This window comes from Hyperolius riggenbachi, chromosome 6 (assembly GCF_040937935.1).
Source record: "Hyperolius riggenbachi isolate aHypRig1 chromosome 6, aHypRig1.pri, whole genome shotgun sequence".
NCBI lineage: Eukaryota > Metazoa > Chordata > Amphibia > Anura > Hyperoliidae > Hyperolius > Hyperolius riggenbachi.
Genome location: NC_090651.1, coordinates 333,026,936 through 333,148,831, shown reverse-complemented (window position 1 = coordinate 333,148,831; position 121,896 = coordinate 333,026,936). Strand labels below are relative to the sequence as shown.

Genomic DNA, 121,896 nt, shown 5'->3' with positions numbered 1-121,896 from the left:
TGTTGCTGTCACTTCCTGTTACCTAATCGCATGTCAGTTTTTCCTTGTCTTTTGCACAGATAAAGTGTAAAGAACAGCAACAGTTCATTCAGTTTAATTATCACACAAATGACTTTAGGAAAAGTGGATCAGAACTGGTTCAGAGATGGAGCAGAGGTCCAGATGAAGGATTCTGATTAGGCATTGGGCTACTGCTCCACTTCTGTACCAGAGTTGCTCCTTTTTCACCTTCCAGTGGTTTTGATAATCTCTCCTAGTGTATGGTCACCTCGTAACTCCTCCTCCTCCGTTTGTTTAGCAATTGGTAAAGTCACCTTTTACCTCTTGACCACCAGACAGCAGAGGGCGCTATAACTTGCCGGCATGCTCTCTCCCCTATCAATCGCGGGGGATTATGGTAGACGTAGTCCGTCTGGTTACTTTGTAGGATGAGATGCGCAGTCGCGTCTCTATGGTCCGACTGTCGCGCTGCAGGCCGGGAGTTGTAGTCCGGCTTGCGGCGGGCGGTGATTGGCGCAGTGGGGAGAGGACTCGGCTTCCCAGGAGTGTGTGTGTGTGTGGCGGTGGCGGCGGTACCATTCAGCGTCCGCTCTCTTCGCTCCTCAGCATGAGCGGCGCCAACCGGGCCCGGCCCGAGGCCTTCGGTGACCCGGCCCAGGCTGGAGCTGCCAAGGGGCCCCCCGGGGGAGCGGCGACTTCTGGCTTCAGCGCCATCAAGCTGGGCAGTGAGTACCTGCTTGGGGGCTGCCAATATGGCGGCGGGGAGGGGGATGGGGGGGGGGGCCGTATAACTGTACCTGATCTGTGCTGGGGGAATGCTGCTGCTGTGCCTGGTAACGGCAGAGGTGGCCGGGGAGCTGCGCCTGTGGCTTTATATGGCTTCCTGGTCTAGGGGAGGTTTTCCTGGATATGTCCTTAGAAACCGCTCAGCTTTGAGGGATTGCTGCCTGGAAACAGCTCAGCTTGGGCAGACTTCAACCTGGGAGCAGGTCATCTTCAGGGGGGAGACTTCTCCCTGGGAACATCTGCACTTAGGGGGACTTGTCATTGTTTCTGGGAAAGTGTGTCCTCAAAAACCAAGAGTGTTGTACTCTGTTAGCCATCAGTAACAGCATTGCTCAAAATCCAACATACCCCATAGCTCCCAACTGTCCCTCTTTTGGAGCCTTAGCCCTCTTCCCTCCTCATTTGTCCCTCTTTCTATTTAAATTTATATATTTCACTACAAAAAAAGTGTTTGACTCTAAACTTTATTCCCATCCTGTAAATTGATATATTAATTTTAAAATAAAAATATTAAGGAAAATGAACCAGGATAGAAAGGACCAGTGTGGTTTGAATTATAAAACATTTTTCTTATGACATCTTTATGGTGTGTGGGCAGGGGCGTGGCTTAAGTGTCCCTCTTTCTCATCTCAGAAAGTTGGGAGGTATGTTATATACGTTCCGAAAAACAAGTTGACTTAGAGGTCTACTCGACTCAAGTAACGAGTTTAGGGAGTTTTATTTCTAGAAGCCGGTTGTCTGAGGCGCTCATTCCCACAATTCTGTTAATTTTTGGGGTGACATGTTCCCTTAGATATAGCTTTTGGGTTAGGATGATTTAGTACTAGGGCAGCAGTGTGGCATAGTGGCTAGCACTATCGCTTGCAGTGTTGGGTCCCCGGTTTGAAACCCAGCCAGGAAAGTATCTGCACGGAGGTTGTATGTTCTCCCCTTGTCTGCGTGGGTTTCTTCCAGGCACTCGGGTTTCCTCCCACATCCAAAAAACATACAGATTAGTTAATTGGCTTCTTCTGACTGACAATGATGGACATATGACTATGGTAGGTATTAGGGCTCTTTTCCACTATGGAATGCGATTGCGATCGCGATTCCGATCTCAATCGCGTTTCAATTTCCACCATGCGATTGCGATTGAGCTACTATACTCATTATAGTCCAGCTCAATCGCATACAAAACGCAGCAGGACGACGGCTTTGACCAAAATCGCATCGCAATCGGATCGCACAAATGGAAATTGCTGCCGCAGTTTCCATTAGTTTAATGTACCTTGCGATTTGCGATCAGAAGCAAATCGCAGGCTAGTGGAAAAAGGCCCTTAGAATGTAAGCTCCTCTGAGGGACAGTTGGTGATTGTGAATATATATTTACTCTGTACAGTACTGTGGAAGATGTCAGCGCTACAAAATACTACTATAAATAAATAAAATGTGTATATATTCTGTACACATCTACAGTAGAGCCCTGGGTGTTCGTAACTCAACTAACCAGCAGTCTCAACCAACCTGCACAAATCGCCAGCAGTACTCACAGTGGTGAAAGCCAACGTCTTAGGCTTTTTGTGGGCTCTGCTGTGCTTGAAGAGTGATCTCTGCAGCTCCCCCAAGGCTCATACACTTTCAATTACTGTATTTTAATAATTAATACAGAGTTCATGCTATGTGTATAGAGTGGGGTATAGTGCTGTATTAGCTAGGCTTATTTTTAACATTGAGGCCTAGTTCACAGTGGTCAGTTACGTTGCAGAATAATTCTGCATGTCAACTCACTGCCCATGCAGTTGGATAAGCCTCTTCACAGTACTGCGTTGTAACTGATCGTGTTACTCTAACTCGCTGCTTGCAGAATTTGCATTAAAGTCTATGTCCAGTCACCAATGCAGTTCGCACACATTTTGACGCATGAGCTATGCAACTGACCGTTGTAAACCTAGTTTATGTTGGGAATACACTGAGATTTTCTGGCAGATAGATGGTTCGATAGATAATTTCCGACAAGTCAGATCTGATTTTTGATCGTTTTCTGATCGAATTCTCATAGAAGTGAATGGGAAAACGATTGACCGGTAAATCTGCTGAAAAATCTCATCGTGTATTCTCAGCTTTAGTATCGAACAACCAGAAAGCATGCTTATCCGGCATCAGCGGATCTCTGTCGGTGCCGGATAACTGAGGCTCTACCGTATAGTTATTTATCTATATCTATTTGGTGGGGAAGGGAAGTTAATCATAGGTGGTATTCTGTCACCTGGAAATAAAGCATCTGTGCCCCTAACATGCATAGTTTTTGGGTGGGGCCGGATGGACATTTTACCCAATATTTTGTTTTGGCTGAATAGGGTACTAGAACCTATTTCCCCTCAGTCATCTTTGGTACTGAGCTTCTACCCAGGCTTTAGGATTTAAGCTGCTCAGTAGGAAATTTACCATGGCAGTTTTTTTCTGGATCTTAAATGTGTGATCTTCTCTGGGTTCAACTGGATCTTTCCTTAGGACTATTTAGTTCAGAAGGTTAATTATTGATACCTATAAGCTTGTTTAATCAGCTGCCATCGAACTAATCCTTCGTTTCCGAATCTGATTAGCCCTATTCAAATATCTTGTAATGTCCACAGTAATTCCACTTCCTGTGAAAGAAAATCCAACTTGGTGACCTGGAGACATCGATAATGGCAGTATTTATACTTACCTGGGCCTTCCTCCAGCCCCATGAGGTCTGTGGGCTCCCTCGCTGTCCTTTCAGGCAGCTCCGTTCAATTGTAAAAGCTCCCGGTTTTCTGGCCAGCAGCATTCTTCTGCGTATGCGCGGCTCGGTCGTGCGAGCACCTCTTGTTGCGCTTCCATGCCAGGGATTGTTCTGTGCCTGCACAGTCGCACGGTGCAGAAAGATCCCGGCTACAAATTGCAGCAGGGGCGTGTGTGCCACCTGGCCACGCATGTGCAGAAGTCGACGACTGGCCATGACTGCCCAGAATACCGGAAGCTTTTTCTATTGAACAGAGCAGTAAGAGAGGACCGCGCGGGAGCCCAAGGAACTCATGGGCCTGGAAGAAGCCTCAGGTAAGTATAGCTACTGCCATTTATTGCCATGTTAGGTACCCTTTAATTTTCAGCTCCTACTTGCTAGTTATCTTTGGGGGAGATGGTACATAAAAGCTGGTTGGGTTGGGGAAAGGATATCATCCGGGGCATCAGGCTAGAGTTGAAGGGAGAACCAGTTCCTTGAAGGCAGCTTGACATTGTGGGCAGGACTTGTCCCTGGAAGTTGGTTGATTTGGGTGGAGACAGGTTCACTTTGGACAGAAGTCTACTGCAGTGACTTGGTGGTCAGAAAAGAAATAATCCCTTAAAGGGACTCCGAGCAGTACAGAAACTATGGAAAGATGCATATCATTTTAAAGCTCTCTTTCTCCTCTTTCCAATGATATATAAACCGCTGCCCTACACCTTTTAGTTTTCGCTATTTTCGCGATTGAAATTGCCGCAGCCGCGATTTCAATCGCGAAAATAAAGAAAACTAAAAGGCGTAGGGCAACGATTTAGGTGTCGCCAGAAAGAGGAGAAAGAGAGCTTTAAAATGATATCCATCTTTCCATAGTTACATTGTATTACACAGGCCGACTTTTTCTGCTGAATGGAGCTGCTGACACTGGGGAAAGTGTCGTCCTGTGTAATACAAGTAACTATGGAAAGATGGATATCATTTTAAAGCTCTCTTTCTGGCGACACCTAAATCGTCGCTCTACGCCTTTTAGTTTTCTTTATTTTTGCGATTGAAATCACAGCCGCGGCAAATTCAATCGTGAAAATAGCGAAAACTAAAAGACGTAGGGTGGTGGTTTATATATCATTGGAAAGAGGAGAAAGAGAGCTTTAAAATGATATGCATCTTTCCATAGTTTCTGCACTGCTCGGAGTCCCTTTAAGTGATCCTGGAATACAAATATTTCCTATACAGTCAGCATTGTTGGACTCTCCCTCCATGTCCATTTTGATTTGCTGTTTTTTTTTGTTGTTATTAAAAAATGTCTGATAAATCCCAAGTTTGAGGTTTTCCATTCTGTTTTTTTTTTTATCTTTTTGTTTTGGCTGCAATTATGATAGAAATAATACTACTAATAGATGATTAGTAATTAATTAATTATACAGCGGCATCATCAGCAGTGCTGTACAGAGTCAATAGACTTGTCACTAAGAGCCAGTCCACACTAGGTCCGGAAACGTATCCGTGGCTGCGTTTTTCAAACCTGATGAAAAACGGAGTCCCGGATACTAATGTTGAAAATAGCAGCCAGCCTCACCCAAGTAAAAAACGGATCCGTCTGTGTTTGCGGGGATCCGTTTTCAAAACCTGAACGGAAGGTCCGGATCTGCTGAATTTTCACGCAACGGATCAGGACCACGGATACACGCAGGGGTAGTGAAAGCAATGAGAAAACGCATCTCCAGCTCCACAGACAAAAAACGGATGTGAAAACGGATAGCCTGAGCTTTATGATTGGCCCAAAAAATCCTCCCACTCCTTCCTAATGATGGAGACGTTTTCTGTCAGGGAAAAACCTGAACGGAAACTGATGCAAAACTGATGCAAAACTGATGCAAAACTGATGCAAAACTGATGCAAAACTGATGCAAAACTGATGCAAAACTGATGCAAAACTGATGCAAAACTGATGCAAAACTGATGCAAAACTGATGCAAAACTGATGCAAAACTGATGCACTTTCATCAGTTTGCAGTACGGTGGGTACTTCCCCTGATCCGGACTGCAGTGTCCGTCCTGCAACCGGGTCTAGTGTGGACCCAGCCTTAAAGTGGATCTGAACTCTTGCACAGGACAGAAGGAAAACCTAGAGAAATAGCACCCTGTATGTATTTTGAGAGCTTAGCCTGTTTAATTCCCCCTTATTTGTGTCTAATCACAAGTTGATTGTGATTGTAATTTTACCTCTCCTGTGTCACATGACTGCCACTGCAGATGAGGCAGATAAGCTAATTTGAAGGTACAGGATGTTAATATGTCTGCTTCCATGAATCAGAAAGTAGAAACAGTGCAGATATATTTTAGGATTTGTTTCAGCTGTAACAAAGGTGTTTTGTTTAAAGAACAAGTGACACCCATGCTAACCTACAAACAAAAAAACACATAAGTAGATAAATACTAGTTCTACTTGCATAACAGATGTATTGCACTGTCTGCGTTATGATTCCTGTGAGATTTTAGAAAGGAAAAGCAGATATTCCTAGTCTAGACAGTTTCCATCTTGGTTACCTTTGAATGAAGCTAATCCTGACATCATTTCCTCCCTCACACTTTTTTCTCCCCTCTTGCTAATTGTGTATACATTACCTGCCCTCCTTCCAGAGTCTTCACACACTCCCACTGAGGTCTGTACTAGGAAGTGCACTGTCTTATGTAATTAGGAGGGGGAAATAAAGGGAAAAGGAGGAATAAATTAGATAAGCCCCCCCAGCATGCAACTGGTTTGCCAGCCAATGGCAATTAAAGGGCCAGTGCTCCTAATGCCTCATACTCATGAGGCACATTTGTGGCCTGTCGCTAGCACACGGGAGCGTGTGCGCGACAGGCCAGCGACAGCTCGTCGCCAGTTCCCTCCGCATACACACGGCAGAGGGACCTGGCAACTGATGTGGCGGAAGCTGTCGCTGTTGCTCTTCCCCCCCCCCCCCGCCGGAAGCCCAAGGTATATACTGCTTGTTGCTGTCGCTAGTCCGCATACCCACGCGGACTAGCGACAGTTGCGGCGTCGACTGACCGCGTCAATCGCCTGGCGACGGTTCGGGGTGCGCGCATGTGCAACATCGCATACTCACGGGCGACCTGTCGCCTCAACACGCACGCGCCGCGTGTTGCGGCGACAATTGTAGCCCGTGAGTATGGGCCATAAGGTATGTGATAACTCCAAACCATAACAGCAGAAAATGTTTTGTATGCAGGATTAGCATCTTTATCACTTAAAGGGAACCTAAACTGAGAAGGATATGGATTTTTCCTTTTTAAAATACCAGTTGCCTGACTCTCCTGCTGATCCTGTGTCTCTAATACTTTCAGCCAAAGCCCCTCAACAAGCATGCAGATCAAGTGCTCTGACTGAAGTCAGACTGGATTAGCTGCATGCTTGTTTCAGGTGTGTGATTCAGCCACTACTGCAGCCAAAGAGATCAGCAGGACTGCCAGGCAACTGGTATTGTTTAAAAGGAAATATCCATATCCCTCTCAGTTTAGGTTCCCTTTAAAGGGGTTCTGTGGGCCTTGTCACCTTGGGCTTCTACCGGCTCCCTGCAGCTATTAAGTCCCACGTCGTCACTGAAGCAGCCTCTGTTCACCACCGCCGGTGACTTGCTAATTATTCGTCTGACTAGACGAATAGCCCTGCGGCTGCATGTAACCTCGCTCCCATGCACATCATCGGAGCTTACTGTGCCGGCGCAGTACAACGTTTTCTTGTACTAAGCCTGCACAGTAAGCTCCCGATGATGCGCGCGGGGGCAAGGACGCGCGCAGCTGCAGTGCTATTCGTCTAGTTATAAGCAGGTCACCGGCGGCGACGAACAGAGACAGCTTCAGTGACGGCGTGGGACTTAAAAGCTGCAGGGAGCCGGTAGCAGCCCCAGGTAAATGACTTTTTTTTTTAGGCCCACAGAACCCCTTTAATACTCAGACCAGTTGCTGTTGAAATTTGATTTTTTTTTTGGTGACAATCCCGCTTTAAACGTTATTATGCTGTAGCGTATCTTTTTTTACAGCAGAGAGGACACTTTTGAGCTCAGGTCCACTTTCTGTCCCTCAGGGGAGCGCACAATTTAATCCATACCATCACCATATATCCATAAGCCTAGTACTAAATTTAGTGGGAAGCCAATTAACTTATTTGTCTGTTTTTTGGGGATTTGGGAGGAAACCGGAAATCAGGTTTTACATCCAGTCTCTTCTGTGCGTAGAAATTTTGCCAAAGAAAATTAAAGGGAAGGTTCAGGGAGGGTGGAGAAAAAATAAAAATCAATTTCCACTTACCTGGGGCTTCCTCCAGCCCGTGGCAGGCAGGAGGTGCCCTCGCCGCCGCTCCACAGGCTCCCGGTGGTCTCCGGTGGCCGACCCGACCTGGCCAGGCCGGCTGCCAGGTCGGGCTCTTCTGCGCTCCAAGTCCTTGTACTTCTGCGTCCCACGCCGGCGCTCTGACGTCATCGGACGTCCGCCGGGCTGTGCTGCGCATGCGCAGAACTACTGCGCATGCGCAGTACAGCCCGGCGGACGTCCGATGACGTCAGAGCGCCGGCGTGGGACGCAGAAGTGCCAGGACTTGGAGCGCAGAAGAGGTCGGGTCGGCCACCGGGAGCCTGCGGAGCGGCGGCGAGGGCACCTCCTGCCTGCCACGGGCTGGAGGAAGCCCCAGGTAAGTGGAAATTGATTTTTATTTTTTCTCCACCCTCCCTGAACCTTCCCTTTAACTCTCTAAACCTGCTGCTACAAAGTTCATTTTCTCATATGAATATCAAGTGGTCAGATGATCAACAGGACAGCCAGGCAGTCTCCATTGTTTAAAAGGAAATAAACATGGCAACCTCCATATCCCTCTCACTTCAAGTGTTCTTTAACATCTGACAGCGCTGACTGGTTCTAATAACAGGGCTCCAGCATGGCCTTTTAGTTCCTAAAGACTGAGGTTGAAGTCTGCGCTTGTTGGGCCTATTTTAACTAGTTTGCTTTGGGTTTCACATCGGAATTTGCATATGCAAATAGAATATGATTTTGAAAACGCATGGCTTTTTTTTAGGTCGCTTTGCCTTCTAAAAACAGAGGGAATTTACAATCAGCTGTAAGTGAACATCTGTGGTTACCCACAATGCACAACTACTGAATATGCAAATTATCTCTATGCCCCTGAAGGCCAGGCTAGCATTCAGAACCATGGGTGTCTAGTAAGCCTATAGCTTTAAATTTTACAGAGCCACATCAACCCCACATGCAGACAGCCTGTTTCGGACTTTTGGTCCTCCTCCGTACATGGCAGGGATTGATATGGATTTATGGAATAGGGCTTGGATTGTTTTTTAATGTGAATTTTCTCATTCAAATCTTAAAGCGGACTTGAACTCAGAAGTCCTCTCTGCTCTAAAACAGCTCCACACACAACAACATAATAACCTTTAAACAAAAAACATTTCCTTGTTACAGCTGATACAAATCTTAAAATAAATCTGCACTGTTTCTTTTTCCTGATTCATGGAAACAGACATATTGTTTACAGCCTGTGCTTTCAAATGGGCCTATCTGCCATAGGCAGTCATGTTACAGGGAGAGATCAGATTACAGCTTGGGATTGGACACAAATGAGGGGAATTAGACAGGCTAAACTCTCTAAATCCATACAGGGTGCATTTCTCTGTTTTTCTTCGGCCCTGTGCTAGAGTTCAGGTCTACTTTAACCACCCTGGCGTTCTATTAACATCGCCAGGGTGGCTGCGGGAGGGGTTTTTTTTAAATTAAAAAAAAACTATTTCATGCAGCCAACTGAAAGTTGGCTGCATGAAAGCCCACCAGTGGGCGCTCCGGAAGCGTCATTCTGATCGCCTCCGGCGACCAGAATAAACAAGGAAGGCCGCAATGAGCAGCCTTCCTTGTTTTGCTTACCTCGTCGCCATGGCGACGAGCGGAGTGACGTCATGGACGTCAGCCGCCTCCGATCCAGCCCTTAGCTACGCTGGGCTTGGGCGGCTGGGGGGACCCGCTTTCGCCGCTGCATGCGGCGGATCGCCGTGCTGCGGCGGCGATCGGGTAGCACACGCGGCTGGCAAAGTGCCGGCTGCGTGTGCTGCTTTTTACTTCATCCAAATCGGCCCAGCAGGGCCTGAGCGCCAGCCTCCGGCGGTAATGGACGAGCTGAGCTCGTCCATACCGCCGGGCTGGTTAAATCCCCATATCAACATGACATCATCATGACTTCACAGGAAGAAGCATTTTAGAGAAAATGCATGCGAAAATACACTTTTGAAAATACAAAAATTTACATGCGGCAAGATGCACGGTCTGAGAATCTATAGAATGCAGTCAATTTTTTCTGCATCGGAACACATTTTAATAAAGGCAGTCAATGGAAACGACGCCATTGAACTGCATTGCAGCACACAGCCAGATCCCTATAGCTGTGTATGGCACGGCCAGCAATTCGGGCTGCAGCTATGCAGCAGAACGGGAGTCGCGGCAAAATTGGGAACTACCGCGGCTCCCAGTAGAAATAAGCTCTTATTCTCAATACTTTCTGGTCAATTTACCAGGCCACAGATAAAACTTCCCATGTCTACTCCTTATCCTTTACAAAATCTTTACAAAGCTGTGGGGCACGTCCACTAGGCATATACCCATGGCCTCCATTGACTATCTCCGTTTAAAGTGTATGGGCAATGTCTCCAGTTTTTTCTTTCAGATACTTTCATTGAAGTTTTCAAATAAGTTTGAACAAACAATGAAGTTCATTACATTAGTTTGTTACTAGCAAACTTAGAAAGCATAAATAAAGTAATTGATATGAGTAATATTTATAGCAATAAAATTACAAATGAGACAATCAATAACCATTTTACTACCTCCTTGCAAGTTGTACACAGTTTTCACTCACGGTTCTATAAGAACCTGACAAAGCCTTTACAGTAAATCGTAGTGAACTTTTGTAATCGAACAAATAACTATAATTATAGCCAGGGCTGTGGAGTCGGTCCAAAAATCCACCGACTCCTCAGTTTAGGATTCCTCCCACTCCTCGACTCCGACTCCTCTAATTTGCTTATTACAATTTTGTTGATTAACAGTATGTAACGTGAAATTCGTCTCTTAACTGCCAACGCTTAGGAATTTTACAAGACAACTGAAGTGAGAAGGATATGTAGACTACTAGATTTATTCCCTTTAGACTAAAACTAGTCCTTGGTGAGAGTACTTGTAAAAGGTACAGACCGGAACAAAGAACATCTATCAGGCTGTAGGCAATGTGTAGGCAATGTGACTGTGGGTACATGTAAGAATGATGTTCCATTAGGCAGGGAACACACTTGTCTTTCAGTTTTCTGTGCACGTTTTCCTGCATACTTTTTCTGCACACCAAGTGTGTTTCTATGCAGGAAAACGCGCGCTTTTTTTCACAGCAGCTGATGTAGTTGATAGAGAAAACTGACAAAATGTGCAGAATCAGGATGCAGAATGCCAGTTTTTTTTCTGTGCGCGAACAACATATTAAATGTGTACTAGCCCATTGATTAACATGAGTTCTCAGTTTTTCTGTGCAGAAAACGCGCACGAAAACAGTCAAGTGTGTTCCCTGCCTTACTCTGCAGGAGATTGAGGAGATTCTTCCTCTATTACACATTCTTCATTCACAATCTGAACAAGGTTTATGGGTGACAGACAACACCTCTGTGTTCAATGTGCACAACATTCTCAGTGGATTCCCTGCAGCTCTGTGGGGAGAGCATATGTAGAGTATAGTACTACTGTGTAACAAAGGAAACCTGAGGCAGATGAAATTAAAGTTTTTTTATACATACCTGGGGCTTCCTCCAGCCCCATTCAGGCTAATCAGTCCCTCGCTGTCCTCCACCGCCATCTGGATCTTCTGCTATGAGTCCTGGTACTTGAGCCAGTCTGGTGTAGTGCGCATGCACACACTCCGCCGCTGGGAGCGTACTACACCTGCGCAGCACTATTGTGCAGGTGCAAAACGCTCCTGGCTGTGGACGCGGCATGCGGCCGGACAGCGCTGACTGGCTGAATTACCTGGACTCGTAGCAGAAGATCCAGATGGCGGAGGAGGACAGCGAGGGACTGAATGGCCTGAAGGGGGCTGGAGGAAGCCCCAGGTATATATAAGGCTTTTCTTTTAATTCTCCTCAGGTACCCTTTAATTCATAGTCTCCAAACCAAATTCTAACAACATATCAAATGATTTGATTTCATGAGCAAAGGGAGTGCATATATTTGCATAAATCAGCATCAACGCAGAATGATTTACATCTCATTGACCATCTCTATTAATGACACGGCTACACATCAGGCTTTATACTTACAGCATAGATGTCATTTCGTATATATGAGATTCCTGTGTACACATCATATATACAGTCACAATCAGATATGTATATCTGACTTTAACAATACGGGGACTGCTTTATTGAAGCAGCACAAGTAACTCATTTTGATTGGTTTTTCATTTTTGTGGACTGAACACAGCTATTACTGTATATATACATTATTTTTAATGACTATTATCTGAGAAATAGAACATTTTATCATATTTACTATTTTACAGTTACAAATTCATTAGGAGTCGGAGCCGGTGCATTTTTTCACTTCTCCGACTCCAGGCACCCAAAATTGCTCCGACTCCACAGCCCTGATTATAGCTATTCTACTCCATAAACCTATAAATCTTTAAAACAAAATAAATAGAATTCCAGTTTCTCCTCACCTTCCAAGTTAAAAGATTAATCTCTACCTTTTATATATAAAAAGTTAATCCAGGGATTCCAGATAGATTAGTTATTTTTAGTTTTTTAGACAATCCTTTAATGCAGGGGTCCCCAAACGTTTTGTGTTGAGGGCCGGGTCAACATACTTTAGACTGCTGGGGGGTCGGAGTATACATAAAATGATGTCTTTGACAGTGAAGCATACCCAGGTGACAACCTGAAATTCAATTGGACAGCAGTGTCACCTGATGTGGAATTTGATTGGAAACCAGCGAATTACTGCTTTCTGGCTTCTATGTGGATGGGTGGTGCCAGCACTGCTATTCTATATGTGGACCACTAGTATTTAAAGATGTAGCTGACCGCATCTATAAGTAAAACCTTTTGTGTGTGGGGGGCCGGTAAAAAAAAGCCTCAGGGGGCTGCATTCGGCCCGTGGGCCTTAGTTTGAGGACCACTGCTTTAATGTATTGGCAATTCTCTCATGCACCATGGCATTGGTAACTCTGTTTTGTATCCCATCAAACAAAAGTTGATTTCTTCCAGACTTTAGCAATACCTTGTTGAACAGCTACCATAATATCATGAAAAAGTCTCAAATGATTTTTAGTGCGACATTGGGGGAATAGTAAAGTAATGCAGTCCATGGTTCCTTAGGGATCGATCTGCCATGATCTCCCTAATCGCTTAATCAAATACACATATTCTATTTGAGGAAATGACATTACAAATTTTTTTGCACAAACGTTTATTTTATTTTAGTACCATGGAGGCTTTGTGGTTAGCACGCTCGCTTTGCAGCGCTGGATCCCACGTTCACATCCCTGCCAGGGCACTATCTGCACAGTTTGTATGTTCTTCCTGTGTCTGCATGGGTTTTCTCCTAGCACTCCAGGTTTCCTCACATCCCAAAAACATACAGATAAGTTAATTAGCTTCCCCCTAAATTGGCCCTAGATTACAATACATTACAAGATACATATATAGACACGTGACTATGGTAGGGATTAGATTGTGAGCCCCTCTGAGGGACAGTTAAGTGACAAAACAATATACTCTGTACAGTGCTGTGGAAGATGTTGCCACTATATAAATACTAAATACTCATAATGATGATGACTCTATTTAACTAGCTGCACCAATTTGGAAGTTCAGAGCCAGTGTGCCTGATCCTGGACCCTGAGGGGATTTTTTTTGTTTTTTGAATCGATGAGCAATCTCTTTGGTTTGCCTGTATGAACTGAACAAACTACAAAATGACAACCCAAAGTGGTCCCAGCATTACATTTTCATCATTTCAAATAGAACTATACTTGAATGCCAGGAGATTGCACCACAGAACCCAAGTATTGCGAGACTAAATGCGTGTACACATGCCTGGCATGTCAGTAGCAGCCTTCAGCCAGTGCTCCGCCAGGTGGATCAACGTGGTCAATTTGACAGCCGATAGCTTTGTTCTAACTGCTCACCCAGCCACGTGACTTCAGCACCACTCCGTCCCACCCCCCCCCCCTTCCCCAGATTCCCTGAAATTCTGTTGAAAATTGATGTGCAGTGAGTGGTAGGAATCAATTATTTTCTTGACTCCATCAGTTTGTAACAGGGCAGGATTCTAGAAGTGTATGTCCCAGCTTAAAGGGAATCTGAAATGAAAATAAACTTGAGATAATGATTTGTATGTCTAATACAGTTAAGAAATAGGACATATTGTTTCCAGTACAGGAAGAGTTAAAGGACACCCGAAGCGAAAATAAACATAATGAAATAAACGATTGTATCGATCTTCCTTCTCATAAAAATGACTTTAAGATATTCCACAGTTTTATTTTATGTTTAAACCTACTTTTTAAGTTTTAACAGTTTTATTGTTTTTGCTCAATGACCCATTCATTGACGTATGCCAGAGATAAAATCTATGAACTATTGACCATTTTTATCTCTTTCCTGATCTCAGAAGCCATTTTCTGCTAGGAAGGGGTTTTATAGTTGGAATGTCTTATCACTGAGGGTCACACTGTAGTCACTTCCTGTCAGGACTGAGTCAGCCACTTACCATACAAAAGGAACACAGCATAGTTATTAGTGTGCTTAGCACTGTACATACCCATGTCTATCTCATGTCACACATCACTTCGGGTATCCTTTAAGAAACTTGCAAAAGAGCCTCTCTGAGCTCTCTGACTAACTTAGTTAGAGAGCAGTGCTATTTTCTGCAGTACTTATCTCAACCAGTCTCTCGCTGTTTCTTGTTTGTTTTAGGCTGCATTTCCACTTGTGCGGTGCGAATCGCCGCGGTAAAAATTTGCATGCGGATGCGAATTTCGCATGCGGGTGTATGCGAATTTTCATGCGAAGTCGCATGCGAATTCGCATGGATGACGATGTATGCGAATTTAACCATGGCAGTGCTGGTGTGCTTTTTCCATTGTTTCTATGCGAATTCGCATGAAAATTCGCATACCCAAACCGCATGCGAATTTCCTATTAAATGCATTGTATGCGATTCGCATTGCGGTATGCGAATTCTGATGGCTCTGCCATCCGAATTTTTTCTGCACAGAAAAACGCAAAGGAATCCTGACAAGTGGAAACAGTCCCATTCACTTGTATTGCTATGCGAATTTGCATGCGAAAAACGCATGCGAATTCGCTATAGTGGAAATGAGCCCTTAAGGTTTTTCTGCCAGGAAGTTTAAAGGGTGTTTAGCTCTACTCTGTTTCCATCATTTAAAATACAGTGTGTAGTGTGTAAACTGCAAATATTAGAGAATGATGCAATGTTATAGAACAACCACTATACAACTAAAAATAAAAATGACACTTTTCTTTGTTACTAATGTTCTACTAATTATCCGTACTACACATACAATTCATTATATCATAAGGTGTTTTTTTTCCGCTTCAGCGTCACTTTAATATGTACCAGGCTTGCAGACCAGGCAAACAATTGATATCAGGAACATACAGTTTGTTTACCTGATCTATCACTAATGTAATCGTGTATGCTTTGCATAGAATGGTTATTCCCGTTGCGAAAAAAGATGGCAGCAGATAAGTCAGAGGTGAATTTAAAGACTGTTTAGTCAAGTACACATAGCCCAATGGTCACTTCTGATCCACTCAACCATCCAATCAACTGATTAGGCTGTACACATGCTATGTAGACATGCCGGATTAAACTGTGTACCAGGGCGGCTGATGAAGACCACCATGGGTGAGAATCTAGCATGTGAAGACTCCCCCGGAGATTGGGTAAATCCTGCCATCCAGCATGTATACAGCAGCCCCAGACCCCTTGGCTAATAATCTGCCTGGCGGATCACTACTTAAGCCCCCCCCCCCACCGCCCCCATAGAAGAGACAGCATCTTACTTGGAAGCCAGCAATGCATCTGCACTGCCGCAGCCTCTGAGCGCGTTGTTCTCCCACTCGCCCTGACAGCTAGAATATGCTCTATCATATGCCAACTCTAGGTACCCAAAAATTGCTTTGATTCTTCAGCTCTGGAGTAGACTGACAGTCTGCAGTAGTTGAAGGTGGTAAGGAGGGGATTATGGACGGACTGCAGGGGTAGAATTTGAAAGGAGTGTATGTCAGACTTCATGGTTCGTTCTAAAAATAAAAATGAAGGTAGTCAAACTAGTTGTGGTGGTGGAACTAGCATTGGGTGAGCAAATGCTTCCTTGGTTTATGTTGGAGTCAACCATTTTTTACCGTTTTGGGAGGGAGCTCTTCATACTCAAATCAGTTTTTTTAATTCTAACATATACACTAACTGGCTAGTTGGTTGGCATAACTGGAATCTCATTATCCCTATTTAAAGTTCGGTTCTTGCAGATTCAAATTCCAGCTCTGGTCAAAACACTATTTGAATTTTATGCAAAGTTTTGTGCAAAAATTGCAGGGATCACTGAATGTTTGCTTAATCTCTACATTACTCCATTTTCCATCAATTGATTAAGCGCTCAACACTAATTGGCGATTGAAAACAATCGCGTGGTCAATCAAGAGTAAATCGACAAGTGGCCCAAAAACTGCAAACGAGATCCTGGCTATTCTCCTGCACTAATTGATCAATCACGTCGTTCATGTTCAGCATGTTGAATGCGCTGAAACTAAAAACTATTCTGTGTCGATCAAAATCATGTGATCAGCTGATTCCTTTACTATTGATATTTTACATTCTGCTTGATTGGTAATTTTTCTCAATACGCCTAGCTATCTGCCAGTTTATATCAATCAAGCGCATTGGAACATAAGCCTTTCTTTTCCGATTTGATTAGATGAACGAATCAAACTGTTGATGGAATGAGAATATATGAGCACCTTTAAATTCTGGATGTAAAATCATGAAATACTTTAGATATTCTACATTTTTAAACTTAGTATACCTAGATTGGGACATTTGTTTTTCTATTGTTACAGTAATGTGCTGCAGATATTGTACTCTTCCAGCTGGCAAGTAATATTTGAGATTTTTCCTCTCATAGTTGACACTTGAGCTGACTCCTAGCAAAATAAAATTAAAATTGGGGGGCCTTGAATTCCATAATGGTCTTCCCCTGGTTTACCCTAAGCACCTTGGTAAGATTGCATCACATGTCAGTCATTCGCTTTTTGATAACTAGGATAAGTATTGGGGAAAGACTGGAGTTTAAAAGTTTATAGGACACCTAAAGTGAGAGGGATATGATTTAAACAATACCCATTGCATGGCTGTACTGCTGATCCTCAAACTAATACTTTTATCCATAGACCAGTTGTGCAAATCAGATGTTTAAGACTGGATACATGCTTGCTTCAGGTGTGCGATTCAGATACTTCTGCTGACAAAGAAATCAGCAGGCTACCAGGCAACTAGTATTGTATACGAGGAAATAAATATGGCAGCTTCCATATTTCTCTCACTCCAGGTGTGCTTTAAGTTTAGTCAAAATGTATTTGTTGGTATCCTAGTATGGCCGCATTCAAGCTATAAGGATGACCTTATTACCCCGTATCCTGTATTTGTTTTAGTCACTGCCCATCCCCCTTACAATACAATCTCTCAGGGATATACAAAATTTTATCTTTAAATTTATTTGGAAAAATAAGAGTAGGATTAACAAGCGCACCATGTTTTGGAACCGGTCTCGGGGAGGATTAAGAGTACCTGATCTCTGCAGTTATTATAGAGCTGCCCAAATTGCCCAGCTTGCTCCCATTCATGCTAAATTTAATACCCCGTTATGGGTACAGATCGAAAATGACCTAGGTGCGCCCCTTTCTCTACGCTCTCTTGTATGGTCTCGGCTATTCCCTCTCTTGAATCAAACGATACCTTTTACATTTCACTCCATAGCCCTGTGGAAAAGAGTAAAAACTACAAAGCAACTAAAATCTCCTGTTCCTCCCCTCTGTCCGATATTTGGGAACCCTTGTTTTCCCCCTGGCCAGCTCACGGGATCTTTTAAATGGTGGAAAGAAAAAGGCCTCCTCTATGTCAAAGACTTTATGTATAACGACTCTATTCCTACTTGGGATCAGTTAAAGGCTTGACCTCTTTTCCCAATGCTGAATACTTTGCGGCCCTACAACTTTTTCGCTATATTAAATCCTTAAACTCCACTGCCTCAGATCAAAAAGACCTACTTTGAAACATGGTGTGACCTGAGTCCCTTAGACGGTGGCCAAATTTTTTATCTTTACTGTTTTATCCCAACCTTTGATTATGACAAAAATGTCTCCTGTGTTACGCTGGGAAACAGATTTTAACCTTTCCTTGTCAGAGAAAAGATGGTCTAAATGCTGCTTGACACTGATCATACACACCCCCCGCCGTCCCCCTGCCAGAAGCTCCATACATTGTGTATGGAGTCGCTGTTGCTAGTCCGCATACACATGGCGGACTAGCGACAGTTGCGGAGACAGCTGTTGCTGGCGATTAGCCAAGTCAATCGCCTGGCTAATGGCCCATACTCACGGGCAACTTCTAGTGCCTGTCGCCAGCACACGTGAGCGTGTGGGCGACAGCTCCTCGCCAGGTCCCTCCGCGTACACATGCGGAAGAGGGACCAGCGGCGCGACGGAAGCTGTCGCCGACGTTCCTCCTCCCCCCGCCGGAACCTCCGTATACTTCAATGGAGGTTGCTGTCGCTAGTCCGCGTACTCACGCGGACTAGCGACAGTTGCGGCGGCGACTGTCGCCAGGCGAGTGACCGCGGCAATCGCCCGGCGACATCAGCGACGAGCGACGGTTCAGGGTGCGCGCGACATTTGTAGCCCGTGAGTATGGGCCATAAGGCTCTGACAAGCGGCGGTTCGTGGCGCGTGCCTCATACACACGGGCGACCTGTCGCCGCAACACGCTCGTGCCCCGTGGTTGTGGCGGCAGTTGTAACCTGTGTGTATGAGGCTTAACAAAGGGTTCTAGTTCTTATTCTCATATAGAAACTAATTTGAAGATTCTTCATAGAACTCGTTTAACCCCATTGACCTTACACACACTTTCCACAACAAACTCTGATCGCTGTTTCAGGCTCTGTGGCCATCATGGAAACCATGCTCATATCTTTTGGTTTTGCCCTGTGGTCAAATCTTTTTGGTTGAAAATTTCTGTAATTATAAACCAGGTATTGGGCAAATCAATATCCCCTGACCCTCTAATGTTGCTTTTGGGAGATAAACCCCTTGGCTCGAAATATCCACATCATAGATTGGCCCAGCACATAGCCAAAGCTGCCAGGCTTCATATAGCCAGACAATGGAAACAACCTTCTTTGTCTATTAGTATGACTAAAGCCGCATCTACACGAGTAGATGCGGCCGCGATGCCCCTTATTAATCGAGCCGCCGATGCGGCTCGATTGATAAGATCCGACAGGACGGATCTCCGCACCGCCGATTCCCTGCTCGCTCCCCGCGAGGGGACAATGGCAGGGAATCGAGCGGAAGGTAAGCGGCGCCGGCGGGGACGAGCGGGGAATCGAATGCGGCGCGCGAGCGGGGACGCGGCGGCCACGCGGAAGAGGCGATCCGGCGGCTAATGGAGCCGCCGGATCGCTGCAACATCTTATAGTGTAGCCGGGGCTTAAAACCGTAACAGATATTCTAATCTCCGAACGACTTATAGCCCTCTCCAATGATACATTTGATGTTTTCACTAAAACCTGGCAGCCCTGGATCGCTATATATGGAGAGGCTGGCCTACGAGCCTCTGCTCTTTCAATTTAAAATCCCTTTATAGCTGATTACTATCACCAGAGTTTATAATGGTCTGTATTGACTTGCATTGTGCCAACTGTACCATTCCATTGAGTTTTCTCTTTGCCTATGATTGTTGTATTTGCACCACCTGATTATGTTGTATGTTTTGTTACACTGTTATCTGAAATATTTTTCAAAAGTTGCCCCAACAGGGTTAGTCTTGGCTTTTTGTATGTTAAACTTTGACATTTGTCAATAAAACTATTTGAAACTAAAATGTATTTGTTGGGCCGCAATTGGTATCGCCTTTAACTGGATTTCCCCTGTATAGCATATGTTTCCCCTGAGACACTACAGGAAGTAAGTTTAAATCCTATGTTGATAGTTTTCCCATTTCCTGGTCTGGTGACTGCTGTAATGTCTTGGAATTTAGTACTTTTCCTGCCTAAATAAGTCTCACAGTGTGAACACTCAACAGTAAGAAGTTGGGGTTCTAATCCTACAAAATATCTAAAGCATACATGTCAAACTCCGGCAGGCGGGCCAGATCTGGCCCTCAGAGCCATTAAATTTGGCCTGCGAGTGGGTTCCCCACTTTGCATTATGTTAGGCCCACTCTAGACCACCAGGGAAGCTATATTGGAGGTGAAGTCTTAGAACGCCAGGGAAGCCATATGGGAGAAGAAAGGGCAAAACACTAGACACCAGGGAACTGTATAGGGGAGGGTGGGGGATTCTAGACACCAGGGAACTGTATAGCGGTTGGAGGGGGCCTTTGGACACCAGGGAACTTTATAAGGGAGGAAAGTGGTCAATAGACATTAAGGTTGGCCCACAACTAGGTCCCTGTGCACAGTTTCAACCCACTTTGTATTTGAGTCAGACACCCCTGATCTAAAGGATAAAATAGATGTAGAGATCCTGGGTCCTACCAGATATGGGGGGATGCATCATCGGTGATTTGTGGCAGGGCAGCACCTGACACTAAGGCCTCTTTCTCATGCAAGGCTGAATTGTACGCTTGTGGGCCAGCTCGGGCTGATGGCCTCAAGCGCCATTAGGGTGCGTGACATGTAGTGCTGTTACCCTATCAGCAGAAAACCGCAACATGTCACATCTGAGCATGGCTGTGATTTCATAGGGGAGTCTTATCACCCCCTGGTACCGATCACTTAACACCTCCCAACCAGTGCATTGGAGCAGCAGGTGATGAATTTCCTGCCTCCAGTGTGGAGGCCTAACCTCCTCTCCAGGATCCCACGCTAATGCATGGAAGAGCCTGGTGATCATCTTAGGTGGGAAAGTTTACATTTACTTACTAAATTTTAAGACGTCAATGGTAAATATGGTTGTACACAATGGGTGTAGGGGGTTCTATTGTTGGGGGAAGCAGGCTTGTGGCTTATAAAAGTGTATCCTGGAGTTAGACTCCACCAACCAGCGACTAATAAGAATTTTAGAGTGTCAATAGTGCTTGTGCTTAGCAGAGAATTTCTAATGCATTGGGAAATCCAACAAAAGACCAGTAGTCTTTCCTGTCTTTCTGTAGTACAAGGCACTGTCCCTTTAGCTTACATCCAGTTGTAGCTGGAGTTGGAAGGAAACCGGTTTGCCATTGCTCAGGAATGCTAGACTGAAGATCTGCCAGTAGAAACCCTGTGATGCAGCCACCAATCTCCTGAAACTGATTTAAAATGTTGATGTGGGTAGATGGTGATGCGTACAAAGCAGCATCAGTGATGGTACAAATTATGACTGAGTTTTGATGGTGGGTAGTAATTATAACTCTTCTAGGGACTGGCCTGGTGTTATCGAGGCGTGTTTTAGGAATCACTGCCATCTAAATTTAGACTTTAGTAATCTCCTGTGAGCTGGTTGGTTGTGTAACCCAGTAATTATCTTCTGTGTTCACTGGCAGGTATAACTTACACAACTCCTAGTAGTATAAACAGCAGGTCAAAAAATGTCATGTATGAACATTCTCCCAGGCTTTCACATCTTGGTCCGTTATGAGAAATAAGTCTGAAGCCTTTTACACACACTCTCGGGGTTTTTTTTTTGGCCAGGTGTGGATGGCCTCTGCTGATGATTTAAGATGTGTACGGTGGCCCTGATGCATCACAGAGCTGTCCAGCGTGTCAGATCATCTCAGCTGAACCCATTGATCTCTGACTTACTACTCCCGCTCTGTCATACAGTGTGCTGTTGTCCCTTCGCCCTCCTCAATAGCAACAGGACGCTAGCCTCTATGCTAGCAACACATCTGTGCAGAACTCTGCCCTGAACTGTTGTCTTAGATCTAGTCCTGATACCAGAGTATGACAGTAATTCTCCGTGTATATTCACTTTTAGGTTAGTGGGTCTTTTGAAAATGGTTGCTGTACCCAGGTACACCCACTGAACACTTTGGGACATTCCTCCAATGATCTGGTCAGCCAATCACTTGGCAGCAGGGCACTCATATAGTCTTTATAGTTTAAGATCTTCAGGTAATGCCTATATCAGAAACCAGGGGGGTGGGGGGGGGGATTTATTTCAGTCCTCTTGATTGTGCCTTGGCTAGTATCGAAAAGACATTTCCAACCGAACATCAGAAATCGTACAAAAATATTGGTCCTGATCCTTTAGTCGTACATGCGGAGATTGGCTGCAAGTATATCTAATAATAATAATACGAACATTTATATAGCGCTTTTCTCCTGTTGAACTCAAATCGCCCAAGAGCTGCAGCCACTGGGACGCGCTCAGGAGGCCACCCTGCAGTGTTAGGGAGTCTTGCCTTGAACTCCTTACTGAATAGTTACTTAACCTAGCCAGGATTCGAACCCTGGTCTCCCATGTCAAAGGCAGAGCCCTTAACCAGTACACTATCCAGCCACTACTATATACTATATTACTATATTAAACCACATGGGGCACTAGAGAAGAGTCCCTGTGGTGAGAGCCCCAGGATTCCCGAAGCGAAAAGTGCAAACCCAAAGTGCACACAATGTATGATTGTGAATATCGCAGTACAGTTATGAACATTTTCAGATAGGACTATGGGCAGTAAAGTGACCCTTGCATGGTGAAAATGACTAGGTGGGATGGAAATGGTCACCTAAGTTGCTGCACAGGAGAATGAGAGCATCCAGTGTAAAGAGGACGATATGTAGCGATTCGCCGGTTTTTGTAGAGAAGAATTTGGAATCCACAGTTGTAGGTCCTTATTTATTTATGTCTCAGGGCCTAACCAGAGTCCTTTTAAATCGAAGCTGTCACTTTTTTGTGTGTGTAAGTTCACTGGCGTATGTCATTAGGAGAGGGAAATAAAGGGAAGAGGAGGAATATATTATAGATAAAAACATCCCCCAGCATGCAACTGTTTGGCAATGGCAGTTAAAGGGCCAGTGCTACTAAGGTATGTGGTAACTCCAAACCATAACAGCAGAAAAAGTTTTTGGAAAGTTTTGAATGCAGGATTAGCATCTTAATAACTTAATACTCAGACCAGTTGCTGCTGAAAATTTTTTATGGTGACAATCTCGCTTTAAAGGGGAAAAAATATCTCCACTGTGGCCTTCCCTGGTCTCCTGTCTGCACTCCCCAGGAAGCTATGCTTTCTGTACCACACCCACTTTTGTGATGCTTTGTGGGCATGTCCCTCCCATAGATCTTTGTTTCAAAAGTCAAGTAGCATTTCTGGTCCAACACTTTCAAATAATTTGGAGCAGTGCCCTGCTCTATTTTACTGAAATACAACAATGCCTCTAGTCAAGAAGGGTTTTTTAAAGTCTAACGTGAAGTGTGGGGAGGGAGCACCAAAGTGAAACTCCCATAGTGGTTTTTTTTTGTTTTTCTTTTAAAGAGACTCCGTAACAAAAATTGCATCCTGTTTTTTATCATCCTACAAGTTCCAAAAGCTATTCTAATGTGTTCTGGCTTACTGCAGTACTTTATACTATCACTGTCTCTGTAATAAATCAACGTATCTCTCTCTTGTCAGACTTGTCAGCCTGTGTCTGGAAGGCTGCCAAGTTCTTCAGTGTTGTGGTTCTGCTATGAACTCCCCCTTTCGGGCCCCTCTCTGCACACTGCCTGTGTGTTATTTAGATTAGTGCAGCTTCTCTCTGCTCTCTTATCTTTTACAAGCTGGATAAATCGTCCTCTGAGCTGGCTGGGCTTTCACATACTGAAGAATTACAGACAAAGGCAAAGCTGTTTGCAGGAGAAACAGCAGCCTGAAACTTCAGTGCATGAGAACAGGGGGAAAGAAACACACAAATGATCTCTTGAGATTCAAAAGGAAGGGTGTATACAGCCTGCTTGTGTATGGATGTATTTTCTATGTGTGGACATACTGTACATCAACCTACTTCCTGTTTTGGTGGCCATTTTGTTTGTTTATAAACAAACTTTTTAAAACTGTTTTTAACCACTTTTAATGCGGCGAGGAGCGGCGAAATTGTGTCAGAGGGTAATAGATGTCCCCTAACGCACTAATATGTTTACTTTTGTGCGATTTTAACAATACAGATTCTCTTTAAACCCTTTTCCATGATGAGCAAAAAGAAAAGTATTTTTGTTGGCCTGGATAGCCTCCTGTCAATTTAATGGTAATTCTGCTAAGTTTGAAATAAAGTTTAGCACAAACTGCATGCCTGGGGGTACCCTTAATTCACTCTTCTGTCACACTTAAATTGGGCTACCTGGTGCCATAGTGATTAGCACCCTGAGACCCAGAGCCTTGCAGCACTTGGTCCCCGGTTTGAATTCCAGCCAGGACACTGCATGCATGGAGTTTGTATGTTTTCCCTGTGTCTGTGTGGGTTTCCTCCCAAAAACGTAGTCTGAAGCGAGATGAACCACTTAATGACATGCTGACTTATAAAAACGTCCTGCTAGAGCCTCTTAATGGCTCCAGGATGTTTTTATAAGTCACAGTGCTGCTGCCGCTGTGCACGTGAAAATATTGGGGGGGGAAAACACCTTTATTTCCAAATAATGTCACCATACTTTGTACTAGGGACATAATTTAAAATCTTGTGATAACCAGGACAAATGGGCAGATACAATGTGTGGGTTTTATGCACAGTAGCAGTGTTTATATTAAAACCATAGGGGATGAAATTGGAGAATTAGTGTGTTTTTTCATTTTTCCCTTGTATTTCTCTTTTAAAATGCATAGAAAATAAAGTAATTACTGAAAACCAGGGCTGTGGAGTCGGAGTCAGGGCAATTTTGGGTGCCTGGAGTCGGAGTCGGGAAAAAATGCACCGACTCCTAATGAATTTAAACTGTAATTAAAATAGAAAATATGATAATGTTCTATTTCTCAGATAATCGTCATCCTAAATAATTTATGCATACAGTAATAGCTGTGCTTAGTCCACAAAAATGAAAGAAACCCATCAATAGTTACTTGTGCTGCTTTAATAAAGCAGTCCCCGTATTTTTAAAGTCAGATATACACATCTGATTGTGACTGTATATATGATGTGTACACCGGAATCTCTTATATACAGTGATGTGAAAAACTATTTGCCCCTTCCTGATTTCTTATGATTTTGCATGTTTGTCACACTTAAATGTTTCTGCTCATCAAAAACCGTTAACTATTAGTCAAAGATAACATAATTGAACACAGAATGCAGTTTTAAATGATGGTTATTATTATTTAGGGAGAAAAAAAACTCCAAATCTGCATGGCCCCCTTTGTGAAAAAGTGATTGCCCCCCCTTGTTAAAAAATAACTTAACTGTGGTTTATTACACCTGAGTTCAATTTCTGTAGTGACCCCCAGGCCTGATTACTGCCACACCTGTTTCAGTCAAGAAATCACTTAAATAGGAGCTGTCTGACACAGAGAAGTAGACCAAAAGCACCTCAAAAGCTAGACATCATGCCAAGATCCAAAGAAATTCAGGAACAAATGAGAACAAAAGTGTAACGATTGTGGAACTTTCTCCGTGATCAGCGCACAACGCGTGCGCTGATACGGCGGAAATCCTCCACAAGCGTATATTTGCAGGCACCCAGCAAAAGGTGCTACGCACCCGTAGAGGGAAATTCCTGTCGGCAGATGGCGCTGGGGAGTGCAGAGGAACCAATCCTCCGTACCTCCACAAATGCCAGATAGGAATTGTACGAAGCGCAGAACGCAATCGCAAGAGAGGCGAATGAGAACGAGCAAAGGGACAGGTTGTATGTGTGTGCGCCAACCTAGTCGCCACCCCGCGACAGTGCACACACAACAGCAGATATGAAATAGGACCGCGATCGCGAGAGGTGCGATCGCCAGACGTGACACAAGGCAGATCAGAACAGAATACGAGGTTAGCAAAGGCACAGCAAATAATACAAAGAGAACGATAAGGAAAATAACAAACGCTAGCTGAACGTGAACACCGCACTCATTCGCAACAGTGCACGCGTTCGTGCGCGGTCTCTTCGTGTTACGCACAACAGAGACAAGCACGCCTAACTAACCAAAGACAAGACAAACATGTAACAGAGGACGCGAGCGCTTGCTTAACGGTTACCTCACCGAGCCTCCAGCAAGCGTTCGTAGCAGACAAAGACACACGAAAACAGCGACAAGCGAGAGATAGGATCCACAGCACTAGCGAAAGTGGCTAGCGCGATCCAGGTACAGAGTAGCAGAACAGAAGGATCCACAGCACTAGCGGAAAGTGGCTAGCGCGATCCCAGGAGACAGAACAGAAGGATCCACAGCACTAGCGGAAAGTGGGTAGCGCGATCCAAGGAGACAGAACAGAAGGATCCACAGCACTAGCGGAAAGTGGCTAGCGCGATCCGAGACAGAACAGAAGGATCCACAGCACTAGCGCAAAGTGGCTAGCGCGATCCAAGGAGACAGAACCGAAGGATCCACAGCGCTAGCGCAAGATGCTAGCGCGATCCAAGTGAGACAGATCAGAAGAGATAGCTGGTAGCAACCGCTGCACCAGCTATACTCCAAGAACAGAGATCAGAACCATTTCCTGTCGACCACCGCTGGGACAGGACAACAGCAACAGAACAAACAGATAAGCAATCCTAACTGCACTAAGGAAACCTGCCTAGTGCAGTTTTCCAGGAATTACTCTAAGCTGATCTTCAAACAAAGAGCATGGCTGACACTCTCCAGAGTGTTTCACAGGAAGACTCCTTATGAACAGCCAAGCATTGTGGGAAAGACATAGTACTTATAGTACACGCCTCCAATGAATGTGGCCAGGCAATTTGCATGACAACGTATGCAAATTCCTCTGCAAGCACAAGCTGCAAAACTGACAGAAGCTCTTCTTTCCAGAGTCCTGCAGCATGCAAACCCAAACAATTGTCAAAAAGCTGCCTGCACAGGCAGCTAAGCGGATTCTCACAAAAAGTAATTGAGATCTCAGTCTGGTAAAGGTTATGAAGCCATTTCTAAAGCTTTGGGACTCCAGCGAACCACAGTGAGAGCCATTATCCACAAATGGCAAAAACATGGAACAGTGATGAACCTTCCCAGGAGTGGCCGACCAAAATTACCCCAAGAGCGCAGAGAAAACTCATCCGAGAGGCCACAAAAGACCCCAGGACATCTAAAGAACTGCAGGCCTCACTTGCCTCAATTAAGGTGAGTGTTCACGACTCCACCATAAGAAAGAGACTTGGCAAAAACGGCCTGCATGGCAGATATCCGAGGCGCAAGCCACTTTTAAGCAAAAAGAACATTAGGGCTTGTCTCAATTTTGCTAAAAAACATCTCAATGATTGCCAAGACTTTTGGGAAAATACCTTGTGGACCGACGAGACAAAGGTTGAACTTTTTGGAAGGTGCGTGTCCCGTTACATCTGGCGTAGAAGTAACACAGCATTTCAGCAAAAGGACATCATACCAACAGTAAAATATGGTAGTGATAGTCTGATGGTCTGGGGTTGTTTTGCTGATTCAGGACCTAGAAGGCTTGCTGTGATAGATGCAACCATGAATTCTACTGTCTACCAAAAAATCCTGAAGGAGAATGTCCGGCCATCTGTTCGTCAACTCAAGCTGAAGCGATCTTGGGTGCTGCAGCAGGACAATGACCCAAAACACACCAGCAAATCCACCTCTGAATGGCTGAAGAAAAACAAAATGAAGACTTTGGAGTGGCCTAGTCAAAGTCCTGACCTGAATCCTATTGAGATGTTGTGGCATGACCTTAAAAAGGTGGTTCATGCTAGAAAACCCTCAAAGCTGAATTACAACAATTATGCAAAGATGAGTGTGCCAAAATTCCTCCAGAGCGCTGTAAAAGACTCGTTGCAAGTTATCGCAAACGCTTGATTGCAGTTATTGCTGCTAAGGGTGGCCCAACCAGTTAGGTTCAGGGGGCAATTTCTTTTTCACACAGGGCCATGTATGTTTTGAGGTTTTTTTTTTTCTCACTAAATAATAAAAACCATCATTTAAAACTGCATTTTGTGTTCAATTATGTTATCTTTGACTAATAGTTAACAGTTTTTGATGAGCAGAAACATTTAAGTGCGACAAACATGCAAAAGAATAGGAAATCAGGAAGGGGGCAAATAGTTTTTCCCATCACTGTATACTAAATAACATCTATGCTGTAAGTATAAAGCCTGATGTGTAGCCGTGTCACTAATAGAGATGGTCAATGAGATGGAAATAATTCTGCGTTGATTCTGATTTATGCAAATGTATTCTTTGCTCTTGAAATCAAATAATTTGATATGTTGTTAAAATTTTGGTTTGGTGACCACGAATTAAATGGTACCTGAGATGGATGAAAAGAAAAGTTTTATACATACCTGGGGCTTCTTCCAGCCCCCTTCAGGCTTATCAGTCCCTCGCTGTCCACCTCCGCCACCTGGATCTTCTGCTATGAGTCCCGGTAATTCAGCCAGTTAGCGCTGTGCGGCCACGTTCCGCTCCTACAGCCAGGAGCGTTCTGCACCTGCGCAATAGTGCTACGCTCCCAGCGGTGGAGTGTGTGCATGCAAACTAAGCAAGACTGGCTCAAGTACCTGGACTCATAGCAGAAGGTCCAGGTGGCGGAGGAGGACAGCGAGGGACTGATTAGCCTGAAGGGGGCTGGAGGAAGCCCCAGGTACGTATACAACTTTAATTTAATCTGTCTTAGGTTTACTTTGTTACACAGTAGTACTATGCTCTACATATGCAATCTCCACAGAGCTGCAATCTCCACAGAGCTCCACAGAGCTGCACAAATGTTGTGCACATTGAACACCGAGGTGTTGTCTATCACCCATAAACTTGGTTCAAATTGTACATGAATGTGTAATAGAGGAAGAATCCCCTCATTCTCCTGCAGAGTACCTGCACATCACTCTTACAAGTACCCACAGTTACATTGCCTAGGCCTAGGGCCTGATAGATGTTCTTTGTTCCGGTCTGTACCTTTTACAAGTACTCTTACCAAGGACTAGTTTTAGTCTATGACTAAAGGGAATAAATATGGCAGTCTCCATATCCTTCTCACTTCAGTTGTCTTTTAAAATTCCTAAGCGTTGGCAGTTAAAAGACGAATTTCATGTTACATACTTTCAATCAACAAGATTGTAATATGCAAATTAGGGGAGTCAGTGGAATCCTAAACTGAGGAGTCTGAGTCGGTGGATTCTTGTACCGACTCCACAGCCCTGCTGAAAACAAATATCCACCCCAAAAAGCCCAATTGGTGGTGCAAAAAAACAAGATATAACAATAACAATAATATTTATATAGCGCTTTTCTCCCTGGGGACTCAAAGCGCTGTGACCCTGCATTATGCAGTCTCAAAGGCTAGGGAAAAGAGGTGAGTTTTTAGCCTTTTTTTAAAGCTGTCCAGAGAAGAAGCCTCTCGTACTGATTGTGGAAGTGAGTTCCATAGAGTAGGGGCTGCATAGGAAAAGGCCCGAGCACCAAATGTTAAGTGTATCCTGGGAATAACCAGCTTCATCTTGTTGGCAGAGCGGAGGATGCGTGGAGGGGCATAAAGTTCCAATAGATCCGCTATGTATTTGGGTCCCATGTGGTGTAGAGCCTTGAATGTCAGCAGGCAGATCTTAAAATTGATTCTCCATTTTACTGGCAACCAGTGAAGAGTTTGCAGTACTGGGGTGATGTGTGAGCTGCGGGGGGCATTGGCTAGGAGTCTTGCTGCAGCATTCTGTACTAGCTGTAAGGGGCGCAGAACCTTATCTGTAGATCCGATTAACAGGGCGTTGCAGTAGTCTAGGCGGGAGGATACAAATGCGTGAACCAGGGCAGGTAGGTCTTCAGCTGGGATTAGGTGTTTTATTTTCGCTATATTTCTTAGATGGAAGAAGGAAGACTTGACGACAGCTGATACCTGCTGTCTGAGTTTTAGATTTCCATCCAGGATCACCCCAAGGTTTCGCACAGAGTCTTTATACTGTACAGTATCTCCCCCAATTGCTAGTTTGAGGTGGTGAGCGTTTTGAACTTTATCCATCATGTGTGGACCACCTACCACCAACACCTCTGTTTTGTCAGAGTTCAGCCTCAGCCAGCTGGTGTTCATCCAATTTTGTAAATCCACTAGACACGCATTTATGGATGCTGATGGGTCTTGGGTGCCAGGCTTGAAGGACAGATACAGTTGTGTGTCATCTGCATAACAATGGTATCCTAAACCATAGTTCTGGATTATTTTGCCCAGTGGGAGCATGTAGACTGCAAAGAGTAATGGTGATAGTACAGAACCCTGTGGAACTCCATAGGCAAGTGGCACTGGATTAGAGTAGTGTGTGCCCAGACATACTTGCTGTGTCCTGCCAGATAGGAAGGTCTGAAACCAGCTAAGAACAGTACCCCTTAGGCCACAGTAATTCTTCAGTCGCTGGATTAGTATTTCATGGTCCACAGTATCAAATGCTGCTGACAAGTCAAGAAGAATCAGAATTGAGCAATCACCCTTGTCCCTTGCAGTAAGTAGATCATTCATTACTCGGACTAATGCTGTTTCAGTGCTGTGCCTTTTCCTGAATCCTGACTGAAAAGTATCAAAGATGTTGTTATCTGTAAGCCTGGCTTCTAGCTGGTTGGCGACTGCTTTCTCGATAACTTTTGATAGGAATGGTAAGTTCGCCACAGGTCTGTAGTTGGTTACAGAATCAGGATCTAGTGATGGTTTCTTCAGGAGGGGTTTTATGATTGCTTTCTTTAGTTCTTCTGGGAAAAGTCCACTTTTCATTTCATTTCATTGTGATTAAGCTATTGGAAAATGAAAGGGATGAGCACGGAAAGGTGAAAATCGCTCTTGTTCGTTAGGGTAAAAACAGCCTTGGGGTGAAGTGGTTAAATAAATGATTTTACCTTGTATTAATGTTCAGCACTATAGCTAGTGCTAAAACGCTGCATCCCCGCGGCAAAACGAGGGGTTTATACCCCTTAAAACCCCCTTGTCTAATTGTGGGGAGCGCTTCCTGATGAGGCAGAGCTTATGGCTGTAGCTGTGCCTCTTCATGCGTCAATCCCCGCTGATTGCCGCCTCTCCCCGCCCCTCTGTCTGCCTTCACAGAGAGGGGCGGGGGGGAGACTGAGATCCGCCGGCAGATTGACGCGCATGGAGGCAGAGCTGCGGCTCATAGCTCTGCCTCCATGAGCAGCAAAATCCACAACCAAAAAGGTTGTGGATTTCAGGGCTGTGGAGTCGGTACAAAAATCTTCCGACTCCAACTCCGACTCTGGGTACCCAAAATTGCTCAGACTCCGACTCCTTAGTCTAATACTTAACAGGGCTGTGGATTTTGTACAAAAATCATGCGACTCCGACTCCTGACTCCGACTCCTCAGTTTCTGAAACCACAACTCCTACTCCGGGTGCCCAAAATTGCCCCGACTCCGACTCCACAGCCCTGGTGGATTTACAGAGGGGATTTGGGAGGTATAAACCACTCGTCTTGTTGCGGGGATGCAGCGGATTAGCATTCCCTATAGTGCTTAACAATAATACAATGTAAAATCAATAATTTTATCTCACTTCAGAGTTTCTTTAAAAATAAGTTAATTGACCCTTTCCGCCCCCCCCCCCCCCCCCCCAAAAAAAAATTGTCTCTAGACTATGGTACGCACACTACTTGATACATACAGACATACATACATAGACATATGACTATGGTAGGGACTAGATTGTGAGCCCCTTAGCGTTGAAGAAGATGTCGGCGCTATATAAATACTAATATAATACATCATTTACAGAATAGGTTGTGAGCAAATCGTTCATCTCCAGATTAAGGCAGCCTGATCTCAAACCAATCTGGCATTGACACTATTCAGTGTGCAACTTCTTAAAAGCTCCACCTGCTCAGGCGCACATGATACAGATGAAATATTAATGGGTAATTCCAGAAATAACATGTCTATTTAAGTAGGGAATATAAATTCCCATTAACCTGTAGTCTCTTTTCCAGACTGCACACTAATTGAATGTTTTTGCTGATCAGATGTCATGTTGCCAAGGTAACTGATGAGATCCCGGAAGCTTTGTAGCCATTGGACATTAAGTGTCGGTGACTGCACTGTGCATTTTCTCTTGTCCGTAGAATTTGATTACATGGTGGACATGTCCTTTAAAGGGAGCCAGCAGTGAGAGGAATATGGTGGCTGCCATGTTCATTTTAAAACAAGTTTCAGAATGCAATTCCGGGAAAGGAAAATTTTTTACAGTCGGCAAACACTGACTAAATTAGATATAAATGAATATTGTAAAGTTAAACAATAAGCAATTTTATTCATTGTTTTCACCACCAGGGATTGAACTTTATCCCAATCAGCAGCTGATATCCCCTTTCCCATGAGACATCTTTACTTTTACTCACAGATCATCAGGGGCTCTGTGTGGCTAATATTGCGGTGAAACCCCTCCCACAGTGTGATGTCAGCACCTAGGTACTAACATCACACTGTGGGAGCCTTGTTGCATTGTGGGATAAAACAGCGGTTTCCAAGTTCCAAAAAGCAGCATCTCCTTCCACAGACATCATCTGCCAGCAGTAAAAATGTTGCCACGAGGAAATATTTTACAATGGGCAATCGCTGACTAAATCATTTATAAATACTTGTAAAAATTAAGCACTTTTTTCATTACATTTATTTTCACTGCAGTTCCTCTAAGCATGTGCGAGTTCTTTCCTTGAAGGCTTGGCCATCCTTAATTTAATTCCGGCATGTATAGATCTGGTGATGGTTATTCAGCCAGATTGGAATCTGGTAGGCAGATCTCTGCACCAGGCTTCCCAACTCCTCTTAAGGTGGCCATACACTTATAGATTTGCAGCAGATTCGACCATAAGATAGATTTGTCAGATGCCTGTCAAATCTGACAGGAATCTATCTGATGTGTGCCACACATTAGGAACAGATTTCCAATATATTTCAGAATGAAATCTATTGGAAATCGATCTAAATGCATTATTGAACCTTTAGATCCAATGCAACTCTATGGGCCATCGATCTGCTGCCAGCAGCAGATCGACCTATATTTTTTTGTCCAGTCAGTTCAAATCAATAAAAATCGTCTGCAGATTGATAGATTTGATAGAATTTCGATTTTCGATCGAATCCATAGAATCGATTGATGGCTGAAATTGAGCAGTGTATGGGCCTCTTTTTCCATGGGCCGTTGAACTGTGCTCAGCAAGCAGTTGCCAGGCAGCAGCAAACAGTTGTAAGAGTTTGAGTGGCATTTCACTTCTAATCAACTGTCCGTGGAAAAGAGGACTCACCTCCCCTGGTTACTACAGTGGAAACATCTGTCATTGGGTGCAATCAAGATCTCTAACTTTTTTTCTGTTCAGTATTTCATTTTTCCTAGGTTGAATATCTGGTACAAGTAGAGTGCCATCAAGTTTATCAAAGTTTTAGAGTCTTTTTGTTCTCGGTTTTCACACTTTTCTTAATGTTTTCACAGGAGACAATGGAAAAGTGACCACAGTAGTGGCTACACCAGGTCAGGGGCCAGACCGTCCCCAGGAAGTGTCCTACACAGACATCAAAGTCATCGGCAATGGCTCTTTTGGTGTGGTATACCAAGCAAGACTCGTGGACTGTGGAGAGATGGTGGCAATTAAAAAAGTGCTGCAGGACAAGAGGTTCAAGGTCAGAACTGAGAGCTCTTTTGCCTGGGCCTCTGCCTCTTCAGCATTAATGATTAAGAGGCCTCATCAAGGCTTATGTCACCTCAACTAATACAATTTTTTTTCTCCCCTTTGCAGAATCGTGAACTACAGATAATGCGCAGACTGGATCATTGTAACATCGTGCGTCTAAGATATTTCTTCTATTCCAGCGGAGAGAAGGTCTGATATCCGCCAGCTGCTGAGCTCCTTCCTGTTCATTTACTTTTCACGTTTGATCTGCTTTTGTTTTTCTGAATTCTTTCCTGTTTGGTTTCTGGAGGCGTACAAGTCTAGTCCATGTAACGCTAGTCCTACACTGGAATGTATTGTAGGCCAAACGATGATATCTAGCTGAAATCCTATTGGTAGGGAACAAGTGTTCTTTCTCTTCACCCACAGATAAGACATGATCCGTTTCTCTGTGAAATCAGTTGTCTTATAGATGTCAAATTAGACATTTTGGCTAGAGGGAGAACTAACGCTAGAGGGCACAATTTAGGTTTTCCTTGGCCAAAAGGTTCCTGATTGGATTGGCTGAAACCCCAGAGTGTGTTGTGTAGGTGTCCCCAGAGGTAGGTAGTCACTTCTTCAGTGATCTGGCGGAACAGACCGCGGTCCAACCACCATCTTACTTACAGAAATTTCTTTTGACATTCTTTAATCATCCACTTCTTCCCGGCTGAACATTATTTATGTAAAGCTCTAGTCAGTAAGCTACTTCCAGAAACAATCCCCAATGATCTTATCGTACAACAAATAATGTACATGGCTAAACAGAAGCTTGTGTTGTACTGGAATCCTTTACTATGCATAACCTTTTAAACGGGAACCGTAACGGGGGGGGGGGGGGATTTTTTTTTGGGGGGGGGGAGGGGGAGTTTAACTTGTCTGGGGCTTCTACCGGCCCCCTGCAAACATCCTTTGCCCACACCGGGACAAACCAATCCTCCAGTCCCCTGAAACGAGCTAGTTTCTGGGCAGTTAGTGGGCACTGTGCCTGTGCAGCCCTAGCAGCGTGTCCTCCATCACACTTCGGCGCCATCCTGCACATGCGCAATACTAGATATCTCGTACAGCGCAGGACAGTGACTGGAGCATGAGCTAGAACCAGAGGACCGATTAGTCCCGGCGCGGACACAGGACATCTGCAGGGAGCCAGTAGAAGCTACAGGTAACTGAAACTTCCTCCCCCCCCCCCAGTTAAGGTTCCCTTTAAGGCCTGCAAAACATTTATTAGGTTGTTCTATAATTGTTCTTGTTCTTCTAGTTCAAAGTCAGTCCTTTCATGAAATGTGGTTCCTTTACCACACATTGCCTTTTGCCTCAGGTACATTTCGTTATTTCCTGTATACTACGTCATTTTCATCTTTGATGTACTGTTGGGTTTTTCAGAAGGATGAAGTTTATCTAAACTTGGTCCTGGACTTTGTCCCAGAAACAGTGTATCGCGTCGCTCGGCACTTTGCAAAAGCGAAATCCACGCTGCCGTCCATTTATGTGAAGGTTAGTAGGAATAGTTCCCCTGGTGATAGAACATTTCAGGGATGTTTCTGCTGATTCGCAGGTTGACTCTTTTGTCGTTTGGTTGCCTTGTAGGTGTACATGTACCAGTTATTCCGTAGTCTGGCTTATATCCATTCTCAAGGTGTCTGCCACAGAGATATCAAACCACAGAACTTACTGGTTGATCCGGATACAGCGGTGCTGAAGCTCTGTGACTTTGGCAGGTAAGAGCGAGCAGCATTGCATCACCGAACTGCTTACATCTAGCGAGGCTTGGCTGTGTACAGCTCTGTGCTCCTCTTCCAAATGTTTTTTATACTTTGACAAGCAATACAAAGCTATAAGCACAGTTGTGTGAAGTATATCCCATAAAAATGTTTGACATTTTCATTATATATTCAATGTACGTGTGTATAAAACCAGACGTGAATGTATGTGCCGCCATCACACAAAAATTGCCTTTGCCAATTTTTACAAAATGTGATATATAGATCCCTTACTAACTGGGATGATCTGTTCTGTGGGTCTCCTGTTTCCATCCCCCCCCCCCCCTTCCTCTTCACACCACAAACAGAAAATCAGATTTCACCCATTCACGTCAATGGAAAAATGTTGAAAGCTGCCATTCTCACAGTAATAAAGCCAGAGTCCTCAAACTTGGCACGGTTGGGCACGTGGTGAATGGTTAGATATTCAGGACAAGTGGGCAGAGCATAAAACAGCCAATCAAATTTCATCCATTTATTTTAAATGGGAAAATGTAAACTGCAGCCATTCTCAGACGGTTAACCGTAGGGTTCTCAAACTTGCACACTTAGTCGCTGGGTGACTGGGATTAGTATTCAGGAAAGAGGGTGAAGCCTACAACAGCCAATCAAAATTCCCTTATTGATTTTCAAAGAGAATATTTGAAGTGCTGCCATTCTTACACTATTGTTTGCAGGGTCCTCGAATCTGAATTATTCATTGGGTGACTGGGGTCCAAATTCAGAAAAGAACAAGCAGCGGACGGAGCAGCTCCCCTTTGTCCGTTAGGTCCCTCGTCGTGCTCCCGGTTTGATCTGTTTTGCTGCTGTGCCCCTCTAAATCCTGGCTGACTGAGCCCTGTCACATGCTTCTGCGCATGCACGGCCCCATCTCTCGATAGCGCTCCTGCAGCCGGGAGCATTCTGTGCTTCTGCAGTTCACAAAACTTGCAACTGCGCGTGTAGGACACTTCTGGCGACAGGACCTCGCAACAAAACATCCGTAAATATTCAGATTGGCACACTAAAGAGTGGGTGAAAACAAAGAAATGTCAGGTTATTGTTTCGCGAAGTCGGGAGCTGACCCTCGATGTCCCTGTGGTCTACAGACTGCACACTAATCGCCACCATCCTCCGCAGCTAGGGGGTGCACTATTTCATCAGGAAAGGCATAAAGCGAATGTCATTTCTGTAAAATACTATTAAAACTCCATCTCGATCTACTTCAACTGAAATTCACTAAACCTTTCTTTACACAGTGCAAAACAATTGGTGAGAGGGGAGCCGAATGTGTCCTATATCTGTTCCCGCTATTACAGAGCGCCAGAGCTCATATTTGGAGCTACAGATTACACAGCAAACATTGGTGAGTGTGCAGTGTGAACCCGCTAGAGGAATGTGTGCCGGGTGTCTGTGACTGCAGAGTAACTGGGATCTGTCCTTTCTTTAGATATATGGTCAGCGGGCTGTGTCTTGGCAGAACTGCTATTGGGTCAGCCAATCTTCCCTGGAGACAGCGGTGTGGACCAGCTAGTAGAGATCATAAAGGTAAGATGGCTTGTTTATAAAGAATAAGTGTGGGTGTCTTTTCAGTGTATTGAAGTTGAGCAACGTTTTTATATACATTTTAAAAAACAAACCTCAAAAGGGAGGTTTGTAATGGTGTGTGCCACTGAGAGGGCAGCTCCTTCACCCAGTATGCATTGCAACATGCACAAGCTCACCCAGAGAGACAGCATTATGAACCTCCCTTATGGGGAGATCTGTCTTGATCTTTTTTTTTTTTTTTTTTTTTTTTTTAAGTTAGAAATGCTGCTCAGTGCACTTTCAAACAGTGGACCAAATGCCATCTTGTTATATCCCTCCTAGCAGTGAATTTAAAGCCCTAGCTCATACGCCCTTATTTTTCATTTTTGTAAAGTTGGTTAGGAGACTATCCCTTTGCTACCAAATAATGTTATTGTTCCATTGATTAATGTTTATTCCACTCATATTTGTGGGACAGGATAGAAACAATTATATGGAGGCTGCCATATTTATTTCCTTTTAAACCATACCAGTTGCCTGGCTCATCTGTTTGGTTGCAGTAGTGTCTGAATCGCACCAGAAATAAGCATACAGCTCATTCTGACAATGTCAGAAACACCTGATCTGCATATAAGGTCTATGGCTAAAAGTATTAAGAGACAGAAGATCAGTAGGGCTGCCAGGCAACTGGTATTGCTTAACAGGAAATCTGGCAGCTTCCATATCTCTTTCACTTCAGGTGTCCTTTAACCACTTGCCGACCGCACACTCATACCGTGCGGCGGCAAAGTGGTAGCTGGAGGACCAGCGACGCAGATCTGCGTCGCCAGGTGCCTCCCTAATTAATCAGTCAGATCACGGAATAGCCTGCGAGCCGCTGATTGCGGCTCGCAGACTAAATGTAAACGTAGGAGACACATGTCTCCTTTGTTTACATTGTACGGCGCTGCTGCGCAGCAGCGCCGTAAGGCAGATCGCCGATCGCCGCCATGTGACAGGGGACAGCCTGTCACTGGCTGCACAGGACGGATAGCGTCCTGTGCAGCCCCGATCACCGGGGGGGGGGGGGGGACAGGTAGGAGAGGGAGGGGGGAATTTCGCCGTGGAGGGGGGCTTTGAGGTGCCCCCCGCAACACCCAGGCAGGCAGAAGAGATCAGACCCCCCCCCCCTGCACATCATCCCTATAGGGGGGAAAAAGGGGGGGCAATCTGATCGCTCTGCCTGCTACCTGATCTGTGCTGGGGGCTGCAGAGCCCACCCAGCACAGATCACTAAAAACCGCGCTGGTCCTTAAGGGGGGGTAAAGGGTGGGTCATCAAGTGGTTAAGTCTTGTACACAGGCGAGGACGTTCACCCGCTCGGATAGGGACTTGATCCCTTGAAAGTTCTGCGCCGTGTTCTGTACAGACATGTCGGTAGCCTGCAGCCTAGCATCTCATTCTGTTGCGATGGACAAAAGGAGTAAGTAGAACAGTACGCCCAGCTGCAAGGATCCACCAGGCGCGCTGATGCATTGAGGGGGATTGAATGCTGCAGTACTCCTTAGATTGGCAGAGGTTCCCTCGATCAGCTGCCTCAGCTTTGAACCATGTAGTGTGCTTACAAGGCCTTGGACCACTTGCATCTTTCACATTTCATTTATTTTTCTCAAAGGTTTTAGGAACTCCCACAAGGGAACAAATCCGAGAGATGAATCCAAATTATACAGAATTCAAATTTCCACAAATAAAAGCACATCCCTGGACAAAGGTAAGAGAGTGTTTGTGTGTGTCTGTCACCCACGTGTGATGGAGATAGTCAGGGCCATGCTAATAATTCTGCCTTTTATACCACTTGAAATTGGGCCAATCAGAATCTCCAGGAATAGTATTTAATTGGCCCAGTTTCAAGCTGCATGTCATTTGCATTCATTTTAAACGAATTATGGAAAAATTATCATTTCAATGACCTTATCTTTATAGTGGATATAAATAAGAAAAGGCCAGATCTATTTTAGAACAATCAGATTGCAACTGCATCACTTGTCAGCATAGTTCAGAAAACTACTGGGAAGAGCGTACTCTCTCACTTCCTGCCAATAAACTCTTTATTTCTGGTGAGGCCCATAATACACTCCACTACATACTGTATAATTATAGTCAGACTTCATAAGAACTGCGTGCTGTAAAAATATTCACACACGATCGCTATTGCACTGAACCAGATTTTTAAGTTATGAGCAAGTTAATTGCCTAGAGGAGAGATCAGACAAGATTCACACAAGCCAAGTCGCCCTCATGCCTGCTGCTGACTAAGCTGCCCAGTCTGCGTTCTTGAAAGGTCAGGTGATTGGGTGCAGCCTACCATGCTAGGTAAGTACCACATAAACTTGTCAACCAGGTCAAAATGGCTGACTCTGCTATAGACCAAGGTGTACTTCACTGCTGCCAGACTGGTCCTTCAGCAAGGCACAGAGCACATACACAGCTCTTGCAGGGAGAGAGAATCCAGGCCATATTATTGGAGAGCGGGACGCTCATGTCCTTGGCCTATATTGTGCTATATAGGGAATCCTACTAAGGTTCCTTCAGGAATGGTTCAGCGCTCCTTTCTATAAATTCACTTTTTCTTTTAAAGCCACAAAAAATCCCTTACATAATGGGAGAACTGTGCCCTCCAGTCTTAAAGGATACGCAAGGTGAGCAATAAAATCTATATTTACTTATCTGGGCCTTCTTCCAGCCCCTAGAAGCTACGTGTGCCCCTCTCCGCAGCTCTGGTTTTCTCCAGGGTCCTGCTGGCAGCCTCTAAGATTCGCCAACGTCATCAGGAGCGTACTGCGCCGGCAGCATCAGGGGGGTTTGCTATCCTTACAGGAGAGGTTGGGAGCTGCGCCGTGGGACACAGACTTCTAGCGGCTGGAAGAAGCCCCAGGTAAGTAAAGATAGATTTTAAACTACTTGCCAACCAAGTTCTGCGGGCGGAGATTGCAGGGGATTGTGCGCGCATCCCTGCTTGAATGACTGAGCTCCGCTCCGTTGTCAGTCTCCCAGCAGCGTTCACTGCTAGGAGACTGTTAGACAGCGAAACCGCTGTCTATTTAGATCGTACAGCGCTGCAATCTACGGCAGCGCTGTACTGGGGATAGCTGTGTCACTCGGCTGTCCCCTCTGGAGGCTCAGGAGCGATCGACTGTCATAGGCTGATGCCTATGACAGTCGTGGGGGGGAGGCAGGTGTAAGCCTATTGTCCTGAAGTGGTTAAGTACCCACTGCAAGACTGAATCACTGGAAACTGCTGATGAACAGAGTCCACAAGATCTTTATACTAAAGTTCTTTGCCGATGGGATGTATACAACAGCAATAGATCCCAACAATCGGATCGTTAAAGAGAACCTGAACTGAAAATAAAAAGTCAATATAACTATACACAGGTCATACTTACCTCCTGTGTAGTCTACTACTCAATCCCTTTCTCCTCTCCTACATCCCATTTGTCCACTGTGATCAATGGCATTCTCCATCCTCCATTTTGAAAATTGCCATTACCCCATAACCGCTACCTGGTCTGCACACTGTTAAACTGTAACATCCCCACTTCAGCTATAGGGAAGTATGGACATTACCTTGCACATTCAGTTGTAACTGACAGCTGTTGATATAGAACTAACAAAATATTGTCAGAACTGGAAGTGATCACTGTAAGAAGAAAATGGTGAGCTTCTGAGAGGAACTGACAGTGAGGTTAGTATGTAATATTCATTTGCAGCTACATCATGTGTTTATTTTAAATAATCTTACTCGCTTCAGGTTCCCTTTAAATGAAGAAGAATGCAGGGGTAAGCTCCATAGACTTTAGCGAAAAGATTGTGTAAAGATCTGTTCACGTGGAGGACTTTGAATGGAATGATCCGATTGATTCGTCATGATGGTCCTTCAAAATGCGCAAGCATCATTGTACATCCTGTCTCTCTGTACAGTTGTTTAACACTTTTCTTAAAAATATATATCTTATGAGGTTGGTTGTTGATTGTTAATCTTTCATTTTGACAGATGAAATCTTACCGTGGGTATGGACCTTTAGTTTAGCCACTGCCTCCTACTGTGTCCCAACCCCTTCCGCTAAAATGCTCCATATGCCCTCTTGGGCCTGAAAGTTTGTTGACCTTTTTCTGTTGGTTCTGTTCCTTTATTAAAGAGAAACCGTGACCAAGAATTGAACTTCCTCCCAATCAGTAGCTGATACCCCCTTTTACATCAGAAATCTATTCCTTTTCACAAACGGATCATCAGGGGAAACTGTATGGCTGATATTGTGGTGAAACCCCTCCCACAAGAACTCTGAGGACCATGGTCCTGGTAGTTTCCTGTCTGCGAACCTTGCATTGTGGGAAATAGCTATTTACAGCTTTTTCCAACTGCCAAAACAGCAAGCAGCAGCTACGTCACCTGTCAGCAGTAAAAATGTCCCCATGTGTTAAATGTCAGAATGTAAATCAGGGATTTAAAAGATTTTACAATGGGCAAACACTGACTAAATCAATTATACATAATTATTGTAAAAATGAAGCACTTTTTTATTACATTATTTTCACTGGAGTTCCTTTTTAAAGGACAGCTTAAGCTGGAGGGATTTGGAAGCTACCATATTTATTTCCATTTAAGCAATACCAGTTGCCTGGCTGTCCTACTGATCCTCGGCCTCTAATACTTTCCGCCATAGAACCTGAACAAGCATGCAGCAGATCAGGTGTTTCTGACATTGTCAGATCTGGTTTAACTCGATGGACGTATGTCTTTTTTCAACCATAATAACTGATAAAATTTGGTTGCATGCTTGTTTCTGGTGTGATTCAGACACTACTGCAGCCAAATAGATCAGCAGGGCTGCCAGGCAACTGGTATTTTTAAAAGGAAATAAATATGGCATCCTCCATAGTTTTCTCACTACAGTTGTCCTTCAAATTTGCTATACTGGGTTTTCTCCCTTGCTGGTTTGGATTTTTCTGAGTGTCTACTTATAATGTACTGATCTGTGGATTGAGGTGCCATAATGGGCTGACACCAGTAATTAACTGCTGCCCACTTTGCTACAGCCTTGCCAGCCTTTCCTTTAGTATAGTGGATGGTCCTCATGAGCTAGAGCTTAGCTGTTTCAGTCGGTCCAGTGTTGTCACTGTGTATAGAAGCCTGAAACCACTGCCCTATTTCCAGGTCCGAGCTGCCTCCTGCATGGCACTGCGGGAATGTAAAGAACTTATGAGACCAGATCAGTAATTAACAAATCTATAGATGTGTGTCTGTTTTCTGTACAAGTCCAAATGTTTTGCAACAGTGCTGCTACATCAGTAGTTCTGCAGGGCTGTCATGGGGGAGACACTTAGTCCCTTCATCTCAATTCTTTATTATTATTTAATATCTACATAGTGCCAACATGTTCCGCAGCACTTTACAATGTGTTATATAGTCTTGATTGGCCCGCAGAGGGGGCTCACTATCTAATCACTACTATAGTCTCATGTTAATCATAGTCTAGGGCCAGTTTAGAGGGAACCTATTAACTTATTTGTATGTTTGTCGGAGGAAACCGGAGTGCCCGAAGGAAACCCACACAGACACAGGGAGAACATACAAACTCCGAGCAGCTAGAGCCCTGGCTGGGATTTAAAACCAGGACTAAATGCTGCAATAGGAGAGTGCTATCCACTGTGCCAAATCTACATCATTAGTACAGACACTGAGAATATGGCAGTATTGGCAATTCATTGTGCAATAAGTGCCTTTAAATACTAAAATACGCTGTAATTTCTCACTAAGGTGAATTTTGCTAATTTGCTTTTCCTTTGCAGGTCTTTAAGCCCCGTACGTCTCCGGAAGCCATCACGTTGTGCAGCCGGCTTTTGGAGTACACGCCAGACACCCGCCTCTCCCCGCTACAGGCCTGTGCACACTCCTTCTTTGACGAACTCCGTGACCCCAACACACGCCTACCCAGCGGAAGAGAATTGCCACCCATGTTCAATTTCAGTTCTGTAGGTGAGCCACGGAAGATGGGACATCTTCTAGAATTGTTTGTGTTGTGCAATTCACACCATAAACACCAACAACATGAGAGCTTCCATTACTGCTAAAAGAAAGCATGCAGCTTGTCAAACCGCACATGCAAGCTGTGTGTATTGGCTTTTGCTTAAAACATTGATTTTTTTTTTGCATCAGACAAGCCCCTCCCCCTTTTTGAAAAGCTTTTATATTCTGAGCAGTACAGCATTGTACCATGTTAGCCATCAGTAAAAGCAGGAAGTTTTGAATCAGGATGATGCCAATTATTGGCTAACTTTTTTAGGGTATTTTTGCCTTCATCAGACTTGTATCCTGTGTATGATATACAGCAGGGTTGCCCGTTAGGTAGATCGCAATCTACCAGTAGATCGTGAAGGACTTCATGGTAGATCCCGACCGCACTACATTTTCCATTATGTATATATGTTACGGCCAGAACCCGAAGTTTGGCCACTTCGCGTTCTGGCTGGCCAATGTGCGAAGTGGCCGCTGCGCTGCGGCCAATGTGCGAAATGAAATGATTCCTGTAAGATGTATTTTCCGGCCGTTTTGCTGCGGCCAATTGTATCAACAGTTAAATTAATGAAATTAAGCCGGTGGCAATGTAGCTGATGAAACCGCCGGCTCTCTCTCTATTCCCCCTGCCTCTCTCTCCTATACAATACTGGGCAGCCGGGGGGACATGCGTGTCCAATCCACCCCCTAAACCCCCCCCACCCAAGTTATTCGTCGCGGCAGGGAATCCTGCTGTTCTTGCAGAGCGGGTGCTGGCAGAATCTGTCTGCAGCCTCCCCGCTCTGCTTCCCTGGAGCAACGAACGACTCTCAGGGCTGCCCGGTGTTCTGGAGGAGAGAGGCAGGGGGGGAGGAGAGGAGGCAGAACGGAAGCCGGTGGCTTCATCTGCTAAATTGCCGCCGGCTTAATTTCATTAAATTAACTGTTGATACAATTGGCCGCAGCGAGACGGCCAGAAAATACATAAATCTTACAGGAATCCTTTCATTTCGCACATTGGCCGCAGCGCAGCGGCCACTTCGCACTTTGACCGGCCAGAACCCGAAGTGGCCAAACTTCGGGTTCTGGCCGTAACATATACAATTATGCTACTAAAATTGTATATGGGTAGATCATTTTGACTTGCTAAATTTTTAAAGTAGTTCACAAGCCGAAAAAGTGTGGGCACCTCCGATATACAGGATTTATGAAGGCACAATAGCCGAAAGCTTACTCTTGGTTTTCTTAAGTTAGCCAATAAATCGTATCATCCTGATTCAAAACTTCTTGCTTTTCTATTCCCAACAGACACTGAGAATATATTTCTCAGTGTCAGTTTCACTGGTGCTTTTGTCCCTCCCGATTCTACATCTGCTTTTGGAGGTGAACCACAGTTACTGTCAGGCATATCACTTACACTTGATTTGGAGGGTTGTTGTATCCAATAACTTATATATAGGGAGCTTAGCAAAGTATTAATTCTCCCGATTCCGTTATTTAGGTTTATAAGACTATGCAAAAATTACATAGAACAGAAAGATATCTAGAAACAAGTTTTCATAGAGATTATACCAGCAAAATACTGTATTTTTCGGTGTATAAGACACTCCAGAATATGAGATGCACCTAGGTCTAGGGAAAAAAACATATACTAAACCTGGTGCGATCATGATCCAGGAGCATCTTGTACGTGTTCTCCCCCGATTGAGTCCCCCTCTGCCCCCCATTGTGTGTCCCCTTCTATCTCCAGTGTGCCCCCCCTCTTTCTCTAGTGTGTCTTGCGATCCCTCCGTGGCTCCCACTCCCCCTGTATGTGTCCTGCTCTGTGTATATCTAGATTAAGCGGCAGCTTGTCTCACCTAATCAGTGGCTCCAGCGGGGAACACAGACTTCTCATCTCCTGCGCGGCTACCCTAGTGACGGCTTCTGCTGAGGACTCGATCAGCAAAAACCGTTACTAGGGGAGCTGCACAGGAGATGAGAGGTTTGTTACCCGCTGGAGCCACTGATTAGGTGAAACAAGCTGCCGCTCCTTCTAGATATGCACAGTCAGAGCAGGACACGCTGGGGAGGCGGGAGACATGGGGGGGACAATACAGGGAGACCCCAACGTTGCGGCAGGTCTGTGGTTTGTATCTGCAGGCTTTCGTAAGTTTGGGACTCCTTGTATTCGGCATGTGAGACACAGACTTTTTCTCCCCATTTTCAAAGTGCGTCTTATATGCTGAAAAATACAGTACATGTTATCGGTACATTACCAGCCCCTCTGTCGTTTGCTCTCTGTTTCATAATATGATCTGGATACAGCATCTAACACGCTGTCTTTATAATATAAAAACCCTCGCTCCTCCTTTGCACAAGTGTTGGTGCTTTAGTAAAGGTGCGATGAAGCCTTTCACAAGTGCCACACTGTGTGTTTGCTGTGGAATCCCCTCGTCACTTGCCGGTTGCCTTTGTCAATTTAAAGAGCTCCTGAAGTTTAGTTCAGATATCTGTGAAATCTGTATGGCTACACAAGCCATTTTGATGTCATTAAATCTCCTATCTTATACTTCAGTCTACAGGTCCTGTAACTTTTAGGAAACTTTTGCTGGAGAAACCATGGCAACAGTACGCGGCTTGGTGTTAGATACCCAGAAATCTCACTGGTTCATATGTCTGCACAAAGCAGGAAGTAACATTTTATTGCACCCATCGTACACCTCCTGGTTGGCTGGTTTACTGTAGTGACACATGCATTCCTCAGGTAGGAGGAATTCTACACATCTGCAGTGATGCTGTGCACGTGTACACAGCAGAGGCGTAATCCCTCCCACTCACTAACAGCTAACTAGTTAATGAGATGCTAATAAATCTGGATTGTAAGATTTGTAGACAGCTTGGAATTGGGCCAATCAAAAGCAGCAGGAAGTCAATTTGATTGGACCATCCCCCAGCCACATTTCCTTTACATGTAATCTGAAAATATTAGCAGCTATTTGGCCTTCTGTAGAGCTGACAGTTGTGCAAATCACCTTTCACAAGGAAAGCTATGGAGTCTGATAGCGGTGACCCGGATAGACGCCAGAGTAATTACAGGCATGTCTCTGTCATGCAGCTTGTTAAAATACCTGAAATATGTAAAGAGATCTGATAAGGATTGTTTTTGCTTCTTGGGGAAGGCGGAGTTACAGCTGAAAACAAACCTGAACTACGGTTTCCTTCAATTATGTCGTCTATAACATGCATTACAGGAGTAAATAACGTTGTTTCACAAATGCATGTTATCCTCTACCCTTGCTGGCCACAGCTGTGTTGTGTGTCATGGGTCGGCCATCTTGCTCCCTGCAAATTCTGAAAAAATTACTAGTATTCACATAGTTACAGTTTGGTTGAAAAGAGGTTCAAGCAGGAACGTAAGTAAATTGCTTCCTGACCCCAAGTGAAAGATAAAATCCCTGGATCAAGTCTGCTGGGAATTGCCTTGTAATTATAGCCGTGGATGCCCTTCCATGCAAGGAAAGCACCCAAGCCTCCTTTAAAGGGAACCTACACTGAGAGATCTAAGGATGTTTCTTTTTAAACAATACCAGTTGCCTGGCAGTCCTGCTGATCTCTTTGGCTTAAGTAGTGGCTGAATCACAGACCTGATACAAACACGCAGCTAATCCAGTCTGACTTCAGTCAGAGCACTTGATCTGCATGCTTGTTCAAGGGCTGTGGCCGAAAGTATTAGAGACACAGAATCGGGAGAGTCAGGCAACTGGTATTATTTTAAAAGGATAAATCCATATCCTTCTCAGTTTAGGTTCCCTTTAAATGCAGATAACTTGCCATAACTACTACCTGAATTCCATATTTTAACTCTTCTTTAACCACTTCAGGTTCCGGGGCTTTTACCCGTTAAGGTTCCTGACAATTTTGGTATTTCAGCTGTGTCGCTATTGATGCAGCAATAACTTGTGTAATACTTGTGCCATCAAAGTGATATTGTTTTTGCTTCAGTATAACCTGGGCTTTCTTTGGGTAATTAATTTTATAGTCCTCCTACAGGGAAATAGTAGGTGTTAATGCAGAGTATATACAATTTTTCAATTTTCACCCTTCTTATTAAGACAAGTGCTACAGTTATAGATGCCTCAAAACATATTTTTTGGCTTGTCCCGATTAAAATACCGTATAGCTGTGCATGTAGATATAGTGGACCATTATCTTCAGTCTGTAGTGCGCACAGTTTGGGAATTCCAGTGTTGTACAGATGTATCGCTAGGTAACAGCAAAGTGATGTATTTTTACACCGCTGGGTCCTCAAACTGTCGCCCTAATGATCACATCTGATCGCGACTGGTGGCAGCATTTACAGGTGTCAACAGAGTAAGAAGGGGCACTATGGCGAAAAATTTTAAATATGTGCAAACATATACAAATAAGTGCATTTTTTTTTTCCAGAGTAAAATGAGCCATAAATTAGTTTACTCCTATGTTGCTGTCACTTACAGTAGGTGGTAGAAATCTGACAGAAGCTACAGGTTTTGGGCTAGTCAATCTCTTTATGGGGGATTCTCAGGGATTTATTTTTCAAAAGCACTTGGTGAATGGCAGTTGATCTGTCCATCTGCCAAAAAATTAAATTATTTAAATCCTTTTTAGGGAATATCTTTATAAAGAATTTTTATTCTTTATAAAGATATTCCCTAAAAAGTAATTAAACAATAATGCTGGCCAGCTTCCCTGGTCGCTACAGTTTTTTGGCAGCCTTGCTGAGAATCCTTCATGATGAGATGGACTAGTCCAAAACCTGTCGCTTCTGTCAGATTTCTACTACCTACTTACTGTATGTGACAGCAACATAGGAGAAAGTTATTTCTGGCTCATTTTACTCTGGGAAAAAAACGTACTTAATATTTGTCCATGTTTGCACATATTTAAAATTTTACCATTTTTTGCTATAGTGCCCATTTAACACCCGAGTATAGGTGACACAAGGGACTAATTGGCTTGGTAGGGGTTAAAACTTAAATGCAGGGTAAAAATTTTATTAGACCTTGTCACTATAATAAACTTTAAAAAGAAAAGGTTTTTAGCTTTTAAACGTTTAAGCTTTTTTTCAACTTTCATTCATTAACTTGTAAAAAACAAGCATGCTTACGTGATAGGGGCATGTACGAGCGCACAAAGGCATCAAATAGTGCAGGATGTGAGGCTCACGTCTAGGATCCTACAGGAGCGCTAAACTGGACTTGAAATTCTGGTCCAGAAACCATAAGTGGTTAAAGAACCCCTTCCTAAATGGCAAAAACCGTTTCTCCTTCTTACTCAGATCATGCCACCTGCAAGCTTTCCCTTTGTACAAGTTTGCATCGTATATATTGCCGTCTGATGCATTTATTCATGTTAATTAGGTCTCCCCTTAGCTGTTGGGTTTTTTTCCCCAATCAAAATAAACCCAGTTTGTTCATGTTCTTGGTGAGATCTTCCATCTCTGATTAATTTAGTCTCCAGTCTTTGTACCTGTGCCAGTATGTCAATGTTGTGCCTGTAGTGTGGTACCCAAAACTCTGTATCCCATTCTCCAGACACGACCTCACAAGTGATTTATACAGAGGGAGTACGATTAGTTTCTCTGGATTTAATTTCCCATTTTATGCATCCCCAAATTTTATTTGTTTTAGCTGCTGCTTGGCATTCAGTACTGTTGTTTAACTTGTTACATTTCTCTACATTAAATGTCATCTGCTATCTGTTTGCTCATATAACCATGCTGTTGTGATCCTGTTGTAAAATGCCATTCTCCTGGTTAGTGTTTATAATTCTGCGTAATATTTTGTCATCTGCGAAGATGGCACATTACTCTGTACTTTATCTACTAGAACATTAATAAGTTGTAAAGGATTGGATCTATTACTACCCCTTGTGGGACTCCCCATTTCACGAACTACATTTTCTTCTAGTCCCTTTATCCTTAGCTTCTGCACCAGGCTATTGGAGGCAAGCTGTGTCAAAGGCCTTTGCAAAATCTAGTACACTACATTTATGGCTTCATCAAAATTTGCATTCACCACTTCAGAAAAAGCATGTTGGTGAGGCAGGGACTGGTCAACCTAGAGTCAAAGCATCTGGTCTGACTGCATGCTTGTTTCAGATGTGTGTCACTAAGAAACAACTAAGCCTGGCAACTAGTATTGTTATATAGGAACAAAGAAAACAGCCTCCGTATTCTTCTCTCTCCAGATTCCCCTCAAATGGAACCTGAAGTGAGATGTATATGGAGGCTGACCTATTTATTTTCTTTTAAACAATGCGGATTGCCTGGCTGTCCTGCCAATTCCCTGCCCCTAATGCTTTTTAGCCATAGACCCTGAACAAGCATTCAGATCAGATGTTTTTGACTGAAGTCTGACTAGATAAACCTCAAGGCTGTTACAGGTACATGAACAACCGTAGTTCAGCATAGCAGCTGTGCAACTGGCATTGTTTACAATGGAATGGTGATGGCAGCCCTGTATTCCTTCAGATTCCCTTTGAGCCGTGAGGTTGAAGGTTTTCCTGCCAGAGCTCAGTGATAGGATTCCATGAAGACTCAGGTGTAGAAGCACTTCAGAGACAAAAACAAAAGACCGAGAGCCCAAATGGTGTGGTATTTCAAAGCAGGAGAGATACAATTAATTAAAATAGATTTATACTCACAAACATAGGTTGCCCCTAGGCAACCACTCCATATGCGGGTGGGGAGAATTAGGACCTGACCCCACTCAGGTATAAGATGTCTCTCTCTGTAGAAGAAATTAGGAAAAATCCTTGCCACCAACGGTGGACTGCATTCTGAGTAGGATATGGACCAGAGGCGCCAAAAAGAGTAAAAACAATACTAGGTTTAAAAGACTTGGGGGGAGCCGTACTCACCCCCTATCAACAGACCAAAAGCCAATAGAACCAACAATCTTTGGTCAAAAATTCAACAATTTATTGGTACTCCCAGGTGCTACGCGTTTCACGGGATTATCCCGCTTCCTCAGGCAATCATACAGGAGTACAAGCTACAAAGAATACAAAACAATAACATACATAAATATATAGACCCCAAATGCTTGTATTACTTAGAAACAATTACACATAATGGTTGAGGACATACAGGGTTAAATGCGAATTACAATGTAAGCCTGTAGCTTAAAGAGAATCTGTACTCTGAAATTCTTACAATAAAAAGCATACCATTCTATTCATTATGTGCTCCTGGTCCCCTCTGTGCTGTTTCTGCCATTCTCTGCTGCAAACCTGGCTTGTAATTGCCAGTTTTAGGCAGTGTTTACAAACAAACTAACCAGCTTCTAATAGGCTCAGCTAAGCAGAGTGTGTTAGTCACACAGAGCCTGCAGGGGGTGTGTACAGCTTCTAGCTAATCACAAGCAGCCCTGCACATTCCAGTCTGACTGCCTCAGCCTGACTGTGCCGACTATAGAGAGAAGATTAGATCATATAACAGAGATAACACAGCTACTGTGCAATTAGGAAAAGCTGCAGTAAGCCAGACCACATTAGAAAAGGCATAGGAACTTATAGCATAGAAGAAATAAAGATAAACAATTTGTTACAGAGTCTCTTTAAATTTATAATCATTGGAAATTATTTGAGCCATAGTGTAAATAAGTATTCTCAAAAGTTCCCTACAACAAATTTAAGAATTTTAAAAAATCTTAAAAGTTATTAAAAAAATATTAAAAATACGTGTCGTATCAGCCAATATGTTTAAATAACCTAAATTGGTCGGAATGGCTCATTATACTTGTTCTACAGTGGTATTGACTAGCCTTAAACATTGGTATAGTGTGTTATTTTTATGCAGGTGATCAAATAAATAAGGGAAGAGGCAGGACTAAAAATGAAGTAATTGCCATGAAATTACTATAATCCTAAATGATGCTACATATCTCCGTATTGAGTCTGGACAAAATGTGAGAAAGAGCTTACCAGTTGGGGGTCTGGAACGCAGTGCAGCGCCTCAGTGGGAAAGCGAGGCGCTCCGGGCACTATAAATAGCCCAAATGAGCGGAGAACGCCGTCTCCGCATTGTCCTGGCTGACTTCCGCTGTGCTGGGCGGAAGTGATGTATGGCGCGCATGCGCCGGAAGATGACGGCGCCATTTTGGATTAGGGCTATTATGGGCAGCATGTGTAATGTTGGTAGGCGTCCATCCTGACGCTTTTTGTGCGTCCGAACCGCTGTGTATATGCGTCCAATGCTAGCGCTGTACGCGCTATAATGCCAAGGAACTGTCAGTACGTTTTTTACGTGTCCGAACCGGCGCGTGCATGCGTCCACTGCTAGCGCTATATGCGCCATAATGCCAAAGAATTGTCAATATATTATATAGTGTTGGAATAGAAAGTCAACTAAAAAAGTGGTGAAAGTATATAACCAGGGGGGTAAGGGCAACACATGGATGCCGATTGGGTATATGTGGGTTTAGGGGACTTCGCTTTACTGGAATATAGCGTACAGATCCTATTTTCCCTATATAGCACCAGAAACATAAGTTAGTACAGTTTTGTACAATATTAACTGATATAGCAAATTAGGCACAAATGTAATAATAAAGTTTATATGATACAATAGAGGATAATAAATGTTGGAAAAATAATAAATAATAGAGACAAAAAAACAACAACACAAAAAACACACAATATTGCAGAGGATTACACTATAGTCACAGAGATTATATAAACAACTAGAAGCAACTATTTATATAAAACTGGAGTATATATATAAAAATTGATATAAAATCCGCTTCAGTACAACTGATACCGTACTAAAAATAAAAGCTATTATTCTCTCAGTAGATCAAATTTAGATAAAAGGGAGGATAATAGATAAACGAAGTAGAGAATTGGATAAAAGAGAGGACAATCATGATAAAACTATATTGGTCGTGTGCAACTCATGGCACCTATACAATCACTATCGTTTGGGTATAAACCCCGTATCTATCTTTTTTGTCTAAAATGCTTTTTCCAAGACCTCGTTTAAACCGTTAGGGACCAGACTTTTTAGGATAGTAATCCAGTAAATCTCCTTCTGGCGCAAGGCTTCAAATGTGTTCGGGATGTGTGGGGAAATCGCCTCTATAAAAGTGATCCGGAACAGTGAGGGATTGCAATCATGATGTGTGCCAAAGTGCCTAGAGACGCTGTGAAGTGCTAGGTTATTGATAATATTTCTCTTGTGTTGGCCGACCCTGCTACGGGCCTCCTGGGTAGTACGGCCCACATATTGGAGGCCGCACGGACAGGAGATCAGGTAGATGATAAACCGGGACTCACAATTAATGTGTTGTTTTATGGGGTAGATATTTAATGTGACAGCTGAATGAAAGGTATTGGTAGCATCCACAAACTGGCAGGCCGTGCAGCGGGGCTTGTTGCATGGATAGGATCCAGGTGTGATATTGCGTTTGGACTGTATATTCCTAAGCCTACTTGGTGCTAGTAGATTCCGTAAGTTGGGGGCCCTCCTGTACGTGACGGTCTTTCTGGGATTGTTAGCTTTAGGTAGGGGTCTTGGTTTTTTGTTGGGCACTGTATCTGGTGATGAAGCGTGGAAATGGCGAATCTTGGGTTGTGGTAACAGTGGGTTTGGTGGGGGCCATTAAAGTGGCTTTGTGTTTGGCATCTCTTAATAACTTATTCGGGTATTTGCGTTCCCTAAATTTATTCGTCAGAATTACAGACTGTGACTGGAAGTCGCTCTGATCAGTACAGTTACGGAAAATGCGTTTATACTGGCAATAGGGGGTATTGGTGGTCCAGGGTTTGTGATGGTGGCTGTTAAAGTGGATGTAATTATTCGCATCAACCTTTTTGAAAAAGGTTTTGGTTTTAATTTTGTCTCCGTCCGTATGTAAGGATAGATCAAGAAAATCTATGGTGGAGTGATGGTGTTGGGCAGTGAACTGTAGGCCAGCTGTGTTATTGTTTAAGTAATGAATGAAATCTGAGATCTTATTGGGGTCACCATGCCAAATAAAGATTAAGTCATCAATGTATCTTTTATAGAAAATGATATTGTTGTGAAAGGGATGTAGAGGATAAAGTTTTAAAAGTTCCAAGAGGCCCATGGCCAGAATCGCAAACGAATAATTACATCCACTTTAACAGCCACCATCACAAACCCTGGACCACCAATACCCCCTATTGCCAGTATAAACGCATTTTCCGTAACTGTACTGATCAGAGCGACTTCCAGTCACAGTCTGTAATTCTGACGAATAAATTTAGGGAACGCAAATACCCGAATAAGTTATTAAGAGATGCCAAACACAAAGCCACTTTAATGGCCCCCACCAAACCCACTGTTACCACAACCCAAGATTCGCCATTTCCACGCTTCATCACCAGATACAGTGCCCAACAAAAAACCAAGACCCCTACCTAAAGCTAACAATCCCAGAAAGACCGTCACTCACGTACAGGAGGGCCCCCAACTTACGGAATCTACTAGCACCAAGTAGGCTTAGGAATATACAGTCCAAACGCAATATCACACCTGGATCCTATCCATGCAACAAGCCCCGCTGCACGGCCTGCCAGTTTGTGGATGCTACCAATACCTTTCATTCAGCTGTCACATTAAATATCTACCCCATAAAACAACACATTAATTGTGAGTCCCGGTTTATCATCTACCTGATCTCCTGTCCGTGCGGCCTCCAATATGTGGGCCGTACTACCCAGGAGGCCCGTAGCAGGGTCGGCCAACACAAGAGAAATATTATCAATAACCTAGCACTTCACAGCGTCTCTAGGCACTTTGGCACACATCATGATTGCAATCCCTCACTGTTCCGGATCACTTTTATAGAGGCGATTTCCCCACACATCCCGAACACATTTGAAGCCTTGCGCCAGAAGGAGATTTACTGGATTACTATCCTAAAAAGTCTGGTCCCTAACGGTTTAAACGAGGTCTTGGAAAAAGCATTTTAGACAAAAAAGATAGATACGGGGTTTATACCCAAACGATAGTGATTGTATAGGTGCCATGAGTTGCACACGACCAATATAGTTTTATCATGATTGTCCTCTCTTTTATCCAATTCTCTACTTCGTTTATCTATTATCCTCCCTTTTATCTAAATTTGATCTACTGAGAGAATAATAGCTTTTATTTTTATTACGGTATCAGTTGTACTGAAGCGGATTTTATATCAATTTTTATATATATACTCCAGTTTTATATAAATAGTTGCTTCTAGTTGTTTATATAATCTCTGTGACTATAGTGTAATCCTCTGCAATATTGTGTGTTTTTTGTGTTGTTGTTTTTTTGTCTCTATTATTTATTATTTTTCCAACATTTATTATCCTCTATTGTATCATATAAACTTTATTATTACATTTGTGCCTAATTTGCTATATCAGTTAATATTGTACAAAACTGTACTAACTTATGTTTCTGGTGCTATATAGGGAAAATAGGATCTGTACGCTATATTCCAGTAAAGCGAAGTCCCCTAAACCCACATATACCCAATCGGCATCCATGTGTTGCCCTTACCCCCCTGGTTATATACTTTCACCACTTTTTTAGTTGACTTTCTATTCCAACACTATATAATATATTGACAATTCTTTGGCATTATGGCGCATATAGCGCTAGCAGTGGACGCATGCACGCGCCGGTTCGGACACGTAAAAAACGTACTGACAGTTCCTTGGCATTATAGCGCGTACAGCGCTAGCATTGGACGCATATACACAGCGGTTCGGACGCACAAAAAGCGTCAGGATGGACGCCTACCAACATTACACATGCTGCCCATAATAGCCCTAATCCAAAATGGCGCCGTCATCTTCCGGCGCATGCGCGCCATACATCACTTCCGCCCAGCACAGCGGAAGTCAGCCAGGACAATGCGGAGACGGCGTTCTCCGCTCATTTGGGCTATTTATAGTGCCCGGAGCGCCTCGCTTTCCCACTGAGGCGCTGCACTGCGTTCCAGACCCCCAACTGGTAAGCTCTTTCTCACATTTTGTCCAGACTCAATACGGAGATATGTAGCATCATTTAGGATTATAGTAATTTCATGGCAATTACTTCATTTTTAGTCCTGCCTCTTCCCTTATTTATTTGATCACCTGCATAAAAATAACACACTATACCAATGTTTAAGGCTAGTCAATACCACTGTAGAACAAGTATAATGAGCCATTCCGACCAATTTAGGTTATTTAAACATATTGGCTGATACGACACGTATTTTTAATATTTTTTAATAACTTTTAAGATTTTTTAAAATTCTTAAATTTGTTGTAGGGAACTTTTGAGAATACTTATTTACACTATGGCTCAAATAATTTCCAATGATTATAAATTTAAGCTACAGGCTTACATTGTAATTCGCATTTAACCCTGTATGTCCTCAACCATTATGTGTAATTGTTTCTAAGTAATACAAGCATTTGGGGTCTATATATTTATGTATGTTATTGTTTTGTATTCTTTGTAGCTTGTACTCCTGTATGATTGCCTGAGGAAGCGGGATAATCCCGTGAAACGCGTAGCACCTGGGAGTACCAATAAATTGTTGAATTTTTGACCAAAGATTGTTGGTTCTATTGGCTTTTGGTCTGTTGATAGGGGGTGAGTACGGCTCCCCCCAAGTCTTTTAAACCTAGTATTGTTTTTACTCTTTTTGGCGCCTCTGGTCCATATCCTACTCAGGTGTAGAAGCTGCTATCAGAATATACTTCAGCCGGGAAGGTTTGTAATGCCTTGTACACGCAGTGAGATTTTCTGGCAGGTTTACTGCCGATCCATTATTTTCATTTCCATCAATTTTCCATACAAGTGAACGGGAAATCAGATCGGACATGTTGGAAATAATCGATCTGGCAGTAAATCTGACAGACAATCTCATCGTGTGTACCTAGCATAGGAGTACAGTGGCTTCCATAATGCTTAATAAGGAAAGGTTAGGACAATGGTGACCACACAGAGCAATCTAATCAGTATGTCCTGACTAGTTTGTATTTGCCTGCAGTGAGCTGAGACGTCAGGGTGCTTGCCTGCACTATCTGCATCCATCAGGAATGGCTGGACAGAAGTACATGGGTGCGCGGCAGTTATGACTAGTGATATCTGGATACGCAACACAACCCCCACCGATGTCCCCCTAATGTCGAATGTGGCCCTGTGCACTATACTTTACCTGTCCATGTCCGCTTCTGGCTCCAGGCTCCGTCCTCCATCCATACACACACCCCACGTGGGCGAGTGTCACGTCACACATGCCCACGTTACGCCGGCAACCACCACCTAATCAGATTCGATTAGAGAGAGACTTGTCTTGATCGAATCGGCCCATCTGCGCTGATGTATGGCTACCTTTAGGAGTTAGCTTGACATAGATGGAGAGGTTTCCTTTAGCTTAGGACACTCAAGGGCACAACTGTTTCTGGTGTACAAGTTTCCTTTGTGAGAAAAGCCTAGAAATAATTGTTCATTGCTATTGCCTTGCATGTCACTAGGGAACCTTTGTGTACATGTATATGAGTGTCTATCTATTCCATGCTGTTATATTAGAGCATTTCTTCTCATTTGCAGAGCTCTCCATACAGCCCACGCTAAACTCCGTCCTCATACCTCCTCATGCGCAATCACAGTTACACCACGGTAAGTGCCTGCACGGGATGGATGGACTGCGCTTATCAGCATGATTACGAAACATCTAACAAATCTGCCATAAGAAAACTGCAATCAGTCTGGCATGTTTAGGCCACTCTTCTGCTTCTGAAATCCTAGTTTATAAAGTACCAGCATCAAGTAGACAGCGTGATTTTGTCTTTTTTGTTTCTCGCTCTTTCGCTTAGCATTACTGATAAGTAAAAACTGCACTATTTTGCAGTTATCAAAAATGTCACTCAGCTGCCGCAAATTACGCACACAGGCATACACCATAAGTCCATTCCACCTCCAGAGATCCCACATGGATGTTTTGTACCTGATAATGGCGGAACGCCGTAACTAGTCAGGACGAGAGCGGACATTGCTGCACATCTGACTGCAAGTATCTCTGCGGAGTACCACGTAGAATGGGAAGTGTGTATTGCGGAGAGGGTTCCTACTGTAGTAGGACCCTCTGTGAGTGAGACTTGTTGTATTTTGAATCTTCTATACCAATAGTGTCTTCAGAATTTTTCCACCACTGAGAGAATCCCTTTGTGTCTTTTTGGTGCACTGAGTTGCACATTTAGGTACAAAACATCCATGTGGGATCTCTGGAGGTGGAATGGACTTATGGTAGTACCCCGATGTGGATCACATAGCGCTGTTGCTCTTTTGTGACTTATTGAATCTTGGTGGAAAGGATATATCCCAGGAAGAGCTGCAGTGTGGTATCAGAAAGAGCTACCATTTTGGGGCGCCTCTTCAAAAGAGCTTCTACCTGTCTTTGTTTATATTCAGCATTACGGGGCTGGATTTTAGGGAAGGCCACAAAGGACGTGGCCTTGGGTGGTAAAAACAGAAGGGTGGCAGGGCTCTGGAGAGTTAAGAGGTCACATGTCAAATCTTTCTCGGTTTGCAGCTGCCCAGCTTTGCTATGCGCGTTGGCAGACTGTCTGCAGCCTGAATTCCAGAGTTTCCTGAATCTTTCCTCCCTTCCTGGGAACGCAGTGTGATGGCAGTAAGTGCCCTATGCTGCATCTGCTATCTCTTGCCAAAGTACCTGAGCTGACACTATATCTATGCCATGTGTAGTATGGGATCAATCTATTACCTGTTCTCCATTGCGCTGCCCTGGCCAATCCCCTCCCCCATTTGTGGCTCTGACTGCAGCCAGTCACACACATAGAAGCAGTGCATACTCTGTCTACTCACGCTCCTGCCCAGTTGTGCACAGCAGTTGGGGCTGGGAGTGTTATGGGTATGCATACTTGACAAGTGCCACTCATACACGAGCTTCATTTTTTAAGTATGCATATCCAGAACGCTATTGGCTGCTGTGGAATCTGGGCAGAAGGGTAAATACACACTTTGAGTAAACAAGAACACACATGCACTGCTGTTGGTAGAACATGGAGGGGAGGGCATTCAAGCCAAGAATCACTAGTTAGGGCGTTGGATAGATGGGGATGCGGCAGTTGGTGACAGTGGGCGTTGGGTGCTAGAAAGTACTAATCCAGCCCTGATTACAGCTTCATGTTACTGTGTCTGCTTTGCAATGAAAAGTACAGCCTCTCCATTGAAATTAATAGTGCATTTTCTTCCCCTCAACCGCACCTCCCAGTGGCTATAGGCAGCCATTCTGCTTAATGCAAACAAGTGAACCGCTGCTTTAAGACCCATTTTGTAGCGGTTTGCCCACGGTTCTGCATTAGTCCATACATGGTTATAAACGTCTTCCTGCTAGTTTCTTGTTAACAGACTGAGGTCTTACAATTACTTACCACCTACTTCCTGGGATTAGTCCCATCTTCTCAGGTAGACATGGTTTCTGCTGTATTTCTATGAAGGTTGTCAGGCATCTAATCTTCTTACTTTGTGTGACAAAGCAGCTAAATTCAGAGAGGAGTAGAAGTAAGCTGTACTGCAGTGGCAAGCGCACTGGTTCCACGAAACAGGTGTTCTGTCCGCCACTCAGGTTATGTACACTGTTTATGCTCTCTGATCTTGATTGCTGTGAGGATTGGCCTTTTTCAGTTATGGGTTTAGTTGGCTTTAAGTGCTCCTGTCACCAAAGAACTGTGGAAGGGAGAAATCTTAACCTCCTAATAAATGCTTTTTTTCCTGGCTGTAATACCGGTTCTCTGGAAGGAGTATGTAGTACAGGAAAGCCACAATGAAGAGAACATTTTATTTATCTGTGTGCTAGCTCCCTGGCAAGTGATTTTCAGAAAATTAGCATTATAGCCAGAAAATGAAATCAACGTTGTATCCTGAATAGCTTTCTGACTGGTGTCACTGAAGTGCAGGGGGCAGAAGGTACTCTAAATTCTTTACATATTAAATGTAAACATGTAAGACCTTGGCTTCTGACCTCCATAAATCAGGGAAAGCATATAATTTGCTAGTAAAGGTGTACTAGCTGAATTCTGTTAAAGGAAGGCTGACCGGTTTAAAGTCTGAAACCTAATTTAACCACTTCAGCCTTCAGAGGTTTTCACTTTATGCATCCAAGCAATTTTCACCTCCCATTCATTAGTCTATAACTTTATCACTACTTATCACAATGAACTGATCTATAACTTGTTTTTTTCCGCCACCAATTAGGCTTTCTTTGGGTGGTACATTTTGCTAAGAGCCACTTTAATGTAAATGCATTTTAACAGGAAGAATAAGAAAAAACGGAAACCATTCATGATTTCTCAGTTTTCAGCCATTATAGTTTTAAAATAATACTTGCCTCCATAACTAAAACTCACTTATTGTATTTGCCCATTTGTCCCGGTTATTACACCGTTTAACCACTTCACAACTGAGGGGTTTTACCCCTTCAGCATCTGAGCAATTTTCTCCTTTCAGCGCTCCTTACATTCATTCGCCTATAACTTTATCATTACTGATCACAATAAAATGAACTATATTTTGTTTTTTTCACCACCAATTAGGCTTTCTTTAGGTGGGACACTATGCCAAGAATTATTTTATTCTAAATGTGTTTTAATGGGAAAATAGGAAAACATTTGGAGAAAAAAAACATTTTTCAGTTTTCCGCCATTATAGTTTTGAAATAATGCATGCTACTATAATTAAAATCCATGTAACTTATATGCCCATTTGTCCCAGTTATTACACTGTTTAAATTATGTCCCTATCACAATGTTTGGCGCCAATATTTTATTTGCTAATAAAGGTGCATTTTTTTTTTCAGTTTTGCGTCTATCCCTAATTACAAGCACATAATTTATAAAGTAACTGTTATACCCTCTTGATATAAATATTTAAAGATTTCAGTCCCTAAGGTAACTAAGTTTGTTTTTTTTTATTGTAATTTTTTTTAATTTATTTTAATATTGCAAAAAAAAAAAAATATTGGTAACAATTGGGGAGTGTGGGAGTTAATGAGTTAAAATTAATAGTGAAAATAATGTATTTGTATGTGAAAAATGTTTTTGGGTGTAGTATTACTTTTTGGCCACAAGATGGCCACATTTTTTTTTTGCAGGCGTCCTACAAGCGTCGGAAGGACCCTTGCAGGAAGGGAGGCTGGGAAACTGAGTTTTTTCACAATGATCGCGCTGCTTCTCATAGAAGCATGCCGATCATTACGGGGGCAGAGATCAACGAACGCGAGTGCGCGCACGTGCGAACGGGAGCGCGGGCAGCGGCGGGGGTGCGTATATCTACGCTCCGGGCGGGGAACTCAAGTCCAAAGGAGCGTAGATATACTGTACCCGGGCGGCGAAGTGGTTAAATTATGTCCCTATCACAACGTATGGCGACAATATTTTATTTGGAAATAAAGGTGCATTTTTTTCAGTTTTGCATCCATCTCTATTTACAAGCTTATAATTAAAACAAAATAGAAATATTTCATCTTAAAATTGATATTTAAAAAGTTTAGACCCTTAGGTAAATATTTACGTGTTTGTTTGTTTTTTCTTTTATTGTAATGGTTTTTTTTTTATTTTTTTTTTATTAAACATTTTAGTTGGGTATTTTTGGGAGGGTGGGATGTAAATATTATTTTTTTTAATGTAAATATGTGTTGATTTTAATTTTTTTTTTACATTTAGATGTAGTTTTACTTTTTCACCACAAGATTGCAGCCATGAGTTTGTTTACATGACGTCACTCTAAGCGTAGCATGTACGCTTAGGGGGGCGCAAGAGTTATAAAAAGCGAGGCTTTCAAGAGAAGCAGTCGCTTTTTCTGCAGGGGAGAGGAATCGACCATTGGGCACCATGGCCAGATTGATTCCTGGGCTAACGATTCGCGGCCAAGAGCGCGCGTGCACGATCGGCCATGGGAGCGCACATGGCCTCCTGGACGTATGCTGCTACATCCAGGAAGCTTAAATGGTTAAAAAAAATACCCAAGTAGAGGGAATGCTCTGGGTCCTATAGAGCCTTCCCTTTCCTCCTATGGTCCCCGTGTTCCAGCACTAGATCCCCCCGTTGCACTAGCACGCATTCTCGCGCACTATGGAGTGGCCCGTCTTCTGGAACACTCTGGCTCCTGAAGATTGCCGAAGTCTCCCGCAGCACATTGAAAGTGAGCAGTCTCCAACTGTGCTGATGGGGGGGGGGGGGGGGATAGAACACGAGGACCATTTTAGTTTTTTTTTAATACACTTCAGACTCCCTTTAAGTCCAAATTAAAAGATTGCTGTTCACTTTTGACCGAATATTGTAGTGCTGCCCAAGCATACAGGGCAGTCTGATGCATAGCAGAAGGAATGTGCCGGCGTGTATTTGTAATTAAGACGCCGGGAAATTTGGGCGCATGTTTAAGCCGAAAATTGTCTCGCCCTGCTCCTGCAGAAGTCCTGGCGGCGTTACTATTCCACCTCTAGGCCGCCATGGACTCTGGGGTAAGACATAATTCATCTGCCAGCCGAATTACCCTGTTTTTATAGTACTTTTGGCTCCTTCTTTTGACACCGCCCAAATTACTGACTGAGCTCCCTATAGCTGTAATTCACATTATTTCCAGTGCTGTCTTTGCCTGGTGTGCCGGCACTAGAGGTGTGTGGGGACAGAAACACACTTGGTTCTGGATCCATACCGAGCTCTGGGGATGGGGTAGGCTGATCCAGTGTAAACTCAGATGGGTGGGGCTGACACCTTGTGGTAGAGCTACATAAAAAGGCACTGCAGTGACCTATAGTAGAATATGGTAAATTGTTTAGGATACCCAATTTGTACGGTAATTATCCAGAAAACCCTTCAGAAACACGTTATCTATATATTGCTGTTATTAGTATGTAGCCCCGCCCTCCCAATGATGCTTAGCCTAGGCTGTTTAAGTATGCAGAATTCTCCAGTCAGAACACTATGGGAGACCAGGCATTCTATTCACTGACTGGAATTTTCAGAACAAAACATTCCCCTGAGCTGCACCTGCTTAGAGAGGTCATTAAATCATTTTATCAGCTGAGACACACATGCAGCCACATACGCACACACAGGTCACTTAAAACAGCACTGAACTATCTGTTTATAGAAACCAACAACTTGCCGCTGCTCACCCCTATTGCTTTTTATGAACTGTTCCTGGATACTTATGATGCATATTTACTACAGTGATGTGTACATCCGATGTTGTGGAATTTTAATTACATCAATATTGCTGATGGGAGAAAATAAACAAATGCTGGAGCCAACCATGTCATGTGATCAGTGTAATAGTCAAAATGATCAAATTCTTTACCTCATGACAGCCAACCTGTCCCTTTTTTAGACGAAGCAGATCTGTGTGTGTTTGGTACATCACTTGACAAATGGGAAACATTGCTCTGTACCACTATGCATGTCTAAATGGACTCTTCTCTTCTTCCAATAGGTGAGGCAAGACCTGGATCAGACAGACTCAAAGCCAGTGACGTAGCAGAGCTGAACACCTCATGAGGAGCGCTTTCCCATCCTCCACACATCTCATCAGTGCTCTTCTCACATCCTTGTCCCAGCCAGCACTTGACACTTTGAAGTGTGCAAGGTCGATCTGGCTCCACGAGGGTCCTCCTAGTTTATTTTGCTTTTTTCCTCTTCTTCAGCTCATCACTGACTTTTGATGATCGACCTCGGTTTGGTCATCCCACAGACGGGTGTTAATTCCCCCACCACCACCCACATTTATCATTCGGACATCAGGGGCCCTCTACGTTGCGCAGATGTCTAAAAAGCTGCAGAGAGGCACTTTGGACACCTCCATAAGTTTTAGTTGGGTTTCAAGACATCTGGGGAATAATCTCCAACCTTCCACTTGTCATGGGCTTTCCTGGTTAACTTTGATCATGGTAATATCTGTTAGTTGTTTCAAAGTGAGCAGAGAAGCCGTGTCACTAGCTTCTCAGCCTTTATAACCTTACTCTGTGTCTAGCTGCGTATAACATGATTCCCCCACCAGGGACCTAAGCAGTGGATCTTGAATGTAGGTCTGTAGGCATCACGCTGTGTTCCAGCATTTGTGTTTCGTGTCCTTTCTAGTCTACCAGGTGCTGCAGACAGACTACAGAATCTGATCACTGTAAAGAGTTTATTCGCGTTGAGTTGGCAAGAAAACAGAGCAGGACCTGTGCTGCAGAATGTTGTGTAATACCCATGTGCCACCTCTGCCAGCGGTACTGCGTTCCCTCTAGCTTGTGACTGTTCCTCAGATTTTACATGTTTTTAATGAAGTTTTAATCGGCTTTCTTAGGTGGTTGTTCGTACAAAAAAGGCTTTAAGTATATTTCACTGGTGGCATTTGGAAATGGCCGATAATGACCACCTTCTACTCTATATTTTCTGACACCGTTGCCTGGAAAGAGTCTGCAGACACTCCACTGTTCTGATGATCTGCATACTTGTTCCTGGTAGGCAGCTCATAGAGGCTGATGATTTCTAGTCAAGTGCAAGGAGTATTACAGCTGAAGTTGGTTTGTTGCCCAGAGCAACCAGTCAGGATTCCAATATTAAGTAAAACAGACATGGATTGGTTGCTCTGGTCACCATCTATAGTTTTCTTTTGGTTTCTGCCTTAAAACATCCGCCCCATAGCATTGTAGACAGAGGATCAACAAAACAGCCACGCAACTTGCATTTTCAGAGGGAGGACGGCACTAGCAGTTTCCATTGTTCTCTTATGACAGGCGTACTTTTAAAGTGGAACTGAACTCACAGGACACAAGGAAATGCACCCTGTATGTATTTAAAGAGTTTAGCCTGTGTAATCCCCCTCATATGTGTCTAATCACTAGTTGTAATTTGATCTAACCCTCCCCCCCCCCCCCCCCCCATATGTCACATGACTGCCTATGGCAGATAAGCCCATTTGAAAGCACAGGCTCTAAACAATATGTCTGCTTCCATGAATCAAGAAATAGAAACTGTGCAGATTTATTTAAGGATTTGTATCGGCTGTAACAACGAAATTTTTTGTTTTTGTTTCAAGGTTATTAGGCTGTTGGCCATCTTTCAGAGCATAAAGGAGTTCTGAGTTCAGGTCCACTTTAAGAGCAGTGCTTGTTGACCAGAATAAACCAATCAGAATCTTCGCTGTTTTGTTTCTAGTGAGGTATGAGAGAAGAAGCTAGTTACCATGGCAACAGAAATTGTTCTTTCTTCAGACCCCGAGGGTCTTGTTTGTGAAAGAATTTGGTGGAAGAGCGACCAGTGAGATCCTCCTTGTCATTGTCCCATGCTGCAAAAGGAGAATCTGGTTACTGTGGGACAATAAGACCACAAGGTTATTTTTGCTCTGAGAGGTTTTTATAAATGAGGTCCATTTAAACACAGGCTCATTATCCTTTCAGCAGGTTGGCAGTCTGTGTTCAGTGTACAGCAGGTTGCGGCTAAACGGCCGCATCCCTTGATCTGTGGAGAGCCGAGGTTTCAATGCATAGACCAGTGGTTGTTATAAAAGCTTATTTGAGTTGTATTTGAAGTCTCCACACAGAGGTTTGGAAAGAATTCCTCCTTTCTTCTTCTGCATCCAAATTGTCCCTTGACATGTTTGTAAGCCTTCCCAAGGCCGCAGCTGTTCTTTGCTGTGCACTTAGAGGGGCAGTCTTGTACAAGCAGACGAGAGTAGCGGTCAAGAATTGTGATAAGCAGGCGGATTTCAGTTCTTAGGTGCTCCGATTGGTTGTATTATCAAGTGACCACCGTCTATCTCGTATCTCCTAAAAGCGGTGCAATTTTTTCACAAGCTTTTAGACCCTAAAAGCATGCTGCAGAGATCTGCAGCAGCCATGCATACAACTCACTCAGGCACGGGATTACTGGTCTGAGCTGCGGATTTCCGACCCGAGCCTGATTCGGGATTACCGCTAAGGAGGTTAATGGGCACCTTTAGTAAATCCATACCTTGTAAAGAGGGACCGGGTTAAAAACTGTGCATCGGGCCGTAGGACTTGGATGTGCTGGCTGGTCGGGACACAAGGTGGAGCCCTTCCAGTCAGTACCTGTGATAAAGCTTTAGGCTGGAAATACAACTACATACAGCAGAAATAATACCCATATGAATGCTCCTTTCCAGGTCTGCTTCCTGGATTCCTGTATCCCGGTGGGAGGACTTGCACCCACTTCTAGAAGCAGGATGCCCTCAGCCGGATGGAAAAGTACATTCTTTTTCATGTCTTTATTTGGCCAGCTTTCCAAGTATAGTCCTTTTTTAAATAGCTTGTTGAATTACAAGTACGCACAGGCCCTGGCAGGGTTGTTTTGTCTGCTTTGATGCTTTGAACCCAGATTCACCATCTTCCCGCATTGAGTCATAGAGAATTTCATGCTAGGCATTTGAATGTTCTGGCTACAATCAAAAGACCATAAGTGATAACCAATGTGTCAGTCAGAACCTGTCCTGGCCCCAGTAATCAGCATCGTTCACATTGCTATTGGCTTCAGTATGAAAAAGAATCATCCCACCAGCACACGAATGGCCCAAAAGGTAAAGTCTATGCACTAAATATGCATTCACTGCACTGGCAGTGCCCTTACCTTATTCTGGATGGCATGGCTTCCTGCATCAATGCCTTTCCTGACCAGATCGGATTCCTCTGTCCCTGTGGTCTCACCAGCTGCTGTAGTATTAGACAATCAAACTGGCTGTCTGTCTTGTGCCCATTAGAGGTCACACTTTGGTAGACAGCTGGATGAACTCTTCTTAACTGTAATTTAAGGCTTGTTTAGCCATCTACCCGAGTAGGACCTCTTGTGGTTAAGATTTAGGGCCAGGTCAGTATATTTGGGGTTGGGTCTGCAGTTGGTGGGCTTTAGGGATGGATGACCCAATTTTGCTACAGGAAAGCTGGAATATTGCACATCATCATCACCTTTTACTACCAGCCATCCTATAAGTGAATAAGGTTGAAGAGGAACTCCCCACCTTTGTTAGGTTTTAAGAGTGGCTGTCATGGAAGTTGTAAGCTTTCCTCATCTTGCTACATAAATGCTTTTATTGCTGGAGGTCTCCCTTCAGTGGAAGATCTCACTCCTGGCAAAGTAACACCAACCATCTAGACCAGAAGTGACTGTGGAATCCTTCAGCAGAAACAAAATCTAAAAGATTTCCAACCCCTCCTCATTCTGTCCAAATCTACAAAATAAATGTTGGTCCCCGGATTCCACTTTAAAGCCCTTTTCCAGCAAGAATTTTTTTTTTCTAGTCTTGAGTGGGCAGTTGCACATCATTGTTTTTATTCGGCTGTTAGACAGGAGACCAGACACTGTTCACTTCCTGTACCACTGTCTGTGATGTAGGCTGAAGTGTCCTCTGAGAGAGTCAGACTGTGCCTTCCTCCAGTGGGGATGATGCAATTAAATCTGCTCCACCCACATAACCTGAAACAGTCTTTGTGCTCTGCTGCTTTTGGGCATGTGATAAAAATGTAGATACTTTTAGCCACAGGAGCCCTATTTCATACTTAAAGCACACAGACCTGAAGATAGTATTTATTACCTAAGCAATGATTGTGCTCAGATAATCCTTTTTAGTTGATATGTCTGGCCTTCTGTCCTGGTGGAGCCACGCAAAAGAGTACTTAAAGTAGACTGCATAGACCTGGTATATAGCCGCTCCATGAGAATCTTACCAAGTCATCAAGATCAAGTTTAGCTCTGCTTACATTTTAATATTTAACTTGCAAAATGGCTTTTGGTTGTTTTTTGTCAGCAGTCTAAAAAACAATGTTAGAAGTTCCTTGATCTGATTACTTGTTTTTAGGACCCTGTGAAAGGGGGGAAATTTCTGGAGCATCCAAATTCTAGCTCCCATTTTCCTCATTTAAGTCATTGAATGAGTAGTTTGACCTTTTTTTTTTTATCCTCTACCCTTCCCCGGGGATTTTTTAAATATATATAGGTTTTAAATAACTTGTCTCGGCCATGGAGTAATTTTATTATACACGTTATTACTTTGGCCTATTTAATTGGAAGGAAGTAGTAAAGCTGTGAAAGTCCTCATGACGTCTTAACATCTAAAATATTTTCAGTTTTTATACCCCCTGCTGAAATGTAAGACTGTGGACGTTTTAAATTCTCTCTCATTTAGGTTGCGATTGTCTAGAAAACAGACCCTGTAGCCCAAGCTGTGGGGTTCTCCTCCTCTTTAAATTTGGAATGCATTTGACAATCTTGAAGTGCTTTTGGGACCGGTTATCACTGGCTAGCAGATGGCCCATTTGCTGGAGTGGGCAACAGCAGATCAGCGGACAGAAAGGGCCCATGCTTTATGGGCCTGTTGACATGTCTGTTAGTACTGTGTACATTTTCTCTGTTGTGGTTGTGCAATGCATAAGCCCGACTGGTAGCATTTATATGGACGTCAAGCTGTGTTGTCAGTCATCCAATGAATGTCACACATCCACAGTGGCATTGTACCCCGCATGAGGCCATGGAGGGCTATATCATATCTGTTCAATACTACTCCATGTGGGTCCTCTGCATGTGAACTGAGCCCTAACCAAACACTAGGCTTTACAAATGGATCCTTTAGCAGTTAGACAGCCAATCAGATGCTGACTTTACAGTATGCCTGGGGTCACATAAGATATGTACATGCCTGGCGTGCCAGAAATGGAAACACTTTAGGAAATAGGAAATACTTTATGGATAAACAGAATTGGGAGAGGAAATGCAGAGATATGGTTGCATTAAGACTGCATTGGCTGAGAAAGCTTCTCTAATGTTCTGGCTGTGCTGAGCATGACCATACTTGATCTGGAACAAACCTCTTTCTTGTGCTGCTAGGGATAGGTGAGTATTATTCATCCAGGGTCCATCATAGTACCGAAAACTGTAGCTGCAATAATGGCTATATTTTATTAAATAGTCTTAGGACCATGATCAATCAGCTGTATAGTTATCAGTGGCCTCGGTCTTTGGATTGCAGCAGCACTTTGTGCACATAATACGGGCCAGACACTGAGGGAGTAAGTCTGGAGCTGCTTCAGATCCATGCACCACACAAAGCTCTCCCCCAAACCATTTCTGAGAGCCAACTCAAATACTGTAATGTGAACTGTCAGAGGGGTTCTTTTGGACCCCATACCAGTGCCACGCTTCTTGAATAAAATACATACAGCTTTACTTCCCCCTTACTTGCACTAGACCTCTCATTTCATTTCTTGCACTATAGTCTCATTCTTCCCACTGCTGACACAGCTTCTGTCCCTCTACAATTCCTCTCACCTTGTCCATATTGTCTACATGCAACCACACATACCCCTTCCCATGATCACATATCCCTGTCAGGAGCCACGGGTCTACCACATACCCTTAGCTTACCCTAGGAGCAGAACGGACGTGGCCATCCCAGTCACTTGCACCATCACCTCTATAGACCATCATGTTTATAGACATCTCTCTGAAGCCAAAACCATATATGATCCTTCCTGTTCAATCTCCAAGAAGCTGGTCAGTTAATAAGTACAGCTGGTCAGTTAAAAGTCCTCTGGGAAGATGCAAATGCCACACTGGCAGCACTTCTATTTCTATAGGCGATGTCCAATCTGACCACAAACTTGGTCCAAGCAACAATTGTGTGTAAGTAACTTAGTAAGGGCAGTTATGGATGCCTCAAAATGTGTCTCTGACCTTAGACTGTCAGTGGGCCTTGTTTATAATGGTGTTTAAAGGAAAACTGTTCACTCCCTCCTCCTACAGTGCACAGTGATGTAAAGTTAATTCCTCCTTTCACGCGACCTGTAAGCCGTCTTCTCTTTACTTTCCCTGTTTGTCCGTCAGGATGTTATTTGGTCCCTTCAGCTCCCCCCACAGGCACCTTCATGCGCTGCATGGAGAAGTAGTGGGCATAATTAAACACCAATCAGAACTTATTTGCAGTACTGATATGAACTGAACACTGTCGGCAAAGGTGATTGGCTAGACTGTTTGCCTACATCTGGGTCATATAAGGGTAGACAGAAGTAATGTACATTAGTAGACCTCAGTGACGTGAGGCCAGTGCTGCTGTCTTGTGCGAACGGCTGCCTCACCAATCAATGTATCTATCCTCTTCTTTTATGTCAAAGAATCAATGTGGCCATTCACGATACAATCCAGTCGTTCACTGAAACAATCAATTTAATCTTTCAGTCTATTATAAAAATCAAATGCAATCAAATTCTCTTCATGGACTACGGCTCATGCTTTTAGTCCATCGTTTCGGTTCTGCTAATCCATAGGAACAAATGGAAAATCACAATTGTTCAATAAAACAAAACTAATTTGTGATTACAATGTAAATATTGATCATTCAGATTGAATTGGCAATATTGCCACCTTTAGATTAAAGGAGATTTTATGGTGTATGTCCAGCTGTAAAGGAGAAGTGAAATGGTGACCAAGTCAACATCCAGGTGTGCAGGGACGTTCTTTTCCTTCTCTTCTGATCTGGTTTAGTAATCTTCCCCCCTATCTGCCTTATTCCACATTATAGTACATGTGCAGTCTATAGCGACAGGTGGGAGTTGCTAAATCGAAGACACAAAGGTAATGGCTATACTGCTGTCTTGTGCTAATGGCTGCCTCACTATAATATAGCCTCTGGAGCATTCTCATCTGTGTTCTCCTTGCACTTAGCTCAGTTTCCAGGTAAATACATACCCGTGTCTTGGCAGGCATGGTTCAGTGGTTTTATTTTGTAATGCTATGAACACATGGACTTTCCAAAATGAGCATTCCTGATTGTTTTGGTAAGAAATCAAGAGTTGCACAGGTGTCCCCGACATCCTTTCTAACGATCAGCCAGGGCAGATTATGCTCTGCCATTTCCCATTTTGTTCTATGGGAGATTCCTACAGTGTGCTGCCAGCTTGTCGCACCCTCCCCCCCCCCCCCTTCTATATAGCTGTACAGCCAGGAGGAGCCAAATGTCGTGTCAGCAGCTAGGAGCTATAGTTGGGTGTAGGCAGTTTAGAAGCAAAGCTCTATGTACAGAATGTATACCCAGCTTATGGTTGGAGAACATAAGTGACCCAATAAACCTAAAGTCACATTTTCAGACAGGAAGAGGCAGGCTTGCTGCAATGTTCCCTCCTCTTCCCTCCCCCAAGCCTGCCTCTTCCTGTCTGAAAATGTGACTTTAAGTCACATTTTCTGAGGAGTGATTACGAGGACTGGGGGAAACAAGGAACGGACAATGCACAGAGGTGTGTGAATCCAGCAGGAGCCTATACATCTGTATTTACCTTGGGTAGCTTTGCCGTAAGCCCCATACACACACTCAACAGCAGTCTTTTATTCAGCACAATTATCAAACAACTTTTGTTGTGAAACAAGTTAAACAATCCCAAAAAAGCTGCTTGCCATTGTTCACACAACTGATAAGACCTCAGTCCAACAGTTGGATTGACCTCTTATCAGTTGTGTGAACAATAGCAAGCAACTTTTTTGGGATTGTTTAACTTGTTTCACAACAAAAGTTGTTTGATAATTATGCTGCATAAAACACTGCTGTTGAGCGTGTGTATGGGGCTTAAGACAATACGTCTTATGCTGGGTACACACGTTACTTTTTTCCCGCTCTATTCTGCACTCTATTCTACGCTCGATTCTCTCATCTTCGCTCGTTTTTCTTATCTATTTCCATTCACTTCTATGGGAAATTGAGCACAGAATCGTTCAGCCATGCCGGATATTATCTATCGGATCCATCTATCGAGCGGAAAATCGTACCGTGTGTACCCAGCATTATTTGTGTGCTGCAGCTGACTGTTGTCACACCTCTTTAATTTACTAATATATGCTGATATTGCCCCAGTAAGTTTTGCAAGCTTTTGCCAACTTATAGCAAACCAATATAAAAAAATCCAGATTTAACTAGTTATGTTCTCCGGTGTTCATCAACCTAAAGTTACTTTCTTATGGAATACATGTTGGCCAGAATAGTCTTTTGTGATTTGCTTTTGGCGGGTAGCGGGTGGATCGTTATTGGACAGGGCATCAGCGGACACTTGTGACCACGCTAGATTCTCACTGAAACAACCATGGCTTATCCTTACAGGGTCCTTATCCAATTGTAATTTTCTCTCGGGTTTACCTGCAGGAGATTTTTTTTTTTTCCCTCATGTTTTTTGCTAAACACTTTTTAAACCTAGAAAGTGAAAAAAATACAAAAAAGTATTTAATTCTAAATGAGGCAATCTATTAACTTTTTTTTTTTTTGCTTGATGACAGCTGAAGAAGTATTTTATTGATAAGGTGTGAAAACCTCTCCTGTGAGAAAGCTCTTGAGAAAAGGCCATTGAATCTGGGCCTAGGTAATGAATATGTAAGGTGTATGAAAGGGTTTAGAGGCTCAGGACACGCCTCTATTTCATGCCCCTTTATAGTGACACTTCTGTGCTTTTTTTTTTTTTTCTTCAAATCTTTATCAGGCACTGCAGCAGTTCTCTTTTCCCCCGCATAGAACACAGGTCTCTTTTCTCTTAAGTGGATTTAAGTCTTAGAAGCAGCAACATTTATTTTTTTTTAAACCCCACCTTTCTCTCATCCATACCAAATGTTTATTTTTAATCAATTTTTTTTTCCATTGGTCACATTTTGGAAATAGATCCCTTGCCTTCTTTTTTTCTCTTTGTAAATATATGTATTTTTCCTCATACTACAAATTCTTGTATCTGAGAATATGTAGCTGTTGATTTCTTTGTAAATATGTTCATTTTGTTTTATTTTTCTTAATGAAAATGTTGAGTCCACTTTGATTTCTACCCTTCCGGATCTCCCACCTTCCCAATTTTATTTTGCCCCCACCCCCTTTTCCTCAACCCCTCCCCTCTCCATTCCTGTTTTAGAATTGAGACGTGAATACTGTATTGTTGTAGAAGCAAAACAAAAAGCCAGAATATAGTTTGGTAGAAGCCCGGCCTCTTCTCTGGGCTGCTGTGGCTTCTGGAAGTGTACAGCAATCTTCAATAAATTATTGGCATGAAACCATCTTCTCTTGGCTCCTCCTTATTTCAGTGGCTTAAAATGTTTCAGGTATTTCCAGTGCAAGGGAAGCGAGCCAAAAAAATAAGTGATGTATTGATCACCCACAAGATGCTGCAAGTACATTTCATAAAAGGCAACTTTATACGTAGCACAACCAGTCAAAAACTAAAAGAAAATTTCTACGAAGATCTCCAGTTTTGCTTCAAGGTGCAAGATCTTCCCATCCAATAGTGCAGCTTCACGTTCTAAGTGGGCTAGAAATGTCAAACCATATCAGTAGTTAAAAGAAACGAGTGAGGGGCCTGACACACCAAAAAGCGTTTTGTGGGTCGTTTTCTTTGAAAAAAAAAAAATATTGGTTTACAAAAAGCTTTTTCAAAAAATCACGATTGCGGCAGTTTTGCAGCGATTTAAGGTAAGTCGGTGGAACCATTTTTTTAAAAAACAAGGCTCTAAGAAGCACTGATAATGAAAACTGTATATCTGTAGATATACACACAGTCTACACAACCATAATGGCCTGTATAGAGCAATATACACTAAATGTAGAATTACTGCCCAAGTCTAGACTGTCTTGGAAAAAAACACATTTTATTTAGGTGTCATAGGTAGGGATAAAGTTATTGCTAATTAAACTGGGGCATACAGTAGCTAAAACATTAAAACTGCTCTGGCCCATAAAGAGGAAAGGAGGTCTAGATGTGAATCGGTGTAATATATGCCCACAGAGACTTGTATATGGGGCACCCAAAAGTCGTGAAAGTGGGCCATTTCGTCCCACAGGAGCGGGCAGTGTTTGCGGCTACCTGATCCGCTCATCCCTGTGGATCAGGTAGTCTACTTTTTCATTTTTTGAGCCCACCTCGGGTTGTCTTTAAGCATTACTTCTTTACTAATGAGTGAGTAAGATTCTTAGGCTTGTACAAAATGCCCAGTAATCTCACAAAAGCTTTTAATAGCTTTAAGTATTCTATAAACTACACTACAGAATAAGGCCTTGTTCACATTGTGTTCACGTTAGCGTGCGCGTTGGATGTTTTTTTTAAAGCAATCCCCATCCCCCCCCTTCCAGGTGATTTCTGACCGTTGGACATTCTTGGTAAGCGGTTTTTGTAGGCGTTTTTGCAGAGCAATTCCGTTTTTTCACTTCCTGACGTCAGTCAAGAAGCTTTGATTCGGAAAAGAATACATTGTATTTATTCTTAAAAATGTGAACGCAATTTTTGTGAGTTTTGTGTTTTTTTTCCTATACCTTCCATTGTAGCATAATCGCCCCGAAAATGGTCCATGCAGTGCTTCTCTGAGTGGAAAGCAGACGGATTGCCCTAATCTGAACTAGCGCATAGGATAGCATGGTGTAATCGCTTTCAAGGCGATTTTGAAAAATCAGTCGCCTAAAAAAATCTAAAACTGCCTCCAGTGTGAACGAGCCCTAAGTGCTATATGAAATGGAGAGCCCTTGTGTCATCATATATGTGCGCTAATACAGTAATTAAAATTAAATATCTGTATGATCTAAAAATATATTAACAGTGCTATTACAGGTCAATTCAAATGTTGTTTGTTCCTCAAAGGGACTGAAAACAGAGAGATGAACCCCCAAGAACAACAATTCTTAAAGTCCTAAAATGAGGTGACACGTATTAAGTCAAAAAATAAAAAAAAAAACTGAGCAGGACCCATTCACATGTAAGTGATTAGCTGGCATTTCCCGCTAAAGCGCTAGTGCTATGTTATCCTATGGCAGTATTCTCACGCCGATTGCAGGCGTTTTGCTATTAGCGGCAATCGCAAACGTGTTTACATGCAGCATTTACCAGTGATTTTTACCGTGCTAATTGCGGTAAAATCACTTGCGCAAAACGGAAGCACAAAGCGCTCCCGTTTTGCCTTTTAACCTCTTGCCGACCGTGTCATGCCGATGGGCGTGGCCGCAGCGGCAGCCCCAGGACCGCCTAACGCCAATTGGCGTAAAGTCCTGAGGCTCTGTTTTGCAGGAGATTGTGCGCAGGCTGCGCGTGCATCTCCTGCTTGGGGGGCGGAGCTCCGCCCCGCCTTCAGGGAGACTGTTAGATGGCGTGATCGCCGTTTATTTACTCTGTGCAGCGCTGCGATCAGCAGCAGTGCTGCACTGGGGACAGCCGTGTGACACGGCTGTCCCCCTGGGGGACAAGAGAGCGATCAGCTCTCATAGGCAGAAGCCTATGACAGCCGATCGCCGTAATTGGCCGGCTGTGGGGAGGGAGGGAGGGGATTTAAAGGTACATAAAAATATTTATTATTACAAAAATAAACATGGGGGGGAATCACTTGTGTGCTATGTTGTGCGGCCCTGCAGCTTGGCCTTAAAGCTGCAGTGGCCTTTTTTACTAAAAATTGCCTGGTCACTAGGGGGGTTTAGCCCTGCAGTCCTCAAGAGGTTAAGATGTGAACGTGCCCATAAAGACCTTGATTTTCTTGTACAATTCCCTGCAGATACAAATCGGATGGAAATTGGTTCTTTAAATGTTTTTGACTAAAAAACTATAGATCAGACAGGAAGGAAAATCTAGGTTGATTGGGAGTGGGGCAGGTGCAGTAGACAATTGATAGGCCATAGTGTTACATTGCATCGAGCAGTGAAACATTGCGGTCAATTGATTTTTAATACATTCCCTGTTGGAAACTACTTAAAATCAATGCGTTGTAGTCGAGGGGCAGACATCAAACCAACAAACGTTGAATCTTCTTAAGGCATTATACAGAACTGGATCAGAACTGTACAATAAGTTTTGAATCACATACAGACATATATGATTCTGTAGGCTCAATCTGACATGTCACACAGTTGTACCCCTTTTGAAATGTAAAAAGACTTCCTCAATCCAATGAACTCAAGAGTTCATTGGACTGAGGAAGTCTTTTTACATTTCTAAGGGGATATAACTGTGTGACATCCTGTCAGATTGCGCCTACAGAATCCATATAGAAGTCTGAATGTAATTCAAAACTTCTTATTGTACAGTTCTGATCTCGTTCTGTATAATGCCTGAAGAAGAAACTTAACGTTTCGAAAGCTTGCCATAAACCATGTACAGTTAGTCATTAAAGGTATCACCAGGATCAATGTTTGTTGATTTGATGGAAATAATGTGAACAAGTTGCAGTGACAAAGAAGAGACAGTCTAGAAGAAAAATAGATTGTAGTGGGTTTCAAATAAACCTTCCCCTTTGTCTATTTATGAAATTAGACCTCCTTCAATGTTAAAGGTAGAAAGGGGTCTTTACTATGGAAATAGAAATGGCAGTACATGCAGGAAGTGTGCTGTTTGCTGGTCGGTCATATTTATTTGGAGAAGGTATTGGCAAATGCCAATGTGAACCCGAGCCAAAGCTCAGGTCAATAGGGCAATAACTACCTAAGAAGACGGAAGCCTCTGGATCCTGAGCCTTCCCAGGTCCTCCTCGTTCCTGTCATCTCTTGCCTGGACCTTCCTTAACACTGGGTTGAGGGCTCTTCTGGCACAAGTGTGACTGCGCAGTAGCACGGAGCTCCTTGTGCACGAGCGTCTCTAACTGCACAGACTCGACCATACTCTTGTAGGCTGGCCATGCTCATGCCTGGAGGAGCAAAGCCCCAATGTTCCGTCAGACGAGTCCTACTCTGTAATGTTCAGGGCTGGGTCAGCGCTCGGCAACCGAGGACAGCGAAGGGAGTCTCTATACGCCGAGTTCACCAACCCCGTTCTCGGCCCACCAAAAGTGCATGTTTTGCAGAAAACCACAAACATTCACAGGTGAGGTAATTAGTGTTTCAGCAGAGCTGATTAGCTTTCTCTGTGGATTTCCACAAAACATGCACTGTTGGTGGGTCTTGAGGACAGGGTTGGGGAACACTGCTTCGGATTCAGAGGCTTCCCTCTTCTATGGGCTTTGGTACCCAGGTTTTCCTCAGGTACACTTTAAAGGGAACCTTAACCGTGGAGCAAAAAAGTTTAACTTACCTGGGCCTTTCCCAAGCCTCCTGCAGCTGTCCTGTGCCCGCGCAACTCTTCCGGTCCCCCGCCGCGGCTTAGTTTCGTTTTCGGCCGACTGCCAGTCGTCCTCCGGCAATGCGTCCTATTCCGCACCGTAAAGCATGATGCGCTTTACGGCTGGGAATGCAGAAGAATAGGACGCGTTGCCAGAGGACGACTGGCAGTCGGCCGAAAACTAAACTAAGCTGCAGCGGGGGACTGGAGGACACTGGAGGAGCTGCGCGGGCACAGGACGGCTGCAGGAGGCTTGGGAAAGCCCCAGGTAAGTGAAACTTTTTTTTGCTTCACGGTTAAGGTTCCCTTTAAAGTGTGTGTTGTGGACCAAGCACAAAAAAAAAAAAAGTATGAAAACAAACAGCAACTGCTAAACCATTGATTCAGTTAACCATTACTGCCGCAAGAACGCGATAGTCACGTCCCTGCAGTTTGTGGGGCTGTGTGTACAATCGTGTGGGCAGAAGCTTGCAATCGCGATGTTGCTGGCAACAAGGGAGATTGGCTCAGGGGACTTGTGTTCCCTGCAGCCTATCTGTACATGTCCGCCGAGAATAATCACTTTTTGTTCAAAAACCGTGATCATTCTCAAATGGTGCTGCCGGGCTGCCTCTCGTTTGATCATTTCCATCACTTCCACCGCTGAATGTTAGTTTAATGAATGGGAACAAAGTTCACATTCATTCATCTCCCCTCTAGGCCACCGTGATCGCAGTCACTTCCTTAGTTACATAGTACTATGTAGCCTGTACTTATTGCACGCTAATAGAAAATGTGCGAGGACATCTTGTGGTCAAATAGTAAAATTACACCTACAGGCATTAGGGAATTTATTTTTAATATGTATGTCAAGAGGGTATATAATTTTTTTTAATTATAGGCTTGTAAATTGGGATGTATGTAAAACTGAAAAAATGCACCTTAATTTCCAAATACAATGTATGGTGACAATATTTTATTAATGATATAATTTAAATGTTGCAATAACAGGTACAAATGGGCAAATGTGTGGCTTTTATCCATAGGTTTAATTTTAAAACTATAATGGCCAAAAAACTGGGAAATGCATTTTTTCCATTTTTTTTTCTTATTCCCATTAAAATGCATTTAGAATAAAATAATTTTTAGCATAATGTAACACCTAAAGAAAGCGTAATTGGTGGTGGGTAAAAAACAAGGGATAGATCATTTTGTTGTGATAAGTAGTTATAAAGTTATTGGGGAATGAAAGGTAGGAGAGCTGAAATGTGAAAATTCCTCTCATCCATAAGGTGAAAACAACCCACGGGCTGGAATGGTTAGAGGATACCCAAAGTGACATGATGAGATAGACATGTGTATGTACAGTGCCTAGCGCACAAATAACTATGCTGTGTTTTTTTTCTCTACCTGAAAGAGTTAAATATCAGGTATGTAAGTGGCTGACTTAGTCCTAACTCAGACGGGAAGTGATTACAGTGTGACCCTCACTGATAAGAAATTCCAACTATAAAACACTTTCCTAGCAGAGAATGGCTTCTGAGAGCAAGAAAGAGATAAAAAGGGGAATTTTTTTTTTATCAGTGAGGGTCACACTAGTCACTTCCTGTCTGAGTCAGGACTGAGTCAGCCACTTACATACCAGATATTTAACTCTTTCAGACAGAGAAAAAAAAAAAAAAGGAACGTAGCCTAGTTATTTGTGTGCTAGGCACTGTACATACACATGTCTATTTCATCATGTCACTTTGGGTATCCTTTAACCACTTCCCGACCGCCCACTACACAGGGGCGGCGGGGAAGTGGAGCCCTGCAGGACGGCCTCACCCACAGAGGCGGCAGTCCATTTAAGGGCATGGGCGGAGCGATCGCGTCATCCGTGACGCGATCCTCCGCCCGGGATCGAAGCACGGGCATTTTGTCTCCGCTCGCCGGCCACTTAGCAGAGCCGGCGAGCGGAGGAATCCGCAGGATCCACCAATCAGGGAGTATAAGGCACTTTGTTAGGTAAACAAAGTGCCTTATACGTGCTTCCTCCTCGCCTCGTGGTCTCATTGTTCCAGAGACCACCAGCGAGGAGGAAGCACTTTGTAAGTGACACTGCACGCAGCTTGATTTTGCCCACAGCCTCCCTGATCACCCACCCCAGGCCTCATACCCCCCCTGATCACCCCAGCAGACCCCTGCCCAGCACCCTTGCACCCCTGCAAAACCCCCACCCCCCCCACCTGCCACTAACTAGCGACGCTGCCCCTTAGTTTAGGTCCCTAACTGCCTCCTAGTCACCCCTGATCCCCCCTCCCTACCTTTAGATCACCCCCACACCCCATCCCAGACTACCCCCCTGTATACTGTATACATTTGTATACAGCTACATTACCCTCTGATCCCCCTCTGATCACCTGTCTATCACCTGTCCATCAGCCCTCAGCACCCCCACCCATCAGAGCAGACCCTAACTGCCCCGCGGGGGTAACCGATCACCTGCCCAGGCCCTCGATTGCCCTCGTACCCCCCTTCTGATTACATCCCCTGCTGTTTGTTTACATCTGTCCTCCCCAGCAATCACTAACTGATCTTTGATCAGTAACCCCCTGTGTCTGCCTCTCATCAGATCAGGACTCAGTCTGCCCCGTGCAGGCTCCTGATCAACCCCCCATCCCCTCAAATCGCCCTCAGACCCCCCCCCTAATCACCGTCCAAGTGCATTGTATTTGACTGTGCTGCGCTTGTATTCGATTGTGTTGCGCTTGTATTCAATTGTGGTGTAATTGTATTTGATTGTCCCGTGATCGGCTTCGATTGCCCCGTGATTGTTTGATTGCCTGAGACCCCACTTCCCGCCACACCCAACCCCACCCTCCCCCCATCACCTTCCGAGTGCATCAGATCTGCTTGTGCTGTGATTGGAGTCGATTGTGCTGTAATTGGATTTGATTGTCCCGTGATTGTTTGATTGCCTCTGAGACCCCACTTCCCACCAACCCCAATACCTCTCAAATACTCCCTTTTTGCTAGGTAGGTGCTCTTTTTTTCTGGGTAGTCTCGGAGGAAAACCCCATAAATTTAGCAATCCAAAATGGCAAGAAGGGGGCTTTCCGATGACGAGGTATACAGGTACATGGACCAGTCGGATGAGTTCTTTTGGGAAGAATCATCCGTCGAATCTTCCGGGTCCGATTTTGAACCTGTAGAAAGCAGTGGTTCCCTGACCGATACTGATGACGAGGCTATGGTCCCGGCTAGAGCCAGGCGTACCAGACCCCAAGTCGTTAGACCGCAGGTGGCGCAGGATCCGCCTCAAGGGCAGCAGGGTGGTGCTAGCGCTGTTGATAGTTTTCTTGGTGAGGCAGGCACCAGCAGCGCAGCATCTCCTGGACTTAGTGCCAGTGCTTCCGTAGACCCTGACGAAGTGGTGAGCGTCAGCATGGAAGTTGAAACTGGTACGGTGGCAAGTGCAGTAGTACCCCCGTCGCAGCCACCAAGAAGAAGACGGGCCCGTAGTACCCATAGACTCCCAGAGGTGCTGGCACAACCAGATTGGCAATCCCCTGATTCCGCCGCACCCGTAGTGCCCCCTTTCACCGCCCAGTCTGGAGTCCAGGTGGCGACAGCTCATCTAGGAACGGCCCTAGACTTTTTGCAGCTGTTCATCACCCAGGTTCTCTTGGACTTAATTGTGGTTGAGACCAACCGTAAAGCCACACAATTCATCACCGAGCACCCGGAGAGCATGTATGCCCAGCCTTTCGGGTGGAAACCAGTCCAAGTTTCCGACATTAAAATCTTTTTGGCCCTTATCCTTCACTTGGGACTAATGAAACAGAATGTACTGCGGTCGTATTGGTCTACGAACCCAGTAAATCATGTTCCCTTGTACCCTGCTGCCATGTCCAGGACACGATTTGAGTCCATCCTGCGCTTCCTGCACTTCAACGACGACAAAACCTGTCATGAAAAGGGCCACCCTGCTTATGACCGGCTCCACAAAATTCGGCCCCTCATAGACCACCTGTCATCAACATTTGCAGATGCTTATATCCCTGAACAGAACATCTGCGTAGACGAGTCCCTCTTACGCTTTACCGGGCGCCTTGGCATCAAACAGTACATCCCAAGCAAGCGCGCCCGGTATGGGGTGAAACTGTATAAGCTCTGTGAAAGGGCCACAGGCTATACATGTCGTTTTAGGGTCTATGAGGGAAAAGACTCAAAATTGGAGCCGGTCGGATGCCCTGACTACCTGGGGAGCAGTGGAAAGGTTGTGTGGGACTTGGTGTCACCCTTGTTCCAGAAGGGGTACCATCTTTTTGTGGACAATTATTACACAAGTGTGGCCCTCTTTCAGCACTTAAAGTTAGAAGGAATCCGATGCTGTGGCACTGCGCGGCCTAGTCGCCAGGGCTTCCCCCAACGGCTCGTTACCACCAGACTTTTACGGGGGCAGAGGGTCGCCTTGCGTACTGAAGACCTGCTCGCGGTGAAATGGAGGGACAAGAGGGACGTTTACTTTCTGTCCACCATTCACACAGACACGACAGTCCAAATTCAACGGGCAACTGCGGTCATTGAAAAGCCCCTTGTCGTCCACGAATATAATGTCAACATGGGAGGGGTGGACTTCAATGACCAGAGGTTAGCGCCCTATTTAGTTACCCGGAAAACAAGACGCTGGTATAAGAAAGTGTCTTTTTATCTGATTCAATTGGCAGTTTACAACAGCTTTGTTCTCTACAGTAAGGCTGGGAGAACTGGATCTTTCCTCCAATTTCAGGAAGAGATCATTATGGACATCCTGTATCCAGGAGGTGCCAGGCCCCCCCCCCCCCAGATGCAACTAGCCGACTGCATGGAAGGCATTACGCCTATCAGCTTCCGTGTGCCCCAGGTCAACGCATCCGAAGAAAACGTTGCCGTGTCTGCAGCAGGGCTGGAACAAGGAGTGACACCGTTTATTATTGTCCCCGCTGTCCTGACCAGCCTGGTCTATGCGTAGGGCCGTGTTTTGAGAGGTACCACGAGCAGGTACACTATTAGAACCTAGGGAACTCCAGACACAGGAGTAGGCACACACTCAGTGGTCTTTCGCACATTGTCGCAGGGAGAGGAGAGGTAAGCTTGAAGACCAAACGGGTAAGCATAAAAATGGGAAGAAGGATCGGTTTCCATGCTTGATATTGCTGATCTGTCCTGGGTTGGCGATATAAGACGGCATGTTTGAATTTCCCTTGAGTGTGGACACCCCCGGTTTATATGTGATTTGGGCCTATGATGATGCTTTAATGCCACACAGAGTCATCTCTATTGGCAGGCATATTGCTGTATCCTACAGGCATAATGCTGTATACTAAAGTTCTGAGGCCCAGTCACATAAGTTGGTGGCTCACCCTGAGTGCAGGGTGGCACGGGGTGTCTCTCTCCTGAGGTTATCACTGCCATTGATGTGGAGGAAGATCTGCCATTGATGTGGAGCAAGGTATGTTTGCCGTTCATTTTTCCTTTCAGCCCAGAGTGCATTACTTGTATACCCAATATCAGGAGTATAGCAGAAACTCCTAATACTGGCCATACATGTAATGATTGCAGAGACCCTAAAATGCCAGGACAGACTCCACAAATGACCCCATTTTGGAAAGAGGACACCCTAAAGTATTATGTGAGGTGCACGGTGAGTTCATAAAAGATTTTAGTTTTTGTCACAAGTTAGCAGAATTTTTTTTTTTTATTTTTTTTTAACAAAGTGTCATTTTCCGTTAACTTGTGACAAAAAATAAAATTTTCAATGACCTCACCATTCCCCTCATGGAATACCTTGTTGTGTATTCTTTCCAAAATGGAGTCATTTGTGGGGTTTGTTAACTGTCCTGGCAAGTGGGCGGGGTGCTAAATTTTGAGCACCCCTGTAAAGCCTAAAGGTACTCATTGGACTCTGGACCCCTTAGCGCAGTTAGGGTGCAAAAAGGTGCCACACATGTGGTATCGCCGTACTCGGGAGAAGTAGTACAATGTGTTTTGGGGTGTATTTTTACACATACCCATGCTGGGTGGGAGAAATACCTCTGTAAATGACAATCTTTTGATTTTTTTACACACAATTGTCCATTTACAGAGTTATTTCTCCCACCCAGCATGGGTATGTGTAAAAATACACCCCAAAACACATTGTACTACTTCTCCCGAGTACGGCGATACCACATGTGTGGCACTTTTTTGCACCCTAACTGCGCTAAAGGGCCCAAAGTCCAATGAGTACCTTTAGGATTTCACAGGTCATTTTGCGGAATTTGATTTCCAGACTCCTCCTCACGGTTTAGGGCCCCTAAAATGCCAGGGCAGTATAGGAACCCCACAAATGACCCCATTTTAGAAAGAAGACACCCCAAGGTATTCCGTTAGGAGTATGGTGAGTTCATAGAAGATTTTATTTTTTGTCAAAAGTTAGTGGAAAATGACACTTTGTGAAAAAAACAATAAAAATCAATTTTCCGCTAACTTTTGACAAAAAATAAAATCTTCTATGAACTCGCTATGCTACTAACGGAATACATTGGGGTGTCTTCTTTCTAAAATGGGGTCATTTGTGGGGTTCCTATACTGCCCTGGCATTTTAGGGGCCCTAAACCGTGAGGAGGAGTCTGGAAATCAAATTCCGCAAAATGACCTGTGAAATCCTAAAGGTACTCATTGGACTTTGGGCCCTTTAGCGCAGTTAGGGTGCAAAAAAGTGCCACACATGTGGTATCGCCGTACTCAGGACAAGTAGTACAATGTGTTTTGGGGTGTATTTTTACACATACCCATGCTGGGTGGGAGAAATAACTCTGTAAATGGACAATTGTGTGTAAAAAAAATTAACAAATTGTCATTTACAGAGATATTTCTCCCACCCAGCATGGGTATGTGTAAAAATACACCCCAAAACACATTATACTACTTCTCCTGAGTACGGCAATACCACATGTGTGGCACTTTTTTGCAGCCTAACTGCGCTAAGGAGTCCAATGAGCACCTTTAGGCTTTACAGGGGTGCTTACAATTTAGCACCCCCCAAAATGTCAGGACAGTAAACACACCCCACAAATGACCCCATTTTGGAAAGTAGACCCTTCAAGGTATTCAGAGAGGGGCATGGTGAGTCCGTGGTAGATTTCATTTTTTTTTGGTGCAAGTTAGAAGAAATGGAAACTTTTTTTTTTTTTTTTTCGTGTCACAAAGTGTCATTTTCCGCTTACTTGTGACAAAAATTAATATCTTCTATGAACTCACTATGCCTCTCAGTGAATACTTTGGGATGTCTTCTTTCCAAAATGGGGTCATTTGGGGGGTATTTATACTATCCTGGAATTCTAGCACCTCATGAAACATGACAGGGGGTCAGAAAAGTCAGAGATGCTTGAAAATGGGAAAATTCACTTTTTGCACCATAGTTTGTAAACGCTATAACTTTTACCCAAACCAATAAATATACGCTGAATGGGGTTTTTTTTATCAAAAACATGTTTGTCCACATTTTTCGCGCTGCATGTATACAGAAATTTTACTTTATTTGAAAACTGTCAGCACAGAAAGTTAAAAAAATCATTTTTTTGCCAAAATTCATGTCTTTTTTGCTGAATATAATAAAAAGTAAAAATCGCAGGAGCAATTAAATAGCACCAAAAGAAAGCTTTATTAGTGACAAGAAAAGGAGCCAAAATTCATTTAGGTGGTAGGTTGTATGAGCGAGCAATAAACCGTGAAAGCTGCAGTGGTCTGAATGGAAAAAAAGTGGCCGGTCCTTAAGGGGTAGAAAGCCCTAGGTCCTCAAGTGGTTAAAATGCATCCTGTTTCAGTGTAAAACCAGCCTAAACCTTGTTCAGTGGTGTGTTGCTACATAATGGCTGCTTTGTAACATGGCTATGCACCACCTATAACGACGGTTAATAGATGTGTTGTGGTATAATGGTGTATGGTAAAGTTAAAGCACTGCATGCATTATTGCAAAATGCACGTTAACTTTTTAATGACTATGCTTCATTTTATGCTACAACACGGAAGTAATGTGCAGTACGAATTTTTCCATTCAGTTGTCTTCCTGTTATATAGGGAACACGATGCAAAGTACCACTGTGAACGTGGCCTAAGGGCCATATTGCTCCATACTACTGACCTGTGTCCCAGAACAGGCATCATTCACTATCCAAAGACAGGACATGGGGTTCAATTGTTCTACAGTAATGTTTATGCATTTAACCTTCCTGGCGGTAACCACGAGTCAGGCTCGGGGCGGAAAACGGCAGCTTTGAGCAGTAACCCCGAGCCTGACTGGTGTTAGTCGCCGGGAGCTCTATGCAGAGGGTAGTGCATATTGGGCGTTTTTACTTGCCTCCCCTGGCATCCAGATGTTGGAAGCCAATGTCCTTCCAGTGCTTGGAGGCTCTGCTTCCCTCTTGTGAAATCGCCGTTTGTTATCATGACGATAGACAGCAATCTTATTACATTGTTATAGCGCTACCCAGTGGACTGAGGGAGAATTGCAGCACTGGATCCCAGGGATGTGAGTGTTGGGGCTGCTTCAGATCTCTAGCAGCATGCTAAAAAAAAATTACACCGCTTTTAAACCTTAAAATCCAGAAATAATCATACTGCCAGGGAGTTTAAGTAATTGCAAGGTTTAAGCCCTGTAAGATGAGGTTTTGGTGTTCTAATTAACCACTTGCCGACCGCACGCTTATACCGTGCGTCGGCAAAGTGGCAGCTGCAGGACCAGCGACGCAGTACTGCGTCGCCAGCTGCAGGCTGATTAATCAGGAAGCAGCCGCTCGTGCGAGCGGCTGCTTCCTGTCAATTCACGGCGGGGGGGCTCCGTGAATAGCCTGCGGGCCGCCGATGGCGGCTCGCAGGCTAAATGTAAACACAAGCGGAAATAATCCGCTTTGTTTACATTTGTACGGCGCTGCTGCGCAGCAGGGCCGTAAGGCAGATCGGCGATCCCCGGCCAATCAGCGGCCGGGGATCGCCGCCATGTGACAGGGGACGTCCTGTCACTGGCTGCACAGGACGGATAGCGTCCTGTGCAGCCCAGATCTCCCGGGGGAGCAGGTAGGAGAGGGAGGGGGGAGAATGTCGCCGCGGAGGGGGGCTTTGAGGTGCCCCCCCCGCAACATGCCTGCAGGTAGGAGCGATCAGACCCCCCCTGCACATCATCCCCATAGGGGGAAAAAAAGGGGGGCGATCTGATCGCTCTGTGTGGCCGCGGATCTGTGCTGGGGGCTGCAGAGCCCACCCAGCACAGATCCAAACAAACAGCGCTGGTCCTTAAGGGGGGGTAAAGGGTGGGTCCTCAAGTGGTTAAACTTCTTAGGGCTCTTTTCCACTATGAAATGCGATTGCGATTCCGATCGCGATCGCGTTTCAATTTCCACCATGCGATTGCGCTACTATATTCATTATAGTCCAGCTCAATCGCATACAAAACGCGGCAGGACGACGATCGCGCTTTGACCAAAATCGCATCGCAATCGGATCGCACTAATGGAAAATGCTGCTGCAGTTTCCATTAGTTTAATGTACCTTGCGATTTGCGATCAGAAGTAAATCGCAGGCTAGTGGAAAAAGGCCCTTACTGTCCCACATGCACTGAACACGACTTCAGGCAGCAAAATGGTGGCATGATAAGGTAAACAGGTACCCTGTCCAATACCACATGCTTTAATTCAGGAACGCACCAAGACTGCATTCCTATCCCACGCCTTCCTTTAAATGAACCAGAGCTGCTGCACTGACAGGTACAAAGCTTCAGTGGTGATTCAGCTCATTAACTGCTGAGAGCTTACAGTCCATGACCTCCAACACATTCTATTGTGAAAGTCATTAGCATGTTGCTACAAGACCATCTCATTACACAATCCAGTGCTAATCCCAAACACCGTTTGGCCTCAGCCAATCTTTTTTTTTTTTCTTTTAGAAATGAAGGTGGAAAGTCGGCCATGTAAGTAAAGTGAGGGAGGGTAGAAGCTGTCAGGCTAGTGACGCCAGAGAAGGCAGGGTGGAGGTGGGAAGGGTCACAAGTAGTCGGATTGTTTGTGGACTTATTACCCATTATTAAGAATACAAACAATAACCTATTCATTTAACACGTTAGTTCAAACCTCAGATTAAACAAATTGTCTTATTTACCTGGGGGAGGAGGAAGGGGGGAGGGGGTTGGGCACACCAACAAAGAAAAATAGACCATTTATTGAGGCACCATAACGACATAGTAAAATGTAATATATTATTCAGGGTACCCAATTTTATTTATCATGCTTTGAGAAACTCTTCACAGATCTATATATTGGTTATTAGAGATGTTTTCAAACTGTTCGGCAGCAAACCGTTATGGGCAGCCTGGCCCTGTACTACTTCCGGGTCACTAGGTCCCTCAGTAGTACGCAAGTGCTGGCTCGGCAGTACATGTCCTTGATCGCGCACCTGTGGCTGGGCATGCTCTGTGCATGAGCATGATGTCATACACATGCGCAGAGTACACCCGGCCACAGGCACGCAATCAAGGACGTGCACTGCTGGGCCAGTGTCTGTGCACTACTGAGGGATCTAGTGACCCGGAAATAGCACAGAGTCAGACTGCCCATAACTTGTTCACTGCTGAACTGCTCTCACACATCTCTAATGGTTATGTATCCCCACTCTCCCAATGATGTTTAGCCTAGGCTATGATGTCACAAAGCCTTCTCAACCAAGTGGGAGAGCAGGCATTGTTTCTGCTCACTTTGGAAAATGCAATAAAAATACATTCTGCAGTGATGCACCTTGCCAGGAGTAAAGATGCCAGCATCTGTGATAAATTTAAGACTGTAAATCGCGAGAACACATTTTATAATGAACAAGCATTGACTAAATATTATAAACAATTTTAATTATTACGTTGGATTCATTAAAGTTCCTCTTTAAATTCACACAGGGTGTTGACAGTGTTCAGTGTATTTTGAGCCATGTTCAGAACAAAGCTCCCCTTTAACCAATAACAGATTCAGAGCTGTCCTGGGATTATAATGCGATTCCCTTGGGTTTACAGGACAACTACTAACATACCCACTAACAACTGAAACCGTTTGACTCCAAGCAGGCATAGGAATTTGAGTCCAGACGGACTCTAATTCGGAATTCAGATGAAGTCTAATGACTTCAGGTGTGACCACAGGAAATGGGGGGAGGGGGTGTTAACTTACCCAGTAGTCTTCTGGGACGTCCGCGTTCCATTATGCGTCATAAGCGTAATGAAATCCGCGTTCCAATACTCACTATCACGCTTCCCCCTTCCGATATGAAAGAGGAAGTGCTATAGTAAATCATGCAACGCGACTTTTATTACACCTACGACGCATAATGGAATGCAGATGTCCCCAAAGACTTCTGGGTAAGTTAACCCCCACGTTGCCTGTGGTCACACCTGACGTCATTACACTTAATTTGAATTCCGAATTAAGAGTCTGAACTGGAAAGCCAATGCCTGACTCCAAGCTTCAAAGCGGCCGTTCTCCAGGGGGCTTCCTAGAAAAGCAGACTGGCCAGAGTCCACCTTCTGGTACATCTTGACTGAAATTGGACTCTGTATGTGTTATAGAGTAATACAAATTATATTTTGCGCATTTTTAAGGGTAAAATTAACCAACCTGTCATGATTTTGCAAGCACCATTGCAGCAAGCCTATGAAAATATGATTTGAAATACCCTTTTAAATCCATTAGCCTGTGTTGAGAAGACAGGGTTCCTTTAAAAAAAAAACCAGACCTCTGCCACACAAGAAGAAAAGGTTATCTATCAAGGGGCAATAAAGCTTCTCCAGGAAGTTTCCCCAGCCTAGTTTTAAAGAGAAGGAGATGCATGGAGAACAGACCCCCTCATAAAATCATTAGGTCCACATTCCTGCTCTAGCCTGATGAGTTATTAGAGAGAATGAGTTTTAATTCACCTTGATCTGAAGGAATAAGTCATTCAGACATTTAACTAAATTAATCAATGTCCTATAGATGCCAAACATGTCAAAATTATCAGATATGCCTTAACCACCCTGGCATTCAATTAATTGCAGCCATGCGGCCGCAGGCGGCTTTAAAAAAAAAAAAAGTGACTAAGTTGGTATAACTAGTACTAGGCTAGCTACACTCCCCCCACCCCCCCCAAGTCACCCGGCACTGTCCCCCTCCCTCCGCTCGCCGCCGGCAATACCTACCTGGCCACGATGGCTGAGATTTCCACCATTGCTTCAGGCGTTGCTATGGCGACGATCGGGCATGACATCATGCACAGTTCCAATTGCTGCCATAGCAGCCTCTCGAGGCTATGGAGAGGCTGCGTGGGCTCTGGGGGGGGGTGGGTGGTATGTACAAAACAGCACGATCGGGGGGATCAGAGCGGGTCGGCGGTGAACGGAGGGGTGATGTAGGTAGCAAAGTGCTAGCTACACCCCCTCCGAAAATTTGGTGGAAAAAGAACTTCCAGGGGCTGAGCAATCCACCGCGGCAATCCCTTGGCAGAGAAGGTGTCAGCCCAAGCAAGTTTGATATCGATTGGTTCAGAACATGACGGAATGTGAGATGCTGGTTTTTATATGATCTGTCCAAGATCCGCTGAGTTATGACCTAATTGGAAAACATACCCAACTCAGTCCCTAAGCCAATAGTGGCAGGCCTTCAACCTGAGGTCAGATTGCTAAGGGTGGGGAAACCTTTCGTTACCATCCACACCCTCTGGCAGAGAAAGGGTTAAAAACTGACTTGACACTCAGGCTGGGGAGAGAGACTCCAGCCATCCTTTACCATCACGGATTTGGTTGGTCTATCAAAAGGACTTCTATTCATTCCACAGAACTTTCCATAACTGGACTTCATAGCTTCTGTTGGACTTATTATCGCAAAGGACACGGTAACTTGAAAAATTGCTTAGACTATCAATAGCTATTTTTACATTTATTCCTTATTTCTTTATCAATTTGTTTCATTTGCTATATTTTGTTCTGCATTATTTCTTTAAATAAACGATTAAAAATCTTTCATCTAAGGGCTGTTCTGAAAGTAAAATGTGACAAGTAAACCCTAAGTAAAAGTGTAGTTTAAAGAAAACCCGAGGTGGGATTTAACCACCCTGGCGTTCTGATTAAATCGCCAGGGTGGCTGCGGGAGGTTTTTTTTTAAATAAAAAAAAAACTATTTCATGCAGCCAACTGAAAGTTGGCTGCATGAAAGCCCACTAGAGGGCGCTCCGGAGGCGATCTTCCGATCGCCTCCGGCGGCAAGAGATAACACGGAAGGCCGCAATGAGCGGCCCTCCGTGTTTCGCTTCCCTCGTCGCCATGGCGACGAGCGGAGTGACGTCATGGACGTCAGCCGACGTCTTGACGTCAGCCGCCTCCGATCCAGCCCTTAGCGCTGGCCGGAACTGTTTGTTCCGGCTACGCTGGGCTCGGGCGGCTGGGGGGACCCTCTTTCGCCGCTGCACGCGGCGGATCGCCGCGCTGCAGCGGCGATCAGGCAGCACACGCGGCTGGCAAAGTGCCGGCTGCGTGTGCTGCTTTTTATTTCGTGCAAATCGGCCCAGCAGGGCCTGAGCGGCAGCCTCTGGCGGTGTTGGACGAGCTGAGCTCGTCCAGACCGCTCAGCAGGTTAATTATGTTAGTGGGGCACAGAGGCTGGTTGTGCACACTAACACCAGCCTCTGTTGCCCCATGGTGTGCCTCCAGGACCCCCCTGTGCGCCGCTATACCCCCCGCAGTACTGGTGACACACAGCGTGTCGCCAGCACATTTACCTATACGCTGTCTCACAGCGCCGCTCCCCCGCCTCCTCCGTATCGGCGCTACCCGCCCGCGTCACTTCCCTCCAGCGGGAGGGAAGTGACGCGGGCGGGTATCGCTGATACGGAGGAGCGGCGCTAACAGACAGGCAGAGGTATACATTGTGCTGGCAACTCGCTGCATGTCGCCAGCACTGCGGGGGGTATAGCGATGCACACCATGGGGCAACAGAGGCTGATGTTAGTGTGCACAACCAGCCTCTGTGCCCCACTAACATAATTAAATCCCACCTCGGGTTCTCTTTAAGCAAATATTTAATTATTTCTAGAAGTGTGGAATGATGAGTTATCTTTCTAGGATGCAGCGAGTTACTGTATGGAAGTTTGGTCTCTACAAGAGCGAGGTGGTGGGTAGAACATGATTTCACTAATAAATCCAAGTAAGGGGGAAAAGCTGTGGCATTTTACCAAAAGCCTGAGGTCTCCACCCAGCTCAGGGGATGACTGACCAAATTATAAAGGCAGAGGGGACAAGCTGGTTTGACTTATGATTTAACATCATAAAAAACTGGATCTGCAGAAATCCCCAAAAAGTCACTTTTAACAACAACACTTATTTTTAAAGTGGGATTGCCAGCCATAAAATCAAATTCCATGTACCCACTTGCTCTGCGTTTATAATACAGCCTACAACCTGACCCTGCATTACAAGCTTTCATTTATATTTAGAAAAGTTTCTGCTGTAATAAATCTCATCTCAGTCAGCCTGGCTTCTATTTGGTACATTGCCAATAAGAAGGATGCTCATTATCTCCCCTCCCACATTCCTGCTCCTCATTGATTGGCTGAGGGCAATTCAGTGTGACAGTCTGCAGCTGAGCAGCCTATTTCTGCAGAGCTGCTGTAATACACTCTATGCAGTGCTCACATGAGTTTACATAGCAAGATATGACAGTGCACTTTCTAGGATAAAAAAAAAAAGTAAGTGAGGAAATCAGTGAGAGGAATTTAAAATGGAAATGCCTGAAACAGTTTTCTCTTTATTTACTATATAAGATTCACTGAACTCAAAATGTGGACAGTACAATCCATGCATTACATAAGTAGAATAAGTATTTATATAGGCGTTTTCCCCCCCTGAGATAGCATGGCTGTCCCTGCTGCTTTAACAGACTTTCCAAACAAGCAGACCTACATAATCCAAGGACTGAACAGACAAGAGCAATGAAGTATTTATATTTATTTTATCCATGTTTATTTAATGTTGGCTACATTCTGTTTTAAATGTCAATTTGTCACGGTTCTATAATCTTTTAATGCATGATTTTTACATATTATATACAATTATTTAAAGAGAAGCCAATGTGTCAAACTACCTAAAAAAAAAAAAGTATATACTTAGCTAAGGAGAAGGAATCTTCCAGAGGCATCCCACACTGTCCACCACCCCTGCCCAAGACCCTCCCTAACATCACGCCCATGCTGCACATCCACAAGTGCATACATATAAAATCGCCGCAGGGAGACTTGAGCACAGGATACAGTCGGTATGGCTTATCCTGCTGCTGCACAAGCTCCCGGTGTTAATTACTATTCCCCTTCCAGGTCCACATGGATAGTGGGGGAATTATGTACTGTAATTCAGCTTCCAGCCATTGCTAGAGGTCAAATGACAGTGTTTTAAAAGTAACTTCAGCGGCATCTTCCGGCGGCACCGAAGTTACTCACTGAGCGCTGCTATATCCGTAATTTCTATGAGTCTATGGTGGCGCCGGCTGCGCCCCAACCTCCTGCACTGTTATGACAGTGCTTGCCATGAACACGGAGCCTCCAGGTTACTGCACAGGTGTGTCCATACTCACCCTGGTTGGTAAGCTTGTGAGGGGATGGGGGGTTTATACACAGAAATTTCAGCCTCTTAATGTTACCGGAAAAAAAAAAAGAATTTATCTTTTGCTTGCCACAAAAGTAGTTAGTGTCAGTTTTCTCCAACATTTTTTTTGTTTTATATAAATATATCCATTACCTGTGTCCATGTAGGCACTATTCTCCTTATGGCTCATTCCACCGCACCTCCTTCTTCGTAGAGACACGGCCTGACATGTCATTTGGAAATGGACCAGAATTGCCATCAGGTGTAGCGGGCAGTGGAAAGTCACACTGTTCAGGTCCATTTCTGATTGAGCGTCAACCGTTTCCACAGCAATACATCTCTCCGAGGGAGGAGGCGGGGAGGAGTGAGTTGTAAGAAAAGCTTCCTGTAACATGGCATCTTCCGGTATACAGGTGCTGGATGTGGATACAGGTAATGTATAAATGGATTAAAAAAAAAAGTTGGGGGAACTATATGACTGACAAGGTAGTACGTGGCTGGGAGTGTGTTCAGCTGTAGAATGGTTTATCATACAGAATCTTACCGCTACTGAGGTAAGTATCCAAATTTTCACACCAGCTCCCCCAAGTTTGTTTTGAAATTAAGATAAAAAGAAAATATTATAGCGTAATCAACTGATCCCAGCTAGGCCATGTATTTGACTTAATTCTGCTTGAACTGTAGTGTAATGAATGTAATTTCACTAATATAAGATGGTCAATTAGATGCTAATAAATTTTAGTGGATGAAAAATGTATGCTAATTGTATGCAAATATATGCCATTTGCAACTGGTCTAATCAAATTTTGCTAATGATTGGTCCAATTCCAAGGTGCGCACATTTGCATCAACTATAAAAATGATTCACGACTCACTGACCAGGGCAACTAATAGTCCCTTCAGAAACTCACAATTGTACTTACAGTACATTTTCATTCTTATAAAAACAATTGTTATAATTCACTCTTACTAAAATGATATTTCCAGTTCTCTGTGCAGCCAACTCTAATTTTGTGTGTGGATGTACCCGCTGCATGTGTTATACTTTGGCATCCTTATTTCCTTGTTCAATCAGCGTATTATTCACATAGGTCAGTGTGCCTACAGATCACTGCTGCAGGGAATCAATTATGCCAAAACAGAGCAGGACCCAAGTGCAGACATGTCTAATTCAGTTTCTTATAGATCTTTCAGAGATAGCAAAAAGGAAGTGATGTTCAGAAATGCTTGATGACATCTATGGAATGTTACACTTGCCCTGAAGGAAATTGAATTCATTTTTTTTCTCCCATGAAAGGGGAGCTACACATTAAAGCCTTGGTGTTTGAACACCATAGGTACTCTTTAAGTACAGACATTGAACTTTTGATCATTCGTTTGAACTGCACACTTGCTATAGGTGTGTGACGAGGTTATAGCTAGAGGATCAGTATTACAGCCAGGTAATCAGAGTTGTCAGGTCAGCATTGACAGCTTCTTTCACGATGGGTTGACATGAAAGGGAAACTTGCAGGTGAAGAGTCACAGTACCCAGGTGTGGAGTTGTTATATATTCCCAACAGTACCGCTGCTATCACCACCTTTGTTAGGCATAGACCCGCCCCTGACCAGCTATTGCTTATACTAGTACCACCCAATATGGGTGGTACCAATTCAGTGCTTTATCCTGTTAGAGGCCAGGGGAATGGGAACACTCCAATTAATTAAAACATTTTAGTCTCAAATATTAGCTTCCCCCCCAATAATTAAAGGGGAAAAAAAGTATGTCTTACAGAGGTAAAGGAGGATGTCAGATACATTGCTCATCTGTCCTCAGTTCGTACATTAATGCCTCGGTTATGTCTGATCCTGCTGCCCAGAAGCTACCTTCCTCACTATATCACGCATGCTCAGTGGGAACTTAAAGGAGAACTGTAGTGAGAGGTATATGGAGGCTGCCATATTTATTTCCTTTTAAGCAATACCAGTTGCCTGGCAGCCCTGCTGGTCTATTTGATTGAAGAAGTGTCTGAATCACACCAGTAACAAGCATGCGGCTAATCTTGTCATATCTGTCAAAATTGTCAAACGCCTGATCTGCTTTATGCTTGTTCAGGGGCTATGGCTGAAAGTATTAGTGGCAGAGGATTAGCAGGATAGCCAGGTAACTGGTATTGCTTAAATGGAAACAAATATGGCAGCCTCCATATACCTCACTATAGTTCTCCTTTAAATATTTCCCCAAAATATCTCCGCTTCAATACCTCCTACACTCCCCAAATTTTCAGGTTAGGAAACTAAAGGCTCATACACACATCAGACTATAGTCTTTGGAAAATGAAAGATCACAGACCAATCTTACCACCCTTCATGTAGTATGAAAGCCATACTCTACACAGTCTTTTCTATGGAGCTGAACTCAACATCAGAAAAAAATCTTTGCAAGATGCTGCACACACAGATGCTGTACAGACACAAAAGATCAGTATCTGCAAAAGATCTGTTCCTGCCAAAAATCCATTCCTGCAAATTGCATTCATAGTCTATGAGATCTGCAGATCATCATACACACATGATTTAACGGACATGCAAATGAGATCTGCAGATCAAGCAATCATTCGCAGATCTGAAAATCCATCCTGGTGGATCTGATCTGCAGATGAATGTCAGTTAAATCATGTGTGTATGATGATCTGCAGATCTCATAGACTATCATTGCAATTTGCAGGAATGGATTTTTGGCAGGAACAGATCTTTTGCAGATACTGATCTTCTGTGTCTGTACAGCATCTGTGTGTGCAGCATCTTGCAAAGATTTTTTTCTGATGTTGAGTTCAGCTCCATAGAAAAGACTGTGTAGAGTATGGCTTTTGCACCTTAACTCTGAGCCAAATTGCAGCTCCCAAGTCCCGCTGGTTCATAAAATAGATTACATAAAGCTACCTTGTGAACTAGTGGGACTCGGCAGATGCAATTTGGTACAGAGGTAGTTCGTGGGTTCCCCCTCTACCCTGAAAATTTGAAGAGTTTAGGACGTGTGGAAGCGTAGATATTTGGCGTGTTTATCATGGCAGCACAATTAAGCAGGAAATGTAGCCACACAGGCTCCTACTGCGCATGCGGTGCAGCGAACATTTACAGGCAGCACGATCAGACAACACCTCCCACATCTAAAAGTCACTAAGTGAATTAGGTGAAAAGAATCCCAGGGATAAGGCGATCCATTTCATGTCTGGCCGAGCTAATAATCACCTGGCACTGCTGCATTTTGAGATTTACTATTGTTGAGATCTGGCTCAACAATAGCCAGATCTTTAGGGTGCGTACACATATCCAATTTTGATTGGCCAATTTTACCACATCCATGTAGTATGAGGTCAGACTAATACTGTGAACAGATTGTAGGTAAACTTGTGGTAAAATTGGCCAATCAGGATTGGATATGTGTACACAACCTTACGCCGGGAATACACCATACAATTTTCTCAGATTTTTCTGTTAAGGCGCGTACACAGCCCTTACCACCGCAAACAACGGGTTGGTCAGACCCTTCCGCTGGGCGGACGTTCAGCCGTCAGTAACACGTGTGTACGCGCTCAGCGGATCGTTCAGAATTAGTCTTATCAGTCTGCCGACAGCGCGTACACACGTGTTCCTGTCGGCTGAACGTCCGCCCAGCGGGTGGGTCTTACAGACCCATCGTTTGCTGCGGTATGGCGTGTGTACGCACCCTTTAGATTATTTTCTGTAGAGATTGGTCATGATCTCTGGTGCATTGTCTTCTGGTTATCTCCTGCTGAGTAGAACAATGCCGAATTGCTAGGCAGATATAGTTAGATAAATTTCCAACATGTTGGAAATTATCTGGCAAGTAAAGGCCCATACACACGTCGGATCGCTCAAAACCAGTCTTCTCACCCGAACGACAGTCTGTACACACGCCCGATTTAGCGTGCGGATGACTGAACGATGGGACGTGCAAACGACATGTCGTTCGGAAAAATCCGACGTGTGTATGGGCCTTAAATCTAACAGGAAATTGTATGGTGTATTCCCAGCATAAAACCTGGTACACTATTTCATTGATTGGTTAATCACAGATCAATTTTGCCACATCCATGTAGTATGAGGGTTTACCTACACAATCTGCTCATAGTATTCATTATCTGCTGACCCTCATACTACATGGAGGTGATAACATTTGTCAGTAATTGGCCAAGCATAATTGAAAGAGTGTACCAGGCTATACACTAGCGATTGTTGTAACTGAACTGAATGGAATGGTTAGCCAGCATGGAATTTCTATTCTTTTGAGCAATTTAGTGGCATAGACCACAAAGCTTTTAACTCAAAATTTCACTTCTGCACTGAGCAACTGGCAGAAGGCTTGCCAAACGCATGTGGCATTATCTGTAAGGGACACTGTAAGGGAAATTTATGCAAGCTGTTAATAGTGTTTGCAACAGGCAGAGCTGAACCAAAGTTTAAAATAGTTTGTCGACAAAAGCTTTCAATATTAACAGCTACTTCTATATTCCTTTCACTGCCCATTTTCTTTTAAGAGAACCCAAGGCGAACATCAGACAAAAAAAATTAGATAATCACAGAAGAGGGAAGCCTCTGGATCCTCCAGAGACTTCCAATGTCCTCCAGTCATTCTCCGGACCAACACAGCTGCCGGGACCCTCCTGAAGATCGCAACCGAGCTCCTCTTCATGCACAAGCATGGTGCTGCACCAACACAAGCCCTCTTGTGCATCATATGGAGCACAGTCACAATCAAAAATCCCCCCCCCTTGTTGGCTCTCAGAGGTCCAAGTGTGTCAACAATTGGGGCCAGGACGACGTGGGACATCTCTTATGTAATGGCTGGATAGTGTAATGGTTAAGGGCTTTGCCTCTGACAGTGGAGACCAGGGTTTTTAGTCCTGGCTCTTCAGCAAGCCTGCATCTATTCAGTAGACCTTGGGCAAGACTCCCCAACACTGCTACCTCCTATAAACCGTGTCCTGGTGACTGCAGCTCTTGTGCTTTTCGCTCGCAAGAGGGAAAGCACAATATAAATTTTCCGTATTGTGCCTTATCTTTTTTTTTTTTGCCTGCAGTTCGCCTCAGGTACACTGTAATCCCAGGCTAGTTAGGTAATAAAGACATGAACCCTTTCTTGATTTCTCAGTCAAATAAGAGGGCAACCAAGAATTTATAAATATAAGCTTTTTATATCAGGAATAAATTACATCCTGTTCCATTACTTATTAACAGAGGTGATTAACAAGTATTTCTATAATGTGACATCTTCCACCTGAATAGTTCCCCCGAGGGCTGCTTGGTAGATTTCGATTGTCTCAGCCAGTGGTAGTGGCGCCACACTCTCAATAATGGCTATAGACTCTCCCAGTTCTGTGCACATTATTGTCTGTTGCGGCCGGGTCACAACATGATCATGAACTTTGCGATGGTTGCAAAAGTCAGTCAAATTTTTGAACTTTTTGCCACAGTCAAGGCAGGTGTGACGCCGCTCCGTGCCATGAACCTGTTTATGCTCTGCCAAGTAAACGGCCCTCATGAAAGTCTTCCCACAGTCCTCACAGCGATAGGGTCTTTCACCTTTATGTAAAACACGATGCTCTTTCAATTGTGCGGATCGCCGGAAATGCTTACCACAGTGTGTGCAGGGGAAAGTGCGTTTCTTAGCATGAACGCGCTGGTGCAGGTGCAAACTGAAGGCTGCCACAAATGCTTTACCACAGACACCGCACTTGTGAGGTCGAATGCCTGAATGCCACTGCTGGTGCCGCATCAACCCTTTCTGATTGGCAAAGCATTTTCCGCAGACATGACACTTAAATGGCTGCTGCCTGCTATGGAGTAAGAGGTGAAGATTAAAACTGGAACTAGAGTTGAGCTGTTTGCCACAAGTGCGGCACTTATTCGGGAAGACCTTCCTGATGCGACAAGTGTGGCTGGCAAGTTGAGATTCTTCAGCACAAACAAATGCACACTCCTTACAATAGATAGCGGCTTTGCCCTGATGCTCCAGCTGGTGCAACTGGAACATTTTCTTGCGTAAGAAGGTCTGACTGCAATCTGGACAATTGAAAGGCGGAATGTTGGTGTGCTTAATTTGGTGCAATAGAAGTCTCGAAGCTCTGCTGAATTCTAGATCACAGGCGTTACAAGAGAAGGGAGTGGACGAGCCAGTGTGCAAGGCTCGATGTGCCTGCAGGTTAAAGCTATGCTCAAAGGAGCGACCACACACCTCACATTTGTAGGGTTTTTCTCTGGTATGAACAAGGCGATGCCGCGTTAGTTTGGCCAAGGAAGTGAAGGCCTTCCTACACTCCGCACACTTGAATGAACGTTTGCTGGTATGAGTACGCATGTGGTTCTGTAAGTGCATCTGCTTCTTAAAGTATTTGCTGCACACATTGCATTTGTGCTTCTTCTCCAGGGCATGTATCTGGCGCCTGTGTCGTACCATTTTCAGGCGGGTGGGGAATTGTTTGCTACACTGCGGACACTTGAAGTTCAGAACCTGACGTTCAGGCTTACTCTTGGGCTCTTTGGCTGAAACTTGCAGGGCAAATCCGTTTTCTTGGGCTTGCAAGTTATGGACAATGTTCTGGGCAATGTTCTGGGCAATGTTCTGGGCAATGTTCTGTACGGCCACCGGATGAGGCGGAGGCGATGGAGCAGATAAACTCGTAGGAGGCACAATGGATAAAGTCGGCAGAGGATCAGAAAGAGGGGCAGGCGTCTCCAGGGAGACGGTGGGTTTCTCAGATTTGGGTGTGGGGACCCCACTTTTACCAGAGTGAGTCCTTCGGTGATACAGAAACTTGGTCATGTTGCTAAAAGTCTTTCCACAGTGGCAGTGATGTAAGGGATCTGCCATGTGGTTTTTCCGATGCATGATCAATGTAATTTCTGTACCAAAACCTAAGCCGCAGTCCACACAAAGGTAAAGAGACTCCCCTCGATGCACCCGCATGTGCTGTTCCAAAGAGGCCTCCTTCTTAAACACTCTGTAGCAATTGGGGCACTGCAAGTTTCCTTCCACATGCACACGCCGGTGAGACTGCAAACGATTGGATGAAGTAAAGTATCGATCACAGTCTGGACATGGAAACTCTGCACTATGCTGTTCCTTGCGGTGTTTCCGGAGGTACTTTGCAGTGATGAATTCCTTTTTGCACTCCTCGCAGCTGTAGGCAAGATTCATTGACCCCAAGCCTTCGCCAACAATTTCTTCCTTTTCTTCGATCATCCAGTCTTTCCGCAATTTCTCAATAATACTGGGAGAGGGAGCTGCATTTTCAGAACTGCTGTATAAGGGCGAAGCTGAAGTCTCTTTCTCAGACACAGTGAAGTGACGACCCTGATGGTCAAGAAATTCTTCAGGTGTGTGGAATACCTGGTTGCATTCTGAGCATTCGTATGGGTGCATATCTGAGATCTGTACCACAGTTCCCTGTATAGGCAAGTTACCAGCCGCCACTGGGTGACCTTGGGGTACAGGCTCTGCGGTATTCTCGGTGGCTGCTACAACCGCTGGAAGTTCTACACTCCAGCCATTTAAAGCCCTCTCATCCAGGAGAACATTTTGGAGGCCGAGCAAAGCCTGGATGCTGGTTCCACTTTGAAGAATGACACTTTGTTGAGGCCGATGCTCTGGTTTTTCATGCTTGTGGCGATGAGCAACCCACATTTGCGGGGTGGTAAAGAGTTCTTTACATTCAGAGCACTGGTAGTGGATCTGGCTATTTGATATTGGAGGAGCAGGAGGGTGCGTAAATTCCCGCATGTGCAATTCTTGGTGATGCAGAAGCTCATCCGGTGACAAAAGAAATTGTCCACACTCTAGACACTGGTATTGGTTTTCCTGGACTAAACCTTGCATTTCTCCCAGTTCCAGAGACACATCCTGAGACAATGTTGCTTGCACACCTCCGCCAACGTGGTTCTGCTGGTGAACCAAGACATCTTCCAATGTATTGTATAGAACACCACACTCTGAGCACATGTACTGGTGCTGAAACACAACTGGAGCCTGGACACCCTCCGCCATGGCTGATCCAAAATCTTAAAGGTCTTCTTAAGTGCTGTGGAAACAAAAATTAAAACGTGAGCTAGGAAATGATCACACTCCTCAATTATATAAAATACAAAGTTGAGTATTATAAATAGCTCCTCAATTGTTATAGTACATTTAGCCCTTGGGTCCTGACCATGCGCCTGTATGACTATACAATGTATCACTTCTGATATAGTGAACTACTTGGCCGGGTCCCTTGAAGTTTACTATACTAGGGATTCTACTGTAATCACTCAAAACACCCTTTTACACATTATGCAAATAGGCGTTTATGGGGCCTTTTTCTTAGCAGAAATGGAAAAACCTATACTGCATGTGCTCAGCCTCTTGCCAGCTAAACCATGGAGGAGATACATACAAATCTAGTTTACACAGGCTGTTTACGTCAGTTTGACATCAGCTAAAGTTCACCTCTGATGTCTGTTTGTGCTAGGTTGACCTCCATTTTTTTCTGATCTCAGACATGACCTTATATCAAAAGGTTGTATTCACTAAGCCAAAGACTTTCTGTATTAAAGGACCTCTGTTTCAAACCAGCACTTGAGGACCAGATTTTTATACCACCCTAGTGACCAGGCCATTTTTTACAGTACCGCACTTCACAACTTTAATGGTGTATTGCTCAGTCATACAACTTGCAGCTGATCGCGGCAGCCCCTTGTGTTTACTGCAGGGACTTCGCACTCGTTCCCTGCAAATATTGCCTCCCATATGGCGTGACGGAGGAAGAGAGTCACTGCAGCCGCCATTCGGTCGAGAGTGGTTACCAAGGCGGTGGAATAAGACTTTAATTTGGAGTCAGAAATTAATATTTGGGTCACCAGAGTCGGTAAAATTTACCAATTCCAAGTTGCAACAACCAATTGCAATCTTGTAATAACCTAATTTGATCCATGACTAATATTGACCTAATTTGTGTCAGCAGTCAATTACTTTCGTAGTGTTATGCATTACAGCCAGCGCCATGTAATCAGAGTCGTAAGCAATTATTCAGTGGCGTAATCTGCAGCGCTTGAATCCCAGCCAGAGCACTCTCTGCCAGGAGTTTGTAGGATCTCCCCATGTCTGTGTGGGTTTCCTCCACATCTCAAAAACATGCATATAAGTTAATAGGCTTCACTATAAACTGGCCTTAAGTTGGCCATACACATATTTCCACCCAATGTTTTAAAATGACCAATTTCTTTCCGAAAAAGGATAAATTCAGAAGGAATGGTTTCCTAATATACACTGAATATCAATTTCCAACACATTCCAGCCGGGAATCTATAGAAAATAGATCGAACTGCAGTTGCACTGTTCGATGCAGTGCAAAGCTATCAGCCATCGAACTGCCAATGCTCTTGCCCTGCCCCCAATTGTTTTATATTATACAACCTGTCCAATTGATACTTTCCATAGATTTTTAGCCAAAAATGATCGATTTGCCATTTTGGGGACTCTAATCCCAGCAGATGAATCAAATCTGCAAGGAATCGAATGAGAAACTCGGTGTATGGGCACCTTTAAATTACGATGGACATACGGTATGACTATGGTAAGGATTAGACTGTGAGCCCCACTGAGGGACAGTTAGTGATAAGACCAGGGCTGTGGAGTCGGTCTAAAAATCCACCGACTCCTCAGTTTAGGATTCCACCGACTCCGACTTCTCTAATTTGCATATTACAATTTTGTTGATTAAAAGTATTTAACGTGAAATTCGTCGCTTAACTGCCAACGCTTAGGAATTTTACAAGACAACTGAAGTGAGAAGGATATGTAGACTACTATATTTATTCCCTTTAGACTAAAACTAGTCCTTGGTAAGAGTACTTGTAAAAGGTACAAACCGGAACAAAGAACATCTATCAGGCCCTAGGCAATGTGACTGTGGGTACATGTAAGAGTGATGTGCAGGTACTCTGCAGGGGAATAAGAGATTCTTCCTCTATTACACATTCTTCATGCACAATCTGAACAAGGTTTATGGGTGACAGACAACACCTCTCTGTTCAATGTGCACAACATTCTCAGTGGATTCCCTGCAGCTCTGTGGGGAGTGCATATGTAGAGTATAGTACTACTGTGTACCAAAGTAAACCTGAGACAGATGAAATTAAAGTTTTATACATACAGTACCTGGGGCTTCCTCCAGCCCCCTTCAGGCTAATCAGTCCCTCGCTGTCCTCCTTCGCCACCTGGATCTTCTGCAATGAGTCCAGGTACTTGAGCCAGTCTGGTGTAGTGCGCATGCACATACTCCGCCGTCGGGGGCGTACTACACCTGCGCAGCACTATTGCGCAGGTGCAGAATGCTCCTGGCTGTGGAAGCGGCACGTAGCCAGACTGCTCTGACTGGCTGAATTACCGGGACTCATAGCAGAATTTCAAGGTGGTGAAGGAGGACAGCGAGGGACTGATTAGCCTGAAAGAGGTTGGAAGAAGCCCCAGGTATGTATAACACTCTTCTTTTCATCCGTCTCAGGTACCATTTAATTCGTAGTCACCAAACCAAATTTTAACAACATATCAAATGATTTGATTTCATGAGCAAAGAGTGTGCATACATTTGCATAAACCAGCATCAATGCAGAATTATTTCCATCTCATTGACCATCTCACACGGCTACACATCAGGCTTTATTCTTACAGCATAGACATTATTTAGTATATATAAAAGAGATTCCTGTGTACACATCATATATACTGTACAGTCACAATCAGATATGTACATCTGACTTTAAAAATACGGAGACTGCTTTATTGAAGCAGCACAAGTAACTAATTTTGATTGGTTTAATTCGTTTTTGTGGACTGAGCACAGCTATTACTGTATATATACATTATTTGTAATGACTATTATCTGAGAAATAGAACATTTTATTATATTTTCTATTTTAATTACAGTTACAAATTCATTAGGAGTCGGAGCCGGTGCATTTTTTCCCGACTCCGACTCCAGACACCCAAAATTGCTCCGACTCCACAACTCCGACTCCACAGCCCTGGATAAGACTATGTACTCTAAAGCGCTGCGGAAGATGTTGGCGCCATTAAATAATAAAATGTGTACTTAAAAAGGGACACTTAAGCCAGGAATTTAAAAAAAAAAAAAAAAAAAAAATATAGCAGTTTTACTTGCCTGGGGTTTCCACCAGCCCCCTCCAACCGTCCTGTGCCCTCACAGTCACTCACGGAGCCTCCGGTCTCCCAATGCCAGCTATTTGTGTTGTTTTTGCTGACAGGGAGTCGGCGGGCTTTCTGCCCCTGTGCAGGCCTGGCCACGCGTAGCCTTCAAGTTCACATCCTCAATAGCATCCTGCGCAGGACACGATTGCGGACTGGAATGCAAGGAAAAATACACGTGGTCAGGCCTGTTAGCGAAAACTAATAAAAAAATAAACTTAAGTGTCCCTTTAAGCATTTAATTTTCCCAACACCCTTCTCAGCATCTTTAGTGGAAAATAGCTACCACGATTCCAATGCTAAATTGACAACCAAGCGATTTAAAAATCGCTAGCATTTTGCAGTTTGGTTCGAATCGCCTTTAGTGGAAAAGGGCCCTTAGTTAGCCTGGAAACTCAGGCAGGGAACACACTTGACTTTCCGTTTTCCGCGTGCGTTTTTCTGCATACTTTTTCTGCACACCAAGTGTGTTTCCATGCAGGAAAACGCGCGCGTTTTTCACAGCAGCTGATGTAATTGATACAGAAAACTGCCAAAATTTGCAGAATCACGATGCAGAAAGTCAGTTTTTTTTCTGCGCGCGAACACCACAGTAAGTGTGTACTAGCCCATTGATTAACATGAGTCCTCAGTTTTTCTGTGCAGAAAACGCGCACGAAAACAGCCAAGTGTGTTCCCTGCCTCAAACCATTCCATCCAGTCCAGGTGAACACACACACTCACCTACACACACACACACACACACACACACTTTGTGAATGTTCTCATAAATCCAAGTCCAGGACTAACCAAAGGAAAATACGGCAGTTTCAATTGGACATTTTCTATTTGCTTTCCAGAAGACTTTGGTACTGATCCAAGCAACTTCTTCAGTCCAGATAAGTTGAAGGAATGCGCAAACAGACTTCAGATTTTGAAAGTATAAAACCTCCATGTTCAGTGAAGAGATTTATACACTAGGGAGGACAAGAAACCTCAGCGTAAGAGCTTGGCATAATGTGGGCAGGCTAACTCTGTAGACCAGAAATCTAAAATTACATCAGCACTTTTAATTACTGTCATCAGTATTAACCCCCTTGGCGGTATGAAAAATTCCGCCAGGGGGAAGCGCAGCAGTTTTTTTTTATTTTTTTGTTTAAATCATGTAGCGAGCCCAGGGCTCGCTACATGATAGCCGCTGCTCAGCGGCATCCCCCCACCCTCTTCGATCGCCTTCGGCGATCTCCGATCAGGAAATCCCGTTCAAAGAACGGGATTTCCTGGAGGGCTACCCCCGTCGCCATGGCGGGATGACGTCGCCGACGTCATTGGGAGTCCCGATCCACCCCTCGGCGCTGCCTGGCACTGATTGGCCAGGCAGCGCACGGGGTCTGGGGGGGGGGGGGGGGGCCGCACTCCGCACCCGATAGCGGCGATCGGGCGCGGGGGGGCGGCGGCGATCGGGGTGCTGGCGCAGCTAGCAAAGTGCTAGCTGCGTCCAGCAAAAAAAAAAAATTATGTAAATCGGCCCAGCAGGGCCTGAGCGGCACCCTCCGGCGGCTTACCCCGTGTCACACACGGGGTTACCGCTAAGGAGGTTAATCAGGATCTGATCCCAATGCACAAACACATACACGCGTGACTTTTTGCTACAGCTAAGCACCATGTAAAGTTGCTATGGAGAGAAGGGAGACGACAAAAACGCTCAACGCAGCAGATTCTGACAGGCAAGGCAAAAAAGGGAACAATGCGCTCAGCCATTGCTTAAAGACTCTGTATCAAAAAAAAAAAAAGTTCCCCTGGGGGGGGGGGGGGGTGCTCACCTCGGGAGGGGGAAGCCTCAGGGTCCCAATGAGGCTTCCCCCTTCCCTTGTAGCTGCAGGCAGTCCAGCGCTGGCTCCCCCCGAAGTGTCCCAGAATCCTCCCTCAACAAGCTCAAATTTATTTACCTTTCCTGGCTCCTGCGGGGGCACTGTTGCGGCTTTTACGCACGAAGATAGGCGAAAATAGCCAATCTCCATCGGGTCTGCTGTATTGCGCTGGCGACTTGCGTCTGCGTAGTAGAGCGGCCTGACAGCGACCGGCTATTTCCACCCATCTCCGTGGTGGATAGCCGATACTGCGCGGGAGCCGGAAAGGTAAATATTTACATCCCCGCTGCTCGGGAGCTTTATCTCTGCCACCGTGGGACCGAGGAGGACGGGGAAAGCCTCAATAGGATCCGGGGGCTTCCCCCACCCCTGGTGAGTACCCCCCAGGGGAGGGTTTTTTCCTCCATACAGATTTTCTTTAAAGGGAACAAGGATGAAAAATAGAAATATTAGAAATATTTTATACAGATACCTCGGGCTTCCTCCAGCCCCATCAGCCTGGATCGCTCCCACGCCGCCATCCTCCACTGCCTCTATCGCCGGTACCGGGTCCCGTCACTTCCGCCGGACGCGGCCAGTTGTACGCATTCACACTGCGCTTGTGTCGACTGGCTCTGACTGGCCGAAATGACGGGACCCGGTACCGGCGGATAGAGGCAGTGGAGAAAGGCGACGTGGGAGCGATCCAGGCTGATGGGGCTGGAGGAAGCCCCAGGTATGTATAAATCTATTGTTTTATTCATCTCTGGTTCTCCTTAAAGATAAAGTGTGTTTCTCCCACTTACCATATTAGTTTTCAATAATTGGCCATTACATAGCGAACAATGTCTGGCCATACACTGGTCGATTTGCCATCAAATTCGACCAACAGATAGATCCCTCTCTGATCGAAGGTGTGGCCACCTTTACTGCAAACAGATTGTGAATCGATTTCAGCCTGAAACCGATCACAATCTGTGGAGCTGCCGTGCCCCCCCCCCCCCCCCGCATATATTACCTGCTCCGGACAGCGTGAGTCCCCTGGTCTCTGCTGTCTTCTTCTCCGCTCCGGACCGTTCCTGCAGCTACTGAACTTCCTGTCCAGGGGAAGTTTAAACAGTAGAGGGCGCTCTACTGTTTAAACTTCCTGCCGGGACAGGAAGTTCTGTGTAGCTGCAGGAACGGTCCGGAGCGGAGAAGAAAGCAGAGACCAGGGGACTCGCGCCGGCCGGAGCAGGTAATGTATACCCACTGTAGTGTCGGTCGCCGGCATTCGAACGCCGCTATCGACGCACTTCCGACCCGCTGGCGATCGAGAAAAATCTTCTGGACGGATCAACGGGAACGATCGATTTAGGACAGAAATCGATTGTTCTGTCAGCGGTGTGCGTGGCCATTTCACAGCTGATTCGATTACTGTGATCAGATCGGCTGTATATCGGCAGGTTAATCGTTAGGTGTATGGGCCCCTTAAGGGCACTGCCTTTGACATGGGAGACCAGGGTTCGAATCCTGGCTAGGGTCAGTACCTATTCAGTAAGGAGTTCAAAGCAAGACTCCCTAACACTGCAGGGCGGCCTCCTGAGCGCGTCCCAGTGGGTGCAGCTCTTGAGCGCTTTGAGTCCAACAGGAGAAAAGCGCTATATAAATGTTCGGATTATTATTATTATTATTATATCAATTGAAGTACCGAACCTGTTTAGGTCACACACTACAGTGCATGCGTTTCTATGATCACACTGCACATGCACAGTTACAAGTCTTTACAAACTGCACATATGCAGAGTGCTCCCAACCAGCAAAAAAACAAACAAAAAGAAACGGAGTGGACCCGAGGGACCTCAAAGACTACCGGGGGAGAGGAAGCCCCCATTTCAGGTTTATGTTAAAACCCCTGTTCAGTTTAAATTTTAAACTACAGTACTGCCTCCCTTCAATCATGTAGGTTGGGGAGGAAAAAAAAAACAACAACAAAAAAAAAAAAAACTTACCACTTTAAGTTATACTTCTGACAATCAGGAGACTCCTTTACAGACTTCATAGAGACTGCTGTCCAAAACTCCCTACAATGACCACAACAGATAATTTAGTGGCAGCTCCATTATGTCCCCCTTCTGTGTCCTGATTGGGAGGAGTGGTAAGCAGCAGCTCAGCCATATCTCTACCCATCCAGAAACCGTGCTGCTCCACTGCCCCCTGGGATAGTGCATACTTGGAGCAGTGGTAACCTTGTCACCACCATCATTTTATTAAAATAAATGGCATTTAGGAGCTTTTTTTTTTAAAGCAAAGCAGTCATGCTTTAACCATTTTGTTTTATTAATTTGCCAGAAAGTACAATCTTCATAGCACAGTGTCCCTCACACTCCCCTAATACATGAGACAGGACATGCGCTATCAGCGTGGCATGGGCGGCTCAAGCGAAACAGGAAATGTACTGTCAGCATGGGATGGGCAGAGGTGGGAAGCAGACATGCACTGTCAGCATATGATTGGCAGCTCTGTATCCCATTTAAAGTGAGAAAGAGAGAGAGTGTGTGAGTGTGTGCGTGTTTTTTTCTTCTAACAGCATGCTAGCCACAATCGCGGGCTAGCAGGCTTGTCTCGGAGCAGAGCTCTGTCACTCAGCGGGATCCCCGCTAATCTCCACCCCCAGGACTTGACGCCGATCGGCGTTAGGCGGTCCTGGGGGAGTCATCTTCCCGACGCCTATCGGCATGAGGCCAGGGTAGTCTTGGCCGAGATTCTAGCATGGGTACAGGACCACCCACCCCTGATGTGACCTAAAGATACAGCATCAGTGACAAGGATCATCGACCCCTAAGCATATTGTTCTCACCCAGACCTACTGGAATCCGTTCTGACATGTGCCACACATCATCCATCTTTCCAACTCCATAGTAACATTGTACTGTTAAGCCTGTAGGATGGGGACACATTACTTCACCTGTTGCATGAGGAATTGGGTAGTGATCCCTGTGGATGACAGCAATTATGTATGTCTAATGCTAGGCACAGACAATGCAATTTTCTGACAGATTTACTGTCAGATCGACTATTTCCAACATGTCCGGTCTGATCTCCAATCGATTTTCCACAGCAGTGAAAGGAAAATGTATCGGAAATCAGATCAGACGTGTTGGAAACAGTCGATGTGACAGTAAATCTGTCAAAAAATTGCATCGTCTCTACGACGCTTCAGCCAAAGTGATGTTCATATTTTTATTGTACACCAACCACCTTTTTATCATAATATATAAAAATGAACCTTCCCTAATCAAAATCCGTAAATGGTTTTGCAGGGAGGGGGGGGTTGGGGGTGTCCACACAGGTCCAGGGGGCTGCTCCCTGACCCCCATCTATATGCTCTCATTCATATTCTCCAGGGAGGACCGTAGATGCAAGTTTAAGGAGTTGTAGTCCTTCCACCGAAGTACATCTGTGGCTGGCAGATGTACTCATATCGAAGGAGTACATCTCCCAGCATGCATTGCAGCGATCAGAAACATGCAACACTGCCAGAAGCTTAAATCTGCTGCTCTACCTGGAAAAGATGGATGACAGCATAAAGCCAGTGGGCTAGGGAGCAGCCTCTCCAAAAGTAAGCAAAGCCTTCAAACCCCCCCCCCCCCCCCATTTACAAACATCCCTTAGGGGGGAGGGTCAGTTGATATAATTTGAGAATTTGGTGCCTAGTTTCCTTTAAAGCGGACCTAAACTCAGAACTTCCTCTCTCCTCTAAACGATATGCAACATAACATAACATTTTCTTTGCTACAGCTTACAGAACTCCTGCAATAAATCTACAGTGTCTACTTCCTGGTTTCATGGAAGCAGAGAAAGGGGTAACACCCTCTGTTTACATATTAGCTGTGTCAGTCAAGGACTGTGGAATATATGTGCTGAAACATGATATCAAATTACACTTGTGATAACTTAAAGGGACCCTGAGCAGTGCCTGAAATTAAAATAGTACACTTACCTGGGGCTTATTCCAGCTCACCGACCAGGAAGAGCCGGCCTGACACCCGGCCTGGATGTTGCCGGTAACGGGGGGCCGGCGGAGGCACAAGGAGAGGAGCTGGGAGGACCTTGCCGCCTACGGTGAGCTGGAAGAAGCCCCAGGTAAGTGTACTCTTCATTTCAGGCACGGCTCAGGGTCCCTTTAAGGCGCATACACACGCCATACTGTAGCAAACAACGGGTTTGTTAGACACTCCTGTTGGGCGGACTTTCTGCCAACAGTAGCAAGTGTACACGCTGTCCGCAGACTGATAAGACTGTTTCTGAAAGATCCGCTGAGCCTTTTCCAGTAGCATGTTTACATGTTTCCACAAACGCAATCACTGGCCTGCACAATTCTCAGTGCAAGCACAGTACATTCCCGATTGGTGCACAGCACAATTCCCACGTGTGGCAACTAAAGAAAGCACAATTGAATTGCAGCACGATTCTGCGTGCAAGTGCGCTTCGTGGTGGCAAAGGAGCCTAAATCTACATGCTAAATGAAATGATCTTGCACAGCAGAGCTTTTAAGGATACCAGAGCTGAGAATATTAGAAGAAATAGGGGGGCAGACATACGGGGAGCTGTTGTGATGGCCACTGCTCCCTTGTTTTCCTCTGTCCCTCTCCTTTCGTAACTAAATGCTCCCAGCAGCCTCTTCCGGGTTGCCAGAGTTGGGCATCAGTGCGCAGGTGCTGTGCCAGCTGCGCGCATCCTACAGTGTGTGAACACTCTACACGCACAGCCAGGCTCCCCGTTTCTCCTAATCTTTTCAACTCTGGTATCCTTTAAAGTGAACCAGAGACGAAGCATCCTCATGTATTTTACCATATATATATCAGTGGGAACTGAGAAAACGCCTACCCTGCTCTCCGTTTCATTCTTCACTTTTCAGCTTGCTTCTAATCAGCCCTGGTAAAATCCCTGACTGAGCATTCAGTCTGGCTTTGCTATCATGACTCAACTATGATTCCTGAGCAGAGCCAGAAGGGGGCAGGCTTGGGCTTGAAAAGACATCAGAGGAGACAGACTCCGCTATAATGATTCCTGAGTAAAGCCAGACTGAATGCTCAGTTAGGGATTTTATCAGGGCTGATAAGAAGCAAGCTGAACAGTGAAGAATGAAAGAGCAGGGTAGGTGTTTTCTCGAATGTCCCCCCTGATATATATGGTAAAATACATGAGGGTGCTTCGTCTCTGGTTCACTTTAAAAAATACCAGATGTGAAATAACCTAGAGAAACGGGGGAAGCAGGCATATGCCGTTACCTGTTCTGATGCCTACCGATTCTCCTCTCTGCCCCAGCAGTCTACCTAAACACCTCTTCCGGATCGCCGAAGTCGGGCACTACTGCACACATCCTACATCACGCGCCCATGGTTGGGAGCGCACTGTGCATGACAGTGACATCACACGCACGTGCAGAGGGCTCCCAGCCACGCACTGTAGGACACGCACAGCCCAGTCTGCACAGTAGTGCCAGACTCCGGCGACCTGGATGAGGCTGCCAGAGGGGCATTTAGTTAGACTGCAGAGGAGAACCCATTTCTCTAGATTATTTCACACCTGGTATCCTTTAAACACCAATACAAAGGAAATATTCATCAAAAAGGGTGCACTGACCAGAGCCACTGAATCAAAAAAAAAATTAAGATATTATGATTTGTATGTGTAGTACAGCTAAGAAATAAAACATTAAGATCAGATATATCAGTCTAATTGTTTCCAGTACAGGAAGAGTTAAGAAACTCTAGTTATCTCTATGCTTTGTGCATAGCCATTAATCTCTACCACTTTCAAAGTTGTGGAGAGGGCTGTTATCTGACTTTTATTATCTCAACTGTAAGTGAACTAATTACGTTTTCTCTGCCAGAGGAGAGGTCATTAGTTCACAGACTGCTCTGAATGAATTATTTTGAATGCTGAGTGTTGTGTAATCTGCACATATTAGAGAATGATGCAGTGTTAGATAAAACACTGTATACCTGAAAATAAAAATATGAGGATATTTTCTTTGCTGCTAATTTTCTAGTAATTATTCATAGTGCACAACCAATTCCCTATATCATATTTTTTTTCGCTTCAGTGTCTGTTTAAAGGATATGTCCAAGCAACACAAAAAAAAAAATCCACTTACCTAGGGCTTCCTCCAGCCCCTGGCAGCCGACCTGTGCCCTCGCTGCAATGCCGGTGGCTCCCAGTCTCCTCCGCTGGCGAAGCTGACCTCGCCAGGTCGGTTCCGTGTTGGCTTCTTCTGCACTACACGGCGTCATTAGGACAATACTGCGCAGGTCCAGAACTACTGCGCCTGTGCAGTACCGTCCTAATGACATCGGGTAGACCACGTGACCCGCGCCGTGGAGCGCAGAAGAAGCCGACTCGAAACCCGACCTGGAGAGTTTGGCTTCGCCAGCGGAGATCGGGATCCACCGGAGCTCCAGTGAGGGTACAGGACGGCTGCCAGGGGCTGTAGGAAGCCCCAGGTAAATGCTTTTTTTTTTTGTACTGCTTGGATGTATCCTTTAAAGAAACTCAAGTGACAACATAATAGGTTTATACATAACTGGGGCTTCCTCCAGCTCCATCCGCACAGATCGCTCCCGCGTCACCGTCCTCAGTATCGCCGGTACCCGTCACTTCGGACAGTCAATACAGGTGCAGTGCGCTCCCTCTGTACTGTGCAGGCACATGCGTAAAGCAGGCGCCGGCGAGACGGAGGGAGTCAATGCGCATGCAGAAAACTGGTTGCATCTGGCGGAAGTGACGGGACCCGGTACCGGCGGGGATGGGGCTGGAGGAAGCCCCAGGTGTGTATGAATCTATTATGTTGTTCGTCTCTGAGTCCCTTTACCTTACCTAACATTTCAGGAAAGCAACATAAAATTGTATACTGAGCGGACATGCAATCCGTATGGCTGTAGCAGAACAATCAGACTGCACAGAGAATGGGCAGCGGCCGCCAGCCTGCATCACCCTATACATTCCGGCCACAGATCACCGGCGTGAGGCCTACCCCGCCTCAGCACCTCACACTCTGCACAGAGCGCCCCCGCTAGCCCGGACAGGTAAGCAACCCTCCCCCGCACTTACACACACAGCTCTCCTCCGCCGCGCTCAATCCGGGAACCTTCCAGCATCCTGTCACCTCACTGGCTACCGCCGCTACGCCAATCACGTCACCCACCCCGAATCTCGGAAGCACAGCGCCCTCACGTGACGCGACGGCACACCAGAACGAGGCTGGCCAATTACTGTGCGCCTCGCTGTGAGTCTTCCCGCCAGAAGGGCGGCTCTGCTCTCTGTGTGAGAAGGTCACGTGATCTGTCAGGCTTCCTGACTGTGGGGGAAGCTGGGAGGCTTGTGTGAGTGTGACAGTGTGTGGATTAGAATGGTTATGTTTGTAGTGTGTGTCGTCAGCTTCTGCGGCCTACTCTGCTGTTTACGGGGTTTTGTTTTAGTGACTCACAGCAGACTCTAATCAATGTATTGGTACTGTGTGCACTGTATTCCTGCTCTGTGGTTGAGCTTGTTTTGTTTGTCATTGGCCTAGAGATGTCACATGAAGTATTTACCACCATTGATCCTAACTGTCCCATTTTTAAAGGGTGAGTGCGTCTTTGGGAACCTTGCCCCTCTTTCAGGACTGTTGTACAGATCTATGTAAATATATGTATTTACTGAAAAAATGTGTTTAATTTACTCTAAACTTTATTCCCATCCGTTGAATTGACACATTTCTTATTTTCTGATGTTAATATGAAGGAAAATGAATAAGGATAGAAAGGACCAGTGTGGATTAAATTATGAAACAGCATATTTTTCTTATGAAACTTTTATGGTATGCGTAACTATTGGTGTGGTAAGGGGTATGGCAGAAGAGTGGCTTAAAGAGACTAAAAAAAAAAAAAAAAAAAGTCCCCCGAAACGGCTTAGACCAAAGCAACTCAGCCTCTTCCTTTCCTCAGACCTAGCTATCTGGGTAGTGTTGTCCGGATCATGAACGATTCGGATCTTTGATCCGAATCTATTTTGTGAGTCGAATCATCAAAATGAGTGATTCGGATTGCAAAAGGGGCGGGGCCAGGAGCGACATGCCCCCTCTCAGCGGGCAGCGGGGTCCTGGAAGCAGAGCTAAGATGGATCGCTCTGTTGGATGGGAGGCAGCCTTGCAGGGAGACAGGTAGATGAGAGAGAGGGGACATGGGTGCCACTGCCAGATATGTGTAGAGCACACATACTGGCTATAACGTGCTGCTGATTATAGGCTGTCTGTTCCGTAGTTGTGCACAGTGAACACATTGGAAGCTTTTGGCTCAGCTCAGTAACTTTGCAGGCACTGTGATTGCAGGGCAATATGATCCTCCTGCACTCGGCACTAAACAGCTGCACTTATCTTCTGGGAATGCTTTGGGTAATGCTTTCTTTCACTGTGCGACGTTTGCATTCAAAGTACACAGATGAGCATATAGGTGAAATACACGTAAAGCATATGATTGCAGCATGTGGGTATTGTGTGCAAACATTTCTGCTCTCTGTTCGTCCCTCCTCCCTTCTCTGTCCACTCCCTGCCCTCTGTCCATCTTCTCCCCCTCTCTGTGTGTCCACCCCCTCCCCTTCTCCTGTCCTGCTAGTCATTTCACCCCCGAAATGCTTCCGTAGTAAAATGATCCGAGATTCGGATCAAAGATCCGGATCTTTTCAATGATCCGATTCGAATCATCCGGATCATTGAAAAGATCCGAGCTTCCCATCTCTATATCTGGGACTCATTTAGATATTCAGGAGGCTTGCAATCCCCGCACCTACCCCTGTGCCCTATTACACATAACCCTCTCTTTCTGCCAGGCTATGATAATCCCGACTCCTTTAAATGGTGGTTGGACCACCAATTCCTCTTATGCTGCATACACACTTGAGATAAAAGTCTTTGGAAAAGGCAAGATCACAGACCAATTTTACCCCATTCCATGTAGTATGAGAGCCATACTCTACACCAGGGGTCTCTCATTTGCGGCCCTCGATACAATATTTTGTGGCCCTTGCCGGCAAAAGCTTACTTATAGTTCGCTTCAGTGCTCCCAAGTAATCCGCCGCATCCCCGCCGCTAAACGAGGCGGGGATGCGGCGGGTTACTTGTAATGGGAGCACTGAAGCGAACTATAAGGTAAAAAAGGCAAAATAGTTTGCTTCAGTGTGAATTTGATTTTGAAATCAAAATCAATGCAAGGGGGTGGGGTCGCGCGGGAGCTGCTGATTGATTCCCTTATGCGGCCCAGCCTCATCCTGACTTTGCCTCCGGCGGCCGACAGGTAAATTGAGTTTGAGACCCCTGCTCTACACAGTCTATTCTATGGAGCTGCACTCCCCATCAGATAAAATTTTTGCAAGATGCTGCACACAAAGATGCCCGTACACATTCAAAAGATCATTATCTGCAAAAGATCTGTTCCTGCAAAAGATCTATTCCTGCAAAATTCATTCATAGTCTATGAGATCTGCAGATCCTCATACACACCTTGTTTAACCTCCTTAACGGTAACCCCGTGTGTGTGACACTGGGTAAGCCGCCGGAGGGTGCCGCTCAGGCCCTGCTGGGCCGATTTACATAATTATTTTTATTGCTGGACGCAGCTAGCACTTTGCTAGCTGCGCCAGCACACTGATCGCCGCCGCCCCGCGCCCGATCGCCGCTATCCGTTGCGGCGCGCGCCCCCCCAGACCCCGTGCGCTGCCTGGCCAATCAGTGCCAGGCAGCGCCGAGGGGTTGATCGGGACTCCCAATGACGTCCTGACGTCGGTGACGTCATCCCGCCCCGTCGCCATAATCTGCCGTCGCAGATAATGATCTTTTGAATGTGTACGGGCATCTTTGTGTGCAGCATCTTGCAAAGATTTTATCTGATGTGGAGTGCAGCTCCATAGAATAGACGTGTAGAGTATGGCTCTCATACTACATGGAAGGGGGTAAAATTGGTCTGTGATCTTGCCTTTTCCAAAGACTTTTATCTCAAGTGTGTATGCAGCATAAGTCAAAGACTTCCTCACCCTTTCCTGGGCAGACATTAAGGACAAGCATGACCCTCCCCCACAGGAATATTTCAGATTCCTACAAATAAAACATTGGATCTGCACTCTTATGAGACAGAGAACTCCCACTAATGTCCTCTTTCTTTGAGAATGTGTGCCTTGGAAATCTGTCTGGCCCTGGCTCAATCTCCATAATACATTCCAGACTCTCCTGCCCTGAGTCCGCTAGATTACACCCTTACATATTAGGCTGGGAAAAAGAATTAGGTCAGCATAAAGACAGGGAAGATTTGCCTGACTGTTGGTACCGCATTGCTAGTTGCTCCACGAATGTATACGGTACAGAATCCGCCTACAAAGTACTGACTAGCAGTGCTGCCCATCAGGATTCCGGATATCCGGGTACACCCGGATATCTGAACTTTTTAGGCCTATCCGACCGGATTCCGGATAGCTGGTCCCAAATCTGATTAGCTATCTGCAGATAGTTGGGCGCATACCGCGGATATCCGCAGATATTGCAGGTACCCGGATCCGAAATTACTGTAACTAAGGAGATGACGTCCTGGAGCCAATCAGAGGGCTCCCAGCAGAAGCCCTAGCAACCAATCACAGAGGGGAACCCTGGCCGGCACCACCTGACCTCATTGAGCTAATCAGAGGTCTCCCAGCTTAAGCCCTGGCACCCAATCACAGAAAGGAACATTGGCCAGCCCCCCTGTATAATGAGGGCTGCCATGATGAGACAGATCGTCCTGGCTTGCTGAATGCTTTCTGAGAGACATGCTCCAGTGCTGGTGCCCTACAAAGGGCTATATACACAGTTATAAACCTAAAGCTGTTCATTGATTAACCCCTTCACTACTATCACTACACTATAGTTAAATTGTTCATTAGCTTAATTGATGTCATAGTGTGACATTTAGAGTGTGTGCTGCTGCAGCTGCTATGTGTCTGTGTGTGTGCTGTGCACACACCAGGCCAGCTGCTGCCTGCAAAGTGCCACGTGCAAACACGTGCAAAGTGACGTGCAAACACGTGCAAAGTGACTTGCAAAGTGGCACGTGCAAACACGACCAAAGTGACATGTGCAAAGTGGCACATGGCACTTTACACGTGTTTTCACGCGGCACTTCACACTTGGCACGTGGCAGTTTGCACGTGGCACTTCGCACGTGTTTTCACGTGGCACTTTGCATTTTGGACCTTGGACACAATGTGGGCTGCACGACCGCTCTCTGGAACTTAGGCCTGATATTAATTGACAGCCATTTTATTGGGGGGGGGGGGGATTTTAAGTCCCCCAGATCATCAATTAGTGTTCCTCTTTGCAAAATAATGATGATCCATACCTCATTGACCCTAAAACCCTTTTTCTAGCAATTTAAAGGGCACTGCCGGTTTTTCTATCCAGATATCCCAATCCGGCCAGATACCCCGGATACTGGGGTCGGATATCTGACCCAGATTCAGATTGGAAAAATTTGTGATCCAGATATCCGACCCAGATCGGATAGAGGGGTATCCTGATCCGAATTAGTTCCAGATAGTGAAAAGTGGTATCCGAGCAGCACTACTCACTAGGTGGTATTTGGTTCCTTCTAGACTACATAAACTATCCTCAACTCTCGATTCTAAATGTTTCAGGGGCTGTGGAAGGGAGGGTACAATGTATCACATCTGTTGGCAGTGCCCACGTCTTACCCGCTTCTGGAGCAGTCCCTTTTCCATATTACAATACGGAAAGACCCGTGGATAGTCCTCTTTCATGGTAAGATTAATGGCCTCACCACAAATCAAAACAAACTTGCCTCCTTCCTCTTCTTATCTGCTAAAATGACAATAGCAAAGAACTGGAAGAAAACACCTTCTAATTTCTTAGAGGTCAAAGCACGCATGTCAGAATTCATGGTTAACGAAAAACTAACAAGTGTTTTGCGCAACACACTTAACAAATTCCTTCGTATATGGCAACCCTGGATTGATCTTGAGCACCCAGGCATAGACGCCGACCTGCTTACAACATATTGAACTCTCTTGGGCTCCTTAGGACTTTTCCTCTTCTTCGTCTTTTTTTCTTTCTCGCTTCTTTCTATTTTCTCTATTCTACCGTCTACTTATTACTCCCCCTCGCTTTCCCTCGGTCTGGGGAGTGGGGGACATAGAGGGAGAGTGGGGGAAGTTATTCATAATACAGAGTCTCTTTAAGCCTCTTTCTTATTCACAAAGTTGGGAGGTATATTCACCACATAAGCGCCTTTCACACCATGTCCATTGCCTCGAGTAATATAATCGAATGAAGACGTGATGTGAGCCATGAGGCTCGGCTCCCACTTGCGCTGGATCAGCGGGAGCGGACAGTGTAATGTCCGCTCCAACGGTCCAGCTGTAGCCTGGAGCGGTTGCGTTAACAACATTTCTATAGCACTTTTTTCCCATAGGACTCAAAGCGCTTAGGCTCTCTCTGATTCGTTACCCACATAGGCTATATGGAGAAATGCATCCGTATGCCCAGGATAATTACAGCCTGCACAAAATTGCAGTCTGCTTACCACAATGGATCCGTTGCAGAGTGACAAGTGTGAACGTGTCCTATTTATAAAATAAAAGCTGTCAGTTTAGAAATGAGCGGAGAACCGACAAAAAAATGTTGTTCTCTGGTCAAGTGGGAACAGAGCCTAATGCACTGCTTGTAGTGTGTTACTGGGCAATGTCTCTGGTTGGGTGCAGTGCAAGCATATGGCTTATTTCACACTTATGCTGTTGCGTTGCACATAATTGGTGCATAGTGACACACCAAAGCAGTGATAGCCCCACATTGCATGCATTGCGTTAGGGAACTGCAAGAGATACTAGAGCCCGAGGTGGGCTAAAAAAAAAAAAAAAAAAAAAATGGCTTCATGATCCACAGGGCTGAGCAGAACAGGTAGTTGCAATGGTCCCGTGGGTTGCAATGGTCCACTTTCACTTGCTTGACCCCTGGATCATGCGCTGAGAGACTGTGTTGGCTCTCATAGAGTGTGGGGGAGCTGCAGGAGGCGCGGCCAGAGGGAGGGAGCTGCCCAATGGCAGCTCAGGAAACCCTGTAGGAATGCCCCTGGCGGGCGTTTTAAACAGGGAATTCCTCTCCCCTCTGTTTATCTCTGAGTTAGCGACAAATATTGGGGCTATAGCGTGGGTGGGGGGGCAGAGAGCGGCGGTTGGGGGACACAGAGACATGTCATTAGGCAGAGAACATGCCTCTGTGTCCCATCTGCCCCCCAAAGATCCACCTCAGGTTCTCTTTAAGGTGAAATGCCACTTAATGTAACCATTGCTGTGCTATTGAGGAAGAGTTGCAATGGAAAGCTAGACGTATGAAAGGGGTGAGTCTATGGACTGTATGTTTTGCAACACAGTGACATTGGGCTCTATTCACAAAACGTCTCATACGTGAAACCTTAATGGTAAAAAATAACCTTTCAGCACATTTACAAGCAAAATAATCACTCAAAGTAAGTTGTTCCTTATTAACTTAATTTCAATATTACTTTTCTTATCTTAATTATATTTTTACTCTTTGGGAGCTTAAAAATGTAACATAGATGAGGTGAAAACAGGTGAAAAAGCTTTGTGAATCATGGCCAATGTGTGATGCACCTTTCCATCATCTGCGATGCGATCCTACTTTTGTGAATCCGTATTGCAATGGCTATAGTGTGAAGGTAATCTTAAAGGAAACCTAAACTGGAAATAAAAAGCTGTTTGACTGACTGGGGCCTCTCCTAGCCATCTTCAGTCCTACTGTGACCCCGCCTTTATTTTGAGACCCTCTAGTCAGCCGCAGCGCCCCTCTAAAAACTGGTCAATCACGGGCTACTATGCATGCACAGAACGCATCCGTACATGGGAGCAAGGTCAGGAGGCAGTTGACAGAACTGTGCTGCAGATGACCAGAAGAGGGCAGAATTACGGCAAGGGCACAGAAGGACTACAGAGGGCTGGAAGAAGCTCCAGGTAAGTTAAACTGTACTTTTTTCTTGCAGTTGTAAGGAATAGCGGAGATGCCGCTGCGGAGACAAGCGGCATGGCGGCTATCTCCGCGTTTCAGCCGGCGGCCTCTGTCGCGCGGTTAGATGCTCAAGTTACGCCTGGTATTTCCATTGCTCACAGGTTAAGGGCTACACGCGCGCGAGCAGAGCGACAGGACCTTTATGCAGCTAAGAGGGGGGTCAGCTGATCTTGCTGTCAGCTGACCCCAGCTGGCATCCGGATTGGCTTGCGAATTGGGGTGGCGCTATGGAGCTTGCTGGGTATATATAGAGCAGGCCTGTCAGTAGCTCCGCGTCTGCTGTTGCGTATGCTATATTGTGTTAGCTCTCAGACCCCAGTCAGTTCCCTAAGTGTGTTAGAACCAGCCGGAGCTGGGAATTCACACTTAGCTAGATTCTGTTGATAGCTTTAAAGTACTGGTGCATTTTTTATTTGTTATGACCTATTTCTTCCTCTGACTATTCTTCCGTTTGTCAATTCTGTACCTCAGCCTATCCGATTCACGTTGCCGACCCTGCCTGTCCCTGACGTTGAATCAGTCTTCCGATTCTGTACTTTGTCTGTCCGCTCGTTGTCAACTCTGCCTGTCTGACCACTCTACCCGCACTGGTGGGCCCTGCCACTAGTGAGAGAAATCAGTTTTCTACACAAATCTCCTAGGTGTAGAATACTGTCTTGTAGTCGGGATACCTGCTCCTCAGGTATCCTAGGCTGCAGTACTGTCTGTCTCACTCCATCCTCGGCTGCAGTACTATCTGTGTCACTTGCCATTAGGCTGCAGTACTATCTGTATCACTTGCCAGTAAGCTGCAGTACTGTCTGTCTCACTCTAGCTTAGGCTGCTGTACGCCTGAATTATACGGGGCTACAGCACCAATTGTATCAACTACTAGGCTGCAAAACAGTCAGCTCCATCTGTTCTCCAGGGGAGCCTGAGTTCAGCACTACTGTGGTTCTTTCCTTATACTGTGCACCAAAACACTACCGGGCTGCAGTACACTCTGAATCACTTGCTCCACAGGTGATCAGTTATCCAGCATTATTGTATTATACACATTAGCCCTCTTGCCTGCAGTACTGTCTGACTCACCTCGCCATTAGGTGAGCATCAGCTGCAGGCTGAGTCACCCGCTCCTCAGGTAGGCCTCTCATTTGAATTACTGTTACACCCAAACACGATCCTCCACTGGTTGTCACATGTAAGGCTATGCTAGTATTATTGGTGATTCTGCAGATCACCATATAATCAGGTATAGCATCTGTATTATTGGTGATACTGCAGATCACCAATAATCAGAGTTTTCTGTGTGCTGACACCGATCGTTACAGCAGTTTAGTTTTCCTTTAAAGTGAACCTGAAGCCAATTAAAAAAAAAAAGATACTTACCTAAGGAGGGGGAAGGCTCTGGGACCTATAAGCAATGTTCCCCAACCCTGTCCTTAAGGCCCACCAACAGTGCATGTTTTGTGGAAATCCACAGAGCTAGTTAATCAGCTCTGTTGAGACACTAATTACCTCACCTGTGACTGTTTGTGGTTTTCTGCAAAACGTACTGTTGGTGGGCCTTGAGGACAGGGTTGGGGAACTCTGCTTATTAAGCATTCCTGTTCCTCTCCTCTTGATGGGTCGAAGACTGCTCTGTTCCGCCGCAGGAGGCTTAGGGAGTCCGAGTGATCCAGAAGATGGCTATGGAGTGCGCAAGTATGGAACCGCTAGTCTTCAGTAGCACTTGGGCTTCTAAAGCCTCCCGTGGCGGGAGATTTGAACTGGGGACACAGCGCTGGGACGAGGGGACTGTGAGAGGAATGGGAAGACTCTATAGGACCCAGTGCCTTCCCCCTCCTTAGGTACCGTATTTTTCGCCGTATAAGACGCACTTTTTCTCCCCCAAAAATAGGGGGGAAAAGTCCCTGCGTCTTATACGGCAAAGGCAGGGAATTCCCGACTTAGAAACGCCCGCCGATACGGACCGCGACCCGCCGCCACGTCGGGAATTCCCTGCCTGTGTGGCTGCACCTGACATATGCCTCTGCCCTCTCCCCCATGCCTGTAATGTGTCCGGCTGAGTGTTACATGCCCCCTCCCGCTGTGTTCCTTATCTCTGCGTGCCCCCGCGAGTGTCTAATATGCCTGCTCCCCCGCCTGCCTTATCTCCCTCCCCCATGTGAATGCTGGCCCCCCCGGGTGTTAATCTGCAGCGGCTTACCTCTCCGCCATGCCCGCGATGATTGGAGACCTCCTTCACAGCCGCGCATCTCGCTCTAGTGATCGGCATGTGGTGATTGCGTCATTACCACATGCCGATCACTAGAGCGAGATGCGCGGCTGTGAAGGAGGTCTCCAATCCTCGCGGGCATGGCGGAGAGGTAAGCCGCTGCAGATTAACACCCGGGGGGGGGCCAGCATTCACATGGGGGAGGGAGATAAGGCAGGCGGGGGAGCGGGCATATTAGACACTCGCGGGGGCACGCAGAGATAAGGAACACAGCGGGAGGGGGCATGTAACACTCAGCCGGACACATTACAGGCATGGGGGAGAGGGCAGAGGCATACGTCAGGTGCAGCCACATGAGGGACAGAGGATACAGCAGGCATGAGGGACACAGAGGACACATGGGGGACACAAGCACATGGGGCAGGCAGGCATGAGGGACACATAGAGGACACATGGGAAAGGTATGGGGGACTCAGACAACACATAGGGCAAGCATATAGGGCAGGCATGGGTGACACAGGGCACATGGAGCATGTATGAGGGACACACAGATGACACATGGGGCATGCATGGGTGACACATGGGGCATGTATGAGGGACACAGAGGACACATGGGGAGACAATGGGACACAGGAGGACAACATTTGAGGGGTAACATGTACAAGACGCTCCTGGAATATGGACGCACCAGGTTTAGTATATATATATTTTTTTTCTCTGGTTTTTGCCCTCTAAACCTGGGTGCGTCTTATATTCCGGAGCGTCTTATACGGCGCGAAATACGTGTTTTTTTTTAATTTTATATTTTCTTTAAAGGCACACTTTTTGACCATTTCTTGAAGTACAGACTTTCAGAGCTGCGAGCTGTGATCTCAGACATTACTGTCTTGTCAGATATACAGGAGACAATCACACACCCTATGCACATTATTGCAGATAGTTGCTATCAGTGTTGGACTGGGAGCTGGAAAAGCTGAAGAAATCC

At 44.8% G+C, this 121,896-nt stretch overlaps 2 protein-coding genes across 7 annotated transcripts; one reads left to right on the top strand and one right to left on the bottom strand.

Annotated features, from left to right (window-relative positions):
• The first annotated feature begins 432 nt into the window (after positions 1–432).
• GSK3A (glycogen synthase kinase 3 alpha) lies at positions 433–70,236 on the top strand. 4 transcript variants are annotated; one of them, XM_068241491.1, is made up of 11 exons: positions 433–725; positions 33,357–33,544; positions 33,661–33,744; positions 34,957–35,067; positions 35,161–35,291; positions 36,572–36,678; positions 36,763–36,860; positions 38,494–38,589; positions 42,669–42,855; positions 56,453–56,521; positions 62,354–70,236. In XM_068241491.1, the coding sequence occupies exons 1-11, from the start codon at positions 434–436 to the stop codon at positions 62,416–62,418; spliced, it is 1,428 nt and encodes a 475-aa protein (XP_068097592.1). In that variant the 5' UTR covers position 433; the 3' UTR covers positions 62,419–70,236. The 4 variants fall into 4 exon arrangements, 3 of the variants coding, with proteins under 3 accessions (XP_068097592.1, XP_068097594.1, XP_068097593.1); XR_011022199.1 differs by lacking the exon at positions 62,354–70,236 and adding an exon at positions 45,431–45,619 and having other exon boundaries at positions 434–725; positions 56,453–56,539; XM_068241493.1 differs by having other exon boundaries at positions 434–725; positions 42,669–42,851; positions 62,354–62,441.
• Positions 70,237–96,738: 26,502 nt separating this feature from the next.
• On the bottom strand, positions 96,739–111,886 carry LOC137521772 (zinc finger protein 574-like). 3 transcript variants are annotated; one of them, XM_068241488.1, is made up of 2 exons: positions 111,727–111,886; positions 96,739–99,641 (listed from the first exon to the last, which is right to left on the bottom strand). In XM_068241488.1, the coding sequence occupies exon 2, from the start codon at positions 99,605–99,607 to the stop codon at positions 96,821–96,823; it is 2,787 nt and encodes a 928-aa protein (XP_068097589.1). In that variant the 5' UTR covers positions 99,608–99,641; positions 111,727–111,886; the 3' UTR covers positions 96,739–96,820. The 3 variants fall into 3 exon arrangements, with proteins under 3 accessions (XP_068097589.1, XP_068097590.1, XP_068097591.1); XM_068241489.1 differs by lacking the exon at positions 111,727–111,886 and adding an exon at positions 111,493–111,594; XM_068241490.1 differs by lacking the exon at positions 111,727–111,886 and adding an exon at positions 106,623–106,641.
• Between the last annotated feature and the right edge of the window lie 10,010 nt (positions 111,887–121,896).

Bases quoted from the DNA above. Each gene is read 5' to 3' on its own strand.
- GSK3A (XM_068241491.1), top strand. From the start codon at position 434: ATGCGCAGTCGCGTCTCTATGGTCCGACTGTCGCGCTGCAGGCCGGGA. The intron at 33,545-33,660 runs GTCAGAACTGAG...TCCCCTTTGCAG, and splicing joins TGCAGGACAAGAGGTTCAAG to AATCGTGAACTACAGATAAT. The intron at 33,745-34,956 runs GTCTGATATCCG...TGGGTTTTTCAG, and splicing joins TCTATTCCAGCGGAGAGAAG to AAGGATGAAGTTTATCTAAA.
- LOC137521772 (XM_068241488.1), bottom strand. From the start codon at position 99,607: ATGGCGGAGGGTGTCCAGGCTCCAGTTGTGTTTCAGCACCAGTACATG.